The sequence below is a fragment of the Pipistrellus hanaki genome (assembly GCF_964339955.1).
Source record: "Pipistrellus hanaki genome assembly, chromosome: 20".
Taxonomy (NCBI): Eukaryota; Metazoa; Chordata; class Mammalia; order Chiroptera; family Vespertilionidae; genus Pipistrellus; species Pipistrellus hanaki.
The window spans coordinates 5,360,064-5,503,923 of NC_140522.1; the positions used below are offsets into that span (position 1 = coordinate 5,360,064).

Consider the following 143,860-nt stretch of genomic DNA (forward strand, 5'->3'; position numbering starts at 1 on the left):
AGGGCGAATAGCGATATTAAAATATTTCTTCTAATTCATTTCCTTTCAATGTGCATAAATCTGTGCACTGGGCCACTAGTTGGGTATAAAAAATGCCCCTAATACTAGTTTCCGCCGGGACCGGTTTGGCTCAATGGATAGAGCGTCGGCTTGGGGACTGAAGGGCGCCGGGTTCGATTCCGGTCAAGGGCATGTACCTTGGTTGCGGGCATATCCCCAGTAGGGGGTGTGCAAGAGGCAGCTGATCGATGACTCTCTCTCATCGATGTTTCTAACTCTCTATCCTTCTCTCTTCCTCTCTGTACAAAAATCAATAAAATATATTTTAAAAAAAAAAATACTAGTTTCCGTGGGTCTTGAAAGAGAATGAGAATTGTAAAGAAGGAGAAAACCAAGTCTGGGGTCACAGAGGACTTCAGTGGTACCGGGATCTTGCTAACCCATGTCACCTGCCTCAACCCGGTTCAGAAACTTTGTCCCCTGGACTAAAGCTTGGGGGTGGGGGGTGTAAATGGAGACCAAGGCAAGAATTTAAGCTGTTTAAGTGCTAGAACTGACAAGCTAGTCAGTGGCTTCACCTTTAACAGCTCCTACTATAAAAAGCATTGCAGCCCTAGCTAGTTTGGCTCAGTGGATAGAGTGTCAGCCTGCAGACTGAAGGGTCCCAGGTTCGATTCCAGCCAAGGGCACTTGCCTGGGTTGTGGGCTTGATCCCCAGTGGGGAGCATGCAGGAGGCAGCCGATCCATGATTCTCTCTCATCATTGATGTTCCTATCTCTCTGTCCTTCTCCCTTCCTCTCTGAAATCATAAAAATATATTTAAAAAACAAACATTGTAATAGAACATGTGTACAACTGTACTCAGTGGCAAATTTATAGACAGAGCACCCGATGACAAGTTAAGGCCCAGCTTTATGGTTAGTTTTTCTCTGGTGCGCCTGCTTCCTGCACCAGGAGATGCTGACAGAAAGTGCCTGATCCTTCAAAGTGATCAGTCATGTTTGAGATTAGACTTCTGAACACAGGGCTAAGTGCTATGTCTGTGTGTAACTGGGCACACATACCTGAGCTATTAGGTTCAAAACACACTATTCACAAGTGAGTTGGATTGCCCATATGCCTTTTGAAGAAGGCAAGGTCTGAAACATAACGGTCCTACTTCCACATCCTCACTTTGTAGAAAATAAAACACGATGAAGGTACACTACCTCTTCAGGGGGTTTATCTGATCTCTCATTGAGTGGTCAGCTTTCACAGCGCGGTGACAAATCACATCTCCACTATCCATGATGACATCACTCTTCTTCCCACAACCCCACCAGCCATCGATGTCTCGGTCCTTTGAACTTTCACTGATCTGTTATGATTCTCTCAATTTGCATTTCTGCTGGGAGGGCCCCGTTTGCCTACTCTCTGACACAGTAGATGGCCATAGTCACTCATGCTTGCTTCCCTGATTTGCTAAAAACACAAATAACTCTTCAAGTGCCCCACCTCCTACCCGCCCCTTTCCCCCCCCCCCGCCCCCCCCGCCCCATTCCCAACGTGACCAAGTCAGGAGGAACCCCAAACGCTGGAGCCCTCACACCAGCCTGCAACCTGGCATTTCCGGCATCTGGCTGCCCATGATCAGAATTCAATGAGTGACACAGACTGAGTTCAATTCATCAGAAAGCCCTTGGCTGATACACATGTGCCTGGGCGTTGCTAACCGTGAATCACGCTGAATCCTTACCATATTCTAGCAACGAGGTGTAGCTTGGAAACGGGCCTAGGAAAACGTTTATTCAAACTGTGTATTCACCCTCCTCCACTCTTGCCCTGAGTCATAACATCCGGGTCACCTTTTTCCAGGGCAGCCTGAGAGTGGCGTCTATTCTGGTCGCGGGCAAAGCCCCAACTCAAGCTCCATGACTCGGGCCCTGAAAACGCCTCCCTGTTTCAGATGTTTCCTCCTCTTCCCACCCTTCTTCCCACTGCAGCCATGTGTGATGGAGAATTCCACCGGGAGGTGACACCTCAGGGTCTCAAGCAGCCTGAGGGCCCATTTTAAAAAGGCTTCTTAAAAGAAAATTATATATATATATATCCTGGCCAGAATGGCTCAGTGGTTGAGCATTGACCTATGAACCAGGAGGTCATATTTGATTCCTGGTCAGGGCCCATGCCTGGTTGCAGGCCCGATCCCCAGTGCGGAGTGTGAAGGAGGCAGCCCCCATCAATGATTCTCTCTCATCACTGATGTTCCTATCTCTCTCTCCCTTCCTCTCAGATCAATAAAAAATACGTGTGTGTGTGTGTGTATTTAAAATATATATCAGAGAAGAAGGGAGAGAAAGATAGAAACATCAGTGATGAGAATCATTGATGGGCTGCATACCCCCACTGGAGACTGAGGGGGGATGTGTCCTGACTAGAAATTGAACCAGGACCTCCTGGTTCATAGGTTGATGCCCAACCACTGAGCCACACAGCCCAGCAGGTTCCCCAAGGCAGGTGTCCTGAACAGCAAGAAGCTCAACACAGCCACGGCCGGTTATCCCAATTTGCTGGAAGTAAATAGGTTTTTTGCTCCCCTCTCCCTTCTTTCTCCTCTCTGTCCCTCCCCCATAACATGTGTAATTTAGTCACGAAGGTCAAAGAGAATCCTCTGAAATTTCTCTTAGAATTTTCCAGACCAGTTGCCAACCTTGCCGGGTCAGTCTCCGGGGAGTACTCCGCTCAGCACTTCCAGACATTATCTCACTCGACCCTCGGATCAAGCCCGGGAAGGAGCTGTCCTTAGCATTTCCATTTTACTTGGGAAAACAAAGTTTTAATTAAGTAACTTGTCTGAGGTCACAGTTCGCAGTGATACACACTGGATTCGAACCTTTTTTTTGTTACCAGGGCCCTTGATCATCTCTTCTCCAGTCTTTCTGTGTCCTTATTCTTTCTATACCTCAAAAATGAAGTAGAAATTAAGACATTTCTAGATGAATAAAATTAATTGTGTATAAATAACCCTATATATGAATGACAGGAAAACCAGAAGGTGTATTAGAAAATATATAACACAAAATAAGGCAGTAATAGAGGAACAGAGAAACAAAATCAACGTGAGACCTATAGAAAACAAAAGATGGTAATTATATTAATTATTAATTGATTATATTAGTAATTATATTAATGGAAACGGATTAAACACTCCAATCGAAAAGCACAAATCAGCAGAATGGATTTTAAAAAAATGTTCTAACTATGCTACCTACAAAAAAAAGTTCTTGAGATTCAAAGACATAAGCAAATTGAAAGGAAAAATAGTTTGAAAAAAGTATATCTTTTTCAAGTTGCTATACTACTCTCCGACAAAACAGACATTAAGACAAAAAGTATTCCTAGAGCCAAAGACAGACATTTTATGATGATAAAAGAGTCAATCCATCAAGAAGACATAATTATAATCACATATGCACTTAATAACAGAGCCCCAAAATACATGTAGCAAAAAGTGACAGAATGTGAAGGAAGAAATAAATAATCCCGCAGTAATAGCTGAAGCCTTGAGCAGCCCACCTTTAACAATGGATAGGCTTAGACAGAAGATCAGTGTGGAAAACAGAGACTTGAATAGCACTATAAATCAACCGGACCCAACAGACATCTATAAAACACTCAACCCAACAATAGAAGAATATACATTCTTCTCAAGTGCACATGGACTATTTTCCAGGGCAGACCACATGTTAGGCCATAAAACAAGTCTCATAAATTTAAAAGGATTTAAGTCATAAGAAGTCTGTTCTCCAACCACATGAAGCTAGAAATCAATAACAGACAGAAATTTGGGAAATACATTAGTATGTGAAAGTTAAACAACATGTCCCAAATAACCAATGGGTAAAAAAAAAAAAAAAAGAAAGAAAGAAAGAAAGAAAGGAAAAAGAAAAGGAAGGAAGAAAGAAATCACATGGGAAAATAGAGAATATTTTGAGATAAATGAATAGGAAAATAGAACATACCAAAACTTATGAGGTATAGCAAATGTGATGCGTAGAGGAAAATGCATGGCTATAAACATATGTATATGTATATATATTTTACAGAAAGACCTCAAGTCAATAACCTAACCTTTCACCTTAAGACTCTGGAAAATGAAGACAAAACTAAGTCCAAAGCTAGCAGAGGAAAGGAAATAATATTAGAGCAGAAATAAATGAAATAGAAAAGAAAAAATAGAAAAAAATCAATAAAAACAAAAGTTGGCTTTTTGATAAGATCAGTAAAAATTGACAAACCACCTGGCCAGCATGGCTCAGTGGTGGAGCATCGACCTATGAACCAGGAGGTCACAGGTTTGATTCCCGGTCATGGTACATGCCCAGGTTGTAGGCTCAATCCCCAGTGTGGGGTGTGCAGGAGGCAGCCAATCAATGATTCTCTCTCATCATTGATGTATCTATCTATCCCTCTCCCTTCCTCTCTGACATCAATAAAAATATATTTTAAAAACTGTGACTGACTGAGAAAAAAAGAGAAAAGTCTCAAACTACTAAAATCAGGAGCAAAAGAGATGACATGACCTTAAAGAATACAAATAATTATAAGGGAATATTATGAGCAATTATATGCCAACAAAATTAGATAAACTAGATGAAATGGATAGAATTCTAGAAAGACACAGCTAGCAAAATTGACTCATGAAGAAATAGAAAATCTGAATAGATGTATAGTCCTGCAACAGGTGTTCTAATTTAAAAAAATGTTTTGTTTTTGTTTTTGTTTTTTTTACAAATAATGGATTGTCTCTGTTGAATATCAAATTTTATATATATAACTTTTAGCTACACACACACATATATATTCTTTTTGTTTTTAAATATATTTTATTGATTTTTTACAGAGAGGAAGGGAGAGAGATAGAGAGTTAGAAACATCAATGAGAGAGAGTCATGGATCAGCTGCCTCTTGCACACCCCCTACTGGGGATATGCCCGCAACTAAGGTACATGCCCTTGACCGGAATTGAACCCGGGACCCTTCAGTCCCCAAGCTGACGCTCTATCCATTGAGCCAAACCGGTCTCGGCTATATTCTTATCTATAATAATAAAAGCATAATATGCTAATTAGACCGGATGTATTTCCAGGTGAAGCCTGGATCCCAGGTGCCAGAGGGAAGCCAATGCCAGCAGCTAGGGGAAGGAAGGCTTACCCTTGCATGAATTTTGTGCACCGGGCCTCTAGTATTTTTAATAATTATATTATTATAATTAATGATTATGCTATTATATATTGCTACTCATTTTTGCACATTTAATCTCCTTTTTATGTTATCTTTACCAGTTTCTCCTTACATTTCTATTGGTTTTATTTTGTATATTTTGAAGTTGTTGTTAGATGCGGAGGTTAACAACTTTTTCATGGACTATACTTTCAATCAGTATGAATCTGTCTCCTTTTCCTTTTAGGCATACACCTCAGGGGGATCTTGTTAGTCTTAGGAAAGTGCTATTGGGAGAGTTTACAGGTCAGACAGATAGATATATAGAGAGAGATAGAAATATAGTTATATATCTATAGATGTAATTCTTCCTATGTGCGTATATACACATAAATTTCACAGAACTCCATCTTCTATAATATTCAGACTTCCTTTTCCTGTATATGTCTCATATGTATTAATACCTGAGAAGCATGAAGTTATTTTATTATTTTTAAAATATATATTTTATTGATTTTTACAGAGAGGAAGGGAGAGGGATAGAGAGTTAGTAACATCAATGAGAGAGAAACATAGATCAGCTGCCTTCTGCACACCTCCTACAGGGGAAGTGCCTGCAATCAAGGTCCATGCCCTTGACCGGAATCGAACCTGGGACCCTTCAGTCCGCAGGCCGACGCTCTATCCACTGAGCCAAACCCGTCAGGGCAGCATGAAGTTATTTTAACGAAGAACCTTTAAGTAATGGTATTAGCCCTTTATATTTTTAAGTAGAATGACTACTTTTCAACGGGGCCTTTATATCTTTCAATGGAGCCTGCTTTCCCGCTGGGAGCATGTCCAGTGGCCAAATACTTATTTGTTCCATGGATGGAGAAGGAACTCTTCTCTCTTTCCCGTACCGCTTGCTCCATTTTTCCGTCACTATCTCCATCTCGATGGGTCTTGTCTTTCTCTCGCTCTCTCCCACGCCCCTTCTGGTTTTCTCCCCGATCCTTCTCCCCGCAGGTTCTGATGAAGTTATTCCCAACAAGCCCTCTGAAAGCGCCTCCTCCGAGGCCTCCCGCCTGAGAAATGAGGTGGCTGGGCCGGTGCCTCGATGGCTATTTTTACCGCGTGTTTGTCCGCTGGCTGACGTGGTTTATCAGTGCCTCCAAAGGCCCATTGTCCCGCACTTCAAGAAGAATGTTGTTATATTGACTGCGAGTGCGTCAGCCCGGTCCCTCCGGGGGGGATACTTGGATGAAATTAGATAATTTCCATTAAGAGACCGCGCATTATTAGTCCCCGGTGCCAAACCGGGAGAAGGAGCCAAGATGACTATTTCTGGCTGGGCTCACCTCAGGAAGGAACCTTCTCGGCTTTAATGGGATTTTGCTATTGTTGGTTGCCTTCTGTTTGACACTCGGCCAGGCCCTGGCTTGGAAATTGTTTAGAAAAGCTGCATGAAATATAATAGAGCCCCAGCCATTTGCTGAAGCACATTCCTGCACAATGTTTATTTTGAAGAAAAAGGGGGGGGGGGGGAAGAATATATTGTCCTTGGCAGACAACAATTAAAAAAAAAAAAAAAAAAGAGGCAGTAACTTGAATCTCGGACCATATGCTTCTTGTTACCCGCTGTGTTTAAAAAACTCCCTGTTGGTATCAGAGGATTTCGCACCGAAGTGATAAATCTCTTGTAATATTTATAAGCATCTTCATTACAGGCCCAGGAAGACATTTCAAGGCACCCGTGTCTTCGAGGTGAGGAGGGGGGAATCGGAAAGAATATTCCAGGCTCACGCTGTCCCAGTCTGGGCCCAGATGTCAAGTCCACAGAAATCCCTTTGCCCCGCTGTCTAGAAAAAAAAAAAAAAAAATGGGGTCAGGGTGTGAATCTGTAATACTCTCAACAATACCAGTAAAGAGGAAAGAAAAGAAAAAAATAGCCCAGCCACACCAGACAGTGTGGTTCAATGGTTGAGCATCAACCTATGAGCCAGGAGGTCACTGTTCCATTCCTGGTCAGGGCACTTGCCCGGGTGGCAGGCTCCATCCCCGTTGAGGGGCATACAGGAGGCAGCCGATCCATGATTCTCTCTCCTCATGGATGTTTCTGACTCTCTATCTCCCTTCCTCTCTGAAGTCAATAAGAATATTTTTGAAAAAATAAATGTAATAAATAATATAAGAGCATCAGAATAAAAAAAAATCCTTTCTCAAGCAGCTGCAAGGCCTAAGCCTTTGTGAGCGGGCAGTGTTCTGAGCAGAGGGCATCACTGAAGCAGCAGAGGGTGGCAGGAATAAGCAAGCTTTTCTTCAGTCATGCAGACATTTGTGAAGGTCAGTCTTTGATCAGAACGGTGGGGTCCTGCTTTTTTGTGTGTGTTTTTTTGTTTTGTGTTCAGTAAAAGCTGGTTTCACCATCAGAGTTGACTTTTTGGCAGTACTATGGTACGAACTGTCCTCCAAGGCCGTTGAAATTTTGGACTTTTTTTTAAATGAGATTGAAATCCCCAACTTGCTATCTTACAAATTAGCTGAGTTTCCCAGGCTTAGCCTTCATGTATCGTCCAATAAGGTTTTGGGCCCTAACCTGTTTGGCTCAGTGAATAGAGCATCGGCCTGCAGACTAAAGGGTCCCAGGTTCGATTCGGGTCAAGGGCATGGACCTTGGTTGCAGGCACATCCCCAGTAGGGAGTGTGCAGGAGGCGGCTGATTGATGTTTCTCTCTATCCCTCTCCCTTCCTCTCTGTAAAAAATCAATAAAATATATATTTTTTTAAAATAGTAAGATTTTGGGCTAAGTACACGTGAAAAAATGGTTGACTGAACAGAACAAAATAAAACCCAACGTGGGATTCCAATAGGCAACCCTTGAAAAAGCAATCAGCTGCCACTTCTAAGAGTTGCTTGGTTGCGTTAAGACGCAGTTTTTCCAAGACTAGTTTGAGATAAAAACTTTAAGTCCAGAAACCAATCCCATCCATGAGCATTTTGGTGGCCTCAAACACGCTGCTTCCTTCCCATTATTTGGCGTTAGCCTTGGTCTTTTCCTCTTTAGCCCTTTCAATAAATAATATGAGCAACTGAGTCTTGACTGTCAACAACAATGGGGAGAGAGGAAGCAGGAATAATTAAAAGCTAATCACCAACACTAATCACCAAATCAACGCTTAAGACATAAATGTCATCCTTTTCCCACAAAAATCTTTCATCAGAAATGCTGACCCAAGGCCAAGACCGACCCGGGGTGGTGGGTGAGCCTTGCAAAAGAGGAAATGGAGACGCACAATTCCAAGTGCATGCTGGTCGTACACAGACTCTGCTCTGTCCCTGCCTACACAATGGTCCTGTTTTGTGTGTGGGGTTTCTGTTTTGTTTTGTTTTTTAAATATATTCTTATTGATTTCAGAGAGGAAGAGAGAGAGAGAGAGAGAGAGAGAGAGAGAGAGAGAGAGAGAGAGAGAGAGAGAGAGACATCAATGATGAGAGAGAATCATTGACCGGCTGCCTCCTGCGAGGGATCAAGCCCGCAACCCGAGCATGTGTCCTTGACCAGAATCGAACCTGGGGCCTTTTAGTCCACAGGCTGATGCTCTGTCCACTGAGCCATACCGGCTAGGGCAATGGGGTCCTGTTTTAACCCCAGGGAAGCCAACAGGCACCAGCAATGAGTCCCGTAGGACAGGTAGAATTCTAAGATGACCCCCAGGTGTACATGTCCTATACCATCCCCGCTCCTTGAGTATGGACAGAACCTGCAAACAGGATAGGATAACACTAGTGGTTAGGGAACATTATACAGCAAAGATGAAGAGACTTGACAGATGTAAAGTGAGATCTCAAGTCAGTCCATTCTGACTTAACCTGAGGGACATTATTTTGAGTGGTTCTCTTGCTTTCTTTTTTTTCTTTTTTTTTAATAAATATATTTTATTGATTTTTTACAGAGAGGAAGAGAGAGGGATAGAGAGTTAGAAACATCGATCAGCTGCCTCTGACACCACCCCAGCCCCCTCCACTGGGGATGTGCCTGCAACTAAGGCACATGCCCTTGACCAGAATTGAACCTGGGACCTTTCAGTCCGCAAGCCTACACTCTATCCACTGAGCCAAACCGGTTTTGGCTTGAGTGGTTCTAATTTAATCAAGGGAGAGGCCCTCAAAGGAGGACCAGTCCTTTCTCAGGAAAGAGACTCTCTCCTGTTGGCCTTGACGAATAGTCTCAACTGTTTGCATTGTAAGACGTTACCTGCATCTTTTTCTTTCCCCATTCCATCTTTTGCTTTTGCAGGAGTCACGACTAATTCATTTCTGCAATGCCCCCAAAGCCTTGTCCACTACCTCCCAGATAGTAAATGATCAATAAGTATTGGCTTGACTGGATTTTCAATTGAGTTGAACAGAAACACTATGAGGAGCTAATCCGGGGACCCCCAAACCAGGAATGATTCCATAGGATCACGTGTGCCTTCCTTCTTGGTAGGTCAAGTCGGCCAAGGTCCACGGGTCCCCAGCCTTGGTTGAAAGACCTATGGAGTTTGTCCATACCAGTGGTCGGCAAACTCATGAGTCCACAGAGCCAAATATCAACAGGACAATAATTGACATTTCTCTAGAGAGCCACAGTTTTTAAACATAAACTTCTTCTAACGCCACTTCTTCAACAAAGACTCGCCCAGGCTGTGGTGTTTTGTGGAAGAGCCGCACTCCAGGAGCCAAAGAGCTGCATGTGGCTCACGAGCCGCAGTTTGCTGACCACGGATCTATACTATTCAGCAATTGAGCAATGGAACACTGATTTTTCTTGGAATGCGTATATATCTACTAGATGCTGTGCCACTAAGAGGCAGAAGACAGATGCCTGCCCTCAGAAAGCTTCGTGACACCCCAGAGACCACCACCCCATGATGGGGAACTTTTATTCCCTCTAATATCACACCCTCCCTGCTCACGTTTGCTCTCACCCTCTCCTCCGACCTCAGGAGAGACCCTGAGGACAGCGGCTCCCCATCCTCAAACACGTGACCCTCCCATCATTAAGGCCCATTACTGAGTCACCTCCCAGCCCTCCCCTCCCTCCAGCTGGGTCTCCAAAGCAGGGATATTGATGCTGACCTGCCTGGAAGGGCCCCGGTAAGAAATAACTCTAAAAAAAGGCTTCGAGGTGCAACACGAGGGCCAGAGAAGGGGGCCAGGGAGCCTTTCCGGCACTCCATTCATTTTCCAGAGCCAACAGCTTCGGTCCCGGGTCTAAGAAGGATGGGGAAGATGGAGTGAGCCTCCTATGGGCTATTTGTTTTCCATGAGGACCGGGCACTCCTTTCGCAGCACATTTGTCATCCGGGTCCTTTTCATTGTCTCCTGCTCAGAAATGCTCGATAAGGATCTCGCTGAGTGGCCACTAGGAAAATCAACAAAGGAACCTGCCATGGTGCCCCCCCCCCCACACACACACTTCAAAGCTCTGACAATATCTTATTTTTATTATTTCTTCTTGTCCTCCTTCCCCCGCCCACCAAAGTATGAACAATGTGTTTTGCATCCTAGAATGTCGGTGGGAAAATAGATTTCTCGTTAGTGGGATCCTGAGCTGCTGACAATGGATAAGACGATACAGTCAGCTGAAACCGGTTTGGCTCAGTGGATAGAGAGTCGGCCTGCGGACTGAAAGGTCCTGGGTTCGATTCCGGTCAAGGACATGTACCTTGGTTGCGGGCACATACCCAGTAGGGGGTGTGCAGGAGGCAGCTGATTGATGATTCTCTCTCATAGATGTTTCTAACTCTCTATCCCTCTCTTCCTCTCTGTAAAAAATCAATAAAATATATTAAAAAAAAAAAAAAAGAGTCATTCAGGCTAAGAGTGGTAAACATGCTTTTTTACATCCCTTTTTCTCCTAAGGAGGGTACAACAGGACCAAGTAGACCCCACGGCAGGCAGCAGTAGAAACCAAGGGTCAGGGTGTACCCTTTGGGTTTTGTTTTTAAAAATCTGATGATTTCAGACACACTGTGAGCGCATTTTTGTTTAATGGTAAATTCAACAGAACTGAGTATTGGGAGAGGTGTGGGGAGAGCGGAAAAGAGTCTCCATTCTCTTAAGAAAGTCCTGACATGCCCACCAGACCCTACTGGGCGCCCTGAATGGGATGGACCAGGAGTGCCAAGGTCAAGTGGATTTTAGACTCACTGGAATCTCACAATCCTACACACCCCTCTTAACGGTACCTAGGGCAGTTTAACAGATCTGGTGAATCAAAGGAAACTGATCCTACATTGCACACACCAGGCATTAAGAGGGAATCCTATAGAACCAGCTGGTGTGGCTCAGTGGATAGAGCGTCGGCCTGCGGACTGAAGGGTCCCAGGTTCGATTCTGGCCTAGGGCGCATGCATGCTCGGGTTTGCAGGCTCCATCCCCAGCAGGGAGCAATCAGCCAATGTTAATGAGCTCTCTTACTGGGGCCTCCACACACAGGGACGCCAACATTTGGCCTTCACAATATGTGACATGTAGCCTAGGGCTCTGACACCGGGTAGAGGTGAGCTGACCCCTGAAAGGTCACCGCTGACCCCTGGAAGGTCACTGCCAAGGGGAGGGTGCAGGGCCAGGAGCTCGGGCCAGTTGTCCCTGAAGAGGGGAGGAGGCCTCGGGCCCCAGCACAAAACAAAAGGCCGAGGAGGGAGGAAGCCAATGAAACGGCTTATCTCATTTATTTATTTTCCTCCCCCATTTCCGCTGGGGCCCCTCTGGCCCCCATCCTGCGGCCGCTGGCTTCCCGGCCACGATCTGGCTAATAACCTCCTGGCTGGTATGCCGGCCCCTCTCTGCTCCCTAATCACTTCTGCAGGCCTGGCCGGGGCTGTATTTACCACTCACAGGATTTCCGTCGCTGATAACCGCGGGCCGGTCGCTCCCCAGCTGGCCTCCTGGGCTTGGGGTGTCTCTCGACAGCTTGCAAAGCATCCCCAACTCTTCCCAAGGAAGAGTGGCCTTACATGTCTCCCCTGCACCCCCAGCTTCTCCCTCATGGCCCCCCTCCCTCCCATCCCCGGTCTTTTACGTATGTGGCTGCCCCACATGGAGAGAGGAGAGATAAAGTGACTATTCCAGGTGGGTCACTCACTCACAAATCTCTATATAGTCTGAGGATTGTGGGAGGGGCCTCCAGATGCCACCTGTCCATCAAGCGAGGGGACACAGCGCCCCCTGGTGGCCACACACACACACACACACACACACACACACACACACACACACGCCACTGCATGGACCGCTATAGGATTGTTAGAGCAACCCTCAGCCATGCATCCACCTCACCGGGTGTTTTTTTTTTTTTTTTTCTTTCTTTTAACTCTGTGGTGACTGGCAAAACACATGCAGAAAAGTACACAGGGCGCAAGCTCACTGAAGTTTCACCAAGTGCTGAAACTGATTTGGCTCAGTGGATAGAGGTCCCGGGTTCGATTCCAGTCAAGGGCATGTACCTTGGTTGTGGGCACATTCCCCAGTGGGGGGTGTGCAGGAGGCAGCTGATCGATGTTTCTCTCTCATTGATGTTTCTAACTCTCTATCCCTCTCTCTTCCTCTCTGTAAAAAATCAATAAAATATATATATTTTTAAAAAGTTTCCCCAAGTGAACACCGGAGGCAATCCGTGCAAACCAGGAACAGCCTCTCCCCCAGCCAGAAGCCCTCTCTATGGCCAGCCCCTGCCCCCTGCGCCCTCCCCAGCTCCCTCATTCCCAGCCACTGCTCTGACTTCCATCACCAAAGGCCTGGATGTCTCCTCATGGACAGGTTCTGGGGGTGAGGGGCTTGTGGGGCCTGAGCCGGGGTTTCTATTTCATTCTGGGCTGTCAGGCTCCCTGACTCCTCCACACTGCACACCCCGGGAGGAATCCTGGGGAAAGAGCTGTCCTGGTGCAGAGCCTGACAGTGGGCAGTGTGCCAAGGGCGGGCGAATGGGGAACGAGATAGAGAAGACATTGTGGGGAGATCGGGGCCACGGGAGGCTGAGGCCTGGGCTGAGGGGGGGAGGGGGGAGAGAAAAACCGTTCCCACTGCCCCTGGCAGTCTTCCGCCCATTCTCACCTCTTTTTGTGTTTTTCCTTACTTCTAGAAACACAGTTTTAAATATATATATATATATATATATATATATATATATATATATATTGCCTTATTTTACATGTAAATTTATTTTCTTCATTATAAAAAAATATATATATTTGGAACCTACAGAAAGATTCCCCACAAGCACCAACGCAAGGAAAACCATGATGACCTTTTAGCGCTCTCTGTGTTATAACTTCTTCATTGCTCGTCTCGTCGTTGTCTGCCCCGGAGAGCAGCGTGGCCATCACGTGGCGGTGGGAAACGGACCAGGTCAAGACTGTCATTACACGGGGCCATGAACATGACCCGGGCAATGAGGAAGTTGTTGAACTAAGATCCCTCCCAGTCCAAACATCCCAGGGTGCCAGGATCCCATTCATACACACACACACACACACACACACACACACACACATTCATCCCATCCACCCAACACACATACACACACTCACACTCACAGAGCCCAGGCCTCCAAACATCCCAGAGTGCCAGGATCCCATTCATCCCCTACACATACACACACATACACACACACACACTCATTCCCTTCACCCAACACACACACACACACACACACACATACAAGCACATTCACACACACACACACATATACACGCACATTCACACACACACACACTCATTCATCCCATTCACCCAATACACACACACATACATATACACACACATTCACACATACACATTCATCCCCTCCACCCCCCCACACACACACACAAACACACATTCATCCCCTCCACCCAACACACACACACACATTCATCCTATCCACCCAATACACACACACACACATATATACAGATACACACACATTCACACACACATTCATCCCATCCACCCAATACACACACATACATATATACACACATTCACACACACATTCATCCCCTCCACCCAACACACACACACACACACACACACACACACACACACACACCAAAGAACAGCCTGCAAAGGGCTAAGCTCGCCTCCACGCAACCTTGCGTCCTCGCCAGGAAGACAGACAGCCACACACAAGACCTTTCACTTCGCACCCGTGCTCCGAAAGAAAAGCTGGCTGAAAGCAGACGGGGCATCCAAGACCATAAAACCATCTTTTACTGCCCCAAAGCCTCCCGCCACAATGCCCCCCGGTGGGGGAGCGGGGGAAGTGCCGTTTCATATGTCTGTAACAGCGTCTGACTGAACAGGCCATGGTTTTGCTTCGTCACCAACCAGAACAAATACCTCCAGATTTATGGCACCCTCCTATTCAAAGACCTAAGGAGCCGGAGTGACTAACCCGGCCATTCCGCGGCCCAAGGAAACGCTTTATAATTCCTCGGGCCTGGAGATTCCTGAGAGACGGCTATTTTCGAGAAGGATTTAAGGCTTGAAAGCTCTCAAGGAAGCTTGAAATTCATCTTTCCGGCTTGCAGACAAAGAGTTCCCTCTGACGCTTGGCCGGGAGGTGGAAAGAGAGAAAAACCAATTGGCACGCACCACCTCCCTGTCCTCTGAGCACGCGAGGCAATCACTCACCGGCTTCCCGAACCCTTTCCTTGTCTTCAGCATGAAAACAAAAGCCCTGGCCGGGTAGCTCATGGGTTAGAGCACCATCCCATTGTGCCAAGGTTTCAGGTCGTCGATCAATGAACGCAAAAAATAAGTATAAATAAGTAGAACAACCAATGGATCTCTGTCTCTTCTTCTCCCTTCCTCTCTCTCTCCAAACATCAATTTTAAAAATCTTTTTTAAAAACCCTATTTATTTATTTTTCTTACATCAAAATATCTGTTTTGCCGAAACCAGTTTGGCTCAGTGGATAGAGCATCAGCCTGTGGACTGAAGGGTCCCGGGTTCAATTCCGGTCAAGGGCATGCACCTTGGTTGCAGGCACATCCTCAGTAGGGGGTGTGCAAGACGCAGCTGATTGATGACTCTCTCTCCTCCATGTTTCTAATTCTTTAATTCTCTCCCTTCCTCTCTGTAAAAAAAAATCAATAAAATATATTTTTAAAAATATCTGTTTAATTACTGGTGAAAAGCAAGGCTGGAAGTCGTAGTTTAGGAATACAGAAAGAAGCAATGGAATTTCTAAGGCGGGTCAGTACAGACCGTTACGTTCTCCAACGCCAGATGGAAAATGCGGATCCTCTTTTATTTTCCAAATCAAATGATTTCTAGCTGCCCTGACCGACACAACCTGCCAGAAGTCCAGCAGAGACACATCAACGCACCCCAACCAGAAGACGTCCTGAACTTGAACATCCCCCCGGCCCTCCCTCCCCTTCAATGTCAAATGACCAGGGAGTCCCCGAGTCTGAAATGAAATCCCCTTACAAGTCAAGGTCCAGAGGAGTTCAAAGCAGACATGAAGGCCTGAGCTTACATAACCTCACCCTCCATGGAGATGAAGTTCAAAGACACTCCATGTCCACGTCTTTCTCTCTCTGGCGTCGGCAAGAAGCCTTCTTGGCGTTCTGGGCGGGGTGGGGTGGGGCTCTCGGAGCCAGCCATCCGGGCTTCCATTCCGGGAAAGGGCCTGAGCGCTGGAATGAATTCCACCGAGAGCCTCTGATGTGCCTCCTCTCATTTCCTTTTTTTATGATGATATCTTCATTGTGGTAAAAGACGCTTCACTTCACATGCACCCTCTGAACCATGGTGAAGGGCAGCTGAGTGGCATGGAGTACACTCACCGGGTTGCGTAACCATCGCCACCAGCCTTTCTCCAGAGCTCTTCCTAGCTTGTGCAACTCAAACGTGGTCCCCATTCAACAGTCAGTCTCCCTCCCCTCGCCCCCAGTCCTCCGAGGCCTCCATTCCACCCTCTGCCTCTGTGAATGTGTCTGCTCTAGAGATGGAATCACACTGGCCTTGTCTTTCTTTCTTTTTCTTTCTTCTTTCTTTCTTTTTCTTTCTTTCTTTCTTTCTTTCTTTCTTTCTTTCTTAAAATATATTTTATTGATTTTTTTACAGAGAGGTAGGGAGAGGGATAGAGAGTTAGAAACATCGATGTGAGAGAAACATCGATCAGCTGCCTCTTGCACACCCCCTACCAGGGTTATGCCCACAACCAAGTTATAAACCCTTGACCGGAATCGAACTTGGGACCTTTCAGTCCGCAGGCCAACGCTCTATCCACTGAGCCGAACCGGTTTTGGCGGCCTTGTCCTTCTGTGACCGGCCTGTTGCACTCAGCACAATGTCCTCAGGGTGCATCCCTAGGTGACACGGGTTGTATTTCCCTCCCTTTGGAAGGCTGAGTGATACTCCATGTTGCCTATTCATCCTTCCGTCCATGGGCACTTGCGTGGCTTCCACCTTTGACTATTGAGGGCAGTGCTGCTATGAACTGGCTCAGTGGTCGGCAAATTCCTTAGTCCACAGAGCCAAATAGCAACAGGACAACGATGGACATTTCTTTGGAGAGCCACATTTTTTAAACTTAAACTTCTTCTAACGCCCCTTCTTCAACATAGACGTACCCAGGCCGTGGTGTTTTGTGGAAGAGACACACTCCAGGGGTCAAAGAGCTGCATGTGGCTCGAGGGCCGCAGTTTGCCGAGCATGGAACTGGGTGTATGTGCCTCCCTTATTAAAGAGATCAAAAAACTTAAACCCCAGCCCGGGTGGTTGAGCAACAACACCTAGGAACCAGGAGGTCACAGTTCGATTCCCAGTCAAGGGCACGCGCCCGGGGTTGCAGGCTCAATCCCCAGTGTGGGGTGTGCAGGAGGCAGCTGATCCATGATTCTCTCTGATCATTGATGTTTCTATCTCTCTCCCTCTCCCTTCCTCTCTAAAAGCCATAAAAATTTTTTTTTTAATATATTTTATTGATTTTTTTTTTTTTTTACAGAGAAGAAGGGAGAGGGATAGAGAGAAACATCGATCAGCTGCCTCCTGCACATCCCTTACTGGGGATGTGCCTGCAACCAAGGTACATGCCCTTGACTGGAATTGAACCTGGGACCCTTCGGCAGGCCAACACTCTATCCACTGAGCCAAACTGGTTAGGGCAATAAAAAAATAAAAAAAATAAAAATAAAAAGCTTAAACCACACAGAGCATCACAGAGCATCTTCACACCAATAGCACGTTGAAAATAGCCCAATCCCCAGCCCCAGAGAGTCTCCAGGCAAAATCCCATTTCTCCAGCCCAGTGTGTGATGCTGGCCAGGGCCGGAGCACACACAGAGGGAAGATCCTGCTCCGCGAAGGAGGGTACACGGTGTGATTGGAAGTCCTCACCGGTCATTGCCAGGTGACCACAGCCCACACGGAGGTCAACTGGGGTGCCGAGTCCCCCCGGGGCCTGGGGGGAGATGACCTCACCCCCGGACACAGCTGGCTTCCCCAGAAGGGAGTGCCTGAGCCATGACTGCCTGAAGCCCATGCTCATGGCTCAGACTGGAAACACACCAGCGAGGATTTATGTCCTGCCTGAGAAGCGTACAACGTGGCCACCGGGGACGGAGGCCAGGACTGGGGAGGGTCAGGGAACGGGGAGGAAGACGGAGTGTTTGATCCGTCCTGCCGCTCCGGCCTGCCAACATCTGGATGGCCAACTGGAACGACGCGAAATGTCAGGAACATCTGAGGGCCCGGGGCTCCTCCCCCAGGAAGCTCAAAGCCGGGCAAAGGTGGGGGATGAATAGAATTAAGGCTCTAAGAGGCAGGGGGACTCAAGGAAACGCCGTTGAGCAACACGTCACCAAGACGTGGCAATCTTCACTGTAGCCTTTTGAAGGCCCCGAGAGCATTGTGAGAAGGATACGGCTTTAAGGACTGAGATTTGGCCCTAACCGGTGTGGCTCAGTGGATAGAGTGTCGGCCTGTGGACTCAAGGGTCCCAGGTTCCATTCCAGTCAAAGGCATGTACCTTGGTTGCGGGCACATCCCCGGTGGGGGTTGTGCAGGAGGCAGCTGATGGATGTTTCTCTCTCATGGATGTTTCTAACTCTCTATCCTTCTTTTTCCTTCCTCTCTGTAAAAAAATCAATAAAATATATTTTTTAATAAAAAGCCGAAACCGCTTTGGCTCAGTGGATAGAGCGTCGGCCTGTGGACTGAAAGGTCCCGGGTTCGATTCCGGTCAAGGGCATGTACCTTGGTTGCGGGCACATCCCCAGTTGGGGGTGTGGAGGTAGCTGATTGACATTTCTAGCTATCTCTCTCCCTTCCTCTCTGTAAAAAAATCAATAAAATATAAATTTAAAAAAGAAAGAAAGAACTGAGATTCACCCCACCGGGCCTTAATGGGTCCAGACGCTCTGAGGACAATCTTGCTGGACAGCCCTGTGACATTTATATTTGTCCAAAGGAAAGCCAGAAAAGGGGGGGTGGGGGGATCGCTCATTCTCTCAGCCCTCTGATAGCGGGTCCATGAGATCCCTTCACCCCTTCACCTCCCCCCCCCCAAAAAAAAGCTCCCCATATATCCTCCAGGACTCCGGCTGCCTTAAAATATAGGCCTGCATTTATCTTGGCCACATTAACGCGATCTGTTTGACCAATACGTTTGTATTTATGATGGCCGAGGGCAGATTAGGGTTGTTAAAAACTTGTCCCGGGGACGTGAAAATACTCCTCTGTCATTAATACATTCCGTAATGTAAACCGTGATGTCAGGTCCGCGCCGAGGGTAAAAACGCCCCGCACGTCGGCGCACATCATTTTTTAAAGCAATCGAGCCCCTAATGGAACGACAAAGGTCATCATAACAAACCATTACGGCCTGGGTCTTGGCAACGCCGGCCAGGGAAGCATCTCCAAGAAACCGTCATCATTCCTCCGATGTTATGGCAGCCGGACGACAGCCGTGGCCCGCAGATGAGTCATGCCGGCTCAGATCCTCGGTAGCTCTGTGCGCGCCGGGCGATCAATTATTCACGTGTTTACAAAGAGCTTTTGGAGCTGATGTTAACCAGAGCCGCGCGCAGAGACGGGCTGGCCAGCTGTCCTCGCTGGCCTGGGCCTCCGACTTAACAAGCCGCTCTAATTGCTTGGTGGGTCATGGGGGAGGTGCCCCTCCCGACCCCCCCAAACGACCAAGCAAAGACAATCACTCCCGAGACTCCATTAGGAGGTGTAAAAATATTCATCAGGAATAACGATATACTAACGATGACAACGAGACTTCAGGGACCGTGCTCCCAGCAAGCCCGAGAGAGAGAGAGAGAGAGAGAGAGAGAGAGAGAGAGAGAGAGAGAGAGAGAGAGAGAGAGAGAGAGAAGAAGAAGAAGAAGGAGGAGGAGGAGGAGGAGGAGGAAGAGGAGGAGGAGGAGGAGGAGGAGGAGGAGGGAGAGAGAGAGAGAGAGACCAGTTAGACTTGACTTAGAACCCACATGCTCCACCGGGACCACAATCTGGACTGGGAGACACTGGGAGACTGGGTCAGGGATGGGTGGAGGGGACAGAGAAGGGAATGAAATGGGGGAATCCAGGGGCTGTGGGCCTAGGAGGGAGGGAGGGAGGAGGAGCAAGAGCAGTCTAGAATGTTCTGGGAAGGGGAAGGGAGCAGGACTTGAGGACCACCAAGGATGAGTCGATGAGGTTTGGTTAATAGCCAAAGGCGAGTGAACTTGACCCACCCATCAGCCTTGGAAGGAGCCGGATGGGAAGTCGTGGTTCAGCCCCTTCTGTTGCTTAATACAACCCACAGGCTGTCCAGGAAGGGTAATAATGTGATGGAGGCAACTCCTCCCCTGAGCTGGGCAGGGTGGTGGGGGGTTGGGGGGAGTATGGAACCCGTGCCCCGCCCCCCCCCCCCCCCAGGCCCCTCGCAGTGAGATCAAGGGAGAGCAGGATCACAGTCAAGACCATTGCCTAGGCCTCCTCCCAAGGACAACACAGTCAGATCTGAAACCGAGATCCCTCCGATTATTGTTTTTTTTTTAAATGCATTTTTAGCCCAGTCAACATGGCTCAGTGCTTGAGCACCGACGTAGGAGCCAGGAGGTCACAGTTCGATTCCCCATCGGAGCACATGCCCGGGTTGCGGGCTTGATCCCCAGTGTGAGACGATCGGGAGGCAGCCGATCAACGATTCTCTCTCAGCGTCGATGTTCTCTCTCTCTTCCTCTCCCTTCCTCTCTGAAATGCATAAGAATATATTTAAAAACGCATTTTTATAATCCCCAATCATTGGTGGTGCAGAGCCAGAGTCTTCCCCTTGCTTGGAATGGGGTAACTTTGAGATGCTGTCATAACCCACTAGTTCATTTCTAAGAACACGGTGGAAGCAAACAGGGTCTGTTCTTGCTGACGGGGAATCCTAGCACAGGGCGCAAGCTTACGTAGGCTGGGGGGCCTTCAGGGTCCGAGGTAATGCTGCTCATGGTGGAGGGAGGCAGCACTCCCTGGGAGGCGTTGCCATGGAAGCAAGGCTAGCAGACAGAAGGATGGCGCCTCTCGTCCACCCACCCATCCATCAGGGAATGCCGGTTGGGAAAACGAGCCCCAAGAGAGAGAATGCTTCTCCCTAAGACCCACGCATGGGGAGCTGGTCCAGGAGGCCCTGTCCTCGTCCCCTTGGACCTTGTAAGCCCTAGTCCCATCCTTCCATGCAGAAGGACGCATCCCACAAGAGGCCTCCTCCATGGGATCAGGAGCTGTCACTTCCCAGCGTCCCTCCTGCCGACCCGACTCCCTGCCCCCGGCTGGCACTTCCCGGAGGCCAGAGCAGCACCTCAAAGGGGGTCAGCCTGGGGGAGGGTGGTGGTCAACGCCAACTGCAGGCCTCCAGGGCCTTCGGCCAGCTGCTGGCCTTGGGAGAGCCATGAGGCGCACAGGACTTCCCAAAACTACTGGTCCCCGAATTCTCTGAGGCAGGGGTCCTCAAACTTTTTAAAGTGGGGGCCAGATCACGGTCCCTCAGAGAGCTGGAGGGCCGGACTATATGAACTACTAATTCCTACTGTAACACCTCGGCTGCGCTCACTGCCCAAAAAACCTGGCGGGCCGGATCAGACTCCTCTGCGGGCCGCATGTGGCCCGCGGGCCGTAGTTTGAAGACCCCTGCTCTGAGGGGTATCCCTCCAGGCCCGCCTCCAGAAGTGCGCGGACCAATCAAACACAGGGAGGTGCCCTGTTGGGTGTGGCACCAACACCCTGGCCACACCTAGGATGGGGGCCACTCTGCCCACCATCAGGCACTGCTGGAATGAGTTCCGGGGGCACCTGCCTGGACTCCCGGCCCGGATGGTGACAGCCCCATGAACCGTGTTCCAAGGTCACACTTGGCTGGTCAAGGTCACCTGGCCTCCAGCCACAGTTCTACCCACTCAGCACCCATCCCCCAGGCACCAGCCCTCCCCACAACCCCCCCCCACCCCCAGGTCATGCTCTCCGTGCCCTCTCGGGACCTCACCTGGGGCTCCAGGAGGAGAAAAGCCACGTGACATTCCAGCCTTGCTTGGGGAGCTATTTAATTCCCATTGCGTGCCCCCCACAAAACCTTCTAAAACATTCCTCTCGCTCGCCCACTCTTCCTCCGTCTCTTCTTTTCTCTCTCCCTAAGGGGTGGCCATGACATGACCGAGGTGAGCACTCCCGGGAGGTGAATCCAGAGGAAGGAGAAAGAATGACCCCACCATCATAGCGAAACACGGAATTCTCAGACGCCTGGCCGTTAGGTGGCTTCCGGAAGTCCGACTCAGTCATGGAGACTGTGTTATGTTTTTGGACTTGAGCCTCAGGACGCTGGAAGCATCGAGACACAAGGAAATCCACAAAAGCAAAGACTTGGGAAACCAAGATCTCAAGAAAAGGCAGAGACTCCAACACACGGCATGTCAAAGGGTGGCATTTTCGAGGGCATTTTTTTCCAGGGCACCTGCTCTCCGGGGACCCGGGGTCCCCATTACTGGTCCAGCAGGTAGACGGCTTCCCCCACTCTGATCGTCCCCGGGTTTTCCGGAACCAAGTACTGTCCAAAGAGAGGCGATTTTCCGTACAGTTTCTGCTCGGAAGGGTCACACAGGCGGTAACTACAGGAGGAGAGAGACCAGGGTGAGTGACAGCCGCACAGAAGCGAGAGCTCAAGCCACACCTGGTTTCCTCTCGGCGGAGGTGAGTGAGAATCAACCCCAAGGGGCCCTGGGGCCCAGCTCCAGAGAGCACCTCCCCTCACCCAGAACAGCGCCCCCCAGTGCGCACACCGCAGAAGTGCAAGCAGTGGCCACACCCCGCATCTTTCCTCCAAGTAACGGTCCCTGTACTGGATATGCTTCCACATCCCTCATCACCTTCCTTCTCCCACACACCCCTCCTCCTGATCCTCATGTCTGTCACCATCGCCAGCGGTCGGCAAACTGCGGCTCCCGAGCCACAGGCGGCTCTCTGGCCCCTGGAGTGTGGCTCTTCCACAAAACACCACGGCCTGGGCGAGTCTATGTTGAAGACGTGGCGTTAGAAGAAGTTTACGTTTAAAAAAAATGTGGCTCTCCAGAGACATGTCCGTCGTTGTCCTGTGGATATTTGGCTCTGTGGGCTGATGAGTTTGCCGACCACTGCACTAGACTGAATTCTTTTTTTTAATATATTTTATTGATTTTTTACAGAGAGGAAGGGAGAGAGATAGAGAGCTAGAAACATCGACCAGCTGCCTCTTGCACACCCCCTACCGGGGATGTGCCCGCAACCAACGTACATGCCCATGACCGGAATCGAACCCGGGACATTTCAGTCCGCTCTACCACTGAGCCAAACCGGTTTCAGCCTGAATTCTTTTTGTAAGTTTGCTCTGGTCTGGCCACTGCCTCTCCCTGCCCTCGCCAGCCTCTGCAAACCTGTGCCCCTTTGCCCCTCCCGTGCCCCCAGGCGGCACTGCCCGGTCATCCTCCGTGTCCTGTCCCCTCTGCACTTTCCCAGTTTGCTGATTTTTCTGCAATTCCTGCAGGACGCCCCGCCCCAGGTCCCCGTGCATTCAAATTCTACCTCCTCCTCAAGGCCCTGAGACCGGTTTGGCTCAGTGGGCAGAGCATAGGCTTGTGGACTGAAGGGTCCCAGGTTCGATTCTGGTCAAGGGCACATGCCTGGGTTGTGGGCTCCATCCCCAGTAGGGGGCGTGCAGGAGGCAGCCAGTCAGTGATCCCCTCCCATCCTGGATGTTTCTATCCCTCTTCCTCTCTGAAATCAATAAAAATGTATTAAAAAAATAAAAAAATAAAGGGAAAGACTAATTCCTTCCTCATCTGTTCCTGCCAGCGGGTGCCTCCCTGGGCCTCCTGGCTGCTATTTTGAACACACGGGCCCCCGTGCCCGCCGTGGGTGGCACCATCAGGAGGCAAGGCCATCAGAGAGGCCTCCAAGCTGAGAACCTGCCTGGGGGGGGAGAGACACAGGGGGGTGGGGTGCGGGGAAGCAGTGTGGCTCCGAGCACCCCACCCCTGAGGCGTCTGGACACCACTGTTTGCTTCGGGCCCCATGATTTATGCCCTGCGGCCGGGCCCTTCGCCGCCCGATTTATGACCACCTGCCCCGGGAAGCATAAATTACTGGCTCCGTGGCAACCTAAATCTCCTGGGCGAGAGGAGAAGGCACCTAGGCTGGCTGCTCTGTCTCCTGGGGGCTTAAGAGCAAAGAGGGGGGGCCTGCAGGGAACCTACGGAATTTCAGGAGAGCGAGGTGGTCCCCGTGACCCTGTGTGCCCACCCTCGCTCTGTGTTTGGATCAGTGATTCTCTGTAAACACAGTCTCCCTTGGAAGGGAAGGGGGGCGGCCCAGCCCACGGGGGGGGGGGGGGGGGGAGGGTCCTTAGGGTGCTGGCATCTCTGACATCCACAGGGGACGGTGCCAGACGCCAAGGGACATGCTGGTGGCAGAGAGAAGCAGACGTGCAGGAGAGGAGGAGGGTCCGTTCCCCCGTGGCTTGGCTGGTGGGACACAGAGCCACCCAGTTCTGCCCTGACTGCTGCCTCATGGAGATCAACATCCAGACCCCGGGTGGTGTGGCTCAGGGGTTGAGCGTCGACCTATGAACCAGGAGGCCATGGTTCGATTCCCGGTCAGGGCACAGGCCTGAGTTGCTGGCTCGATCCCCAGTAGGGGGTGTGTAGGAGGCAGCCGATCAATGATTCACTCTCATCATAGATGCTTCTGACTCTCTCCCTCTCCCTTCCTCTCTGAAATCAATAAAAAAATAAATACATATATTAAAAAAAAAAATAGTGCAATGAATCCACTGTTATCACCCAGATTCTATTTATCAATATTTTGACACATTTTTCCCATGTTATATTTTGTTGTTGTTAATTCTCACCCGAGGAGATTTTTTCCATTGATTTTTGTTTTGTTTTTTTTTTAGAGAGAGTAGGAGAGAGAAGGAGGGAAAGGGGGAGATAGAAATATCAATGTAGATCCATCGATTTGTTGTCTCCTGCACACCTCAGCCTGACTGGGGCTCATGACTGTATGTGCCCTTGACCAAGAATCGAACCTGAGACCCTTAAGTCCCTGGGCCAATGCTCTAACCACTGAACAACCAGCCAGGGTTCCCGTCTTTTTTTTTTTTTTTTTTTTTTTTCTAAAATAATCTGCAGCCCATCCCAGACATCATGTCACTTCCCCACACGCGTTTCACATCTTCGTCCAAACACAGGGATGCCCCTTGCATCCCCGCAATGCCATTATCACACCTCATACGTTCTGGCGTCATCTTGGTCTGTGATAAAAATTTGCCAACATGGCTAAACACTGTGAGTCTGTTTTTTTAATCGGTGTGTCTGCATCGTGAATTCTCAATGAAAAACAAACAAACAAACAAACAAACGAACAGGTGTGCAAGCAGGCACCCCAGGGACCAGCCCCACCCCCACCTCCCCAGAGTACTTCCCAGATCCGAGTCCCTGAGGCCGTGTGTGTGTGTGTGTGTGTGTGTGTGTGTGTGTGTGTGTGGTGGTGGTGGTGGCGTTTGACTGCTCCTTCTTGGAGATATTACAGCCCGTTCCTACCTCTTCAGGGTCTCCAGCGGCTCCTTCCTGCTCATGACGCCCGTGTCCGGGTCCACGGTGGTGAGAAGGCACCTGCGCACACAGGCCCAGAGCGTCACACGGGGACAGAGGCCTGGTCCCGCCCTCCCTGTCCCGGGCAGCCACTCCGGGAGGGTCTTACCTGGAACAGGCCATCACCCTCCTCAGCTCCACGTCCCCGATGAGAAGCTTGTGCCACGAATCCTAGGGGACACAGGACGCAGAGGTCACGTGAGCACTCCAGCGCCCTTACCCCTACGTGCCCCTCGCATCAGAGATGGCAGTTTATTTTATTTATTTTAAAATATATTTTATTGATTTTTTACAGAGAGGAAGGGAGAGGGAGAGAGAGTTAGAAACATCGATGAGAGAGAAACATCCATCAGCTGCCTTCTGCACACTTCCCTCCTATTGGGGATGTGCCCGCAACCCAGGTACATGCCCTTGACCGGAATTGAACCCGGGACCCTTCAGTCCGCAGGCCGACGCTCTATCCACTGAGCCATACCGGCTTTGGCTAAAGATGGCAGAGTTTGCATCAGTCCCGGGAAGACACACAGCTTCCTGCCCCTCTCTCTGCCTTTCACGCATCAGTTCATTCGCCTGAAATTAAATGTCTCCTTTCCTCTCACTTGTCCATCTGTGATGGAAGCCCACCTCCTGCAGGAAGCCGCCCTGATTGATGCTGCCGGACTCAAAGAGGCGGAGAAAGAAGGGGGCAGAAGGAGTGGGGGAAAGCAAGGAGAGGGTCTGGAGAGGCTGTGTCAGATCACTGTGCGTGCGATTGAGGTGGATTAAGACCCTCAGTTCGCCGAAACCAGTGTGGCTCAGTGGATAGAGCATCAGCTTGCGGACTGAAGGGTCCCAGGTTGGATTCCGGTCAAGGGCATGTACCTTGGTTGCGGGCACATTCCTGGTAGGAGGCATGCAAGAGGCAGCTGATCACTGTTTCTCTCTCATTGATGTTTCTAGCTTTCTATACCTCTTTCTCTCAGTAAAAAAATCAATAAAATATATATATTTTTTAAAAGAGTCTACATTACTCTTTTTTAAAAATATATTTTTATTTATTTCAGAGAGAAAGGGAGATGGAGGGAGAGAGAGACAGAGACAGAAACATCAATGTAGAGAAAGAATCATTGATTGGCTGCCTCCTGCACGCCCCCCCACACTGGGGATCAAGCCCATAACCCGGGCATGTGCCCTGACCGGGAATCGAACCGTGACCTCCTGGTTCATAGGTCGATGCTCAACCACTGAGCCACACCAGCTGGGCAGTGTGTATTAGTCTTGGTATGTGTATTGCAGGCTTTTCTTTTAAGTCATGAAATGGACCCCGTAACTGCAATATTTCGCGACAATCCAAAAAGCTGAACAGCTCGGTACAGAGCAGCCCCGGCCTGTACTGTGTGCATTTTTCCACCAGGGGGCACCGACATCACACAAAAGCACATCTCTGCCTCGTCTATTCCTGTGACGCCCCCAACCCGGATCGGGTGCAAAGGAAATTAAAAAAAAAAAAAAAAAATGAGCTTTAGAAATAATCGAATGTCACTTCAAAGACTCTCAGGCCTTTAAGTAAAAAGTTAAATCCAAGGAAAAAGGCCAAGAAAGCTCACGTTACCTCTGCATACTCGCCGCAGCCCGAAATGAGGATATTGGGCCTGAAGTTCGTTGCCTTGACTTTCCGCTCCAGCCTGGAGTTGAGATCCGCCAGCGAAGCCTCAGACAGGAGCAGGAGCGGGCTGGCGTCTGAGTACGCGACCTGATGGAGAGACAAACCATTACCGTGTTTCCCCGAAAATAAGACATCCTCCGAAAATAAGACCTACTTACAGGTTTCCTTCTGAGTGAAATATAGGGCATCCCCCCGAAAATAAGGCCCCCCACAGGCTAACCATGAGAGAATTGGTCCACTGATTCTGAAAGAAATGGAGTCACAAGAAATTCACCAGGAAATTCAGGAATTGGATTGTGAGGATGATGTTCCAGAAGATGATGACATGATTGTCCTTGAATAAATGAGTAAATTCTTGATACTGTAGGATTCTCAGTCTGTCTGGTTTGTGTTGACAACTACCGTACTACCGTACCGTATACAGGTAGTAAATTTCCTTTATTTTCATTTAACAATAAATGTGTACCGAATTCTTCTTCATGGAAAAATAAGACAGCCCCTTAAAATAAGACCTAGTGCATCTTTGGAGCAAAAATTAATATAAGACACTGGTGTCTTATTTTCGGGGAAATGGGGTATTACACAAAGGATTTCTCAGGGGTCAGGCGGGTCTAAACCTCAGAACCTGCTCTTCTCTCCACGCCCCCCACCTCCAATCTCTTTAAATATTTCTCTAGTTCATTTAAAATTTTTATTGATCTCAGAGAAGAAGGGAGAGAGACAGAGAAACATTAACTGCATCCATGATGAGAGAGGATCACCGATCAGCTGCCTCCTGCACACCCGCCGCTGGGGATCGAGCCTTAGACCCGGGCCTGTGCCCTGACTGGGAAGTGAACCGAGACCTCCTGGCTCATAGGTCGATGCTTAACCACTGAGCAACACAGGCCGGGCCTTTTTAATAGAAAAGTCACAGTGATGCGGAAGGCCTTGCAGATAACGGGAATTATATGATGGAGGGACGTGGACGTGACCTTGGGGTCTTGGAGCTGTCGGCGGGCAAGTGCCCTTGGGGAGGTCACTCCAGCTTTCCCAGCCTCTGGTTTCTCACGGTTAATATCTTAGCTGACAATCAGGCGGTTGGGCTCGATGACCCCATTGTGTGTGAATAAAAAAATCATTCATTGATTCCACAGATATTTATTTACGCAACCTGCACATCCGTGTTAAAGACTCTTGCTGGCCCTGGCCAGTTTGGCTCAGCGGACAGAGCATCATCGGCCTGCGGACTGAAGGGTCCTGGGTTTGATTCCGGTCAAGGGCACATGCCCAGATTGGAGGCTCGGTCCCCCAGTAGGGGGCCTGCAGGAGGCAGCCGATCAATCATTCTCTCTTATCACTGATGTTTCTGTCTCTCACACTCTCCCTTCCTCTCTGAAATCAATACAGAAAATAAATAAATAAAAGATTCTTGATGACAGTGACTTGTTGAATGGCCCTAGTAACTGAACTACACAACAGCGTGCTCCCAACCCCACTGTCACCATGACTCGGTGCAGCCTAGTTCCTGGAAGAGCCGGTGTCGTCATTTCAGTCTGTGGGGACACACATCTCTCACCTGGTCTGTGGGCCGGAACGGGTCCATTATCTGGTGAGACTTTCTGGGCGGCATGTGAGGCTCGAAGTGCACTAGGCGGTAGGGTTGGGCCTTCAGGAAGCTGGTGATCCACTGGGCTGCCGCCTCGCCGCAGTCCCTGCCCTGGATCTCCAGGCCGTGCACCCTGCAGGGGTGCGGGGGGAGGGGGGGTGAGGAGGAGTGAAGACTGAGCCTGGCTTTGCAAATCTGGGGACCTTACCATGCCCCACCCACATAGAGAACCTGCCCACACTGTGATGTCACCATCATCCCTTCATTATCGGGAGATGTGATGTTCACCTGTCCCTGCTTCTGTGAATATCCAGTTTTCCTTGATTTTTTTTTTTTACAGAGAGGAAGAGAGAGGGATAGTTAGAAACATCGATGAGAGAGAATCATCCATCAGCTGCCTCTTGCACCCACCCTCCTACTGGGGATATGCCCGCAACCAAGGTATAATACATGCCCTTGACCAGAATCGAACCTGGGACCTTTCAGTGCACAGGCTGATGCTCTATCCACTGAGCCACACCGGTTTGGGCATCTTTTGTCAAATATTGATCGACTTTGTAGGCGTGGGTTTATTTCTGGGCTCTCGATTCTGTTCCGTTGATCTGTTGTCTAGTATTTTTATGCCGGTAATGTTTTGATTATTGTAGCTCTGTAGTATGGTTTGAAATCAGGAAGTGGGATGCCTTCGGCTTTGTTCTTTCTTTCTTTTGTGTCTCCCCCCTCCCCCTAAGATTGCTTTATTCGGGGTATTTCGTGGTTCTATGCACATTTTAGAATTGTAGTCTTCTACTTCTGTGGCAAATGCCATTGGAATTTTTGGGTAGGGATTGCACTGAATTTGTAGATGACTTTGGGTCGTATGGACCAGTGGATTCTTGATATCTTTGCCCCGAAAGTCTGAGCATTTCTCATTTGCAATTTCCAAACAGGTTCTTGTTTACTCTTTGGGGCAGGGGTCAAAGTCTATACAGGATCATGCAGAACATTTTCACATCATTGCAGATGGGTTAAAAATTAAGGGATAAAAATTTTCACCACCAAGAATTATGTTTCTAGCTTCCTCTATCTTTCTCTATTCCTCTCTGTAAAAAATCAATAAAATATTTTTTTAAAAAAATACAAAATTGTTTTTTAAAAAGGACTTGGAATCCTTCGCTAATTGCTGACCACCTTTCTCAGGATTCTCTCTGAAGGTCAAACGTTCTCGACACACGCACACCAGGGCTGAGAAGGACTGTCGGCTCACCTGCACTTGAGCACGGGGTTGGTGGCAGGCGTCTCGACGGGCAGCAGCAGGTCCTGCATGTAGGCCCCGCTGAGGGTCAGCGTGTCACCCTCGCAGGTCAGGGACACCAGCACCAGGCGCGGCTCCTGGCGGGCGGTCACCATGGTCCCCGCCTCATTGATCACCAGCCAGAACCTGCCAATTTAAAAAACAAGATGTGCATGGACCGCCCTGGCAGGCTGCCCACCCGTTGTGGTGACCCCAATCATAAAATTATTTTTGCTGCTACTTCGTAACTGTCCTTTTGCTACTGTTATGAATCGTAATGTAAATATCTGTGTTTTCCGATGGTCTTAGGCGACCCTGCTAGCGGTTCTCAACCTGTGGGTCGCCTAAGACCATCGGAAAACACAGATATTTACATTACAGTTCATAGCAGTAGCAACATTGGCTATGAAGTAGCAACGAAAATAATTTCATGGTTCAGGGCCACCACAACATGAGGAGCTGTATGAAAGGGTCGAGGCATTAGGAAGGTTGAGAACCACTGCTCTAGAATGTCTGTCTCCCAATGGGCTTGCCGGGAAAATCCATCATCATTTTTTGCATTTTCAGCTCTAGCTCCTGACCTCCCCAAACCCTTCCTGGTGCCCCTTCTCCTGCGTCCTGGCACCGGTCACGCTGGGTCAGCTGCCCCGTAGGACCGCATCCCCGGGTCACGTTGCTTGGCAGCAGGTCAGGGAAGCGTGCACCCCCGTGCCCGGTACAAATGCCAGCTCTTACGATCGCCCTTTGCACTGTGAGCTCAGTGCATCTCTTTCCAACGGGTACAGCACACTGGCAATGACCTTGACCTCTGCAAAGTCAATGCTACCCTCCCCCGGAGTCCTTATGCAAACCCTGGGAGAGCTGGGGCTGCTGGCTTTCTCCCTGCAGCCAGGAGGCATCGCTCAGCTTTCCACGGTGTCACGTCGCCCTCTATCGGGGAGAGGAAGGAAGTGACAGGCCCTGAGCCCCGTGTTACCCACAGAAGCTGTGAGGGCTGCCGCGGGGAGGAAGGAGTATGGGGTGCAGACGAACCATGAGACCAGGGTGGCTTACGTCATTTAATATAATGTTCTCTAGATGTATCTATGCTATAGCATATATTAGAACTTCCTTCCTGAAGCCAGACCCCGAGGAGGACAAGGCCCTTGCTCTGGGCCTTTACAGTCTTGGCTGAACCCCAAGAATTCCCAGGGATCGTGCCTACCCAATGGGAACCCCTCTTCTCCACGAACCAGGACCCGAGGGAACCCGAGTCCTGCCTGCCCAATGCACGCAGCTCTGAGCCGGGTTCTTACCCCATAAAAACCAGCTGGAGAGACTTAGGGGGAAGATTAGCTCAGCACATGTGTTTTGTGTTTGCTTGTTTTTAACGGATGCAGTAACATGACAACGCAACCGCGCTTTGCAAGCTGCAAGAAACCCGAGCGTCAAGTTTCCAACCTTATCCTGTGGCGGCGGCCTGGGGGCGCTCTTTGGTTGGGGCTGGGAGGTGGCTCCAAGTTACCCCAAGTTCTCAAGAGAGAGTGAGAAAAAGTAGCGAAGCAGAGGGGCATGGGCGGTGCGGAGGGGGATGGGGGAGGGAAATCCTGGCTCCGGGCTTCCGTTGGACATGCCTGGGGACCCATGCCACACCTCAGCAGGAGCGCAAGATGCAAGATGCAAGAGCCCTTGACAGGTGGAAAGCCAGCCAGCTGGGGACAGCAGGTGTTCTCAGGTCAGCCCCAGGCGATGCATCCCTGTCTCTTTCCCTTGTCCCACCCTCTCCCGGTTCCCGGGAGGACCAGTGAGCGCCCACCCCGTCCTCAGCTGGTCCCCGCTGCCCATCTCCATCCCCAACCCCATCCCCATCCCCAACCCCATCCCGGGAGGACCTGTGAGCGCCCACCCCGTCCCCAGCTGGTCCCAGATGCCCATCCCCATCCCCATCCCCATCCCCATCCCGGGAGGACCTGTGAGCGCCCCTGCAGCCTCCCGCGCCCACCCCGTCCCCAGCTGGTCCTCCATGCCCATGCCCATCCCCATGCCCACCCCCACCCCGCGGAGCCGGTACCTGTCCCGCAGGGGACCACAGCGCAGCCCCAGCGCGGTGCACTCGGCCTCGCTCACCGCCACGCCCTTGCCGGACTTGAGCGGGTAGATCCACAGCTCGGCCACGGTGCCCACCTGCCGCCGGCGCCCCCCGCGCAGCACCCGGCGCCAGAGGCCCTTGCCCAGCGCCAGGACGCCCAGCCCGAGGCCCAGCGCCACGGCGCCCAGGCCCAGGCCCAGCGCGGCCGTGCCCAGCCAGGAGGCCCGCGGCGGCGCGGGGAGGCGCAGCACCCGCACGTAGAGGTGGCTGCCCGCCGGGGTGCCCATGGCCGGGGCGCGCGGGGAGCCGGCCGGGCACCGCGGTCACGTGCGCGGCTGCCCCAGCTTGGGGGTGCAGGGAGGGGTGGGGTTAGGGTGGTGACCCTTGGACCGAGCCCTGGAGGGCAGCTCCGGAAGCTCCGCCCTCCCGGCCAATCAGAGGCCCGCGATCGCCCTAGGGGGCGGGGTCAGGGGCGGGGTCAGGGGCGGGGTGGGGGCGCGCTGGCATCCGGTGCCCACTGGCTGCTGCTAGGCAGGCGCGTGACCCAGGCAGGCTGCCCGTTGCCCAAGGATCGATCTGCTTACTCGAGGCCTGTTTTTTTTTTTTTTTAAATATATATATTTTATTGATTTTTTACAGAGAGGGAGAGAGAGAGTTAGAAACATCGATGAGAAACACCGATCAGCTGCCTCCTGCACCCCCCCCACCGGGGATGTGCACGCAACCAAGGTACATGCCTTTGACCGGAATCAAACCTGGGACCTTTCACTCTGCAGGCCGACGCTCTATCCACTGAGCCACACCGGTTTCAGCTCATGGCCTGTTTTATCCAAACGAAAAGGGGCCAAAAAGGGAACATGTGCAAGAGAAAGCCTGCGTTCGAGCTAGAAACCAGGCGGCGAGCAGCTCCCGGGCGTGGGGAGAGCGGGGAGCAGGTGCACCCAGGAGTCTATGCTACCTTCCCAGGGGTCTGGGAGCAGATGAATCTGAGCTATTATTCATTCTCCAACCTCAGGCCACCGCCCTCTCCCACCCCCAACATCCAGGAATCGTGTTCAGGGCACACAGATCAGCGTTGCTGCAGCTATTGGGGTGCATCCGTGGGCTAATGAGCTCTCCCCCTCCCACCCCCCAATGTTGGGTGGTGGGAGGCCTGGGAAGATAGAGGGATAGCACAGTCCAGAACGCAGGGCTTTGGATCCCATATTCTCTATAGAAAAAACAGCTCCAGACCTTCGATGTGGTGGATTTCTATTTCTCTCTTCCTAATTTCTCTCCAGAATTTTTAAAAAATATATTTTTATTGCCGAAACCAGTTTGGCTCAATGGATAGAGCGTCAGCCTGGGGACTGAAAGGTTCCAGGTTTGATTCCAGTCAAGGGCATGTGCCTTGGTTGCGGGCACATCCCCAGTAGGGGGTGTGCAAGAGGCAGCTGATGGATGATTCTCTCTCACTGATGTTTCTAACTCTCTATCCCTCTCTCTCCCTCTCTGTAAAAAATCAATAAAATATATTTTAAAAAAATAAAATAAAACAAGAAAGCCCTGGAAACAGGTTCATACATACCAAAGAGGAAGTACATTTATTAATATGAAAGGAACCACAAAATTATACGTCTGCGAATTCATTCACATATTTATTACTTCAGTGAGAATTTCTATTGCCATCATACCAAAAAAGTTCATTTTTCCTGGTTATCAAATTAACAATGATTTGTGCCTAAAAATCTATGGGCAGCCTTCTTTCTTCCCACTCCACTCTCCAAGTTCCATTCTCTTTTAGATCCCAGTTCTCTTCTTGATCACAGCTGGATTTCCACAGTTGCACAAATACTTGTATTCGGCTTAAGAGAGGCATAATTGAATATAAAAATAAGTTTTATAAAATAACTGCCCTACTCAAGTACAGCCGGATTCCATGGTGGTCGGGTCAAAAGTACATGAATGGAAGGTCCATAGGACTCAATAGCCACGTAAAACCAACGAATAGAGCCCTGGCCGGTATGCTCAATGGTTAGAGCATCCACCCTGCGGGGGTGGGGGTGGGGGTGGGGGGATTGAAGGTTGTGGGTTTGATTCCCAGTGAAGGGCACATACCTGGGTTCAATCTCCCACCCCAGGCAGGCCCAGTTTGAGAGGCAACCAACCAATGAGTCTCTCTCTGCCCCTCCCTCCCTTCCACTCTCTCTAAAAAAATCAATTAAAAATATATCCTCGTGTGAAGAACCGGCTCACAGAATTTTGTGTATTCATCCATAAAGGCACATCAGGAAACCTGCTGTTCTTCCTTTCGCCTAAAACAGGGAAGGCGAGGTAATAAAATGTAAACGTTTTTGGAAAAATCGGGCAGCTTTTCAGCAGATTCTTTATCCTTTCTTCCCTCGTCAGAATTAATGTCAGAAGTGGAAGAGCTCCAGTACCATTCAAAACAATTCTATAGATGATTTTGTTCATTGAAACAGTCTTCCTCGCCTAAAATCTATATAACCTTCTTATCCCCAAATCACCTCTAATACTTTCCTTGCATTAACTCGGAGCAGGAATAACTCCAAAAAGTCAAAACAATGAAGGTTCGTGTCAGGGGGAAGATGATCGGAGGTGTTGTTATTGTAGCTAAAATCCTGATGGATGTCTCCTGGACGCTTACATCTGGGAAAATAACAAGAGTGTCTGATTATTTGCTTTTCTTTCTCGTCCTGCCCATATACGGAATTCAAATTCCCAACACAACAGCCACTTATCAAAATGCAGGAAATAGGAACTATGTCTTGCATCAAATCATGGAAAAAAAGTTGAGTTAAGCCGGGACCGGTGTGGCTCAGTGGATAGAGCGTCGGCCTGCGGACTGAAGGGTCCCAGGTTCGATTCCGGTCAAGGGCATGGACCCTGGTTGCGGGCACATCCCCAGTGGGGGGTGTACAAGAGGCAGCTGGTCGATGTTTCTCTCTCATCGACGTTTCTAGCTCTCTGTCCCTCTCAATTCCTCTCTGTGTAAAATCAATAAAAAAAATATATTAAAAAAAAAATTGAGTTAAGATGGAATCTCCCACCCAGTTCTGCCAACAGCTCAGAGCGAGGGCTATCTCTCCCAGGACATGGGTGTGTGTGTGTGTGTGTGTGTGTGTGTGTGTGTGTGCAGATGGGAAGAGCCCTTTGGAAAGCAATTGGTCAAGATGCTAAAAAAAAAAAAAAATATGCCGAGACCCCCATGAGTCAATAATTCCACTTTAAAAATGGAACTTTGAGGAAAACACTTCATTTTAAATGCTCTGCATACGAACACATGGACCGTAATACTATTTCTTAACAAAACCGGCGATAGTCCAACTGTCAAAAATACTGTAAGATGATGGAATGTTACGAAGCCATCAAAAAAAAAAATGGCATTTGAGCCTGGCCAGTGTGGCTCAGTGGTTGAGCATCGAACTGGGAAGTCCCAGTTCGATTCCCGGTCCGGGCACATGCCTGGGTTGCAGGCTCGATCTCCAGTGTGGGGCGTGCAGGAGGCGGCTGATCAATGATTCTCTTATCATTGATGTTTCTCCATCTCCCTTCCTTTCTGAAATCAATAAAAATATATTTTTAAATGACATTGGAATAGATTGGAAGGCTACGAAAGTGCTTATGATACATACTTCTGTGTGTGCATATATATATATATATATACTGTATATCTTATAGATACATGATATATGTAAGATATATACATATATAATACATATATACATATATACATATATATATACATATACATATATACACGTATACACACACACACACACATATATATATGATGCCCCAAAAATGTGTACACACTTTGAATGATTATTAATTCCAATGTGTTAAATCTGAAAAGAAACATCAGTTGAGCTATCTGTTGTTACACTATGTATACATTTTTGGGGGACTGTGTTTGTATATGTGTGTGTGTGTGTGTAGCATATGATATATACCGCATATCAGAGACAGAAAAAAATAAGTATGTAGCTGTCGCGGGTCGCTCACCTTAATGGTCTTATTCTGAATAATACCCGCTAGAGAGCTGGGCACACGTGCCCGTCACTGTAGCGGCCCCAGCATCAGCCCCTTATATGCCCTGGAGAGTGGGATGGGCGAGTCCCGGTGGGGGAATACAGATGACTGAGGGCATTAAAAATAAAGGGCATTTCACCGAAACCGGTGTGGCTCAGTGGTAGAGCGTCGGTCTGTAGACTGAAAGGTCCCAGGTTCGATTCCGGTCAAGGGCATGTATCTTGGTTGTGAGCACATCTCCGGTAGGGGGTGTGCAAGAGGCAGCTGGTCGGTGTTTCTCTCTCATCGATGTTTCTAGCTCTCTATCCCTCTCTCTTCCTCTCTGTAAAAAAATCAATAAAATATATTTTAAAAATAAATAAAGGGCATTTCCGTCTCCACAGGTCAGAATGCAAGCTGCTCACCTTCCCCACAAAACGTAGAAACATCTGAAGGTGACAAAGCGTGGCCGGGACTAAGGCCCCGCCTTCCACAGCACAGCTGGCCCTTCCCCACGTCACTCACCATCTTGTACACGGGGTCGCCCACTTTCAAACTTCCAATTTTTTCCACCGAATAATACATCCCAAACAGCGGGGACGACTTGTAGATCGGCTGCTCCGAAGGATTACACAGGCGGTAGCTGAAAGAAGCCGAAATCCATCCTCAGGAGCCAAAAAGCATTAATAACCTAAGTGCTTCGGCCCTGGCCGATGTGGCTCAGTGAATAGAGCGTCAGCCTGTGGACCGAAGGGTCCCTGGTTTGATTCCCATCAAGGGCACGTACCTCGGTTCCAGGCTCCTCCCCCAGCCCGGGGCCCTGATCAGGGCTCATGCAGGAGGCAACCAATCAATGTGTTTCTCTCGCATCAGTATGTCTCTCTGACTTTCCCTCTCTCTTCCACTCTGTCTAAAAAAAATCAATGGAAAAGGTTTTTGGGTGAGGATTAAAAAATAAAAAATAATAACTTAAGGGCTTTTCATAGGATTCAAGCTTTCACCCCGGGCTGGCCATAGCAACTTCTCTTTCTCATTAATGTTTCTCTCTCTCCTTCTCCCTCCCTCTCCTTTTCTCTCTCTCTAAAAATCAATAAAAACATTTATATATATATATTTAAATATATTTCATTGATTTTTACAGAGGGGAAGGAAGAGGGATAGAGAGCTAGAAACATCGATGAGAAAGAAACATTGACCAGCTGCCTCCTGCACACCTCCTACTGGGGATGTGCCCGCAACTAGGGTCCATGCCCTTGACCGGAATCGAACCTGGGACCCTTCAGTCCGCAGGCTGATGCTCTATCCACTGAGCCACACCGGTTAGGGCATAAAAACATATATATAATGAAAAGATGCATCCAGAAACAAAGAGGAAGCAGCACTCCCAAGAACCGATAGGCACAAGCCAAGCGGAAGGCAGAGTGGAAGGTGCCCAAGCAGAGCACCTGCACCCGCCGGTAGCTCTCGGTGGGGATCATGTTAAAAACACACGGGACCCGTGTCCTACCTCTTCAGGGTCTCCAGGGGCTCCTTCCGGTCTATCACTCCGGTGTCGGGGTCCACCGTGGTCATGATGCACCTGTCGGGCAGGAGCCGCGGGTCAGGTGACGATGAAGAACCGATGATGAAGAACCCCCACTCCCCAGGGGCCAGGTCTCGCGAGAAAGTCCTTACCTGGGGCAAGCCAAAACCTTTTTCATTTCCATGCTGCCAATCTGGATTTCATCCCAGGTGTCCTAGGAGAAGGGGGAACAAGCACTATCTGTTGAATTAAGGCTTCTTTCGTCTTTTTTATTTTTTTAAATTATTTTTATCCAGATGGCTGCATAGCTCGCTCTTTACTTCACCACGGCCTCATTTTATTTTATTATTTTTTAAATAAATCTTTATTGTTCAGATGATTACATATGTTCCTCTTTTCCGCCCCATAGCTTCCCTCCACCTGATTTCCCACCCCACCCCATGCCCTTACACACACACCCCCGTCGCTGTCCTCATCCACAGGTGTAAGATTTTTGTCCAGTCTCTTCCCTCAGACCCCCTTCCCTCAGACTCGTAGGGGTGTCGAACTCAATCAGAGAAGGGGCCAAAATCTAAAATCCAGACTAAATCGCGGGCCGAATGGTTTACTGAACAGTCATAAACTGACAATGTCATAAACTGACAGCGGAGTGCAGTGATGACAGCGCGGTGCGGGCCACATTGCAAGGCCTGGTGGGCTGGATTTGGCCCGCGGGCCTTGTGTTTGACACATGTGCCCCAGAGAATTGTCAGTCCACTCCCTTCCTATGCCCCCGATTCTATTCTATTCACCAGTTTATTCTGTTCCTCAGATTTTTTTTATTTTTAAATATTTTTTATTGATTTCAGAGAGGAAGGGAGAGGGAGAGATAGATAGATAGATAGCTAGATAGATAGATAGAGGGAGAGGGAGAGGAAGAGAAAGGGAGAGAGAGAAACATCAATGATGAGAGAGAATCAGCTATCTCATCGATGTTTCTAATTCTCTACCCCTCTCTCTTCCTCTCTGTGAAAAATCAATAAAATATATTTTAAAAAAAACAAAAAAAAAACAAAACAGGGAGCCACTGACCTCCTCGAACGCCTCACAGCCCGTCACCACGATGTTGGGCCGGAACTGGTCCATCTTCACCTTCTTCTCCAGCCTGGTGTTCAGGTCGGCCAGGGAGGCCTCGGAGATGATGTGGATCGGGCTGCCGTCCGAGTACGCCACCTGCACCAAGAGCACGGCCCCGTCAGGCCTGGCCGCCTTCTGACAGTCCCGGGGTCAACAGCACAGCTAAGCCAAGTCTGCACTCAAGCCCTGGCTGGTGTGGCTCAGTGGATAGAGCATTGGCCTGCGGGCTGAAGGGTCCCAGGTTCCATTCTGGTCAAGGGCACATGCCTGGGTTGCGGGCTCCATCCCCAGTAGGGGGTGTGCAGGAGGCAGCCGATCCATTATGCTCTCTCATCATTGATGCTTCTCTCTCTCTCTCTCTCTCTCTCTCTCCCCCTTTTCCTTCCTCTCTAAAATCAGTAAAAACATATTTTTTGCCAAAAGCGGTTTGGCTCAGTGGATAGAACGTCGATCTGCAGACTGGAAGGTCCCAGGTTCGATTCCGGTCAAGGGCACGGTTGCGGGCACATCCGCGGTAGGGGGCGTGCAGGAGGCAGCTGATGGATGTTTCTTTCTCATCGATGTTTCTAGCTCTCTATCTCTCTCCCTTCCTCTCTGTAAAAATTCAATAAAAAATATTTTTAAAAAACACACATTTTTTTTAAATTCTAGAAGCAAAACCACCCGAGTGCAGAAGCAGGGAAGGGATGCTTCGAGCTTGGAAATGGCCAAGTCAGCTCTGGGCTTGGGGCGGGGGATCAGCCAGGCTGGGGGTCCACCCCCCCAACCCCTTTTCCTCCTCATTCCGCACTCCAGCGACCCATAGGTGATCCCCCTCCCACATCATCATCATCATCATCATCATCATCATCATCAAACAGGGGAAGCGTCTGCGGCCAGTCAGCTCCTCCGGAGTAGGGATGTCCTTCCGCTGCCACCATCCCCCTCAACATGCATTTCATGAAGCACCTACTGCGTGCCAGCCTTGTTCCAGGCGGGAAAACTGCACAGAACAACGCAGGTGCAAGGCCATGCACTCAGGGAGCCTGGGGATCGGGGGGCCTTGGGGAGGGGGTGGGAGAGACACCCCGAGGAGCTTGCATGCTTTTGTAAACCTTATTTCACTGCAGGACCAAAGGCTGGGGCGCAGTGTCTTCACTGGAGGTGCCTTCCCAGCACCCGACAAAACCGTCCCGAGCTGCCTGTGGGAGCAGCGCTGGACCGGGGAGAAGCCTGCTTCTGAAATGTTAGGAAACCTGCGTTTAGCCCCCCAGAGGAACCTCTCACGTTCACCTCTCCACCCCAGCTGTTTTCTCCTGAGTGCCTAAGCGTCACTCCTGGCTCCTCCCCGCACAGGGGTCCCCCACATTCCATCCTCTAGGCCAGTGTTTCCCAAGCTTCTCTCATGATGAGAATCACCGGGCGGAGCTGTTAAACTACAGATTCCCGGATCCCAACGAAGAAGTGCTAAACTGGAATTTTTGGGGAGCATAGAGGTTAAAAGCACTAGTTAAGTATACAATGTTACCTACCGTGTTTCCCCGAAAATAAGACATCCTCCGAAAATAAGACCTAGCGCATGCAAAGATGAGACATACCCTGAAAATAAGACCTAGCGCAACTTTGGGAGAAAAAAAATTAATATAAGACACTGTCTTATTTTCGGGGAAACAGGGTATAAGTTCCCAAAAATTCCAGTTTAGCACTTCTTCGTTGGGATCCGGGAATCTGTAGTTTAACAACTCCACCGGGTGATTCCCATCATGAGAGAAGCTTGGGAAACACTGCTCTAGGCATCTCACTGCCCTCTCCATCCCCAACACCTGCCCAGGTGGTACCCTAGTGCCACTCACCTGGGCCAGAATACCCTTCCCTGCCTGGGGTCCCCCAGAGAGGCTCTGAGGGGGCCCAGGAGGAGGCAGAAAGAGCAGGGTGGCGGGCGGGAGGTGATGGAGGGGGGCAGGGGAGGGGCGGGCCTCTGGCCGCTCACCTGGTAGTTCTGCACAAAAGACGGGAAAATGCTCCTGGACGCCCGTCCCTTCATGCTCTGCTCAAACTGAACCAGCCTGAAGGGTTCTGACTTCAAGAAGCCGGTGAACCACTGGGCCGCCTCGTCGCCGCAGTCCCTGCCCTTAATGTCCAGGCCAAAGATCCTGCAGGGGCGATAAGAGGGACCGGGGTCACGGCCTGCACCGGCGGGTCCCGGGCAGCAGGTGGGGTCCTCGGAGCCCGAGGCTCTGCCTTTCTCAGCTGCTGGACCGGGGACCACAGGGATTCAGGATGCTTTTGAAGGAGGACAAGGAGGCAACGCTGCATAGAAGTCATTCTGCTGGAACAGAAAGAGACAGACCCTAAAGGTTGGCTCTTCCCACACTTTCCGTGTTGGTACCAATCACACTTTTTAAAAAATATATATATTTTATTGATTTTTTACAGAGAGGAAGGGAGAAGGATAGAGAGCTAGAAACATCAATGAGAGAGAGAGATATTGATCAGCTGCCTCCTGCACACCTCCCACTGGGGATGTGCCCACAACCAAGGTACATGCCCCTGACCGGAATCGAACCTGGGAACCTTCAGTCTGCAGGCCGACGCTCTATCCACTGAGCCAAACCGGTTTCGGCCAATCACACTCTTGGATCGTCTATATTTGTGATGCTTTGCCACCTCAGGGCTTTGCTGATTCAAAAGCAAGTGCCCTCCCAGGGCTAGAGGTAGGAAACCACTGGACTTCCATACCCATGCCCACAGAGAGCCTCAGCTCCAGCCACCTCCTCTGCTGCTTTTAAACCCCGGCCCCCATTCCGTGCCCTAATCACCCAGAGCCCAAAGGTGCCAGGCTACCAGGGGGCAGCCCCTCCGTCCCAGCACCCACTGAAATTCTCCACCCCCGCCAATCCTAAGTCCTTCCTCTGGAAAGGACAGTAAAGGCTCTTGCTCACTTCTTTCCTGTCCCCTCTGCCTCCTGACCAGCCTGGAGCGCCCCCGTGTGGCCCTGCGCGGCTTGGCACCCTGTGTTTAGGGACTAGCAAATACAGTATATATTTTTTATATATAAAATATTTCTTTGTCACAGTCATTTCCTCACCTTCGAGTCTTACCACGTCTGATTAAAACAATTCCCAGCTGGACAAATATGTGATACCTTTATCAATCAAGAAACTTAAACAAACAAACAAAAAAAGCATTCCCAGGGTACCAGCCAGCTTGGCTCAGTGGTTGAGTATCGACCTGTGAACCAGGAGGTCACGGTTCGATTCCTGGTTGGAGCACATGCCCTGGTTTCGGGCTCGGTTTCCAGTGTGTGGGGGGCGTGCAGGAGGCAACCAGTCAATGATTTTCTCTCATCCTCGATGTCTCTATCTCTCTCTCCCTCTCCCTTCCACTCTGAAGTCAATAAAAAAATATATTTTTAAAACAATTCCCAGGTGCCCTAACCGGTTTGGCTCAGTGGATAGAGCGTCGGCCTGCGGACTGAAAGGTCCCTGGGTTCGATTCTGGTCAAGGGCATGTTCCTTGGGTTGCGGGCACATCCCCAGTGTGGGGTGTGCAGGAGGCAGCTGATCGATGTCTCTCTCCCGTCGATGTTTCTGACTCTCTCTCTCCCTCTCCTTTCTTCTCTGAAGTCAATAAAAATATATTTAAAACAATTCCCAGGTCCCTTCAAGCAATAGCCTGCACCTGATCACTCCTGATTCCAACTCAGTCTAGACTGCTCCTAAACACTTCCTTCATCAGACTCGTCCCCTCCTGGGCAAAGAGGGGGTTCAGGGAGGAGCCTAGGAGGGGGGCTGGGCCTGTCGTAGGGGGCCCCAAGCAGAGCACCTGCAGTTGTGCACCCGGTTGGAGGAAGGCAGCTTGGTGGGCAAGACCAGCTGCTCGGCGAAGTCGGGCGCGCTGAAGACCAGGCAGTCGTCCTCGTAGGCGATGGAGACCAGGACCAGGCGGGGCTCCTGCCGGGCTGAGACCATGTGTCCGTCTTCCTTAATCACCAGCCAAAACCTGCGATAAAAGAGCCAGGGCACAATCAGGATACCCTCTTCTTCCCCCCCCCCCCCATCTCCCTCAGGGCTGCCCTCTGCGGTTCTCTTTCATCAAATCCTCGCCCTGGGACCGGACACGGTGGGGAACCCCTATGTCCCAGCACCCACTGGGGCCCCAGCGAGGCCAGAGCCAGGGCCCTGCAGCCAGCCAGGGCGTTGGGTTCAGCGTTGCTCCAGGCCGCCCCCTAGTGGCCATGGCAGTTTATGTTTCTGCTTGTGGAGCCAAAAGCGAAGACAGCAAGCTCACAACCAGGTCAGACTCAGTCCTTCTGGCCAGAAGGAACTTTGACCCCGGCCTACCTCCCCCAATCTGGCTCAGGCATGAACTTGACCTTCCCAAAACCAGGTTTACCACCTGGTTTTGCGTTTGACCCTGTGGCAAACCTCTATTCTCCTTCCGGAGGGGGAATGGGGGAAAGATAACGGTAAACCCCCTTCCCCTCCGGACTCCCCCGACCCCAACCCCAGCAGGTTCCGCGCTGACAAGCCCTTCCCCAGCCCCCCATCTCCCCGGGAGCTGCCTTCTGCGTTTCTCTTTCATCAAACCCTCGCCCTGGGACTGGACCCAGCAAGGCCAGAGCCAGGGACCCTGAAGCCAGGGCTTTGGGTTCAGCGTTGCTCCAGGCCGCCCCCTAGTGGCGATAGCAGTTTATGCCAAAAGCCAAGACAGCAAGCTCACAACCAGGGCAGACTCAGTCCTTCTGGCCAGAAGGAACTTTGACCCCGGCCTACCTCCCCCAATCTGGCTCAGGCATGAACTTGACCTTCCCAAAACCAGGTTTACCACCTGGTTTTGCGTGTGATCCTGTGGCAAACCTCTACTCTCCTTCCGGAGGGGGAATGGGGGGAAGATAACGGTAAACCCCCTTCCCCTCCGGACTTCCCCGACCCCAGCCCCAGCAGGTCCCGCGCTGACAACCCCCCCCCCCGTCCTCACCCCCTTCCACCCCCGATCCGGCGCCCGCTCCCCCTACCTGTCCCGCAGGCGGCCGCAGCGCAGCCCCAGCGCCGTGCCCTCGGCCTCGCGCACCGCCACCCCCTTGCAGGACTTGACCGGGAAGATCCACAGCTCGGCCACGGTGCCCACCTGCCGCCGCCGCCGGGGCCGCCGGGCCCGCCGCCGCCAGAGCACCGCGCCCAGCGCCGCGGCGCCCAGGCCCAGCGCGGCCGCCCCGAACCAGGCGGCCCCGGGCAGCGCGGCCCGGCGCGGGCCCCCGAGGCGGCCCAGCAGCTGCGAGCCCGCCGCGCCCATGGCGGAGGGTGGCGGGCAGGGACCTGGGAGGCAGCACGGACCTCGGAGGGAGCAGGGAGCACCGGGAGCTGCAGGCCCGGAGGAGGGGAGGGAGGAGCCGGGCTCGGCCCAGCCCCCGGGGAGGAGGGGGCACAGGCCACCCGCGCGCCCAGGGCGGAGGGGAAGGCAGGGACCGGGGAGGGAGCTGGGACCTGGGAGGGAGCAGGGACCGGGAGGCTGCCAGGAGCACAGGGACCTGCAGGCCCGGAGGAGGGGAGGAGGAGCCGGGCTCGGCCCAGCCCCCGGGAGGAGGGCGCACGGGCCACCCGCGCGCCCAGGGCGGAGGGGAAGGCAGGGACCTGGGAGGGAGCAGGGACCTGGGAGGGAGCAGGGACCTGGGAGGCAGCAGGGACCTGGGAGGGAGCAGGGAGCACTGGGAGCTGCAGGCCGGGAGGAGGGGAGGAGGAGCCGGGCTCGGCCCAGCCCCCGGGAGGAGGGCGCACGGGCCACCCGCGCGCCCAGGGCGGAGGGGAAGGCAGGGACCGGGGAGGGAGCAGGGACCTGGGAGGGATCAGGGACCGGGAGGCTGCCAGGAGCACGGGGACCTGCAGGCCGGGAGGAGGGGAGGGAGGAGCCGGGCTCGGCCCAGCCCCCGGGAGGAGGGCGCACGGGCCACGCTCGCGCCCAGGGGGGGCACATCGGTTACACGCTCAGGGGCGCGGGGAGCGGGGCTAAGAGCAGGCAGCCCCGGGGGAAATCGAGGCAGAGTGCGTCCCCCGGAGGCCGTTGCGACCCTCCGAGCAAGCGTGCTCCCCTCCCCTCCTCCCTCTCCCCTGTCCCCGGGGCGCGCAGTGCCCACCAGCCCACCCCTCCGCCCCCTCTGCCCCCTCCCGCCGTCCACTGGGCTGCTTGGCTAAGGTGGCCAGATCGCCCAGGTGTTGGCGGGACAGTCCTGGTTTCTAACCATTTTTCCCCCGTCCCGCGGCGTTTAAAAAAAAAAAAAAAAAAAAGTCCCGATGGTTGGAAAGACTCTCTCCAATGTTTCCAATCTTTCCAAAAATCGGGACTTTTTTAAAACGCCGCGGGGACGCGGGAAAAATGGTTAGAAATCAGGACTGTCCCGCCAACACCTGGACGATCTGGTCACCTTATGCTTGGCGCAGAGCGATGGGGGTTTTGAGAAGGGGAGACTTCCAGAAGGGACTACATTTGCTGGCAGATCCCCCAGGACAGTCCCGTGTCTTGTCTTCTCCCTCCTCTGCCCCCCAACCCACTGGGTGGGAACTTGTGTGCTCTAGGCTCTGGGTCTGGCATCCTTTCCTGCAGCCCAAGGCCAAGCCCTCAGGGCGACCCCCCAGCTGGCACCCCACAAAGCTCTCCAGGTCTGGGCAGGTCCCATGGGGCTTCTGGCTAAATGGTAAACTGGAGCTCAGAAACCCGTTTGGCTCAGTGGATGGAGGAGCATCGGCCTGCGGACTGAAGGGTCCCAGGTTCGATTCCGGCCAAGGGCATGTACCTTGGTTGCAAGCCCATCCCCAGTAGGGGGTGTGCAGGAGGCAGCTGATCGGATGTTTGTCTCTCATCGATGTTTCTAGCTCTCTATCCCTCTCCCTTCTTCTCTGTAAAAAAAAAAAAAAAAAAAAAAAAAAAAAATCAATAAAATATATTTAAACTGTAGCTCAGGACTCAGCAGCGGCAGCAGCCACCTGCAGAGAATCACAGGGGATTGGAGGCAAGGTGTATGCCAGCCATGGCTAACCTGCAGAGTTTAGCAGTGAGTCCCATGTCTTATATTTGCTGCAAGTAAATAAAGCTACCTTTGCGCCCTGGACGGTTCGGCTCAGTGGATAGAGCGTGGACCTAGGGGACGGAAGGGTCCCGGGGTTCGATTCCGGTCAAGGGCACCTGCTAGGGTTGAAGAGGCAGCCGATCAAGGGTTCTCTCTCATCATGGATGCTTCTCTCTCTCTCACGTCCCTCTCCCTTCCTCTCTGAAATCAATAAAAATATATCAAAACATTAAAAAATAAAAAGATTGAGGAAGGGTGTCTGATGGCAAGGAGCCTGGGAGAATCCTATCAGGTTAGGAGGAGAAAACTGCTGGAGGGGGGAGGGGAGAGGGGAGAGGGGAAAGGGGCCCCTGGGACCTTCTGGGCACTGGGCACCCCTATGGACAGGCGCTGAGACCAGACGGATGAGGGACGTTTTGCTAAGTGAAGGGAGAGGGTGACAGAGAACTTGGCTAAGTTCAGTGCCGGCTCAGGAGCACAGGGCAAAGTCTGGGTGTAGGGAGAGGGCTGCGGAGATAAACAAGACCAGATGGGAGAGAGAATTACACTGTGCAGAAAGGAATGTGGACTTCACCCAGAGGATAAAAAAAGAGTAACATCATTTACTGATAGGAGAAACTGGGTGGCTAGAAATATGGGAGAGAGGACACTTTTCAGCCCTACACACATTTACACCTTTTTTCTTTTTTCATTTGGAACCATCCAAATTGTTACTTATTCCAAAAAAACAAAACAACATTGTTTTAAATTATATTTTAAAATTATCCTACTTATGCCGAAACCGGTTTGGCTTAGTGGTAGAGCGTCGGCCTGCAGACTGAAAGGTCCCAGGTTCGATTCCCGTCAGGAGCATGTACCTTGGTTGTGGGCACATCCTCGGTGGGGGGTGTGCAGGAGGCAGCTGGTGGATCTTTCTATCTCATCAATGTTTCTAGCTCTCTATCTCTCTCCCTTCCTTCCTGTAAAAAAATCAATAAAATATATTTTTTTTAAATAATAAAAAAAAAATTATCCTACTTACAATCAGTCCTCCCATAATTTTTACGGAAAATTCTTAGTTTCTGCTGGTTCATATCAGAAGTTTTTTTTTTTTTTTTTAAAGGTATAACAAGTTAAAAAAATCAGTATAACAAGCAAATACAAGTGGGAAAACTCAGAAGTGACCGAGGACACCTGTCAAATAGGTCCCTCGCTGGGACTTTTACATTTTCTACAACAAACACGTTCCTGTTCACTGGACAGCACCTTGTGGGTGGGTCGGGATAAGCTACTCTTCAGTGTTTCATCTTTCCAGAAATCAAGGCTTGCGGCTCCAAACTCTGGCCAGCCTCCTGTTGTCTTTGGCTTCTGCCTTTGGTTTGGTTTGGCTTTTTTTTTTTTTTTTTTTTTTTTTCAATAGTCAACTTCCTCCCGCTTGTCCTGAAAAACCGAAATAGCTGGTCCTGCGAGATCTGTATTCTTCAGGACAACAGTCAGCTGGACCTGGTGGTGGCGTCACCCCAACCATGGATCACCCCAGTTCCTGCCTCCCTGAGTGCAACCCCAGCCCCTGCCTGACCTGAGCCTTAGGGTCCAGGGCGGCTGTCTCCTGCAGTTGCTCCAGATGTCCACCAGGGGGCGCCGCCACCAGCATTTTGGCAAGGAGGGAAGGGAGGGAGAGGTGGGAGGGGAGGGTGTGCCTGCAGCTGGGTCTTTGGGGCCCAGAAAGGAAGTTCTCCTTTCCTTCCTGGGGAGCAAATCCTGAGCGCAGCTTCCCTTGACCCAGCTCAGGGAAGAGAGGGGCCTGCGAGTGACCTGGAGGCCGAGTGCTTGGCAATCCACTGGGGAGAAGCAGAGCCACGCTGTCTGCGGCCCCTGGCATTTGGACAATCACACTGAGGTCCCCGCAGGCCTGGGGGGCAGGAGGCTGGCAGGCCCGGGGGGCCATCCTGAGTGGGAAGTAGGATGAGGTGTCTGTTCCCGAACCAGCCGAGACATCCAGTCCCTTCTCGGCGGAGACATGGAGTCCCCTGTCTCCCCGAAGGAGGGCGTCACCCCAAGAGAGGCAGCTCCCCCCATGGCAGCCTCCCACACTTGCCCTTTGAGGAAGGAGGAGGAGGAGGAGGAGGAGAGAGATGCCTGGAATGTGTGGCTTCAGGCGGGGAGCAAGCAATGGGGACCGGCCAGAAGAAAGAGGTGAAATGTGTCTGTCGTAGCCAAGTCCCCCCTGTAAGGCGACCTTCCTTCCACCGGTTGGGACTGGGCGTCTCCCTGTGTATCTGGGGCCACCGTCATATCTCAGCTGATACTTGATCAATCAATAGATGCTCCAGCCGAAACCGGTGTGGCTCAGTGGATAGAGCGTCGGCCTGTGGACTGAGTGGTCCCAGGTTCGATTCCGGTCAAGGGCATGTACATTGGATCCCCGGGTGTGTGTGTGTATGTGTGTGTGTGTGTGTGTGTGTGTGTGCAGGAGGCAGCTGGTCGATGTTTCTCTCTCATGGATGTTTCTACCTCTCTGTGGAAAAAATCAATAAAATCAATCAATCAATCAATAAATAAATAAAATTTTTTAAAAATAGGTGCTCCAAGGAATTCATTGGGGGGGGGGGGGGAAGATCACCTCTATCCCTTGGACATCAAGGGCAACGTCAAGGGGGCTTAAGCTGATGACCCTGAGGGCCAGGGACCTTCTCGCCCCCAAGTTCCTTCGATGACCATGACCAAGCCCCCCTGTCTTTGCCTCTGAGGAGGTTATCAGCCCGGATGCAGAATCCCGCTGCCCCTCCCCTTCCCAGCTGCTGTGTCTCTGCCATTGTTTTCCTTGGCCGCCCGGCAGGCTGGCCTTTCATCTCAGCCCCGCTGGGCTGGGGGAGGGGGAGGAAGGACTGGGGCCCGATAGGTTTGGGAGGGGGGTGGCCGGGTGGAGAATGTCCTTGCCCTTGGGATGGCCTCCGACCCCTCGAAAATAGGATGAAACAAAGTGTCTCGCACAAAATAGCCTCCATTTCCCCGGCCCCTTTCATCCTATTTATTTACGAACCACACCTTGAGCTTCAGGAATGTGGATAGAAAACACGTGTTCCCCAGGGAGAGGGAATTCCACCGAATCCTCCTAATAGTCTGGGCCAAATGTGGTGGTGGAAGTCACACAGAGTCTAGCGGAAAGATCATCTGAATAGCCCTAGTGCCGGTGTGGCTCAGTGGACAGAGCAGCGGCCTACGGACCAGAGGGTCCCAGGTTCCATTCCAGTCAAGGGCACATCCCCAAGTAGGGGGTGTGCAGGAGGCAGCTGATCAGTGATTCTCTCTCATCGATGTTTCTAACTCTCTATCCCTCTCTCTTCCTCTCTGTAAAAAATCAATAAAATATATTAAAAAAAAAAAAAAAAGAGGACCATCTGGTTAGATAGCTGGGAGGAGGAAAGAGGGAGGAGGGAGGAGGGAGGAGGGAGGGAAGGAGCAGAAAAACGAGACGGAGGGTGGGGTCAGAATCTGCAGGGTCTGAGCTGTGCCCTGCAGGGCTCCATGCACTAGAGAGGCTTCTCCCCACGTGTCAACAGCGGGGACCATGACACGCGTGTCCATGTGCTGTGGTGAGGATCAAGCCCCACGTAGAACTGAACACCTAATGGCCTGGATTTCCCTGCCTCACAGGCCCCTGCCCCCAACAGGGCTGAATGCGTCTGTCCAGCGGCCAGCAGACTCCGATGCCAAGGGGAGTGTCCAGCAAGTCCCAGCCTCCCCCAGAGGCCAAGGTCAGGGCCGGGGCCAGCCACGGGACTGCTCACCAGGCTCCAAGGTGAAAACGATAACAATGGCTCAGGAAATAGCGTGGCCGCGGCCGCAGCAAGCCCAGGTAGTTCTGGCCCAGCAGAGCGGCATTGTACACGTGGAACGGCCTTGGCCTTGAGCTGGAAAGACTTCGGCCTTCTTCCTTCCGTTCCTTCCCCCGCTGGTGCCGTCTCTGTTGCTCCGGCCAAGAAGCCGAGAGAACTGTGGTTCCTCGCTTTCCCTCACCCCTGCACCCACCTCGGCCTACCTACCCCGTAACTTCTGTTTTCTCCATGGGCTCTGGGACCCAACCCCTCCCATCTCCCCAGACAGAGGCCATTCCTCCTGAACAAGCCCCCACTAAGATCCCCTCAGAGGTCCCGCCTGGCCCTGGCCGGTGTTGCTCAGTGGTTGAGTATCCTCCCATGCACCAAGAGGTCACCTGTTCAATTCCCGTTCAGGACACATGCCCAGGTTGTGGGCACCATCCCCAGTGGGAGGCGTGCAGAAGGTGGCTGATACACGTTCTACTCTCACATTCATGTTTCTCCCTCCCTCCCTTTCTCTCTCCTAAAATCAATAAAAACATACATACTTTAAAAAAAGAAAGAAAAGAAAGAAGTCCCCCCCTCTATCAACAATAGACACTGTTGCCGGGACAACAGGTTTGGCTCAGTGGATAGAGCATCGGCCTGCGGACTGAAAGGTCCCGGGTTCGATTCCGGGCAAGGGCATGTACCTTGGTTGCGGGCACATCCCCAGTGGGGGGTGTGCAAGAGGCAGCTGATCGATGATTCTCTCTCATCGATGTTTCTAACTCTCTATCCCTCTCTCTTCCTCTCTGTGAAAAATCAATAAAATATATTTAAAACAAACAAAAAAAAAAAAACAATAGACACTGTTGATCGCTCTCTCTCTCTCTTTCTCCCCCCCCTCTTTCTCTCTGTTCCTCTCTGAAATCAAATAAAATATTTAGAAAAATAAAACTATGTTTTTATTGATTGCCGAGAGAGGAAAGAAGGGGATAGAGAGGTAGAAACATCAATGAGGAGAGAGAATCATGGATCAGCTGCCCCCTACACGCCCCACCCTGGGGATCGAGACCACAGCCCGGGGCATGTGCCCTTGACCTGGAATAGAACTGTGACCTGTGACCTCCGAGCTCACAGGTCAACGCTCAGCCACTGAGCCACATGGGCCAGGAAGGACATTTTCGTTTTTAGCAAATGCATGAGCCGAGGCTCCTGCACACCGAACCCCATCTTACTGGGCTTCTAGAAGATTCTAGAGAGTGGCCCCACCTTTATGAGCCAACCAGAGCACCAGGTGAGTCAGGGCCTCTTTCCTGGGGCCTGGACCCTCACCTGCTGAGTGAAGTCCTTGGCCAGCTGTGGCTGGACGCTGAGGGCATCTCGCTAATGCAAAGGCCACAAAGGGCGCAAAAAAAAAAAAAAAACTCATCTTCATGCACAGAAATTAAACCAACCGGGGTTTTTTATTTACATAACCGGCCGCGATCAGGATACAAAAGAAGCCTCGGAGGCCGAACACGTAGGAAAAGAGCTCTGACCCCCCATTCTCAATGGGGCACGGGCCTGGGGATTGGGGAGACGCCGGAGAGAAAGAAAAGGCACAGAAGGTGGTGGCCAGCATGGGCGGCCCCTTGGGGAGTCCGGAGAGTTCGGGGGGCCGAGCGAGTCTGAAGTTCATTGTCTGACCCAGGAATCTGGCTCCGGGCACAGCCTCTGTGAGGTTCGACTTTTGGAATTCCTGGGTTAATGCTTAACCAGCCTTCCAGAAGTCCAGGGCCAAAGGAACTTGGCCTGATAGTGTCTCTAAGACGGGGGCAGCGGTGGGGGTAGGGTGGGGGCACGAGGTGGGGAAGGTCTCGCAGTGGCCTCTGTAGCTCCTGTCCTTCCTGGGGTCACCTTTCAGGGACCCAGGGGGCACTCAGGGGCTGCTCAGCATCCCTGGACCACTTCCAGCAACTGGTTTCCAACCCCCCTTCCCTCCTTCCCTCCCTCCCTCCCTCTCTCCCATGTTCCTTCCTAGGATCAGCAGACTCAACTCTCCCACTAAACACAACTTTGCTTTTTCTTCCTCTTCATCATCCTTCTCCCCTCGCCCTAGCTCCCGGGGGGCCAGGCCTGCTGTAATCCTCCTATGTGATAACTTCCATCCTTTGGGTTTGAACTTGAGCATCTGTTTTCTCTCGTCCGCACGGACACTGGCACTGGGTCCAAGTTCACTCACTGTGCGCCTCCCAGCCTTCGCTCCCCAGCGATGGCTCCCTCTCCCCCTCCCGTTTCCTTCTCTGTCCATCTGTCTGTCTGCCCACCGTCCCCGCTCCGCGGGGCTACCTGGTTGGCCTCGGTGGCTGGAACGAGAGCATCGGGGCCTCCGATCCCCCAGCAATGACGACTTTGGACTCTCAGAGATTCCGGGAACAAAGGACAGTGGCCGATGGCGGGAGCTGGCGGAGGGAAGGCCTGGGGTGAGGGACCTCCTGTCTCCCACCTCCCTGGCCAAGGGGACCCATCTCCTCGCTGGGTCACGCTGGGGGGTGTCAGGGCCATGCTCACCTTGACCTTGGAGTCCAGGTGGGATGTGGTCAAAGTGGGCAGCACAGAAGAGGGAAGGGTGCCAGCAAAACAGACAAAGTGAACTCAGGAGCCCTCAACCTTCTCCTCTCCTCCCACCAAAGGCCCAGATCCCCGTACTGGGTCTCCACCGCTCTCCTCCAACCTCCTTCCTGTCCTGTTTCTACTTCCTTCCCGCGCCCGCCTCCCACTTCCTGCTTCCTTCTCTATGTCCTACGTTCTCACTCCCAGACGTGCCATCTCCCTGGCTCCCGAGACAAAGCCCCCCTCCGACGGCTTGGCCCAGAGACGCGGGGCTGATGCTGCTGGCGCCTGAGTGGGGACAGCACCAGCCACATGTGTGCCCCTAGGGGAGTCTGGCCTACCCCCCCAGAGCACCCCCTCACCAACCCTGCCCACCACGCAGCCCGCACCTGAACTTGCCCTTCTCCCTCCCCTCAGCCCCCCTGCACGTCCATGTCACCCTGGCGGCGATGACAAGCGTATATCTACTTTAAACAGTCATGATGCCTTGTCCATCAACCCAGCTTCAGAGTGTCGCGGCCTTCAAAGAGATGTCACTTCCTCCTTCTCAGGCCTGAGATTCAACTCCTGGTGACCGAGGGCAGAGGAGGAGAGGGGAGGGAGGACTCCAGACGCAAGCCGGGCTGCCCGAGGGCTCTGAGCGCCTGTCAGCCTGCAGCCTTCCCAGGAGAAGGCAGCAAATGTCCTCACTCCGGGTTCAAGTCCTCCCTCCCCATCGCCACCGCGGTGCTCCCACCGAGAAGGCTTTGCCTCCACCCCAGCCAGCCCTGCCAGTCCCCAAGGATGATGAACAAACTGAACTCGGACCCCAAACCAACATCGGCCCAATTCTCTGCGGGATTGTCCACTGGAGAGAGGCGAAGAGAGAGCTCAGCAGATGGCCCATTGGGATCACGCGTCCCATTCAAACGGCAAAGACTGTTTTTTGTTTTGTTTTGTTTTCTCCAGGTCACTCTGTGGCTCCAGGTCCGAGGTGCTCTGGGTGTGCAGAGGCTGGAATCGGACGGTGACCCGTGGCCCCCCGGGTCCCAGGCCGGCGCTGGGCCACGCCGGGCCCTCCGCGGCTCCGCTAGCGGACGAGGGACACCACGCTGGTGGCCACGGCGAACGGGGCGGAGTAGGCGGCGGCGAAGCCCTGCAGGCCGAGGACCACGTAGTGGCAGCCTTTGGCGAGAACCTTCCCCACGTTCTGTGTTTAGGAATCGAGACAAAAAAAAAAAAAAAAGCAAAGAATTCGGTCAGGGGGCTTCTGCAGGAGTGGGCATCCCGCGAGAATCATTTTTTGCTTCTTTCTCTCCCCGGAGGCACATGAGCCAGTTACCGTGTCTGTCTCACCCCCGACCTGGGACCATGTGGGGACTCAGGACAGAGGTCACTGAATCAACGTGCTTTCTTTCTTTTTTTATTATTTTTTTTAAATATATTTTATTGATTTTGTACAGAGAGGAAGGGAGAGAGATAGAGAGTTAGAAACATCGATGAGAGAGAGTCATCGATCAGCTGCCTCTTGCACACCCCGCACTGAGGATGTGCCCGCAACCAAGGTACATGCCTTGGCCGGAATCGAACCCGGGTCCCTTCAGTCCCCAAGCCGACGCTCTATCCATTGAGCCAAACCGGTCTCGGCTGAATCAACGTGCTTTCAAGCTCCTCATATTTCCAGATCATTCCGAGATCTTGGGGGCAGCAGGGGGGCTGCTGGCTCAGATACCAAACCGGTTTTTTTTTCTTCTTCTTTTAAAAAAAAATATATTTTATTGATTTTTTTTTTTACAGAGAGTAAGGGAGAGGGAGAGAGAGTTAGAAACATCGATGAGAGAGAAACATCGATCAGCTGCCTCCTGCACACTCCCACTAGGGATGTGCCTGCAACCAAGGTACATGCCCTTGACCGGAATCAAACCTGGGACCTTCCAGTCCGCAGGCCGACGCTCAAGTCTAGCCCAGTGTTTCCCAAACTTCTCTCATGATGAGAATCACCTGGTGGAGTTGTTAAAACACAGATTCCTGAATCCCAACTAAGAAGTGCTAAACTAGAATTTTTGGGAACATATAGGTAAAATTGCATACCTAACTTAGTGCTCTGTATATAACATCTGTCTTAGAGCACTAGTTAAGTATACAATTTTACCTATATGTTCCCAAAAATTCTAGTTTAGCACTTCTTAGTTGGGATTCAGGAATCTGTGTTTTAACAACTCCACCAGGTGATTCTCATCATGAGAGAAGTTTGGGAAACACTGCTCTAGCCACTGAGCCAAACCGGTTTTGGCCAAACCGGTTTTGGTTTATTTATTTATTTTTTTATCCAAAGCTGACTCCTCCTCTGTTGCAGGTGTTACCAGATCGTCGGAAGGCTGGGGTCTAGGTTTCCTCTAGTTCCCTTATCCCAGAGCCCGCCCTGTCCTCTCTACCAGCAGGACAGAGCACTGAGCAACCCACACGTGTGTCTCCTTAAGGCTCTGAGCGCTGCATCCAGAGAAGTCTGCATTTCAGACACAGCCACACACTCCTAGAGGGTGAGGGCCAGGCCGTATTTTCTTTCTTTTTAAAAAAAATACATTGTTATTGATTTCAGAGAGGAAGGGAGAGGGAGAGGGAGATAGAAACATCAATAAGGAGAGAGAGAGCCGAAACCCGGTTTGACTCAGTAGATAGAGCGTTGTCCCGCGGTCTGAGAGGTCCCAGGTTCGATTCCGGTCAAGGGCATGTGCCTTGGTTGCGGGCACATCCCCAGTAGGAGGTGTGCCAGAGGCAGCTGATCGATGATTCTCCCTCATCGATGTTTCTCTCTAGCCCTCTCTCTTCCTCTCTGTAAAAAAAAAAATCAATAATATATATATTTTTTAAAAATAAGGAGAGAGAATCATGGATCGGCTGCCTCCTGCACGCCCCACACTGGGGATGGAGCCTGCAACCCTGGGTGTGTCTTGACCGGGAATCGAACCGTGACCTCCTGGTTCCTAGGTTGATGCTTAATCACTGAGCCACACCGGCCAGGCAGGCTGTCCTTTCCTTTCCCATCTCCACTCCTCCTGCCCCCCTTTTCTGCAAGACCAGAGAGGGCCGTCCAAGGACTCACATGCAATCACAACAGAAACACTCAGATGGCCCCCCGTAACCAACACAGATGGCGCTGTGGCCCCGTCTTCCTCTCCTCGTCCCCAACCTCCCTCATCCTTCCCGATGACCTCAGCGTACATGGACCTCGTCATCCACCTTGTCCCTCAACCGTGTGGCCCGTCCAACCTCACTGATCGGGGAGCCCGGTTTCAAGGAAAATCCCTGATGACAAGCACAGACCTCACTGTCACTTCCCACGCTGCCTGGCGAGCCTGCCCTGTCTGTCCAGCCGGCTGACTTTCTCCTCTCCCAGGGGCCATTTCTTACTTTTTTCTTTCTCCGCAGGTCTCTGCACCTCCAGCACATACATGCACACACACACACACACACACACACATACACACGCACGCACACACATACACATATACACATACACACACACACACACACACACACGCTCTGCATCCCCATGAAGTGATCCCAGTTCATCTTTCCCCGAAAAGGTCAGAAGTGAGTGGAGTCCCCATTTTTGTGTCTAGTGCTTAGCACGGTGCCTGGACCCCCAAAAGCATCTTCAGAGCCGAAACCGGTGTGGCTCCGTGGATAGAGCGTCGGCCTGCGGACTGAAAGGCCCCCCAAGTTCCATTCCCGTCAAGGGCATGGACCTTGGTTGCGGGCACATCCCCGGTGGGGGGTGTACAGGAGGCAGCTGGTCGATGTTTCTCTCTCATGGATGTTTCTAGCTCTCTATCCCTCTCCCTTCCTCTCTGTAAAAAAATCAATAAAAATGCATTAAAAAAAAAAAGCATCTTTGGAGCCGGCGTCTGAGCTGAGTGAGACGGGCACCTGATCCGCTCACCTTTTGCTGAGAGCATTGATGGCTGCCTGGGCCCGGCCAGAACCAGGAAGCAAATGGTGAGTCTTGGCGGGACTCCCCGCCTCCGAGTCCCGCTTCATCACGTGTGCATTCCCGTGTTTATAACTGCCTGCCTGCAGGCTGCTCCCCAGGCTGCAGCCATACCCCTAGGGAGGAGGGTGCACCTAAGCTTCCAGGAATGGGGCCTGGCTGGTTCCAGGGCGGCTGCAGGGCCCAGGAATCCCGGACCATAAACCAGCAGGGCCTGTGGCCTTTGGCCACTAAGGAACTCATCTGTGATTTTTCCTCTGGGCGCCCTGTCCGGCCCCAGGGGGCAGGGGCAGCTGTAGCTTCCGATGCTTCCAGGCTGATCCCAAGGAGGAAATTCCTTCATCCTCTCCCTCTCTCTCTCTCTCTCTCTCTCTCTCTCTCTCTCTCTCTCTCTCTCTCTCTCTCTCTCTCTCCTCCTCGGGCCTCTCACCACCAACGGCATTCTTTTTGCAGGCGCCTATCTGTGTCTTTGTCCAGCTCCCAGGCCCTTTGCAATAACCTTGGGGATAGCTGGGGGCTAGAACTCAGGTCTCAGCGGGCGGGCTCTCCTGGGGAGGAGAATGCAACCCACACTTTGCAACTGGGTTCACCTTCTAGGCGCACCTGCCCACGCCCAGGCCTCAGTTTCCCCACCTGCCCAGCCCACAGGGGAGTGTCAGACACACACACACACACACACACACACACACACACACACACCTAGGCAGGGAACCGGCTTGGGGAGCCACCCTCGGCACTGTCCTGAACCAGCCAGCAGCGGGTGGGTGCCTAGGGTCACCTCGGCGTTAATTTCTCTCCTTTCTGGAAACTTCTCTTTCATTTCCCAGGTCCCAGGGGGGACAGTTCGGGGGGAGTTGAGTGGGGAATGCTGGAGGGAGGGCGGCTGGAGGGAGCAGAAGGGCAGAGGGGAGCGCAGGGGGCTGAGCGCAGGGGACGTGGGGATGGAATCCGTTCCCCATGGGAAGCCCGGGGCGCACCCCGCACCCCGATCCCGGGCAGTGGGGGGCGGGGCCTACCTTGCCGTACTTCTTCAGCTTCCGCCGGTACCTCCGCTTGGGCTTGTCCCCGGGCCCCGGGGACCCCGGGGACCCCGGGGACCCCGGCTCCTCCAGCGGCTCGTAGCGCTCGGGGAGGGCGGCCAGGTGCACCCGCCGGGCGCTGCGGGTCCCCGGGCGCGCGGGGCTCTCGGCCGCCCCGTCGTCCAGCTCCAGCTGCTCCACGATGGGCTCCTCGTCCGCCGCCCGCCGCCCGCGCCCCCGGCGCCCCCACCGGAGCCTGGCCCCCACCGCCATGACGACGCCGCGGCCCCTCTCTCTGGCGAAGGTCCGGGTGTGGAGGCACCAACCTTTGCTCCCAGTCCCGCCGGGCGCCACCCCGGCCCGGACGGGGCGGGGGGAAACCTGAGGGTGCAGCGCCCCCTGGCGGTGGGGTCCGGGATTGCGGCGGCCCCGCCAAGGCCTGGCCGTGCTGGGCCCACCCACCCTCCCCAAGGGGTGAGGGACATGCACCTGGGAAGGTCTATGCACCGTGAACTGCCAAACCATGTCACTCGCCACGAAATAAATGAAGCTCCAATGATGCGTCTCAGCCCCCAAGCTGGGCAGGTTCTGGCCCCTCTGCAGCCAAAACAGGTCAGAGGGCAGGAGAGTTCTTCCCTCGCTGGGACTGCCCCAGGGGTGTCCCCCCTGGGCCTGGCACCTTCCTTGGTTCTTTGGGATCCCCTACGGGGCACTCTACTCTCCCGCCCATGACCCAGCAAATGCCCCCTGGCTCCCCCACTACCCACTCCCTCACCACCTCCATCAGGCCGGGGGCATCTCTGGCTGGCTGCTCCTCAGTGAGGCAGGTCCTCCCTGGAACTCCATCATCTTCTCCATCACCTCTGTTCCTGCAGCCATGACGCCCACCTCCCGCCCAAGAATGCGATCTGTGTTTGCGGTGCAGCGTCACACCTGTGCTTGCCCCAGACCCAGAGTCTCTGGAATCATTTTCCATCGGAAGCAGAACCAGAAGTCCCCTGGGGATAGAGCTTCTAAGTGGGATATCTGACGCTTAAAAAGAATTCTTTCACAATATAATGGGTTCTCTCTTGTTTATCCAAAACGACACTGAAGACTTGGAAAAATGACTGAGCTATATGCATTTAATATTGAGAATAGAAGGATATTTGTATGGAGAAATGAGGTCAGAATTATGACCTTATGCGTCAGAAGAGTATGTTTAACATTATTTAAAATGTTTTTAGAGAAAGGGAGAGAGAGAGAAAAACATCGCTTTGTTGTTCCACTCATCCATGCACTCATTGGTTGCTTCTTGTATGTGTCCTGACCAGAGATCGAACCCACAACCTTGACACATTGGGAAGATGCTCTAACCAACTGAGCTACCCAGCCACAGCTAAGAGAGTATTTCTAACAAAACCCGAAAAATCTGCATTGGTATATAGTCACTCTTGCCAACGGAATTCCATTCTAACACATGTATTTACATACATATGCATAGTCTAATATGTGTATGTATAGGGTGTCACAAAACATATACACACAAGGCTACCTGGGTCAGTTAAAGGATTCCTTTGGCTAAACAGTGACATTCTAATCACCCTAGAAACACTCATGACTACAAATAACGGAAATAAATTGAGTCAATGAAAAGCCATTGGTGCATCCCAGTATTCTAAGAGAAATCAGTGTTATGACATTAAAAGAACATGGCTATAAACGGCTATATTGTTTTCAAGGATCATTTTCATTATCTGCATGTTTTTTGGTCCTGCTAGATTTGCACAAGATGATAAAAATGCAGAATTCCAACCAGTTGAGAAAACTTATGAAGCATTACATCTGGATATGAGGGTGCAAGGGCACGGGACTGGATGCCTCTGCAGTCAGATGGAAAGTCATTTAACCCGAAAAGGGCAAAATCCGCTGAAGAACTGAAGGATGTTAACCTCAAGTCTGTGAGTAGACAGAATAAGACGTGGTCTTCATTTAACCCAGAGAATGTGGGCCACCAGAGCAAGCACTTTGGGGGGGGGGGGGGGGCGGTGGGGTCTCTGTTTTATGTACAGGTCCACAGAGTTGCATCTATTGTGGGTGGTAAGACTGAGCAATGCATACAGGATGGGGTTTTCTCTGCCCCCTTGTGGTTCTTTCTGGTAATGACTGGAACCAACTATTATTTCCATGTGTCAAAAAGTTTAGAAGTGCCCTAGCCAGGTTTGGCTCAGTGGATAGAGCAACCACCTGCAGACTGAAGGGTCCTGGGTTCGAGTCCGGACAAGGGCACATGCCAGGTTGTGGGCTCGATCCCCAGTAGGGGGTGTGCAGGAGGCAGCTGATGGATGTTTCTCTTTCATCGATGTTTCTAACTCTCTATCCGTCTCTATCCCTCTCTGTAAAAAAAAAAATCAATAATATATATATTTAAAATAAAAATATGAAGCAATTTCCCAGTCTGCATTCACGTCTGTCCATAGTTAAGTAACACCTTTTCACAAACGGGACTCCAGTTGAAAAGCAAGAACACATTACTACTCCTTCAGCTCTTTACCCGAAACTAAGGGAGGGCTTGGGCCAGCCCAGCCTTCCTGGCCGGTTTACAAACAACTGAGGAGAAAATAAATGATGTCCATTATATGCCTATTGTGAGGCCCTTTAATTTTCAAACAATAGTAATAGAAAGAAGGCATGTTTCACTTGGTGGAGAAACAGGCTGTAAGAAAGCTGCAGGGAAAGTGGAAAAGGGAACGGTCTTATTTTTTATTTTTAAAAAAAATATATTTTATTGATTTTTCACAGAGAGGAAGAGAGAGGGATAGAGAGTTAGAAACATTGATGACAAAGAATCATCGACCAGCTGCCTCCTGCACACCCCCTACTGGGGATGTGCCCGCAACCAAGGTACATGCCCTTGACCGGAATCGAACCTGGGACCTTCCAGTCCTCAGGCCGACGCTCTATATCCACTGAGCCACACCGGTTTCAGCGGGAACGTTCTTTTTAAAGAGGGAACAGGGGTGACATGGATGCTGGAGATACCTGAATGCCATCAGCGGGAATCGCCTGTCGTGGGTCCAAGTGTCCGAGCCGAGGCTGCCAATCAGGGCTTTATGTGACCTGCTCCTTAGCAACCTGCGTGGGCCTTGGCGGTCCCTGGAATAACTGGCTCATCTCGGGCGTGTGTCTTACACCCGTGACTAACGTCAAGCCTCTTCTCGAGTTTTCCTTCCGCCGAAAGGGTCTTTTCCGGCCTCCCTCAGACATTTGCTCCATCCTTGCCATCTCTCAGAATCCATCCATTCCTGGTTGGGTGTGTGTTTTTGTTGGCGTGTACACTTGGTCATCCAGAATGAATCAAAGTCTGGGAGAAGAGGAACCGTCTTTGACAATCCCTTTATATTTCTTAAGACGCAGTAGGTGCCTCAATAGATATTTTAAGAACCGAGGCTGGGACCATCTCGATGGATGAACACGTGCTGATGGAATTACGTATCTAGAGGGAACTGGGAAAGGGTACTGCTGAGGAAAATCTCATCGTAAGGCCTTTAGGATTTTCAGGAAAATCCTACCTTCGAGAATATGATTGGGTCCAAGTTCTGGGACATAGTTCTGTTTTATTTACCAAATTTTAACTTTTCAACTTAATACTGTGCCCCAGGCTTTACGTGACAATTAATTTAATATTAGGGATGTTATGGCAAATAATATTTAAACAGAGACCAAGGACAGCCTGATATCACACAGCCAGTGAGCACACACTGGTTATTTATTGATGCGAACATATTATAAAATTCCTCTGAATCTTCAAGAAAATGTATGTTGTTATGAAATATATAACACTGAAAATCTAAAGTGACTCTCCAAGGGACATTCGTATTACTTTCAACAATAAACGTTTTTTTAAAGAATTTAAAAATAATAAAGTGACTATCAAGATGTCATTGTTGTTTCATAAAAAATATTCAAGTAAATTTCCTTCCCACAAACATAGAAGAGTTGACCAGAGAAAGTATAAAAAAAAAAACACACCAGTTTCTATGTTGGAAAAGGCGTGATGTCGGTGTTTATAAAACCATTTAGACAGTAGGAGCTGCTATAAAAAGATGAGCGATTTCTTGCTGTGACAACATCCTGATAACCTACATAACGTCATCCGCTGCCAACAGAATGGAGAACACACGAATTAACACACCCCCCCTCCCCTCCTCCCCCCCCCCCCCCCCCCCCCCGCCTTCTGTCCTAGAAAACAGGTCATTCGCATTCCGGCAAAGAGCAAAAGACAAGTGCTTTATTATGAGAACTGTTCAAGTAAAGTTTCAGTGTGCACCAGTGGAAGTGAAAAGAATTTGCATCAATTGTTTGGGAATGAACACTAGGTGAACAGGGGGCTAACACAGTTGCTGATTTCCGAACACCACCCTCGGCTAAGGCAAAAAGATAGAATAAAAATAAAAAAATACACTTGGTTTTCGAACAGAACTGGTACAGAAAGAGAGCTTACATCACAGTACAGTACAGAAGGTAAAATCCACCTTTTGAGTCTGGAGGCCACGGGGAATGGCACGTCCCCTACCGAGAGCCGTCTCACGCGGGCGGGGATTACAGTATTTGTCACAGCTTTCGTGCTCTGTAGACTCAGAAGACTTGGGTCCACTCTCTGTGTGCGGAGGGGGGCCCGTGTGAAGACAGTACAGTCATGACAGCATCCAATAACATGGCACAGTCAGCCTCTGAGGCTCATTCCGTATAAAGCAATGGGTATAAAAATGTACCTTGACGAGTGGTTTTACATCGCGGGGATCACTCAGGAGGAAAGGAAACTAGGCAAATGCCTGATTACAAAGCCACGCGCGTCCTAGGTGTAACGATGTGGAATAAATACATGACATCTGGCAAAATCGTAAAAACAGAGAGGTTACGTGGGGACCGACCGAACGAACGAACGACCGACCGCATGAGTGTAAATCAGAAAGATGCTGCCATCAATAGTATATTTTGCTCCGTAGTCTCCTAAGGACTCACAGATATCATTGTATCGGGGGTGGATGAAGAGGGGGGATGGGAGAAGGAGGCAGGCAAAACCCCAAATGCCAGTTAATTCCTGAGGTGGCATTATTTCTTAACTGATGCACTGACCAACACTGGGAAGATGAGTTTGTGCTATGAAACAGTCCGCTATTATTATATTCCCACAAGGACACTGCAATATTGGGAAGGCAGCAAATCTATTGCGATATGATAGCCAGGTAAGGTATTGATTCTTTTTTCATTTTGCTGCTACCGTTGGCAGAGGGTGAGAAAACACTTTTTTCAAGTTCAAAAGACACTGGGTGTAGTTTTCACTTCCCCTCAGTACTTCTTAGTGAGCTCAAGGCAAAGCTAATAACGTATTTTCATGGGCTCTATTTTTAAAAACTCTAAGCGCCAACACTGTAAACATGTCGTAACGTCTCAACTAAACCTTGTCTGGGTGACAAGGATAAGAGCAAAGAGAAGCAGGGATAATTCTGTGTGGAATAAAGCTGATCTAGGGGGTCAGCTTCTGGCTTCCATTTCAATACGACTTGAAAATAATTTTTTTTTTTTTAAAGCCCATGCTACAATCGTAAAGACTACTGCTGTGCACTTTCAATTCCGGACACAGTCACCTTCAAGATTACATGATGGAGGTAAGAATTTTAAAAACCCACCAGAATGTAAAGAACAGGGAAGAATAGTCTCATCTCAGAGCATCAGACGTACAATTCTGTGCAGAAATCTAGACAACTATACAAGTTTTTGAAGCAATCGTCTGTTTTTATTATACAACTCTATGAACAGAAAAATGAACAGAAATACACAATATACTTACCTGTACATGTGAACCTAACTCTTTTTTTGTAGCTACAGATATTTATGATAGTTCATACTGACTTGAATTGTACAGTCCCGTAACTATGTATAACCTTAACGTGTTAAGGACAGATTCTACACGGGTGACTCGTAGGCCCATCGCGATGGGTGTTACCCAAGCGCATTGGAGAAACGGTATACCTCATTCGGCCGTGTCTTCCCTGATCCCGCCAAGCGGAGTTCCCTCCTACAGTTTGAGCTCGTTGGCTATCTTCGACGCGATGTTCTTAAAGGCAATGGACGTCCCCGAGATCCGCTTGAAGCGCACCCCGTTCAGCGACAGCCGCGGCAGCTTGCACACCTCCATCTCCCACTGCACCAGGCTGTCCTGCCGGGCGTCGCCGTGGACGCAGAAGAGCAAAAACCTCTCCTTCTGTTCGTAGTCGCAGTTGTTGGCGTCCAGCACCTTCCGGATCTCGCGCATCATGTCGGCGGGGTCCATGGAGCTGGTGGTCTTCATGCTCCAGGTGAAGCGCAGGGATCGCGGCTTGGGGTCCTTCCCCTCCTCCTTGTCTCTCTCCTTCGGGTCCCCGGATGTGCTTCTGGAGGAACAGGGCACAGGGAGAGAACGCAGAGAGGGTTCCGTTCAGCACAGAGATGGAGACGCGCACGCAAACGCGCGGGGTCGGAATTTAGTGCTCCCTAAGTCAGCCTACTGTGCAGACTACCGTCAGGCAAGTGCAAAGGCTCAAGCCATCTCGCTGTTACAAAAAGCGGCCCCAGGTTGCCCCCTGTTTGACTTCGTTAAATGCTTCCATCTAAAATAGCATATTTCCAGCCGAAACCGGTTTGGCTCAGTGGATAGAGCGTCGGTCTGCGGACTGAAAGGTTCCAGGTTCAGTTCCGGTCAAGGGCATGGACGTTGGTTGCGGGCATATCCCCGGTAGGGGGTGTGCAAGAGGCACCTGGTTGATGTTTCTCTCTCATTGACGTTTCTCTCTCTCTCTCTCTCTCTCTCTCTCTCTCTCTCTCTCTCTCTCTCTCTCTCTGTAAAAAACCAATAAAATATATTTTTAAAATAGCATATTTCTGTAAATGTACTTATTTGTGGGGAACAGGTTTGCAGCCAAAAGTGAAGAACTGAGTACTTTTTGAGGTCCTTCCACAGTTTCTATTTAAAACTCCATTTTCTGTACATTTGTACAAAAGGAGAGCCACTAGCACCGTGCTTGTATGTACACAATTTTGAAATATAAAGAATAATTCCCCCTTCTCTATCTTTTTTTTTGGGGGGGTGGGGGGTAGGAGAAAGACTTGGGACAGGACAGTAGCAATGGGCACTACCTGATAATGAAGAAAAGAAGGTTGTATTGCAAAGAGGTAAAGACGCCAGGTCGTACCACACACAGGAGTGAGGGCATCGGATCCTCAAATCGTGCCAATGCTTTGCTGAAGACACCCTCAAAACAGCCTTCAAGGCTCCACACACTACACCCCAACTCCTCTCGCCCCGCCCCTCGCCGCTGCGACTGTCCTCTTCCCTCACTCCCCACACGCACCGGCCTCCACACTGTTCCTGGGACCTACAGGCTCTGGGCTGGCCTTGAGGCTTTCGCACCAGAGTAGATGAGTGACACGTGTTTCTTAAGAGCATCAACCTCACTGGATGTCCCTTACTGTAGATCGCCCATGAGTAATACAGAACCAGAAAACCCATTTCACAGAATCACAGAGAGGTAAACGTAGTAGATTTGATGATTCGGAATACCCTGTAATTTACATTTAACGAGCAATTATTCAAATATAGATGTTATAATTTTAATCTGCTAACCCATCTCACCTACATGTGATTTAAAGTAGTGGTACACTTTGAAAATATAATCTACTATCTAACATATATTAAACATTTTATATCAACATTATCCTATAATGTATATTCATGTATACATTTATATATATGAATTTTCAGGGATGCGTGTATATTCATGCTTCCCCTCTAATTCCCTAGGCATCTGAACCCCCAAAGCTCTGCAAACTATGCAAGCTTAAAAAAAAAAAAACAAGGTAAGAAGTAAATAGAGAAAAGAAATCTCCAAAGACTATGAACTAAGTATAGAGCACATTTATCCCAATGTCTTCTCCGGCATTCTCTCTCTCTGCTCTCTGACCCTGAGCCACAGGCCTCCTCCAGGAATGTGCAGATCCAAGCAGAGACATTTATCAGGAGCACATGCACACTTGGGTCATGGGTCAGTGTGCTGGGGGCTGGAAGGGACCCAAGAGATCAATCACGTGATCGGCCACTCAGTTTAAAAACAGAACTGATGGCTCGGAAACTTACATTACTTTCTAAAGGTCACACAGCTGATGACTTAAAAGAAAGACTAGAAATCAGATGTCTTATTGCAAGTCTAATTTTCCTTGCGTCCCACCCAGGAAACTTGGTGAGCTTCGGACAACAGGCCCATACAAGACATGTTCTGGGTGTATCTCAAGGGTATTTCCCCAATGGCACCGTTCACTCAGGAGCTCCTGGAAGTGTTGACAGTAATGATGACATCTGTTCTTTATCGGGCACTTACTCCATGCCAGGAGCTGTGCTACCCGCCTCACGTGTGCTAGTTCCTCGTTGGCCCCTCACAACCACACGAGGCACGGAGAGGTAGAATCACTTTTCTAAAACCACACAGACCATCCCGAGAACTGGTAGACGAACACAGCTCAACCCACACGGTCTGGGCTCAAGGGCCCAGCTATTCACCATCACACCCCTCATCTCTCTGCAAAGACAGAGACTTATTAGGACTGGCTTGGTCCCTCCTGCACCGCCCCCCTACTTCCTTTGTAAAATGGGACACTTTCCTCCTGGTGGTTGTGTGGATTCAATGACTAGCAAGAACCTTAGAGACAGGATGGGGTCCAAAGGTTTGTTCAAAAGCCAAAGAACAAACGAACAAAAACAGAACCATGCACATGAACTGAAATATTAGCAGGCACCTGTGACACTCTCTGCTACTCAATGTTTCAGAGGGAAGTTTAGAAAAAAGGGAGGGGAAGATTCCAGAAGGGGGCTCAGAGTGATGACTACGTGAGGGACGACACCAGGCCTTCGTGTTTATGGACAGGCAGGAGAGAGTGAACAGAACGTGTGTCCTGCCTGCCTCTGGCTCCTTCCCCGGTGTAAACTAGGAACCTACCTCCATAAAGAAATGCTGCAACTATAATGACTACACACAAACGCATTGCAGTTTGTAAAACGGCACCACCTTGGAATGTTCGATTAAGTTTTTTCCAATGCTCATGATGTTTTGTATCCCAAGTCATCTTAAAAAGTAGAAATTAAATTGAGGCGTGCATTCAGCTGGTCAAAAATTATTCCTGAAGGAAGCCGGGGCATGTGTTCATGCAAACTAACTCAGTGCCGTTATTCCTTAAATTTCCCACTTTACACAAGTAGCGACATGCCATTAATGTGGTCCCCAGGCCCCAGGCTGCCCGTCACAAACCCTGCGAGGGGGACCAGCCATCTGTTAAATCCAGTTCCAACTGTGCTCGAGTTGGAGACTCATCACCAGGTCGAAGACACAACCAGCATTAAATGTCAGAAAACCACAGAGCATAGCAGGTGACCATTTCCACGCATGGTCTATGGCTGAACACTCACCTGAAGTTTATCACTAATATCAAGTCTTCCTATGAACTTGGTCACCTTGGTGACCTATGCTATTTAAGACTAATATTAGTTACATCATTTTTTAGTGAGAAAAGGATCAGTACATTTTAATCTATTCATTCTTCTACCAACACATCTATGACAGAAAAGACCATTTCTCTACAAAGCACACAATTCAACATCATGTTTAGAAAACACACACAGTTAGTTAACTTACACGTAATTAAATGCTAAACAATAGGAGGGAAGCCCATCCCAATATAAAAATTTGAAATGCACATACTAGCTAGTGATTCGTTCTACTCGTGTTTATGAAGTGCTGTCGGGATTTCAAAAGCACGTTTGCGTACACGGGCCCTGGCAGCGAAGGGTTAATAGTGGCTCCTCACCTTGAGGTGTCTGTTCTGCCACTGGCTTCGCCTTCACTTGGATCCCTCAAAACAAAGTGAAGGTTGACATTTAATGATAAGAGTGAAAAAAGAGATCAAGAAAACCTACATCTGAAATGATTTTAAAAATCAACCTGTTGAGCCAACTTCTAGCGTGACAGTTTCTGCGACTCGTCAAGTCTAATGCTATTTCTCATGTTTTTCAACATAACCGCACTGAACTGTCACTCATTGAGCGTCTACTGGGTATTGTCAGGGAGGCAATGCTGGCTGACGGGTTCGGATTTTTTTGAATTTTTTTTATACATGATCTTCCAATTCTCAGATGTGATTTTAAAGTTGTAATTTATCTTTTGGTTTAGTTTAGTTCAATCTAAAGTTAAAACGATTGGATAATGGTCAACAGCAAGATTCAACTGCGTGTTTGTTACGAAACAGAATTCTAGTAGTCGCTCAATTTTAGAAAACATACACATTAACCTTATAGTTAGAAATAAAGCTCAACACACATATAAGTATTTTTAAAAATAAGTTTACCCATTTTTAAATAAGCAGTTAACTTATTTCAGGAGTTAAGCTAACGATTCATGCACATGATAAAATATTACAGCAAATGAACAGCCTACCCAAGCAAGTGAGTCTAAAAACATGAACTCAATCTTAAACAGAAACATTGATCTTACCTGGATATCCACCTGTGAAAGAAAAACCAGGAAAACTCTACTAATTGTCCTGTTGTTGAATGCAATTGATATTTTAAAAATCTACCAAAATTTTAACTACGTTGTCATTTTTCAAAGTTAATTAAGTATTGACATAGGAGTATCAAGTTGTAAACCCATTTAAATATAGGAAGAGGTGGCTTGTGATAGCAAAATATTAATAAACAGCTGGGGAAAATTACCAACTTGAACCTTTAAGTTAATGTTTTACGAATCCCTATAGAAGAGTGAGCTATGGTGAAAAAATCATCAGGTTTGTCCCGGCCGGGTGGCTCAGTGGGTTGGAGCATTGTCTTATACACTGCAAGGTGGAGGGTCCAATTCCTGTCAGGGCACATACCTAGGTTGTGGGTTTGATCCCCGTCAGGGCGCATATGGAAGGCAACGGATGGATGTTTCTCTCTCTCATGGATGTTTCTCTCTCTCTCTCTCTCTCTCTCTCTCTCTCTCTCTCTCTCTCTAAAAATCAATAAAAACATATCTTCAGGTGAGGATTAAAAAAGAAATTATCAGGTATGATGCAATTTGCAGCTTACAGAGTAGGTATAAAGAACCTACACACAGCAAATGGGTCTAAAGGCTATTTAAAAGACGTTGAAATAATACAATAATCTCCATCTCCCTTGATCGACGATTCTAGTGTAAATGGCTTTCTGAAGACCAGAAAGCAACTCTCTTGGGTGGTCATTTTGGCGAACAGTCTTCCTAATGGCCAGAAAGAGCTACTGCCCAGCTTCCTCTCTGGAGCTTTCCCCTGTTCATATCCTTCCTTTCTTAACGCTCAGCAAGCCCAATTCCTCTACGTTCCCCCTATGAAAGCCCCACCTTCTCATCTAAGCATTTAATGGCGCACCGACTTGGTTGGACCCAAAGTTTGTGAGGCATTTTGGCTCCCAAAATGACCCCGAGTTCTGGTCGCAGCGGGTGTCTGTGCGAGGGTTCCCCTTCTTCAGGCCTTAGCCAGAGGGAAGTGAGAAAGGCAGAGAGAACCAGGGAAAAACAGAGCTTGAGCACGAGATGGACTTCAGAAGGAGAACTAGGGGGAAAGAATGGGTCATGGGAGAGATGAGTTGAAAATATTAAATGATAAGGCTAGACTATATCCTGAGCTTCGAGAAATTCTCTCTTTATCTCCAAGCCTCCAAGACCCTCCCTCCCCACTTCCCCCAAGTTCAATATGCTATGACCTTATTTAACAGCTTCATCACCAGTCTGCCACTTGCCAAAGGACTTAGCAGGCTCCTTCCCGGGACTGAAACCAACGGCTGGTGTGTCTTCCTGCGGGAAGTCACTTGTGGTAGATGGTACAGCCCAAGCGCAAGCACTTTAGCAAAGCCAAGGCTGTTCATTCACACGGTGACAATGACCTTGGAGGAGAATGGAGCATTTTTTCCTCTTCTCTAACCAAATCCAGAATTGACTGACATGAGGTTAAAACCAAGACACTGAAAATAACCTGCCAAACTGCTGACAAAATATCACAATCTCCTCCCTCCCTCTCTCCCTCCCTCGGCCCGGAAAACGGTTCAGAGGCCTCAAATATGAGCACCATGAGTATAAGAGCATCATGGAGCCTTAGAAACATCCATGCCAGCTGCCATCGGAGGCTGAAGGAAGCCAACCACAAATCTCCCTCAACCTGCACGGTGTGCAGCAACGTGTAGCATCAGTGTGTGTTGCACACTCATGCTTGCTTTCTCAGGAGAGTGCCATTTTGCTATTTTACTAGCTCAGAAGTTGGCTGTTCATTTTGTGTTTGCTGAGGTTACGATTTTATGTTAAATTACCTAAGACATCTATGCGGCTGTATATATAGACAGGCTTTTTACAAGAAAGAGGGAAACTATTATTAGTGAGCAGTTTAAAGGATAAATATAAATCCTATTTAACTCCCTTTAATAATTTAAGGCTTTTAAAAACACATCTTTGAGGTCAAGTTTGGCTCTAGAAAAACTTAATTCTCATGTTGTCCATTTTTTCTTCTTTCTCTTACGGGAAAAGATTTTTGTCTTCCTTGATTTTTTTTTTTCCCCTTCAAACTTCTGCAAAAGAGCAGCTTAATGCAACGTCATCAAACCACTCTGAAACGTCACTATAAGGAGGAAAGAGAAGCCCCAAACACACTTCCTTTATGACCCGCACACCGGAGCCGCGGGACTGACCTGCGGACGAATCTGGAGGTGATCTTGCTGATGAGGCCGGTGGACGTGCCCCGCCGCGCGTGGGCGAAGGCCCCGCTCTCGTGGGACGGGGACGCGGGGGGCCCGGCGTGCGTGGCGCCGCGCCGCTCCCGGAGCTGCTCCCCGTGGAAGGTGCTGCGGCTGGAGCTCCCGCGCGGGAAGCGGGTCCGGTCGGGGGTGCTGGCACTGATGCTGTGGGCAGACGGGGAGGCGGCAGGCACTCTCTGGCTGGTCCTGCTGGGACAGGGCGCCACGCACACTGTTCAGAGGGATGACCCAGGCAGCTCCCGCTCCCAGACCAGACAGAACTTGCTATGCCCACTTTTTTTTTTTTAAGAGCAATAAGAACTTTTTATTACTGTTAAAAAAAAAAAAATATATATATATATATATATATATATATATATATATATATATATATATATATATATATATATATTATTGATTTTTTTTACAGAGAGGAAGGGAGAGGGATAGAGAGTTAGAAACATGGATGAGAGAGAATCATCCATCAGCTGCCTCCTGCACACCCCCTACTGGGGATGTGCCCGAAACCAAGGTCCATGCCCTTGACTGGAATTGAACCCGGGACCTTTCAGTCTGCAGACCGATGCTCTATCCATTGAGCCAAACTGGTTTCGGCTTTCTTTTTCTTCTTTATATATATATATATATATATATATATATATATATATATATATATATAAAATTGGTTTTTTACAGAGAGGAAGGGAGAGAGAGAGTTAGAAACATTGATGAGAAAGAGTCATCGATCAGCTGCCTCCTGCACACCCCCTACTGGGGATGTGCCCGTAACCAAGGTCCATGCCCTTGACTGGAATCGAACCCGGGACCTTTCAGTCTGCAGGCCGATGCTCTATCCACTGAGCCAAACCGGTTTTGGATTTTTTTTTTTTTTTTAAATTAAATGCCCAGCCTGTGTAGGTCATTGGTTGAGCATCAGCCCATGAACCAGGAGATCACGGTTGGATTCCTGGTCAGGACACATACCTGAGTTGCGGGCTCAATCCCCAGTAGGGGGCGTGCAGGAGGCAGCTGATCAATGATTCTCTCTCATCACTGATGTTTCTCTCTCTCTCTCTCTCCCTTTTCCTTTCCCTCTCTAAAATCAATAAAAACAAACACAATGAAACGCAGCCAGCACGTTACCCGGGTCGGTACGCCTCAGAGCCGTCCTTGATGGTTGGCAGTGTGACTTTGATGGGGTGGCCGGAGGCGGACATGGACTTCTGGTGGCGGGGCCGGGCTGAGGGCACGGCAGGGCCCACGCCGGAGCCTGCGGAGGACAAGCTGCTGGCCGACATCTCCGTGAGGCTTGCACATGGAACAGAACGAACGCAGAGGAGAAGCGCGGATCACTAACATTTCAGGACGGTGTTTTTAAGGTAAAGTGACTAACACCTTTCATGACTGCAACCCTTAAAGTAAGTCAGCACTGATGGCATTATTAGTGACCGACAAGTCAATGCTCTTGGGAACGATGTATCGGGTGAACTTACTATCACCTTCCTAGGAAATAAGGACCTCACCCACTCTTACCCTCTCTCTATAAGTGATTCAGAGGTGGTCTGAAAGGATCTTTAAAAAATACATATTTTATTGATTTATTTTACAGAGAGGAAGGGAGAGGGATAGAGAGTTAGAAACATCGATGAGAGAGAAACATCGATCAGCTGCCTCTCGCACACCAGGGATGTGCCCACAACCAAGGTACATGCCCTTGACCGGAATCGAATCTGGGACCTTTTAGTCCCCAGGCCGACGCTCTATCCACTGAGCAAAACCGGTTTCGGCTGAAATGTGGATAAATTGATTGTGGCTGGGGATATCACAGAGCGGTGTGATGTGTTGCTCTGGGTCACTGCCCGTTATACAAAAAGGATTCATAATTATAGCAAAAATACTATCGCTGGAAGTATTATTAAAACACTTTCAGTTCTTATCATGAACCAATAGGTTAACTGTTGCCGATTAAGGAAACTCCAGGTGAGGGCTTAGTACAGGAAAAATAAGAAGTCAGAAATCCATCCCCAACGATTCTTTTCCCTAAAGGATCTTAAGTCCACGGAGATCCATTTCTATGACATGAGAGGAAGCAAATGTAAGAATGGTCTGTATTGTCTACTAACTGACTAGAGATGGAACTCAGCACAGAATTTCATTAGAATGAACTCCCTGCCCTTTTGTATTATATTGATGAATAGTTCTGTATTATAACTCGTGGTGAAAAGAAGCTAAATTTTTAAAATACAATGAAAATAGGGTTTCTCTTTATTTAAAATAAAACACAGAATTACATGGTTCTCTAGGATCAGCTGAGATGGCCACATGTCTGTAGAGGAAGAAAAACCACGCCTTTGGTATTGAATACAGTTATGACTTGAGGGAGAGGGGAAGGGAAGGAGGTAAGAAGGAAGCAGCGGGCATATAAGAGAATGAGATCCTAATTATGAATGTTGGATTAGAAAAGATTTTAGAGGAAATTCTCAGGCTAAGAGATTTACCTCCTGCTTCCCCTAAATATTTCCCCTCGTAAGAATGGTTGGCTGTTGCCAGGCCAGTGTGGCTCATTGGTTGAATATCAACCTATGAGCCAGGAGGTCATGGTTCAGTTTTCCAGTCAGGACACATACCCCAGTTGCAGGCTCGATCCCCAGTAGGGGGCGTCAATGATTCTATTATCTCATTATTGATATTTCTCTCTCTCCCTCTCCCTTCCTCTCTGAAATCAACAAAAATATACTATAAAAAAAAAGAATGATTTGGCTGCAATCTTACTATTCTGTATTTCCTTCCCTCTTGACCCATCAGCAGGAGCTATAGCACAATTGACAGCAGAACCCTAGGCACTGTGATGCTTACCTGCTGTCTTTTCCATTTTGCAGGGCCATGTAGCGGTCTGTGGTCCTTTCACAGACATACGTGTTCCTTCTTGCCATGCTTCCTCCAGCATATATGTTATTCTTTAAAAAGAAAAAAGAAGACCTGCATTACCACCATTTGCCCACCATCCAGAACTGAAATGTCATGGCTGACATGTACACGTGAGGAACTGTTTGGCATTGAAATTGGGACTCAAAAGAACTGGTGGCCCAGAAAAGCTCACTACAGACTGATTCATAGGCCTTTCAGCATAACGATTATTGCTTGTCTCACTTTTGATTCTTGTAAGTATATTTCCAGTAGGACATGATCTCACTCATCTAGGGGAAATGGTGAACAACACAGACTGATGAACAAGAACAGACCCAGAGAGAAGGAGCCATGGGTCAGACTGTCGGACCTCAGAGGGAGGGTGGGGATAAAAGGGAGAGATCCACCAAAGGACTTGTGTTCATACATAGGAGCCTAACCAGTGGTCAAGGACGATAGGGGGGTGGGGGCATGAGTGGGGAGGAGTGGGAGATTGGAATGGGGGGTTGAGGACAAATATGTGATACATTAATCAATAAAGAAATTAAAAAAAATAAATAAATAAAAAATAGGGATGAATCCCCTTCTGTGTAATCCTTACGCCAGTAGACAAAACTTTCCCTAGTTTTGGCCAATCCAGTATTCACGGATCTTTAAAATACATAATTAGCTTATGGGTTTAATCGTGAGGTCTAGCTAGAAAGTTAATAGACACACTGTACACTACATATCTCAGTGTTCTGATCTTGCTTTATTATTTCCTGCTGCATTACAGGAAAATGTCTCAGTGTCTCTTCTAGCTCTCATTATATAATTTCTAGTTTGCTGTTTCTAAGTGAACATGTGAGCTAAATTTATAGTATTAATTTTATACTAATAGAGTCTGCCTTCATCCAACACCTTACTTATAAACATACAATTCAATGAGCCAATAGAACATGAAGTATATAGTACAAACGGGGAAAGGAAGAGATTTTCGCATGCCATTCTGTGGTGAGGCTCGGTGTAATGGAAACAATTCACATTCTACCTTTTTTGTTCCTAAGTTGCATTTATGAGAAAGCTTGGCCCTTTTTGCATGTTCTTGAAAGGCACGATTCGCTTTAAAATTGTGAAACATTGAAAAAAAAACAACCTTTAAAGGAAAACTCCTGATCACAGATGAACCCCCCAAGCTGCCTCGGACCCGATGGCTCACTCACACTCGGGATAGTGGACGCCTTTTTCCTCTCGGGCCCCACGAGCGGGCTGGCGGTCACCTCGCCCTTCGACCCCACGGTCGAGCTGCCGAGTTTGCGCGTGGCCCCGTCCTTGTCCCACTCCTCTTTCTGCTCGCTCTCCACACTGCTGGCCTGAGGCCTCTTCGTGTACGACACGGCAGCGGAGATGGATGGACCAGCTAGAATTAAAAAAAAAAAAGAAAAGAAAAAAAAAAAAGCCTAATGAGCTACAAAACAACTGACTTACCTTCTCCTTACGAACAAATATTGCGTGAAAAATATCTTTATTTGCGTAGTTTTCACTCTAAAGGAAGATGAGACTGTTTGATGACAACAATTAGGTCGGTCCCTGCAGAGGGGATCCTATTTGTCATTCCCTGAGAGCCTGCGGGGGACGGGGGTGACACAGGCACATGAAGGTGTGGATGGATGAGGCCTAGACAACACGAGTCTGGATGGGACCGGTCTGTGTGCACTGATTTGACTTTTCCCCCACCATGATCGCTAAAGCGCCGCTGCTTCTGATTGGCCGAGATGCTCCTCTGGACCTTCAGGTGGGCGGGGGACTGGAGGGTGCTGTTGTTTAGGTCGCTACTGGGCCGCGACCTCTGACTCAAGTTGCCACTGGATAATGACTCACCGCCTTCGAACTGTAAGAGGAAGAGAGACCACCAGGGTTTCAAAACGTGGAAATGTTTATGCAAATGATACATCTAGCACTCTTGATTTTTTTCTCATCTATTATTCCAAGCCATACAGGGAGTAGTCAGAACTTAAAAATCAAAAATACTTTGGGTGCAGAACTGCAAGCTGGCAAACAGGAAGGGGAGGAAAAGGCTTTGGAGTCTTGGTTTAGTCAAAACACCAAATGCTACCAATCATTGGATGGTGGTTATAGACTGTGCTTAGCTCTTTATATTGGTTACTTTGTTTAATCATTACAAAAAAAAACCTATGACTTATTAATCTGCACTTTAGAGATGGAAAAATTGAGATTAAGAGTCAACAGAGCCCAGAGGGCACAGTCCAGGCTGAGAGACCCCACTGGTGCATGATCGGGGCCGGGGAGGGACCTCGGGAGGGCGTATCCAGGCTGTCTCACCCAATCCTAATCTGCCTGATCCCAGCAGCAAACTAACCTACCTGTAGGAGTGTCTGCCCCCTCGTGGTCAGTGTGTGTCATAGCTACCGGTAAAAAGGTTGAATGGTCGCCTAGGCTTTTATATATATATATAGATACTTAGCCATTACTAGCTCAAGAAATAATTTTATCTAAACATGTGAAAAACTTACTTCAGGTGGTTTTCTACCTAGAAGAATATAAGTAGCCATGACTTCATCATATTTCTGATTTATTAAGGCGTCATTTATCTCATCTCGTGCGAAACCCATGGTGACCATGACATCTGGAAATTTGAAAAAAAAATGCAAATTTTATGAAAATGTGTTTATTTTAGTAAACAAATGAACGAAAATTGGCCACGCTTGCCAACATTAGATATAAAAACTAAGTTCTAAAGTTTTAAAGTGGAATATCAATTATAAAGGCTTTTGGATTATTAACACATGGATACTGTATATCCGGATACTGTATGTTCACAATTTTTCATGCAGAGACTATATCATGAGTTACATATGATTGAGTCCATTCCCTTTCTTATTGCCTAGCACATTTCCGAGCTGAATTCCTTTGTCCTCCCAGAGACACAATATCTGTCTGTGTGTGACACACAAAATCCCTTCTCTCTCTATTTCTCAGCACACCCTCAGCCTGCCATGGAGTGGTCTCTCCCATCTCTGAACACTCCTACTTTCTGATCTGAAGGCAGGTTGAGTCCTCCTTGGGAGAGGCCAGAATTCCATAGTTGTCCTGAGCAGAATCCTAACACCCTAGAATGTTCCTCCCTCTGTCTTTAAGCCAGACAGGAGCACAGCTGAGATGACTCTGTTTTGAGTTCCTAGTCTGTGGGAAGGGAGAGAGAAACAAAGAAAACAGTTTGGGCTGGGAGGGTGGACACTGATGAGACGCAGAAAACACAAAGCGAGAGGCCCTATCGGCTCAGGGCCTCTGTGGTTTTGGTTGAAATACATGTTATGTCTTGCTGATATCAGTCTGATCAATGCTGATACTTAAATCAGTCATTCCTCCTGTTAGAAATTGCTGAAAGGAATGAGATTTATCTACATCGTTTTAATTTGTGTATCACCGTTGCCAACACTTGAATTAGATTATAATATGCATGAGAACCAACTAAGGAAGTTGAAATTTGCAATGATTAGTGTACATCCGGGGAAAGAAAAATGACAGATCAGGCATTTTTTAAGTAAAAATAGCTTCCTATTTATAGTTTGAAACGCTATTTTGGTAAAGGACCCTTACTTACTTAAAAAAAAAAATCTCACAGCATTTAAATACTTACCTATCCTTTTTGTGTCATTGAAATCTGGTTCAGGCTCACTATACGGCTTTAGTTCTTCTTCTTCGTGACCGACATTCATCCACCGATCTTTCATTATTTGCTAGGAAAAAAAATTCTACGTTATGTTTGGCCAACCAGAACATTCAACCACTTCAAAACGAGAGACACTAAGACAAACAGGATCCCAAACTTCACAAAAGGAAGTTTACTTTAGCCACCACTGCCTGTAGACATCAATGACTGCTTGCTGGGACATTCTAACCAATAAATTCATGCGGATGAACGATGAGGAAGTAAGCAAATTAGCAATGGAAATGCACACCTTACACTGAGGTGCACCGAGAAAAGAGATGGACTTTGGGATGGCCAGAAGGAAATAACTTTGCTTAAATGGTTTCCACCTTTGTAAAGCCCCTCATGTGCTTCTGAGTTTATATTTTCATTTTTTGAGAAGAGGTTATTATTATTAGGAGGAGGGTACTAGACAAACATCAAGAAGATGCTTAAGATTATCTGAGCTACAGCTAAAAAGGTGTTAAAATACTTTTTAAAAAATATATATTTTATTGATTTTTTACAGAGAGGAAGAGAGAGGGATAGAGAGTCAGAAACATTGATGAGAGAGAATCATCGATCAACTGCCTCTTGCACACCCCCTACTGGGGATGTGCTCGCAACCAAGATACAGGTCCTTGACTGGAATCGAACCTGGGACCTTTCAGTCCGGAGGCCGATGCTCTATCCACTGAGCCAAACCGGTTTCGGCTAAAATACTCTTGAGGTTTACCATAGAGGACAGAGAAAAGGCAAAAAGGAGGGGTCTTGCTTTTGCTCAAATTTTGCATTGTTTTGAAAGGTAACACAGTTCAACCTCGTTAAAGAATGGAAAATGAGCCGAGACTGGTTTGGCTCAATGGATAGAGCATCGGCTTGGGGACTGAAAGGTCCCGGCTTCGATTCCGGTCAAGGGCATGTACCTTGGTTGCAGGCATATCCCCAGTAGGGAGTGTGCAAGAGGCAGCTGGTCGATGATTCTCTCTCTCATCGATGTTTCTAACTCTCTATCTCTCTCCCTTCCTCTCTGTACAAAATCAATAAAATATATTAAAAAGAAAAAAAGAATGGAAAATGAAAGAGAGGGAATCGCACAGACGTTTTTCAGTTTCTCTCTAATAAAAAAAAAAACCTAGACTCATCAACATCCAGATAACCAGGATGTAAAAATAAAAACAACAAGTTACACCCGCAGCAGCACAAAAAAACGACTTACTTCCAAGCTGCCTCTCTTAATGGGGTTCAGCACTAATAATTTCTTCAGGAGGTTTTCACAGTCGGTGGACATGTAGAAGGGGATGCGGTACTTCCCGCGTAAGACTCGCTCCCGGAGTTCCTGGACAGACAGAGGAAAGCGCTTAGGGACTGGGGTGCACCACGGTCCTGCGCGGGGGGCGGGGCAGCACGTGAAGGTCAAGTTCAGCCGTATGATACCTTGAGGTTCTGGCCGTCAAACGGCAGGGAGCCGCTGACCAGCGTGTAGAGAATGACGCCCAGGCTCCACACGTCCACCTCAGGCCCGTCGTACTTCTTCCCCTGGAAGAGCTCGGGCGCGGCGTAGGGGGGACTTCCACAAAATGTGTCCAATTTGTTCCCGACTGTAAACTCGTTACTAAAACCAAAGTCAGCAATTTTAATATTCATGTCAGCATCAAGGAGAAGGTTTTCAGCCTAAGAGGAAAATAATAAAAAGGACAAGGTTGAAGAGCCTACACAGCATCACACGGCCATCATCACTCTTCCACATCCCAGACCTGTCTCTCTGGCCTCGTGCTTGCCAAGTGTAGCAGCTGATGGAGAAGCCCAGCAGGTAGGTCGGTGGGTACCTGCTTGGAATTCCATCTTACAGAGGGCTGCATTTTAGCACCAGACAAGGAGCTCTCGTTTTTATGCATCTCTGCAACTGTTCAAAGCCCCTTTTTTCCCTTCAGAGTAATATCCTAGAACTATATACTACTATATATTTTTTAATTTTTTTTAAATTGATTGTAGAGAGGAAGGGAGAGGGAGAGAGAGAAACATCAATGATGAGAGAGAATCACTGATCGACTGCCTCCTGCACTGGGGATCGAGCCCACAACCCAGGCATGTGCCCTTGACTTGAATCGAACCTGGGACCTTTCAGTCCACAGGCTGACACTCAATCCACTGAGCTAAAACAGCTAGGGCAAAGGAACTGTATCTTAATATGACCTAGTCAAAAGAACATCAGTCAAATAACACTGATCCGTTTGGGGCCTAAACCAACGAGTAGAGGACCATCGGTTAACCATTGGTTAGCACAAGGCTGATACCTACAGTAACTGCAAATCAGGGCTTCTGTGATTCAATCCATTGCCCTCTGAGAGTTCTGTTCTCAGTGAAACAGTACAATGCAATGCAGACTCCACTAGAGCGGGTCTGTCTAAGCTTCCTTTTGCTGTTTTACAACTAGATTCTCTTCTGGAGGTGTATGATGGTAGAAAGCAGTGGTTCTTCCCTCACCCCCAACCTCCCAATGTATGAGATGCTGGTTTTCCAAAATCCTAAATCAGATTCACTCAAATAAAAAGTTTTCAATGTGTCTTTGAGCTTTAATGTGAAGAATGAGAACTGATTCTTTTATCAGACTAACTTGAACTAGTGCCCAGACCTTGCTTCTGACTGAAATGGACTTTAGACGTTTTTAGTTTGGGACAAAGTTCACATTTATCTATAGAACAAGCTTATTCGTGGTGAATCAAATCTTCTAGCCTTCAATGCTAGATGAATGACTACTCATATATTTTCTCTATTTCTCAGTGACAATACTGCCTCTCATAAAATTGCTGTGAAGATTAAATAACAACTCATTTCCTTACAGAGGGCCTGGTACAATGAGGCAACCAAACATAGCTCTATTATTATAAATCATCCACTAATAATTAAAAATTTTATGTTATAAAATCAAAGCTTACCTTAAGATCACGGTGAACAATGCATTTTTGATGACAATACTGTACAGCGGATACAATCTGAAATGAATATTGGGATAAAAGATTAAAAAATTATTTTATGGTAAAAAAAAATCGCAATTTCCCCCAATTATCATCTCCCATTTAGATTATTAGCTTGAATTTCAAAGAAACATTTAATAATTTCATTGTTCCTTCAGTTCAGAAAACTATACATATAAAAGCTAAGAGTGGTGAAACTTACTCTTACACATAGAAAATACTGAAAAGGAGAAAGTAGACTTCTCTTGCTAAAATATTTTTGTCCGAGTTGTGAAGATTTTTATGGGTTGTCATATTTCTCTGTTTACACAATCAAATGTGTACACTTGATAGTTTGGGTCAAATGGTTTATTTATTCGAGTGTTGTAATAAGAGCTTTGGCAAACATGAAGCGGTATTCCAAGAGAGTTGGTTCAAGTTCAAAAGGCAAAGCTCTATTTTAGGAATTATATCAAATGTGTTCAACACATGTTTCTTCAGTGAGGACAACCGACTAAGAACTTACCCTGTGGGTACTTAGCAACTTCCTTTGTGTGTTCATGTGCAAAGGAATGTGAAAAATGTTGTACCTTAAAAATAAACCCAATTATCTAACGAAAAGACTCAAAAGTGAAATTTAATCTGAAACCGGTCACTAATTCAGGTGGGCCAAGTACTCTACACTACAACTAGATTTTGTATGCAGTGAAAATTTTCAACAAATACAATAGGGCTCTTTGGGGACAAGATCTAAACAGGGAGGAACCTAACAGATTAAGAGCCAGAGAAACATATGAGAAATAGGGTATAGTAATTCTTTCATAGTTATTTTCTACAAGAAATACTGAATTGGAAAGATTCTGATAGCAATCACGTAAGCTGTTTTTTAACATGTTTTTATTAGTTGTTTTTTTTTTTTTTTAAGAGAGAAACATTGATGTGAGAAACATCGATGTGAGAGAGAAACATTGATCAGTTGCCTCCTACACACAGGGTTGAGCCCACAGCCCTGACCGGAATTGAACCAGCAACCTTTCGGTGCATGGGAAGATACTCATCCAACTAAGCCACCCCAGCCCAGGCTAAGAGCTATTTTGTACATAAAATTGTATCTGCTGTCTAGGAGGACAACCATTAGAACATTCCATTCTGTGGATTCAGGTAAATGGAAACACAGTCTGAATGTTAAATATTGGTTAGGCACTTACAAATGGAGATAGCAATGGAATTTCTGAAAGTCTAAAGGTGATGTGAAGTATGACTATGCTCACAGGAATATGGGTTAAAAACAAACAACAACTTCTAAGTAATAGATGTGAAACTGGTGGTTCGGTATTCTAACATTATCCTGATGTGTATTAAAATGGTTCAAAGACAGAGAAGACATGAATTCAAAACAAAACCAACACACAACGAGCAACGTGTAGTTCCAGTAAATATATTTTGAGCCAACAGTCAGTTTATTGAGTACCTGCTATGTGCAAGAAAATGGGCTAGGGAAACACAAAAATTAACACTGCATGGATCCTGCCTGCCCTTACATAGCTGGCAGGCTGATTAGGGGGTAAAAACATGTATACAGGTAAGCATAAAACATAAGGCAGAAGCATAGAAGCAGAAGTACAAAGAAGTGGGGAAATCCTAAAAAATAAAGAATCGATTCCGTTAGAAATGCCTCCGGGAGTGGTGATACCTGAGTGAGGCCATCCTTGAAGGGGAGCAGTATTATAGAACGTGGAGCTTTGGTGATGGGGGAAGGGGGCGGGTAAAGGGCTGAAATTCACACTCTTGGGAAAGTTGGTGGGAAAAGGGTCAGACTACACCTTGGTAGGCTGGTAAGTCTCTGAGTTCCAAACTAAGCAGGCACTACATAACCACTGCATGCTTTCTGAGCAGAGAGATGATGACGGAGAAGGATCACTCTGAAGCGTGAGTCCCCCAAATACAGCAGAGTCTGACAATGAATATTTGTAGCATGTTCTCCTAAGGAATCTGCTTCAAAATTCTAATATCCTATGTTCAGTGAAATGTGTTGATTAGCCCACAGATCTGCGCATTCATATGTAGATATGAGTACATCTTACTGAACATAATACATTGGCTGTAGTATGTTCATGCTATAAGGCTGTATTTGTATCATGGATGACAGAAAAGTGCTGATAATGATATTATCTTTTTTGAGTCCCTTTGTCTTGACACAGTGAAGGAGGCACGATATAGATAATGACTTGCTGACCACACATACACATCACATCAGACAGAACAATCTCCATGTTCTATAGGCACTTCTGAACTAAGAATCCCCCTGGGCCCTAATGCCTTTGGCATGGAAAGATAATTAAAGAGAATGTTCCATATGAAGCGTTCATTCTCCCCAAACTCTTTGACCTCTGACTTCTAGCAGTCAAACATGGTGGTCTCGAGTATCACCACACTCATCTAGCCAGGTACAATGTCTGATGTGAAGGAAATTCTGGCTTCTGACTCACTGCAAGAACTCCACCCACAAGTCCAGGTTGTACTGCATTGTTCTAAGGCCAGACTCCCCCATCTCAAGACATCTATAAATTGGGTGCAGGGATTCACTTGTTATTTTATTTGACAACAAGTGTGTATTGTCAAATAACCATTATTTATGGTTCTTCTGCTCTAGGTCATGCAAACATGAACTGTTAGCCCTGCACTGCTCCCAAGACCAGGCACGGCAGTGTTTTGCTGTGAGATGCAACTGCTAGGTCACTGGAATCAGTTATTAAGCGGGTCAGGAATTCCTAAGCTTTAGTCGCCTTCCTATTGGAAGAGCTGAGTCAATACTATAATTTTCTTGCAGGCCATAAAATCCTAAGGAATGCAGAGGCATTGTCTGACCAATGTTTGCTCAAGTGGCCTTAAACTGTCCAGGGTCTTTGCTGTATCCAACTGTAGAATCAAGGGCATATACAGGGGTTGGCAAAAGTAGGTTTACAGCTCTGAGTATATGAAACACAAGAGTTTATTCTTGATTAATTATTGTATTATTTATTTGTATTACACCTGGAAACCTACTTTTGCCCACCCCTGTATAAACAGTTGGAGAAGTCCTCAAGAAAAGGGGCAGAAAAAACTTGTTTAAGCTTTTTAAAAAAAAATATGTTTTTATTATTTGAGAGAGAGAGGAAAGAAGAGGGAGAGATCCATCATCATATTTCTGCTCAGAAAACATGTTATGGTTACACATGCATGTGTCCTGACCAGGAGTTGAAGAGAACCTTGTTAACTTTTTGGGTCAGCATGCTGTACATTGATCCCTGAATGAGTTTGTTTTGTGAAACCTCTGTTGTTACATGACTGTTTGGAACACAACTTGCAAAATGCTTTCTGCATTTTAAAGTGTTTTAAAAAACAATTTACAATTGATTAATGTGTCATGTCTATAGTAATGCATAGAGTATACTTGTTTAATCCCTTACTATACTTCTTTAATCCCTTCATTCTTAAAAATTAAATCCTAGATCAACTTAAATTACTTTTTCTTATTTTATCATTTCTGTAATAAGTCATATCCAGGAAATGCAACTATCTTACCATATTCCTCGGCCACATTTGCAAGGTTCCTTGCCTACCTGACTAAATAAAACTGACCATACCTTTAAATCTATAAAAGATGAGTTCTAATACCAAGACATCTTTAATTATAAAAGAAAATAATACTAATACTTCTTTAAGCAGTACACCTATATACTGTATACACAGAACTAATAATACTTGACAATGATTATTGGATATCGGACTAAGTATTTCTTTTCTATCTCAGTCTAGCTTATATTTCCAAGACTGTCAAAGAAATATAGTGTCTCACTTATGAGCATTTCACTAGTTATGATCATCTATCAATAACCTCTGAAATTTAAATTCAGGAAGAGCAGATTTCTTTGTCAGTTTTCCATTCATAAGGAGCATAAGAGAGCAAGACTTCTTCTTGTTAAAAAACCACGTTCCCTGAGGTCCAGCTGATGACGCTGTCCATTGTACACCCGTAAAAAGAGCAGCAAAACAAAGGTGAAAACTACTTTCCGTACCTGCCTAAACTTTGCGCGGGCCTCTTTTTCTTTCATTCTTCCGTGGGCAACTAAGTAATCAAATACTTCACCTGAATCGGAAAGGTAAAGCAGGCAGTAAAATATACATAAGATTTTCAATGAACAACATATGCAATGTCAAGTTTGTGGCTTGTGCCTAAAGGAGCTTCTGGCCCCCGATTTTCTGATAGTGCTACATAAATCACAAACTCTTCCATGAATATAAAAAAAGGGGGGGGGTTACATATAGAATTGAGTATCTACAGCAGCTGACGATTTGGCAAAACTCTTTAAAGAATAAGTCATAAAAACATAACCAAGAAAAACCTGCTTTCTGCTTGACAAGTCTTATGTAAAAGAATACAGTCAACTCTTTATTATATCTGTTCTAATAAAGGGAACGTACAGCATGGGCAATCAAATCACATTTGGCTTTGTTTAGGGGGCCTATATTTCAAATAAAATAACAAGTCTTATTATGTTTGATCTCTCTCCTTTCGATTCATGAAGCCTTGGTCAAAGTCCATCTCACTATCGCCACACACATTGATTGCTTTTCCTTCCTATATTCTGGTTATGCCATGCGCATCCCATCTATTTTGTACCTACTTATTATACAGAATTAAATCGTCCTTTGTGCATCTCCTATCACCCTAAATGAACTTAGACTACTTGAGCACCATCATCATTGCCGTACTTTCTTTGCATCCCCAGCTTTATGACAGAACACAAAGTGGATAGACAATACACACTTGTTGAAATAATTTAAAGACAACTAGAAACTGTAGAAATTTTCTGTTAGCTCTACTACTTTATGTGTTTGTAAGTGACTTTATTTTTTCTAGTCAATACAGAAAAAGAAAAACTTCACTATTTGGTTACAATCTTAAAAATAAATTATCTCTGTATAAAGAAATTATTTTGTGTCCTTTTAATTATAATTGATACCATGTAGATAGAAATGCATATTAAAAACTCACACAGTGGCTTAAAGAGTTCCTGTAAAGTTCAGCAAAGTGGTTAAAACTCAAACTTTAGGATCAGACCAATTTTGGTATGAATCCTGGTTTAGCCCCAAAGTAGCTATGGGGTGACTTCATGAAGACCCAGTTTCTATCTATTGCCTATCTCAGATGGCTTCTGTGAGGATTAAATGAAATAATGCATGTGCTTAGCACAGTGACTGGCATACAGTAAGCACTCAATAAATTATAGGTTTGTATCTAGGTAGACGGATATATTACATATACAGGTATATGCAATATCAATCCTGGGAATATAAGTGAAATATTAAAAATCAAATATGTAAAGGTGTATGGCAGATGAAACTAAGTCATCTACAATGTCAGGCAGAATATTACTAAAATGATTAAATGGGATGATGAAAACAGAGAAATGAATGGATGCTCTAGTTGACCCATCATAGTAGGCAATTCTAGATTCATTTGTTGAGGCTGGGAAAGATACATACACGAATTAAAAAAAAAACTGCTCTTAGTTCTGCCTGGAACACTCAGGCCCCAAATGTTGGTGTGACTTAGTCCCTCACTTATTATATTGTTTGTTTATGGTTTTCTTCCCCAACTAGAATGTAATCTTCTTGAGGGCGTGAGCCGAAGCACCCAGAATATTACCTACTTGTAGTAAACATTTAATCAATAGTTTGTGTGAGGGAAAGAAGGAATAAACAGACCATGGCAGAGCAGCACTGACACCTACTTTTAATAGGCTCTTTTGGACCAAATCGTAAAGAAATGTTTGCGTCCCATCAGGGAACCAGAATCAGCTGATCTACTTGTGGCCAAGAGGCAGCTGTCTGACCGCCCCCCCCCCCCCCCCCGGCCTTCTTGTCCATGTTAGATTTCTCTGTGCATGTCGGACTCAATCCTAAAATATCTGGACATTTCAGCGGAAAATATGAAGAGTTATATTTTCCAGAGGAGCTCTGCCATTTATAGATCAAAAGGGCAAGGAAAGGATTCTAGATTTACTGCCAGAGCCATGATAGTTTTGTTACAAGATTGTTGACTGGCAAGACCAAAGAAAATGGAGCCCTAGGAGTCAGAACTAAATGAGGGACCACCAGGGTGGGGCTGAACCCCAACATAATGTCTCTATACCAGACCACCCCTCCAACTGTGCTCCCCATCACCCCAGCCATCGGTCCCTTCATTAGCACCAATAGAGAGTTGACTGTACTAACCATTCATTGTTAAAACAGTATATATATATATATATATATATATATATATATATATATATATATATATATATATATATATTACACTGTTTAAAACAGAATGATGTCCACAGATTTTTATCAGTCTATCATTTCTCCTATCAAAGCATGTCTAGCCCCTATTTTTAGACTTAAGATGACTAAAATGAAGAAGAAAAAAAAAGTCTAACAACTAAAAATAATGCTCAAGATTCCCACGCTGACAAAATGTTATATAAATCTAACTAAAGGATGGAAAAATAGAGTAATAGTTCATTATGTGTTTTTATAGGTTTGTTAATTTTATTGTAGCCCTTCACGTTATGCAAATTTGCATGGCAGAATAATTGTTTAAAATTAAAAAAAATAATAAAACATGAATAACATCGGTTTTCGGGTTAAGTAAAAAAAAAAAAATTTACACTGAAATATCTTCAGGATGGGAAAAAAGCTTTGTAAACAACCAAATCTAATTAAAACTTTCAATCTCCATAAAAAAACTGAAAATGCAATTAAAATATATTTAATATTTGCAGTATATATATTTTTTGAAATCTAAGAGACAGTATAAAAACACATAATTTAGGTGTTTTATAAACAAGAATTAATCCTCTTTCTTCTAGCTACATAAAATCTGACTCACCAGGAAAATCTATGAACTTTATCAGCTAAAAGGACTCAACACTGGTTTTCTATTGATTAGCAAAAGAGTTAATTAGCTAAAGTGCTTTAAATACTTAGAGTTGCCTTCCCTCTTCTTCAATTTTCTGAGCTCTTAAAACCTTCAAGTATTCCTTTTCTACTTATTGAATGATTTACTCCATACATGTTAAACCTGTTTCTGAGAACATTGAGTCCTACGCCTAACGGAACTGTGATTTTTCAGCTAGAGACTCTTCACTTGAGGGAAGGCAGGCGAAAATGGTTTTCTATATATATCAGTGTTTAAAAATCATTCCTATTTTTGACACTCTGTAGTCAAAATACACTTTACATTCTACTACAAATGCATCTTACTATTCAATTCAACAATTCTGCTTTTAGAATATACAGATCAATACTTGTTTAAATTCAAACATTTTATGGATTATCTTGAAAATGTACCTATACTTAGGATCTTTCATATATGAACAATCAGAGAAATAAACATTTGGCCTAGAATATTCTTTTGCCATAGTCTTTATTAAATACATTGTGAATTTGAGATTTCTAGCTTCTAGTCATCATAATAATACGACATATAATACTACTTCTTAGATAAGAGAATCAAACCATTCATAGATAACAATGCAAATTTAGAGTTTTAAAAATGTACCTAAGTAATTTTAAAATGAGCCCCAAATCCTACTTTTAAATATGGGGTCAATAGGTCTTGAAAGCAAACACTGAATTTTCCTTAAAATATCAAGTAAAGGGATTTTAATAAAACTGTAAGTTCATCACAACAATAAATACATAATCTTGAGGTGTGGACAATCCTATGTCTCACCAAAGAGAACTTTTCAAGCCCCACATCCTTACCCCCACTTGCGTATTCCATGATTAGATAGAGGGTCTTCTCTGTTTCAATAACTTCAAACAATTTTACTGAAAAAGAAATTAGAAATATACTTCTGAAATTGTTAGCATGTATTGGTTATATTTTTTAAAAAACATGTTTTAATTGATTTTAGAGAGAATAAGGGAGGAGAGATAGAAACATCAATCAGCTGCCTCTTGCACACCCCTATTGGGGATTCTAGCCCACAATATTAACTGAGAATCAAACCAGCTACCTCCTGGTTCATGGGTCTTTGCTCAACCACTGAGCCACAATGGCATGGCTGGGTATGTTTCAATAAAGTGTAAGGTAACACTAAGCCAGTGGAAAATTTGAATATTTATTAAAGAATATTAATTACAATTTAAAATTTTAAAATTCTCTTAAGGATTATTACTATGTGGAAGAACAGTATTTACCATAAAGTGGTAGGTCAAAAAAAAGTTAAGTTTCCAGCATTAAAGAACCATTACCTTTTCTAATTAGAATAAGGTAATGAAAAGCAACATTTTAAAATCATAATAAAAATTTTTTTACAATAATAAATTTTAACTAAAACTTTAAAAGAGACTATGTTATAATGGGCCTATCATAAAACATTAAATATTCTTTAGTACAGAAACAAGAAAAATTCTATAAATATGTGATACTACAAAAGTTTATGGTTAAAAAACTACTAAATTATCAGATTTATGTAGTTGAAATTATACACCACAAATTTCTAATAAACATAAAATTTTTTAATGTGCAAGAAACAAGTGTTTTAAAAGCAGATTAAAAAAGAATTGCTTTCTACTTCTTAAAATCTAATAACTTCATATAATACATGCAAGCAATACACTTATTTGTAAATATGGGGGATACCCAGAATTTATGGAAATAAATCCACTAAAATTGAAATCAACTCTAGTTTTTAATTCAAATTAATTATTTTGCCTATAAACTATAACACATATTATCAAATTATCTGGAATTTATTTTTATAAATATCTAAATAGCATGCAATCTCTCTTTAGAGAGACTGAGTACAGAGATACAAAAAAGCATGTGCTGTATATGGATCAACTCCAACTCATATTCCTCATTGTAGGGGAAAGCAGAAGACAGCAAGGTAGCAACAAGCAGTAGCCTTCAGCTAACTTCTTCATAATCTATTTTTAACCCGAAGTATTACTTTCTCAGGTCATGCTCAGGTTTCTAGTTATCACCTTCCTTCTATTTCTATAAAACACCCTTAAAATTATATCTTTCAAATACGCTCAAATGAAAGAAAACACTTCATTATTCATGTATAAATTACATACCTATGTTAGGGTGATTCAATATCTTCATTATTCGTACTTCTCGAAACAACTGTCAAAGAAAACAGGTGGACACACTCCTGTTAGAAAAGAACACTCAAGCGGAGAATCAAAGAAACTCATCTGTTTACAACACACCACAGGATCCTGGTAATGAACTAAGAAACCATTTGTTTCTCATCCCATCTCTAACTCTGCTGAGACTTGGTTTCCAGGACAACTTTTATTTATTTTTTAATCCTTACCCAAAATATTTCTTCCATCCTTACCCAAAATAAAAATCACAATGGATATTATCACTATACAAAATGAACATATATATATGGCAGAAATGTTAAAATATCTGCTTCATTTTCAAAGTACACATTTTTAAAATATGCATGTGAGCAAGTTTCCCATATAAGCAAGTAATAAAGCAACATGAAACAGCTACCAGGTTTAAGGGCAATCCCCATCCTAACTGCTTTTAATTCCTCCCCCATTCCCGTTTTCTTATATCTCCACTTTTTGAAGAAATATACATATCTTCTCCTGTAAGTTAGCAGAAACACTAGTTCTTGTAGAAGAAGGAAGAAAAGCAAGTGAAGTTATAAAAGGAAACCCACTTATGGAGAATATTAACTCATCCATAGATGTTTAATCAAGCAGAATCCTGAATACTTCAAATATTTTAAACCAAGTCTTATTCTACTGAATTAAATAACTTCTTTTTATATGGTACATGCATCTGAGTAGTAGATATTTTTTCAAACTACTTCAAAAATATTATTTAAATATGAATATGTTTTACATCATGTCTCTTCTTCATAGATTGATGAAATGCAATATTGCACCTAGTTGAAAATTTAGGACAGCTGGCTTTACAGAACTCACATATTAATTAGGAAACTCACATTCTAATTACTATCAAAATAATTACAGACCTTTTGTAGACTGGTAGGATTTAGCTGAGTTTTATCTATTATTTTCACAGCAACCTAAAAAAAAAAAGAGAATCATTAAACTGTATTTGAGAATACATATTTTAATGAATAAAATCTTAGAAAGAAAACATCTGTTCTTTCATTTCTAACTAGAAATCATTTAGTGTTCATATAATTGGATAGCAAAGTTTTGATAATATGGCAGCCTTACAATATATACCATTGACCCACATCTTTAACCCATTTGATTGAGTCAATGAAATTACACTTGTGGTATTACTTCCAAGTTTCTTCTTTAAAAATAAGAATCCTCTAAATCTTAATCTTTTACTCATAATCTTGGTAAGTTACAAATATCAGAGGGGACGGGGTTATAAACTTTCAGTAACGTAAGTATTGTATGAATAAAATGACGAGGTGGGTAGAGAAACTGGCCACCCAACCTTAGTGATAGCAGACCAGCGAAGTGGATCTGAATCTCCTCTAAGTCTCTGCCTAATGTAGACTGTACTTGAACAGCTTATGGGATCAGAATGGACAGGGAGGACTAAATTCACCTGGAAGTGACAATAATACTAGGCATAGAGCAAAATTAAAACTTATCAAAAACAGTTTATGACTGAGATTTCTCACAGTGTCCTAATTGGATCCGGTAAATATTATGGTATATAGAATGTTAGACATTTAACTATTTCCGATCTTTAACATAGAAATTACTAAAGACATTAATATTAACAATAATTATTAAATATATACAATTTTTCTATATAAATACACATAACTTAAAGCACATGGAATTTTAGAAACCCAATTTTCTTATAAAACATCTGTATAACAACACTTGTTTAATGTGGTCTCTAAGTAGATAAAAAATGAGTGAATTACTTTCTACACATTTATGCCTAATGTTTAATAAAAGACTTTATCCTAGCCTTGTTCCTAAGGTTGGGTAGCAATCTGAAAGACAGAAGTCTGAGAAAAGCTCATTTGCACCAGACTCCATCTCTGAGATGCTAAAATGTAGGTATGTTTCTATTCTGAACGTTCAAGGTCAACGTTGCATGCCATGATACAGCTCTGCTCGGCAAGTCCCATTCACACATATCCTGTACCGCAACTGTCATGAATTCCCAGCATCAGCTCTGAGGACGCTTTTCAACAAGGCTTTGGAGAGGTAAATGTTCTAATCCATATTAAGAAGGCATCTGAAGAACTTACCTCTCTCCCCGTTAGGACATGCCTTGCCAATTTCACTTTGGCGAAGTTCCCCTTCCCTATTGTTTTTTGTAAACGATAATTCCCAATGTGGGGCTGTTCGTCTGTGGCGGACGTAATGGAGTTTCTACACCGAGGGATGTTCTGCCTGCTACTCGATTTGGTAGGCTGGATGTGAGGTTCGGTATATCCATCCACAGATGTATGCTAAGAAAAAGGTTACAAGAGGTCAATGTTAATTCAATTAAAAAAAGGGCAGTTCAAACACTGTCAATAATTTTCATTAATGACTCATCTTCAATGAAAATACATCGCACTACACAATTTTAAAGTTTGGGTTCTATTTATAATTTCTATGGCACTGGAGCTCCTTTTGCCAGAGGGAACATGACTACTTAAAATGAAGTATTCTGCACAGCTCCAGGCATATGCTTAGGATTTAAAAATACAAATGGTTAGGTAGATAGGAGCCCTACAGGCCATTACTCCTCTAAGAGTGTTATCTGTTTAGTTGAAATGACATCATAGTCTAGAACTGCTTTATTAAAATGTCTTTAATGCCAAGACAAACAACCTCCTGAGCATGGTTCTATTTCTCGAAACCTGTCATGTTCACACTTTGATTTGCTGGGGGTAGAACTCAGCCAGCTGACCTATCAGCTCCGGGCTTCTGGTATACCTCTGGTCAATTCTTGCCCAATCCTCTTCTCAGCTTACCAGTCCCAAGAACTACTGAAAGCCCTGCTTGCCTCCAGGACCTAGTGTCCACTCATTCATCCTCATGCTGCTCTTGGGACAAAGATGTCATCTTGACTCACACTAGCCTACCTGCACGTTCTGCACGTGAGCGTCCAGGTAGAGCTGCCTAACAGACCTTTTTTACCAGCTCTGATTGTTCCTGCCCTTGTCTAGTTCTGTCTACCTGCCTGCATATATAAAATTCCTAGCTGTTTTTGTGAAAACATTGAATCACAGCCGAGACTGGTTTGGCTCAATAGATAAAGCGTCGGCTTGGGGACTGAAGGGTCCCGAGTTCGATACAGGTCAAGGGCATCTACCTTGGTTGCGGGCATATCCCCAGCAGGGGGTGTGCAAGAGGCAGCTAATCGATGACTCTCTCTCATCGATGTTTCTGACTCTGTATCTCTCTCCCTTCCTCTCTGTACAAAATCAATAAAATATATTTAAAAAAAAGAAAAAGAAAAAGAAAACATTGAATCACAAATAAATGCAACATCGTTTCCCCATTAGCTTCTTAAAAATAGCTGAAGAGGAGCAGAACACATTAGCAAAAGAAGAGGATATCACTCATTTGTAAAGTAAGTCAGATTTATGTTGACTTACGTGATGAAAACTTGACTAAAATTTTTTTTAATCAGAAATGTCTTAAAGGTAGCCTTAAAGATGACTCCACTTCCTGGCCTCATGCAAGGCCTGACTCAAGGTTAGTCCTTTTTGTCTGTTACTACTTTCTGATTTTTAAAACCTCGGCTCAAGATTAAATAAGGTATACAACCAGAAGGCCAAGTTCACTTAAAAAACCCCACACAAAACAATTTATCATCTCAATTTGAAAAACATAGTAGTACTGAGTGATAAGTCATAAAAACAGAAACAAGAATATCCTATCAACACTCATTCAATATTATGAATGTGCTAGATAGACCAGTCATGCTTTTTAAGATATATATATATATATATATATATATATATATATATATATATATATATATATATATATATAATCTTTTCACCACTGGCATAAATATAAGCCTAGAAAATGCAAGTAAATCAATATAATCTCTTGGAAGCACCACTTGAGTTTAACAGAGTTACCAGAGAGAGGAAACATCCTTAATAATCAATTACATTTGGAAAGAATCTTTTGGTGAACTCTTAACTCATCCTTTCAAATTCAGCTTAGACATTACAGCCCAGGAAAAGACATCCATCATATCAGAGCTTCTGTTCCTCTCTCAGCTAAGCTGGGTTCCATGTCCATTTTTGGTCTTTCTATAGTTACCTCTGGCAATGCATAGCTCCCAATTATTAAATTAATTTTATTAAAATGACATATGCACAAGGTCAAAAATGTCAGTAACTCTAACAGATTATTATCAAAAGCTATCAGTCTGCTGTACCACCCGCCTGCTCTCCACAGTCTTTTCCTTTAGCCTTCTCTTCTCCTATTTGATAATTCTTGGTTCATCACTCTTAGACATCCTCTCAATTTCCTACTATGGCTAATTATGATCTTTTAGCCCCCTGCCCCTCATCTCATCTTCCTAATGTCATATAATCAAATTTTCGGTTAAAAACTATTGTGTTTATGTAATTACGACTTATAAATACTAACTCACTGAAAGCCAAGTAGTACAGTACGATGCTTCTATTAAACTTTATATTTGTCAGCTTCATTGTGGTACAAAGAACACACAATGAAACTCACCAAATTTCTATATACAAGATGAGCCGTGACAAATGTGTAAAGTCATGAAACACAACCACAATGTAAATGTACGAAACATTTCATCATGTCAAAAAGTTCCTTGTGCCCTAGTGCTGTCAATGCCCCCTCGGATACCATACTTTTGCTTTTCTAGAACATTAGGTCAGTAGATCACACCACAAAGAGTTGAACCTGTTGCGTTCACTATAATTCCTGGCATGCTTACTTATGTCTGCATATTGTTTTGTGTTCTCTATTTTCCTTAGCTTTTCTATATTCATTGGATTTCATTTTTTCTCCTCTACTGTATTGGAAGCTCTACTTCCAGTGTCTACTCTATTGGTATTTATTTTAAAATTTTAAGGGTAAAAGTCAAGGTGAGGTGGGTTATGGGAAATGAAGTAGTGAGGGCAGATAATGCCCCTGAAAAGTGTGACTAGAGGCACCCCAGTGAGAGGAGCGCAGCTGGGGGAGGTTACTGTCTATTTGCTTGTTTTGAGATGGGAGAGACTTGAGCGTGTTGAAATCCCGAGGGAAGGATCCAGTGGAGAGAGAGAAGCAGCTGAGACGAGGGAGGGGAAAGATAAGTCAAGTTCCTGGGAAGGTGAAAGTGAGAAGAGGCAGAGCACAGATGGAGCGATGGCCCTTCTCCTGGAAGAAAGACATCTCTTCTCCCGTAACAAGCAGAAAGGAAGAGAAACCAGGTCTGGGTGCAGAAAAGTACGAACACTTGATAGTAGGAAGTTGAGGGAGTTCCGATCTGATGGCTCTTAGCTTTCTCTGTGTGGCTGGAGGTAAGGTCACCTCCTAAGAGTGAAGGGAGGCCGCAGGTTTGCAGAGAGTAGAAGAGATTTGAAAGAATCTCTGCAGAGGAAAAGCGCATTAATCAAAGAAGCCTAGTAGGGCAGCTGGGCAGTACTGACGGTCTAGTTGACATTGATGACCACAAATTTATTGTGGCCTGTCCATGGTTGTACCATTTTCAGTGTATCATTTTCAGTTGTACCATTTGAGTGTCAGCAACACTCAAAAGCACACAGCAAGGGCGCAGGAAGCAGATATATGAGTTCATCCTGGTCTGGGGTTTGCCAAACAGATACCAGCAAAGAGAATGGGGCAAGACGAGTTAGGTTATTGGCGAGTTATTGAAATGATGGGTTATAAAATGTAAACAGGAGAATGAAAGAAATAAAGACAAAAAGTGTTGATGGATAGAGAGCAGTAGAGGCCAATATGCTGGAAGGCCTACAGGTTTAAAGGTTCATACTCACAGAATAATTTCATTGCAATGAAACCAGAGAATGATCACAGCAAGACAAGCTAAGACAGCGTGGTACCTGGCCCAATATTTGCAGTCAGAGATATGGGTGATGGGATTAATGCTACCAGCATAGGATGCTCTGTTACTACCACCAAGAATTGTTCTGCATTTTTAAGCAGATTTGTAAAACATGCCTATTCTATTTCTTAAAATGTTTTAAAGAATACCATTAAACCACATAGCCACGTGATTAGAAATTATTTTAATTATAATTTTCACTGGTTACATTATTCACCATAGTTTCCTACATCCCTGCATTTCTCTCTTTTAGATTCACTTTTTCTAGTTTGAGAAATTTTTTCAGGTAGGTGTGTGTGGTTTAGGTGATATACTTTCTAAAGCATTGCAACTAATTTTTCTTTAACTTCACGTATAAACAATAAATCACTTGGTTCCAGAACAAGGACAAAGGAGCGTTTTCCCACTTATTTCTGGATTTGTTCCAGATGGTTGAATTTTTTAGAATCATGACGTAGTGAAAGCCAGAAAATCACCACAATTAAACTGTGACTCATGCATGACAAAACAATAAAAGAGAGAGTGAATTTTGTAGAATTTCCAGGTGGCAAAATTTTTACAGAAGTTTATCTAAGGAACAGACCCAACTACAAAGGAGAATTAGTGATAGGTCAATATCCATGTTGTTAACATCTCATATCAATGGGGAAATGATAAATTATTCAACAAATGGTTTTGTAACAACTAGAAAAATATTGAGTTGGATCTCTAGGTTACTGTATTACTCCTTACATCAAAATTAATTCTCAAATAGTTAAGAATATTAATGTAAAAAAAAAAAAAAAACAACAACAAAAACTAAGAAGCCATAAAAGCAGGCACTAGAAAAATAAATGACAGGGTGGCAGCTATTTTTATAGTCTCAGCATGGGAAATACTGAACACTTCAACAAGTCAAGACTATGCACGAGTTTACCCGAGCAAGTGCTAAAATAAAGGTCTGTGGTTATTCTTATCGGGATATCGGTGGCTCCCACAGGGACCTCACTAGTGTGGCATCCTCTGAAATCAGGTGTCAGCTGCCTAGAGACATCACAGGCTCCAAGTGACGGTCACTGCTGCGAAAACTGGCCATCCATGCGACAGTGAGAACGCAATGGAAAATTTTCTGATGGATGCAATTTAAGTGTACTAAATTTCCCCTTAAATTATATTCATTTTTCATACCTATCACTCCATTCTGAATGCAAGAGCCGGTGCAAACAATGCCTCGCTGAGATAGGAAAGCAGAAAGTACACTTTTGCATAAAAATAGGTAGCTTTGTACTGTACTAAATTATAAACAGAATTCACCTCTCTCAAAAATAAAATAAAATAAAATAAAAATGAGACAAAGGAAACAATCTCATCCTCTAAAGAACAGAATGAAAATGAAATTACGTTGAATTATTTCCTCTTTGGAATTTGAATAAACTCTCTTAGGTGAAAAAAATATTATTTCAGGAGTAAGATGGAACCGCTACACTTCAACATGACATTGTTTAGTTTAACAAATAATCATGAGAACCGACAACTGCTGAGGAATGAGCATGATTGCAAGAAGTGACCCTAACTATGAAAGGTTAGAAGGAAAAAGGAATATACACAGTTTTGACACGAAATGATAACTGATGGGAGGTGTACACAGATGCTGTTTTTCTGTCAGCTGGACCTGTTTCCCAGCATTAGACACTTCCCCTGAGTTGTAGTTCTGTAGATCTTTTACCCACCGTGGACCATATGGGACCTCTCTGGGTAACATTTATAGGAGACAAATTGCATATACATCTGGTCTTTACCTTTCTGGCAGTGATCCCTATAATTTAAATAATCAACTGTCTGTCTCCAGGGGGTAGGAAAAGTGCTGATTTGCTTGTTTCACACTCAGCAAAACCCCTTCTACAAGAGAGACACCTGGCCACAGGCTCTCATGTGTGGAATGAATGAGCAAATGTTGTCCCGACCAATGAATGGACACCCTTGATTCAGTCTGTCTCCGATACTCATCAGATAAAACACGGCCTTGAGTTAAATATAGTCTCACTCCAAGCCACAAGAAGTTGTTACAAACCGAACAGCCATAAAACAGAAAAACTAAAGTATTTGGATTAAATGAAAGTCATAGAGAACAGAGAGAAATTAAATCCACAGGCTATTTAAAAGCCATTTAATGCAATGGTTTCTACTTTGTCCTTCCCCAAACTAATGTTTTTAATAAATGAGCTTTGTGATGCATTTTAACTTGGCAACCCTTTCTTTGCTTTACTTTTGTCCTAATAGGAGCGCTGACTTACAATGAAATGGCCAAAAGGAAGACAGCACACTGAAGGAGGGCACTTGGTATAAACAAGGTTATCTATGTTTTAACGCAAGAAAAAAAAAATTTTTTTTTAAATGGCTACATTCAAATAAAACATTTCCATTGAAAATATGATTACTCATTTCCACAGACATTAGCCTCACGATTAAGAGAAATGGGGCTGGAGTCAGGCTGCCTGCTTAAATACTGGCATTGCAACTAATTAGACGTGTGACCTTGGGCGGGTTATTGAACTTGGTACCAACAGTTTTTGTCGATAATTGTATCACCAAGAGTCAAGCCTCCTTACTGCCCAGGTTCTCAACTAAGCAAGGCAGGTGTTTCTGAAATATTCCCAAATAAATGGAAGTTTAAAAGGTTCTCAGAAATAAGGAGAATATATTTGGGGTGTGTGTGCATGCTGTACATGTTATACATATGTTAACATATACGTATGTATACATATGTTAGGATAAGATTGTCAAGTGTTCTTTTAAAAGGCCCTCTTTTTATTTGGACACCATGTCCTACATGCTTGAGGTTAAGCTGTCCCTTCTTTTAAGTAATTATATTGCTAACTGATGGTGAGTTTTTCCCCACTTACTTGGCAAAAAGTTAACCATTTCATCCCATTTTCGAAAGGTTTTTAGTTTTATTTGTTTATTTATCTATTCATTTACTTTTTTACAAATTTTACCCAGGAAACTCTGAAATCCAGAACATCTAGAAGCAAACAGAACACAGTTACCAGCTGCCTGGCCAAACCCCAAACGGAGAATACTTGATCTTTCTTTCATTCATTAACATACTTTCTCTTCATTCACCCATGCCCAATCTTCATTAACCATTGTCCGGATTAATCCAGTGGGTCTTAGTTATAACTGAGACAATATTATCAACATTTTCCTGACCATGCGCTTGGGAATGGTATGGCCTTTTCCAGAAAATGCTTATGTCTTGTCATGCAAGGATGCAAACAACCTATGATTATACTGTGCTCTTGATTTCGTTCTTTGTGGCTTCTTTACTTTCATGTATTTTCTCTATGTAAGTGAGTAGCTGAAATCATTTAGTGCATTTATTTCATGCAATTAACTCTTGTCCCCAATATCTCGCAGAATAGTGGAAGCCTCCTAACACTTCAAAACCTCCTACCCACTGACCCTTCCCCATTCTCACTATCATTCATTCCTGTCATGTTATCACTTATCTCCTTACTCAGGCGATATGCCATGATCCTTTACTATAACTACACCCATGCAAACATCCTTCACTCTATCTTTCATATTTGTTTGGCAAACCCCTTACCATTGTGAAACTTAATCATGCTCCTCCTCCATTGGAGTTAGGTCTTATTAGTTTTTATATGAGCTGAGAGGATAGTTTAACCCTTCCTCTTATATTTATTTCATGATTATCAATATTTTACTTAATTTTCTTTCCTTCTCCTTAACTGAATTTGGTTTACTTTAATTTTCTTCCCCACTCCATGCTGATATACATTCTGTTTCTTTTGGTTAAATTCTGAACAGCATACTATGCCTTAAATTTAAAAATAATCCATTTTCCATCCTCCTCCCCATAACCCAAGACCTCAGAGGTTCTGGCTCCAATGTTTCTTCTGCCATTTTCCATGTTATTCTTAACCTGCATTTGTATTTACTTTCCCCCCAACATCCTAAAAATAAGCAACTGCTCTGTTTTTTGTTGCTTTTACAGTCCGTGTTTATTTTACCAACCTGGAAATTTCTTTGCTTGTGACGTTTGCATCCAACTACTATCTTCTAGATTCTATGTCTTTCTTCACAAATTGCATTACTTGGTAGTTCAAGAAGTAAGAAAATGTAGGCAGAAAAAAGCTCAATCTTCATTAATCAGAAAATACTTTCTTTTTTGTCCTTTACTCTTAAATGGTTGCTTCATTTAGAAGAGAAGTTGAGGTCGACAGTTATATTTTCTCACAGTCTGTAAGGCCTTATCCCAGTGTTTTATATATTTATTATTGCTGAGGCGAACCCAACTGTTCACCTAACTGCTGATACTTTGGAAATCGTGTTTCTGTCCCTCTTTCTTCAGTGCCACCCCAGAATGAGACCATCAGGTTCCGCAAAACACATTGGTCCCGCCCAAAAGTGGACGTGGTAGGACGAGAGCCCCACGCTGGGCGGCACTAAAGGAAGAGTGACAGATGACAGAGAGAAAATTCCCTAGTGGGTGGAACTTTCAGCAGTGCACCTGGCTGTTTACTTTGCCTAGAAAGAGCAAGAGTGTGAAGCATGGAGCTAGAGGTTCACAGACATGCTTGTGGCTTGGCAGAATGATCAAGGACTTAGAAGGGACATGATTGGGAAACGAATGCCACGCAAGAAGTCCGTGAGCAGATCTCCCTTAAGGAACACAGCACTCGGTGACAGTGGCGTCCCGTGTGAATGCTAGCCACCGGGACCTCATGCTGTAGATGCCGGTCAGCCTCCTTCTCCAGCCACCCGTCTTCCCAGCAACAGCGACCAGGGCTAAGCTGCCACATGCACAGAATACTGAGCTCCCCAAATGACACCACGGTTCCCGGGAGGCGGGGGTGAGGTTGGCCAATGACCTGGTGGCATGTTGGACCACTTTCATTCTAAGAGCGGCAGGGCTCTGATCTCACTGGAATAAACACTTGCTGGAGTTGCCTTCCCCAGCCATAAAACTTATGCTGACACCTCCACGGGGAGGCTTACAGGATACAGTTTTCACCATCATGGCATCCCGCACGGCACTGCTTCTAAGAAAGGAAGTGACTTTAAAGCAAATGAAGCTGGCAATGGCTCCTGCTTGAAGAATCCACGGGTCTTCTATTCCCCAATACTCTGGAGCAGCTGGCTTGATACACCAGTGGAATGGCTTTTTAAGGATTCTGTTAGGACACCAGCTAGGTGGCAGCACCTTGCAGAGCTGGGGTAACGCCTTCCAGGATGCAATATGCACTCTGAAGCAGTGACTAATCCATAGCCAGGACACACAGATCCCGGAACCAAGAGAGAGAAATAGGAGTGGCTCCTCTCACTGTTACCCTTGGTGATCCACCAGGGATGTTTTCCTTTCTGGTCTCTGCAACTCTGGGTTCTGCTGGCACCCAAGTCTCACACCTGAGGGAGGAATGCTTCCACCAGGTGTCATAGCAACCTGCCATTAAATTGCAAACCCAGATTGCTTCACAATGACTCACTGGGCAGAGAAGGGGGTCATTATACTGGCGGGTGACTGATCCTGACCATCAAGGGGAAACTGGGTTGCTATTACATAATGGCTTACGGAGAAGTGTGTCTAAATGCAGGGATCCTCTGGGGGCACCTTCTAATGGCTCCTGTGTCCTGAGGTTAGTCAATGGAAAATTACAATCACCCAGTACAGGCAAGACCTCTGATGGTCCAGACCCGTGGTTGGCAAACTGTGGCTCGTGAGCCACATGCGGCTCTTTGGCCCCTTGGGTGTGGCTCTTCCACAAAATGCCACGGCCTGGGCGAGCCTATTTTGAAGAAGTGGCGTTAGAAGAAGTTGAAGTTTTAAAAATTTAGCTCTCCAAAGAAATGTCAATCGTCATACTGTTGATATTTGGCTCTGTGGACTAAAGAGTTTGCCGACCACTGGCCCAGACTCTTCAGGAATGATGTTTGGGGTCATCTCACCAGGCGAGGAATGATAATCAGCTGAACAGGAAGAATATCTCCTGATGAGCAACTGAATTTTCTCATCATCTTCGTTTGGATTCCTGGATCCTCTGGTACCATCACTGAACACCTACTATTGCAAAGTACATAATATTCATGCACCTACTAACTGAAAACTGACAACCTCTCAGCCAGGTTGTATTAGGCTCATTTTATTTTATTTTATTTTAATTATTTTAAAATATATTTTATTGATTTTTCACAGAAAGGATGGAAGAGGGATAGATAGCTAGAAACGTCGATGAGAGAGAAGCATCAACCAGCTGTCTCCTGCACATCCCCTATCGGGGATATGCCTGCAACCAATGTACATGCCCTTGACCAGAATCAAACCTGGGACCTTTCAGTCCGCAGACCGACGCTCTATCCACTGAGCCAAACCGGTTTCGGCGTATTAGGCTCATTTTATAGGGAAGGAAAGATGCCCAAAGCTAGGCACCTCATAAATGACCAAAGCTGGGAATAAACTAACCCCTGGGATGTCTTGTCACAAAGTAAGCACTACACACAACACACTGACATGTATGTCCATGCCCACTGACAAACAGCATGGCTGTCACCGAACAATATCGCCCTTGGCCTCTCAACCTCACTCACCAAGTCCCCTGCCGATCACTCGGCCTCCCACGTGGCTCGCTTACGCTTGATGCAGCCAACCCAGAAAGGACACCTTCCATTGTAGATTTAATACAATTTTTGCATGAAAATTAAACACAATTTTTGCCATTAGTTTTGGTATAAAAAGGAATATGAAACCTATGACTTAAAACACAGAAGAAACGTAAATATATTTTTTTATTGACTTCAGAGAGAGGAGGGAAAGCGAGGAAGAGATAGAAACATCAAAGATGAGAGTTATTGACTGGCTGCCTCCGGCATGCCCCCTACTGGAGACCGAGCCTGCAACCTGGGCATGGGCCCTGATTGGGAATGGAACGGTGACCTCCTGTTTCGTGGATTGACGCTCAACCACTGAACCACACGGGTCAGGCCAGAAATTTTAAAAATTAAAATTGTGGCCGAAGCCGGTTTGGCTCAGTGGATAGAGCGTCGGTCTGCGGACTGAAAGGTCCCAGGTTCGGTTCCGGTCAAGGCATGTACCTTGGTTGCGGGCACATCCCTGGTGGGGGGTGTGCAGGAGGCAGCTGGTCGATGTTTCTCTCTCATCGATGTTTCTAGCTCTCTATCTCTCTCCCTTTCTCTCTGTTAAAAATCAATAAAATATATTTATATATAAAAAAAATTAAAATTGTGTATAATTCAGTGACATAAAACATCAGCATATTTACTTCTTTTATCTAAGTGTAATAATAATAACAGTAATAATAATAGCAGCAGCTACCACTTATAGAGCGTCTGCTAGGTGCCAAGTTGTTCTATGGGTATCACATGTGTTGAATCATTTAAACCTCACAAGCACTCTGCGAGGTGAGCATGGCTGCTATTCCCTTTTACAGACAAAGAACCTGAGGCATAAAGAAATGACATGGCTTCCCGAGGCCAAAGAGCCCATAGATGGCAGGGCTGGGATCTGAACCCCCAGTCTCACTCCAGAGCGTGCGCCTCAACCAAGAAGTTCTACAGACTCTGTCTCTGAGTTGGAGTGTACAAAGGGCAATTATTCTCTCCAGGAGGAAGAAAGAGAGTGGCTGGGCCTGGGTTTTATTTTTAGAGGCACTCCTCCCTAAAATACTCTCCTCTACAACCCAAAAAAAAAAAATCCTCCGGGAGCTCATTCACTACTGCTTGCCAGAGATAGCAACCGAGTCCCCAGGGGATAAGAGAAAACATTGGCTTAAATGATATCTAAAAATATGGTATTAGGTTCTTTTAGAAACCTCCTAGTTCTTTCACTCCCACACGTACGAAACCCTTACAAGCAAACTCATGCCAAAAATTACAATGTATGTTTGTTCTTTAAATCGTCAGATTCTATTGAATTTAACACTCTTGCAGGCAAAGCTCCATTCTAGGACCTTCAGGTCAGATAGAGTGAGTAAATTCAACAAAATCCACTAAACATTCCCTAATATAAGCCAATAACCATATCAACTTAAATGTCAATACATGTTCTAAGTAAATATTTTGAAGTACAGTAGACTTTTAACTGATGATTTTAACTTGTGAACATGAATACAGAAGATGGGGGGGGGGCGGTAATCTCTCTTTAAAACTCCTGAGAAATTAATTTTAAAAAACTGGGAGGGGGGGAACAACAGAATTTAAAAAGCAAATATTGTATCTGCATAGCACCACCTTGGATTCTTAAAATACGTCAGCATTGTCCAGAGAATGAGTGAATCGTAATTGCATATATTTACTCAACACCCATCAGGTATCTCCTATGTGCACAGCACTGTGCTCAAGTCAGGAGGGGTGTGTGTTTTACTGACATATTCTTGCTGTTTTTAAAAAATATATTTTGTTGATTTTTTTATAGAGAGGAAGAGAGAGGGATAGTCAGAAACATCGATGAGAATCATCGATCAGCTGCCTCCTGCACACCCCCTACTGGGGATGTGCCCCCACAACCAAGGTACACGCCCTTGACTGGAATCGAACCCAGGACCTTTCAGTCCGCAGACCAACACTCTATCCACTGACCCAAACCGGTTTTGGCTCTTGCTGTTTTTTACACAATACAGCAGGCAACTCAGAACACTTGTGCAAGCCAACCATGCTGGGCAGCCCTATGTGATTGAGCTGTGAGGTTCTTGGTCTCAGGAGGGCAGGTTTAAGAAAACGACAGAACAGTTTGAAAGTACTGTCACCAAGTGCACGTGAGGTGGAATCAGCAGCGAGATAAAGATTCAATTCTGGCAAAACAGAGATGAGTGAAGACTTCCATTGATCTTGGAGAGGAAGGTAGACGAGAAAAGCACAGATAATCAGCCTACCAACCTTCTCCATTCAAGGCTTTCCCCCTTGGCATGTCCTTTGGGCACTAGTAGTTAAGAATTCACTAGAAAGTCAATCCCCCATGTCTTTTTTGTGTGCGTTTTTTTAAAAAATATATGTTTTATTGATTTTGTACAGAGAGGAAGAGAAAGGGATAGAGTTAGAAACATCAATGAGAGAGAGTCTTCAATCAGCTGCCTCTTGCATATCCCCAGCAAGGTACATGCCCTTGACCGGAATCGAACCTGGGACTTTTCAGTCTGCCACTGAGCCAAACCTGTTTTGGCAATCCCCCCATGTTTAAACAAGTGGCCACTGTTCATGATTGATTTCCCTCTAGCTTTTGGTAGTCCAGCAGTCCACAGGAGGAATCTAGAGTGGCCAGAAGGATCAATGGCATGTCTCAGCAATGCTATTCAGCCGATCAATACAAATTTCTATAGAGGAAAATATGCCAGACAGTTTATAGGAAAGTAGCAAAATGAGATGCACCAGTAAGTGCTGAAAGGAAGAATGGTTACATGACATACCCAAGATAAAGTAGCTAGTTAACTCAGCAGCTAAACAATCCCCCCACGCCCTTAGGACAACTGTATTCACCACTGATTAGAATCACAGACACACCACACACAAATGATAAAAATAATAAACTAAAATCACAAAGACAGGACACCATAAAAAATGAGTTACCAGTCCTAGCATTTGTTAAATCCTTGTCTTAACACCTTTAAATCACTCTGTTCTTCTGGCCTATGTCGTCGAAAGAGACTCTCATTTTTGATCTATGAATACTTTGTGGTTGCTAGGGGTTGCTCTAAATTCACCCTCAATCCACAGTGAAATGTGTGTGGAATTTCATCCCGAAATGTGAATCTTAAGCGGTGGGTGTTCAAGAAGTAATTATTCTCTGACACTTGTTAAAATGGTAAGGAAGACTTGACCCAAGATCATGGCAACGCGATATGATGATAGGGGAGAGGGGTCAGTTCTGAATACAGCAATGACAGCTGGGGATTTATAACCAAGGGGCAGAGTGAGGGGTCAGTGGGTGGAAAATTACTAAAAGCAGACATCAAGGGTAGGGGGATTCTGGCTAAACCAGCCCAACAGGATTCTTGCTGAAGGCAGATCAAGAACTTAGACTTCAAAGGTAGGGGATGAGGAACTTGATTAGATACCCAGGGTGGTCAGATATCAAGGGTGGGGGATTCTCATAAAGTAGCTTCCACAGAATTCCTTGCTTAGATTGGGTGTGCAGGCCCTGCAGGGATAGGACAGGCGCTAAGGCCAAGGTTAGGAAAACTCAAAGGAGCCAACCTGAAGTTTGGTCAAGGAGAAAGTTTTTATCACCAGCACTGGCACCTGCCCCCTACCTATCCCTTCTCCCAATATCCCCAAATAAACTGTTTATAAATACTATATCAGAAGCTCTTTCATGGGCCATGAAAAAGCAGGCCACTAAATTTGAAAACTTGAGTGTCTCGCCGAAACCGGTTTGGCTCAGTGGTAGAGCGTCGGTCTGTGGCCTGAAAGGTCCCAGGTTCGATTCCGGTCAAGGGCATGTACATTGGTTGCAGGCACATCCCCGGTTGGGGGTGTGCAGGAGGCAGCTGGTCGATGTTTCTCTCTCATCGACGTTTCTAGCTCTCTATCTCTCTCCCTTCCTCTCTGTAAAAAATCAATAAAATATATTTAAAAAAAAAAAAAAAAACTTGAGTGTTTCTAAAACATGCAGGCACACACAGGGTACAAATCTAATCATGCGACCCTCTCCTTAAATTGTCCTGTGGTGACCTCCGTCTCCAGGACCAGCTCTTGGTAAGACCTGCAGGGTTCTGCCTGTCCTCCTGCCTGGTCCTCTAGCGAATCACTGCCCACCCCCCCAAAATGCTGCTGCTCCCCTCCCCTCAACTTCACGCCTAGGGCCTTTGTCCATCTCGCTCCTTCAAACCAACCCTCTCTCTCCTTCCCACCAGCTCAGTTTTCCAGAGAGCCGCTTGGCGAAGGAGGACTGGTGTTTGGAGCCTAGTTCAGAGGCCATGAACTTGCTGGAGCACTCCTCTGCCTCCCCCTTCTGCCTTTCTTCTGTGTCCTGCGCTCTCAGGTGACAGGAGCTGGAGCGTTCTCCCCCACCTGTTTGTCTCCGTGTCCACCTCCCTCTTCAGGCCCGAGTCCCTCCTGAGCAGGGCACGGGTTTCGTTTCGTTTGCCTTTGGAGCTTTCGCGTCTCCAGTTGAGGTGAAACCAAAAGAAAAGGAAACAAAAGCGAACCCTCTTTTGAAACTGTTGATCCCCCAAAGACCGGTGCTCATGCGTTACAGATTTAAAAAGTAAGCCTGTCACCATATCCTTGCCCGGGGAGTGCCATTCAAACTTCGCCCTGCTCCTCAGCTCTGATTGGTTTACAACCTGAACTCAAACGGGTACGGTGGTCAAAACAATATTAAAGAATACTTTCTCAGAAAACAAAAAAGACCGGGCCTATACCCCAAGGCACTATATGGTGACCTCCTTTACCATCTAATATGGTAAAGCTGGGAGAAGGGAGGTGACGTGAAATTCCTGGTCATCCCCTTCACGTACAGTCCCACGAATGCCACAAACATGTATGTACCTTATGCTCTCTAAGCCAGACAAAGGCCTGCTATTTTCCACAGCTCTTGTCACCTGCTGAAAGGATGGGTTCATCATTTCCTCACCCCACTTTCTGTAATAAACATCAACCAACATTCTTTTTCATTTTAACCAAAAGATGAGATTCAGTTATGATGTAATCATTGTAACATAACTCACTATTTTTTGAAGCCAAGGCAGTGGGTGTCAGTGTCAGATGTTTAAAAAATTGTTATAAAAATTTTTATAACTAGGATGTTATAAAAATGGAGATTCCTGGATTCCACCCTAAAGAAACTAAGAACACGGAGTGGGAGTAAGCAAGGGTTAAGGAATGTGAATTTGAAATGATCTCCCTGCTGGTTCATAAGTTCACTCACTGTATTTGAGAATAAATGACCTTGATTTATTAAATTGTAGAGTGTCCCAAAATAGGATATACAGGAGTAATGTTGGAAATAATCCCTGACCTCAAGTACTTTCAATAGAGTTAAAAAGATAAAGTTTACAAACATTGAAATTGTAGAACAATGCAAACTCTATGGTATAGAATGGTCTTCAAAACTTAGATCAAGTACCCCGATCTTTAAAATGTTTAAGTATGGACAATTTTAGAAATGCTGATGTAAATTACAGATGTATTACTTTACTAACAGATAATATACATTAAAAAATATATATGAAAAAGTTTTTGGAAACATTAAATTTTAATGACACAAACTTTTCATTGATTAGTAAAACATTACCAATTATGCAATATAAGTATATTTCTTGATTTTTTAAAAATCATAGTTTAACAATTTATGATACAGAGATTTGAAAGACTGCCAGTAAGTTCCGTTTATATTGGTACTTGATTTCAATGACTATCCTGACCAAAGACAGTACCTCACATAAATACAAGTTTGCATCCTATTATGATGCTTCTATTTCAATCTATCCACCAATTATTATAAATTTTTAATAAAAATAATGTTAGTAAATACTTTCTTTGGTAATAATGAACTGTTCTTGAAAACTCATCATTTTAATAATCATAACAAATGGCTTCCAAAAAGTACTAAGGTCTTGTTGTGGAAATTTTATAAATTCGTTAGAAAATTGTTCACATGTTTAAGTGGAACAGGACAATTTCAGAAACAATATGCAGTTGAGGGTAATAAAATTACATAAGTATGGAAATTTCTGAACACCATTTTCAAAAGCTTATTCTAGCCTTTCTGAAGTAGAAAAATATCGTGAAGGGTACTCTAAGATAGAAAGTGCTTTTTAAAAAATGCATTGGTGAGTCTGAAGAAAGAGAAACATCCAAGGAAAAATCAAAAACAAATCAACAAACACACCACAAAACAAACTCCAAGGCCAGTGTTGCCCTGGGGATAAATACTTAGCCTTGGGCCCACTACGCAGTGAGAGAGATGAACCTAAAACTCGCTCATTGAGCCAGGATCCCTCTAGGAGACCAGAGTCCCAGGTCAGAGGGGACTCCTCTAGAAGTTATCCTCCATTTAGACTCCCAAGTTGCACACGGATAAACATCAGGCAAACAGGAGTTTATCAGCAAGAACCGGCAAATACAGAAAGAAAGAAGCCACAGTAAATGAGAATCAGTAGACACAAACAATAGAGCTAAATCCCAGTGACTTCAAATAATAAAATTTCCAGACGGAGACTGTAAATAACTATACATTCAATGTTTAAGAAAATGCCAGATTGACTTGAGAAACAAACCCTTAGAACGTTTAGAAATAAAGAACAGAATTGATATCATTTTAAAATTCCACAGATGGGTAAAGAGAAGAGGGGAGCATGCTGGCTTTTCAGGGAACTGCCCAAGGACTGGTTTCTGTCCAGCTGCGTTCCGGGTGCTGGTAGGACCATCAGCAAATACAGGATGCCTTGGGGCCCGCTGAGAACAAAAAGAGCTGCTCATTGTGCTGCTGCTTCAGGAGAACCGCAGTACAGCAGCCAGACAGCAGAGGGAGCAAGAGAGATGGGCTCCTAAGAAGATGAACCTGGCAAATCCCTCTATCATCAGGAATCCATGCACACAAGTTGAGAAGACATATCTACAGAAAAGGTTTGAGAGCCCAGAGGATCCCCACCTGCACCGCATGCTGAAGATCTTTCCATGTATTAAGCCAGTCTGAAAAGACTTGATAGAGGTAGCCAATTTTTTTTAAATGCATGAATACCAACACAACGTTACAAGGATACAAAGACACAGGTCAAAACGGCCCAATCAAGGGGAGAAATTAAATCTCTATAAGCCAAGCCTAAACAAACACAGGTATGTATATTACCTGACAAAGAATTCAAAAAAAACAAAACAAAAAACAAAAACTGACATAAAGATGCTCAGCTAGCTCATGTAAATAATGCATGACCAAAATGAGAATTTCAACAAAGAAACAGAAAATTTGAAAAAGAATCCAACAGAAATTTGGGAGCTGAAGAATGCAATAAGTAAACGGAAAACAACATTCAGAGGGTTCAACCAGAGACTTAACCAAGCAGGAAAAAAGTAGCAAACTTGAAGACAGGTTGTTTGAAATTATCCAGACAGAGGAGCAAAATGAAAAATAAATAAGTAAATAAAAAAGAGGGAAGAAAGTCTAAGGAACTTCTGGGATACCAACCAGTTGACCAATATACACATTATGGGAGTTCCAGAAGGAGAAGTGAGAAAGGACAAAGAGCTTATTTAGACAAGCAAACAAACAAACAAAAAATGGCTGAAAAGCCTAAACAAAATATTAGCAAACCAAATTTAACAGCATAATAAAGGATCATATACCATTATCAAGTGGGATTTATCTTGGAAGATATAAAGACAGTTCAACATACACATCACATTAGCAGAACAAGATAAAATTCACATGATCGTCTCTATTGGTGCAGAAAAGGTATTTCACACACACACACCTTTTCATAATAAAAATTCTCAACTCCCTGAGACTAGAATTATATCAACAATAAAAGCCATATATGAAAAGCCCACAGCTAATATATCAATGATGAAAACGTGAAAGGTTTTCCTCTATGATCAAGAACAAAGCAAGGAGGTCCATTTATATTCAACACAGTACTGAAAGTCCTAGCTGAAATAGCTTGGCAAGAAAAAGAAAAAAAGAAATTAAAAGAACAACCACATTTACAATAGCATCAAAAAAACAATGAAATACTTAGAAATAAAATTTAAGAAGGGGAAAGACTTATACACAATTAACTACAAAATGCTGCTAAAAGAAATTAAAGATACACATAAATGGAGAGACACCCTGCATTCATGGGTTGAAGATTTATTATTGATAAAAATGTCCATTATACCCAAAGAGATCTACAGAACCAATACAGTCTCTATCAAAACCCCAACAGCACTGGTTTATAGAAACAGAAAAAAACAATCCTAAAATTCATACAGAACCACTAGACCCTGAATAATTGAAACCATCTTGAGAAAAAAAAGAGAAAAAAAAAGCTGTGGACCTCACAATTTATGACTTTAAACATATCACAAAGCTACAGTAATCTAAAAAGTATGGTACTGACATAAAGACAAGACACATAGACCAAGGAAACAGAACCAAGAGCCCAGAAATAAACTTATGAACATATAGTCAAATGATCATTTATACAAGAATACACAAAGGGGAAAGGATTCAACAAATGGTGCTAGGACAACGGAATAGCCACAAATTGGGCCTTTCACTTAAGACACAAAAATCGATTTAAAATGGATTAAAGACTTAGGTGTAATACATGAAATTATAAAACTCCAAGAAAAAAACGTAGGGGGAAAACTTTAGTGTGTTGTTCTTGGAAATGATTTCATGGATATGACACCGAACGCACAGGCAACCAAGGCAAAAATAGACAGGAGGCACTACCTCAAACGAAAAAGCTTCTGTACAGCAAAGGAAATAATCAATAGAGTGAAAAGACAACCTGTAGAATGAAAGAAAATATTTGCAAACCACTTATATATGAAACAGGGTTCATATAAAAAATATATAAGGAACTTCTAGAATTCAATATTTAAAAAAAATCACCAGATTTTAAAAAAACAACAACAAATGAACAAAGAGTTTGAATAGATGTTCTCGAAAGAGGATGTAAAAATGGCCCATAGATATATGAAAAGATGCGCAAGGTCACTATCAGGGTACTGCGAATCAAAACCACAATGAGATAGCACCTCATACCTATTAGGATGGCCATTATCAAAAAAACAAAACAGACAATAACAAGTGTTGGTGAGGATGAGGAGAAAGTGGCACCTTATGCCCTGTTGGTAGGAATGAAAAATGGTGCAGCCACCATGGAAAACAGTAGGACCTTCCTAAAAAAAATTTAAAAATAGAGCCAGCAATCCCACTGCTAGGTACTTATTCGAAAGAACAGAAGTCAGGATCTGGAAGACGAATCTGCACTCATGTGTTCACTGCAGCATGATTCATAATAGATTAGCCCAAAAGTCCAGCAACAGATTAATGGGCCAAGGAAATGTTACATACACCCAAGGGGAGTTTTTCCACCATAAAAAGGAAGGTTTCTGTGACATGCTAAGTGAAATTAGGCAGTCACTGAAAGATCCATACGGCATGATTCCCCTTCAATGAGGTATCTAAGTCATCAAATATACAGAAGCAGAAAGAAGGACTATGGTGGCCAGGGGCTGGGGAGAGAGGAAAATGGGAGTTCAATGGGTATAAACCCTTGGTCATGCCAGATGGAAAGGTCCCAGAGAGCTGCTGTACAACACGGTGCCTGTGCTGGAGTTAACAACACTGTACCACACACTTGGAAATGTGTTAAGAAGGTAGACCTCATGTTATCTGTGTTTTACCATGCTAACAAATTCAACAGTGATTCAAATACAGCAGTCAGCTAACCGAACATATTACATAGAATAACTATACTGTAGATTTTACTATAGATTGTAATAAAGACACAGTAACACGGGGGAAAGAGGTGAATGAGAATTTAATATACATATAGGCTCCCTGGCCAGTTTGCTAAGTGGTTAGAGCATTGGCCCAAGGACTGGAGGGTCCAGGGGCACATATCTGGACTGCAGGTTGGATGCCTGGTTGGGATCCTGCAGGAGGCAACCAATCAACATGACTCTCTCACATCAATGTTTCTCTCTCTCTCTCTCTCTCTCTCTCTCACACACACACACACACACACACACACACACACACACAGAGGGGGGGGAGGGAGAGAGGGAGAGAGAAATGCTAGATAGAATAGAAGGGTAAGGCAATATTCAAAGAGATAATGGTTGCTGCATTTCCAAAATGAATGAAAGATATAAATCTGCAGAGTTTAGGTCTAAACAAATCGCACAGACTGCAATGCGGGAAGGCAAGGAACTCACGGGGGAAAAGTGAATGAGAAGTTAAGGCACACGGAGGAGTTAGGGTCTAACGTAATCTAATCAGAACCCCTAAAGCCAGGAACTGATATATTTTGATGACAAATGAAAAAATTCGAAGGGGAATGTTATGGCACTGATCTTCTATGTGTTACTCCTGGCCACTGTGCTGGGCGTTGGCAAGTGCAGAATTAAGGAGACCAAACAGACCCACAGTTAGAATGCAGCATGACAGATACTGTGACACGAGAGGGTACTAAGCTATCCCGAGGGGAGTGGTTAGCAACAGTGATTCTCAGGGACAAACTACTGACGGCCACCGTAGCTCGGCCAATCCTTGTTCCGGTCAGTGAATTTCAGATCTATAAACAGAATCACCATCCAGAGTTGTGTTAGTCAGAGTTTCAAAGGCCATTTTAAAATTACCAAAGTCCATTTAAAAACATTCCCAGCCGAAACCGGTTTGGCTCAATGGATAGAGCGTCGGCTTGGGGACTGAAAGGTCCCGGGTTCGATTCCGGTCAAGGGCATGTACCTTGGTTGCGGGCATATCCTCAGTAGGGGGTGTGCAAGAGGCAGCTGATCCATGACTCTCTCTCATCGATGTTTCTAACTCTCTATCTCTCTTCCTTCCTATCTGTACAAAATCAATAAAATATATTTTAAAAATAAAAATTAAATAAAATAAAATAAAAACATTCCCAAAAGGAGTCAAATCAGTTTCTTCATACTGTTCACATTTCCCCACAGAAAGAATTGGTCTAGTCTGGACATTTGGGATCCATAAAAATTAGCATAAGAAGTATTTTTCCAAAAAAAAAAAAGGGTTCTTGCTTAATTTAAAAGTAATGGCAATATGTTATCTATATTCATGCTGGAATTATCCAAGTCATCCAACAGAAAGAAAAGAAATATTTCAAATACCTGTTCTTTTTCTGGACTTACTCTTTACAATCTAAAACCAAACCCATTTTGCATAAGTTAATGATATTATCTGCAACATGATATTATCTATGTCACTATAAAGTGCTTATTCCACCCAAAGCGAATCATTGGTGTGCTGTTGGATTTAGCCACTCGAGGCCTGTGAAAGCACATACGAATTCTTCACCTAACAAAATACTTCTGAAAAAGTGCCAACAGATTGTTGCCAAAGAAAACCAATTCTTTCTCCCTCTAAACAGCAGTTGTCTATAGAAGAAGCTCTGTGCTAGCCTATTCCTCTTTGAATTTAAAAATTCATCCTCACTATATATTAGTGACATGGGTAGATATTACATACACCCAAGGATACCACATCCAAATACATTTCTGTATGGCTAAATAAATTTTTATACAAACTGCAGATGATTTCAATAAAATGCCAAGATGGTTCTTTAAATGACTGTATTTGCTTATTTTACTTTCCGGCAGTAATGAAATGATTTTAGCTATGACCTTAATATTCCAAAAGACTGAGAAGCCTTGGTTGTCGTATGAATGTAAATTTTCACAACCAATTTTTAAAAGATGTCATTATAACTGGAAACGACACTAATGTGTAGGTTGACTGCCACACTGGCATTAATCTATTGTATTAGTGATCAAACAGGTTTGTGAGTTCATTGATGAGAGGGAAGTCAAGAATGGATAATGACATTTACTACCAACCAGAGAATAATGAGGGGCACCAATTGGTGATTTAAAATATTTTTTTTTTTATTGATTTCAGAGAGAAAGAGAGAGGGACAGAGAGATAAAGACATCAGTGATGAGAGAGAATCATTGATCACTGCCTTTTGCCTACCCGCTGCTGGGGATCAAGCCCACAACCAAGGCAATGTGCCCAGACCAGGGAGTCCAACTGTGACCTCTTGGCTTATAGGTTGACACTCAACCATTGAGCCACCTGGCCAGACCCAACTGGTGATTTAAATAACCTTCATTGGTGGTCCCTTTGATAAACACCTATAGCACTTAAACTCCAAGTTAGCCCTATTTACACAATGGTTTCCATTGTATAGTTTGGAATATTTGCCTTTTCTGTAAGTTCCTTGAGGGGAGAGGTCTTGTCTTAAAATACTACTACTAGCCGAAACCAGTTTGGCTCAATGGATAGAGCGTCGGCTTGGGGACTGAAAGGTCCCAGGTTCGATTCCCGCCAAGGGCATGTACCTTGGTTGCGGGCATATCCCCAGTAGGGGGTGTGCAAGAGGCAGTTGGTCGATGACTCTCTCTCATCAATGTTTCTAATTCCCTAACTCTCTCCCTTCCTCTCTGTACAAAATCAATAAAATATATTTAAAAAATAAATAAAATAAAATAAAATAAAATAAAATAAAATACTACTACTATATCTCTTCCAGCTCAGAACCAAAGCTGAGTGTATACTTATTGATAAGTTAGCTGCAGAAAAATAAAACACATTTTTCCATGGCAACTAGGAGGCAATCGGGATGTGGGTAAAGTAAGCTTATTATAGGTACCGTTATGTGCCACACAATGACAGCAAGGGACAAGACCATAACAGTGACTTTGAAATAACATGTTCAGAAACAGAGCAGATGAGTTTAGGCAGCATAATCATTTTCTAAGGGGACCACAAAATTTATCGCATGATTATTGCTTAGCTTATAAATGCTTTCGGGGGGGTCTTCCATGTGACGATGCATTCCTATTTCTATGTCGCTAGCTCATGTCTGTATAAACTACCTTATTCACAGAAGAGCTGTGTGGACTATTTCAAAATCCGGAAGAAAATAAAGCCAATGTGTTACCCCACCCGTCTGAGGTCAAGGAACACACACACACGGTGTTTTGCTAATTAAAATAAAGGTCTCACTTTTCACGCACACTGAAACGACACACAGAATACCAGGGATCTTTTTCGTTAGAAAAATACGTCGGCACCAAACGTGGCTTTTTCAAATCGACTTCTATCAAAATGTTCGTCTTATTCCCTGACCTTCAATCTCTCCATCCAAACTATATATCATGTTTTTTATAGGGACCATTACGATGCAAATTATATGATCCTTTATGATAGCAGCAGACTTTGCCATGGCAAAGACACACACACCACAGAGGACAAAAGCAGGCTGCAACATCCTCCTAGCTCTGAAGACCCTATAATTTCTCCTCCCTTCACACAATCCCATGAAGTCTCCTGGTCCCCAGCGCTCCAAGATCAAATACTCTGACCACACCTCCCTCCAACACTTGCGGGGTGAGTCTGTGTCCCTACTGTCTCCTTCTTTTGTCTAAGAACGTTATTTTATTTGACCCACCCTTGGAAGGCACGGGTATACCCAGAAATGGAGGGTCCCTGAGTTAACTAGACAACTGGAGAGATCTGGTCGGCCCCCCAAAGCTTGCTACTACCCCTTTAGCTCCTTTGAAAAAGTCAGAAAAATCAGCATAGGCCCCGTTCACAGGCCAGGAGAGCTGTTTGGTTGCTGCTGCTGCTGCTGCTGCTGCTGCTGTTGTTTTAAGTCTTTCCCACAAAAGAACTCACGCACACACGCACAAAACAACTGTACTTCTCAGGAGATGGAAATACAAACTGATCTTGTTTGTCCCTTTGGTTTGCAAGAGTGGAAACAAGAAGGACATCTGCATCTGGAGGGGAAAAAAACAACTCCTGAGGGCAAGTTGATCCAGGACGCAGAAAATCCTGCCTTCAAAGAAATGCACCTTGTGACGCTCCCTCCACGAAGGAGGGGAGATACTTAAAGTAAAGCCTTCCCTGCTTTATCGCCCGCAGACGCGAGGGAAGAGAAGCATGAACAGGCGCTTGGCTTCCTGTGGCTTTTCAGCATTGTGCTGTGACCCCGGGGGCCACAGAAAAGCCAAGCGTGGGTGCGATTCTGCCACTCATCGCCGCCCAGGAGTAGCAGACGCTCTGCAAACTCCGTGCACCAAACGCACACCCCCCTCCACCACCATCCAAGCTCGCCCTCCACCTCGACCCCGGCGGCGTGACCACGATGCTACAAAAAGCAAAGTCATGGGGCAATGCAGGGGGTGGCGTGGGGGCGGGGGCAAAGGGAAGGGGAGGGGGGGGGACATGCGTGCAAAGGACTGAAAGACCCAGAAAAGCAAAGGGTGGGAGAGATAGAGTCCGTGACCCGGAGCCAGCCCCGGGGTGGGGATGCAGACGCCCCGGGCGCGGAGAAGCCACCATCGGGATGCCCCCTCTGCCCAGCCCTGCCTCTGCCCTCCATCCATCAGCCCCTGGCCCTCCGGCAGGGCCACCTCCGGGCGGGCAGCGCCTCTCGCAGTCCCCCAGCCTCACGGGGTGCAGCGTGGGGCTGAGATCGGGGGGCTCGGAGCGCAGACCCGGCGGCGCGGGGGGCGATGGGGGGCTCGGCGGCCCGGGGCGCAGGGCGGGGGGGGGGTGTCCGGCCGCGCGGCTGCGGGGCGGCCGGGGCTACTCACGTTCTCCGTGTCCCGCTCGTTCACCGTGGGCAATGGCGTCCGGGCCGACATCTTGTGCGGGCGGCGGGGATCGGGCCGGGGTCCCCGGGCCGGGCTGCGTGCGGGCTCCGGGGGCGCGGGAGGCGGGCCGAGGCCGGGCGCGGCGCTCCCGCAGGCCGCGGGCGGTGCAGGCGGCGCCCGGCGCGGAGCGGGGAAGAGGCCGCGCGGGGCGGGGAGGGGAGGGGGCGCTGCCCGCGGCGGCGCCGGGGACGCGGGCGCCGGGGAGGGCGGGCTCCGGGCTCCGGGCGGGCGCGGCGCCGCGGGCAGAGGCGCCGGGGGCGGCGATCGGGCCCCGCTAGGCTCCCGGGGCCATGGCCCAAGGTGAACCCGCGCCTGCGATCGCGGCCCCGACAGCGCCCCGCGCCCCGCCCGGGAGAGCGGCGCCCGCGGGCCGTGCCGCAGCCGCGCGCGGGGCCGTCCCGGCTGGGTCCGCGCTCGGCGCCGCCGCGGGGCCGGGAGGAGGCGGGCGCGGCTCGCAGCAGCGCCCCGGCCACTTGGCGGCGGCCGGCGGGTGGGCGGGCGCCAGCCGCGGGGCCTCTCCATTCATTCCCTCATTAGGGATGCGGGGCCGCCTCCTCCCTCCCTCCCTCCCACCGGCGATCGCTCGAGCCCCGTTTATTTTGGTCCCGGGAGCACGGCTGTCTCCGAGCCTGGGTGCCTTTTCTCTTTCTCTGCGTCTGGGTTTTGCCAGAGGGAGGACGGGGGGACGCTGGTCCCCTTTTTTGTCCGTTTCGTTGGGGGAAGAATTAGATGCTTCTGACCCTGGCCCTGCACCCCGACCTGCTACCTCGGGACGTCTCCAGTCCTCAGATCCTCCTTTGCCCCATGATGTCAGGCTTCCCCAGTCATTGCCCTTCCCGAGCCTTCTCTCAGCCCCCTCTGCAGGAAGCCTGTGCGGTCAGGGTCACCCTAATAGTGGGCACAGGGCACAAAAGCCCCTAGAGGCGCCAGCTGGGGCTCAGGCCAGGCAGCTCGCCCAGGTGACCCCTTAGGAATGGGGACGGTGGAAGAGGTCACCCGGTGCCCACCCGTGCCCCCAGGAGCCACGACGTTTACAGGGGCTGGTCGTCACTTCCTGGGACACAAGGAAGTGTCCTGGGGCCAGTTGGTCAGACAGAGGAGAGCAGCCTCTGATTTGGGCCTTGTCCTTCCTTCTCCAGGTGGCTTCCTCCCCCGGCCAGCCCACCTGCCACTTCTCCCATTGCTAAGAGGCCCAGCGGCCAGCCGTCCAGAAAGACTTTTCTGTCTTACTTGAGAGCATACGTTCTGCACATTCTGCCCCATCCTTCCAATATTTCCTGTTCACTTCCTTTCCTGGGTGGGCGAGTAGATAAAATAAGCAATAGAAGGCGATAGATCTCATTTTTAAGCCACTTCCATAAGCTTCCAATGAGACTCAAGATGGGCAATTCCGCCTCTCTCTCCTGAAGTCCACCCATTTGGGGGAAGAAAAATAAAAAGAACCCTGCACCAGATGGATTTTATCCTGATTTATTACAGGTAGCTTCTGAAAAGTTAACCCTTGACCCTTACAACATGTTCCAAAAGACCTAAAAATAGCAAATGCAGAGATCCAGGATATAGTCCCTTCTGGAACACCATCTATGTATGAGTTTCTTCAGCCCTGTATCTTTTTTTTTTTTTTAATATATTTTATTGATTTTTCACAGAGAGGAAGAGAGAGGGATAGAGAGTTAGAAACATCGATGAGAGAGAATCATCAATCAGCTGCCTCTTGCACACCCCCCACTGGGGATGTGCCCGCAACCAAGGTACATGCCCTTAACCGGAATCGAACCCAGGACCTTTCAGTCCGCAGGCCGACGCTCTATCCGCTGAGCCAAACCGGTCCCAGCTCTTCAGCCCTGTATCTTGTAAACATCTCCCAGTTTCACAAAGCAAATAAAAGTCACAAGATCCCTTTGATGTCGATCGCTACCCCGCAAACCCCGTTCAGGCTGTGGAACTGCCGGGCTGCAAACTGGCTTATGGCGAGCGCCTGAGCACGCCAGCCTTCCACCGTTCCTCTGACGATACCCTGAATCACCGAGATGCACTGAGGCTGCCAGGGCAGAACTTGTGCTTTTCTGATTAACCAGGGTGGCCGCTGCCTATGGGGGCTGCTCAGTGTCAGCGGCACAGCGAGCCGCCCCAGATCCCCTTGTTACCACGGGGGAATGCACAAGGACTTGTGAAAGGATGTTCAATCCCTTGGGAATGTAACCATTCCTTCCACTGACAGCGTGGGTTTTGCTTGTCAATGCCCTTTCCCATATTATCCTACGTCTTTCCTGTTGTGTTGGCCCAGGCAAGCATCTTTATTTTTACAAAAGTCCATTCAGTTGGCTTAGTCAACATCACAGATGCCCCCGGCTCGTAGTGTCCACAAGATAAGTGTGATTTGTGTGGTGGTGTATACGCTGTAAGGTTCAATATACCTGTAATGCATCAGGTTAATGAGAGACAGAGCTCCACGGAGAGGCCAGGAGTCCCGTACAGTGGCTCCCAAAACTTTAAAGGGTGCATTAAAAGTCATGGGCAGTCTGGCTGGTGTGGCTCAGCGGTTGAGCATCAACCTATGAACCAGGTCATGGTTCAATTCCCGGTCAAAGGCATATGCCCAGGTTGCGGGCTTGATCCCCAGTGTGGGGCGTGCAAGAGGCAGCCGATCAATGATTCTCTCTCATCACTGATGTTTCTCTCTCCTTCTCTCTCCCTTCCTCTCTCTGAAAACAAGAAAAATATATATATTTTTTTAACAAGTTATGGGCAAACTCCCTAGCTTTATGTGCTACACTGTGTTCACATATGGAACCTGAACTGAAAAATCACATAACAACAGTCCGGGATACTTAATTTTTAAATCAACCTATAAAGAGGAAAAAAAAGGTTTTATAACAGCAGAGCTACATTCAAAGGGAGTCTTCATTGGATGGGTAACTCAACTCCATAATTCTGGTTCACAAAACAGACTAGAAACAGCTTTATTTAAAAATGGCATTCAAACAGAGGCCAGGCCCGGAGCAGCCAGGCCCAGAACAGCTCGCTCCTCGCCTACCCCTGCCCCAAGGCTGCCTCTCAGACATGGCTGGAAACTTTTGCGGGAACTTGAGGGTCTGCTGAATCAAGTGATGAAGGCTTAGATCTGGATATGTTGAGTTAGTATAGCGCTGGGGTGTTGATCTGTGAGTGCCTTGTACGGGGCCTGGATGAGGCTGGTTGTCCTATTTGGAAATGTCTTTTGTGTGAAGTGTATCTTTGGGCATGTGGAGGTATTATTGATATGAGAAAATGCTAAGTAACTGATTTACTATCTGAAAAGGGATTTACTATCAGGGAAAGGGAGGGAGGAAGAGACTGAACATAAACTGTGCACCTATGGATGAGGACAATGGGGGAGGGGAAGGGGGCGGAGGGTGGGGTGGGAACCTGGTGGAGGGGGGAAGAAATGAGGAACCTTTGTAATAATATGAACAATAAAGATTGATTTAAAAAAAAATGGCATTCAAATAAGTCATGCCTGCCATTGTGGGCTTGTTACATAATGGACATTCTCTCTGCACAGGTTAGAAACGGGCACCGGGTTCTTGCAAAGGAGAGTGTGCCCCTGCCTGAGCGCTCTGCCCCTTGAGATGGCAGGAGGCAGTGTGGCTGAGTCAGAGCTGGGTGGCCATTGCTCAGAAGCAACGTTCTCTTACGTCACTACGTACAGCTTCTTGTGCCTGTGACTAGGAAGACCTGGCAATAGGAGTATGTTATTTGAAGGTTTGAGCCTTTTTCTTTAGGCGTATTAGCCAAATGTGGCATGTTGAATTTAGAGGTTTCAAACCTAAGGTGTTGGGGTCACAAAGGTTTCGGGGGAGGAGAGGGAACTGAAATACTGAGAAAACAAGATCTGGGGGTGCTACACTCACACGGAAAATGCTGGAGGAGCGTTGCTTCTCGGCACTTTATGAAACAAAATTCTCTGGCGCTCCTGTCCAGTATAGGACCACCTGTGGCTACTGAGCTCTTGACATGTCACCAAGGAACGGAATTTTTAATGTGGCTTCATTACAAACCGTTTACAAGCTGATCTTTTATTCAGTTACTGGAAACACTTAACATATGTTAGAAAAACTCAGATCCACGGATCTAACTTCTTAACTCTAAATATTCTGAAATCTCAACGCAGATCAAGTATGTCTGATGAAAATGATTCATCTGAATTGAGATACGTTTGCCAAAATAAAATGCAAACCAGAATTTTAATGCCTGGGTAGGAAAAGAGTGCAAGGTATCTCTTTAATATTATATTGATTATATATTGAAATGCTAATGTTTTGATATGTGAGGTTACAAGAAATATGCTATTAGTTTCAAGTGTTTCTTTTTTACCTTTTCAATTTGGATACTGAAAGACATGAAATTACATATGTGACTTAAATCCTGTTTCGGTTGGGCAGTACTTCTCTATAAGGTAAAAGCTGAAAATAAAGAAGTGCTAAAAAAAAAAAAATCAAAGGCCTTGATTAGAAGCTATTAATAAATTGTTCTTTGATTCAACAAACACTGCTCAGACACATGCCACGCACTGTACTGTACAAAGGGAATGTTCTTCACCTAATAGTGCGAGCAGTTAGCATTCTAATATTCTTTTTACAGCGCTAAGTGGAAAACATGGCTGATTCATACAAATGAGTGTTCACAGATGGTACTCATTTGTAAACAAAGACTTTCTCAAACGTGACAGATTCAGCAGCGGAGTTCATACTCAGCTCGGGTTTTAAATGTATCAAATGCCTGATAGTGTTGGCCAGTCAGTCACTATTTAGTGAGAGCAGACTTTGGAGGATACAAGATGATCTGCAATCGTCTATTTAACTCACAGCAGACAGCCACAAGCTGGGTAACAAAGAGTTGTCCCAGCGAAAGAGGAACATGGTGAATGTCCTTCAGGGAAAGAACAATCAGTTCTTTTCATAAAATCAAGTGGGTCCCCTTGCTCTCCTGCCCTTCACAAGGTCAGTTTTTGCATGTCAACAGTCTCCACTGAAAATGTGCAGGCACCAAAATGGAAAAGAGGTGTTTAGGTTGAAAACTCTGTGAGGTTGCTGAAACCGGTTTGGCTCAGTGGTAGAGCGTCGGTCTGTGGACTGAAAGGTCCCGTGTTCGATTCCGGTCAAGGGCATGTACGTTGGCTGCGGGCACATCCCCAATAGGGGATGTGCAGGAGGCGGCTGGTCGATGTTTCTCTCTCATCGACGTTTCTGGCTCTCTGTCTCTCTCCCTTCCTCTCTGTAAAAAATCAATAAAATATATTAAAAAAAAGAAAAAAAGAAAAGAAAACTGTGTGAGGTGCCGAAACCATTTTGGCTCAGTGGATAGAGCGTCGGTCTGAGGACGGAAGGGTCCCAGGTTCGATTCCGGTCAAGGGCATGTACATTGGTTGCGTGCACATCCTTAGTAGGGGGTGTGCAGGAGGCAGCTGGTCGATGTTTCTCTCTCATCGATGTTTCTAGCTCTCTATCCCTCTCTCTTCCTCTCTGTAAAAAATCAATAAAATATATTAAAAAAAAGAAAGAAAGAAAGAAAAGAAAACTGTGTGCGGCTGCTGCCTTGTGCATGTGGCCGTGGAAGAAGGCCCAAGAGGTCCTTGTGATCATGGCCTACATGTGTCTTCATAGCTGTCAGTGTCAGCCCAAGAATCGCCTTGTCCAGGTTGGACCCCCCCACCCCCCACTTCATGTCCAATCTATGTCCAGGTAATACTTAGTCTCCTTTCATCTCCACAGGCACCCTAGGCCTCACTGTTGGAATTCCCCAAACACACTGTTCTACTGACCCCTCTGCACCTTTGAGTCACCTCTTCTCCCTTCCTGGAATGTCCTCCCTCCTTCCTGTCTGATGGACTCTGAGCTGGTCTTTAAAAACCTTGCTTGGAAGACCTCCCTGACACCCCTGCTCCTCCCGACACCCACAGAGTTCATCAATCACTGTCTCCCGCCACCTCCGCACCCTGGTCATTCTTGCTGTTCTCCTCGCACTGTGTGCCTGGCTGGTGGCCCACCAGACAGGACTGAGGCCTGGGTCAAGGGAGGGAATGTCTTCTTTAACTCTTTTTGCCCAGGACCAAGCTCAGTGCCTAGCAATTGGCAGCTACCCAGTTCCCTAAATGACTATGATTGACTCATCCCATATTGTAAACTTTCCTGTACCTCCATATTCTCTTTTAAAAATATATTTTATTGATTTTTTTTTACAGAGAAGAAGGGAGAGGAATAGAGAGTTAGAAACATCGATCAGCTGCCTCCTGCACACCCCCTACTGGGAATGTGCCTGCAACAAGGTACATGCCCTTGACCGAAATCGAACCTGGGACCCTTCAGTCCACAGGCTGACGCTCTATGCACTGAGCCAAACCAGCTAGGGCTCCATGTTCTTTTGAATTTCTAAGAAACATCACATAGGAGTGGAAAAATAGTACAGGAGAATCATTAAAGTTTGCAAGAAGGGACTGTAGAAGCAGATAAGATTTCACGTAGTATACAAACTATTTTCCCAATAAATATTATTGATTGGATGGCAACGTGATTCTTTTCTATCCCCTATAGAGTAGTAGCTTAACACAGCGCTGTTAATGTTACTTCTCTGTGATTCTACTGTCGCCATTCTTTTGTATTCATCCATAGAAAGTGCTCATCACGGATATTTCATAAAACAGTCTTTTGAATGAGCCTCTCCATAAACCAAGGTCTACGGACAGCAAGTACTTTCTTGGTTGGGAGGAAGCAAGTCGAAGGTGGGATGAAAAGTCAGAGGTGGAATCACGTGATGATGGAATGCTGAGAGCAATAGGGCTGGCAGAACCTCCCCTTTCAGCAGGCTGAGCGTCACAGCGTCACCTGACAGTGAACTCAGGACAGCAAAACAAAGGACAAGACACGTAAGTGGATGTGACTACTGGTGGGAGTTACACACCCGTCTCTGGTAACATGGAAAAAACGCAGATGAAAATGAACAGCAGCATCTTCAAAGAATGGATATGGTTACGTATAGATTCCTATATGTGTGGCTACACCCACATTAGTGTCCTGTCCAAGCAACAGTTCTGTAATGACACACAGGAAGCAAAACAATCCTTTGACAGTCTTGTGGTAGCCACCCTACAGTAAGAGTTTAGTTCTCTTTCCCTTGGCATTTACAAATTGAACATGATGTAATTCAACACCCTTTTAAAACAGCCTTGTGATTTGATTATCTGATTTCAGGGACCATATTCCGGTGCCCTATTCCCTTATAGTTTATACTTATTTTGTTAGTATTAAATGATCGGTTTTGCAGTTTCTTTCCACACGCTCAATTGATTCAATCCCTGTAAATTGTGTTTTCTATGTTAAATGTTACATTTCTTACACTTTGATGAGTTCCTTCCTTTCTACATAAGTATTGACACCATTTGTTACTTTGCTTTTCATTCATTAAAAAAACATTGAGCCCCGCTAATGCGAGGCACCATTCAAAAGTCTTCACAAAGAGCAGTAGACAAAATAGACCGAAGTCCCGCCCACATGAAGTTTACATTTGATAGGCACTTGCAGTGTCTAGACAGTTCAAAACCAGGGCCTCCCCTAACGCAAATAACCTTTTATGTTACACATTGCTTATTTTTCTCTTTTAACTAACAAAAGCACCAGGCTTAATTTTTTCTTAAGTAATGAATGGCAGTAGCTAGATCTTTTCTCCAATCTAAAGGTAATTGCTTTCTCTCTCGATATTTTGGCCCTTCTCCAATAAGCTTTTGTCTAAACGGCTTCAACTGGTTCCACAGGTAGCTTGGGTACTTTAAACCCAATAATAAAGATGCCTTCCTGCCCAGGTGACTTGCATTTGATCTACGTTTTGTAATATTATCTCAGCTTTATTATCTTGACACCGGGATACTTCTGCGCTTCCTCATCAGCAGTTGCTTTGCCTTCAACCACTAGTCAACTGTCAATATTTTAGCAGGTCTGCAAGAATCGTGCAATAAATAAGAACCTATGCTTATAGCCATTTGAGAAGAACCCTTTTTAACATTAAAAAAAAAAAGAAAACATTTTGGGGGAAATTCTTCCCTGTCTGTCCTATAAAAACGAAGCCCCTATTACTCACTTTGGTGGTATATTCCTCTTCCCTTCATCATTCTTATACGTAATGACTGATAGGAGACACTGAGCATTCTTTCTGGTACTGTGTCTCCAGAGCCTTCTAAAGACCTGGAATATGTAGCTACTCAATTAACTACAATGGACACTGAATGGAGGGATGTATCTCAGATCTAATGCTTTCTCTGCATTTGCACATGTTTTCAGATCCCAGATTACTTTCAGGCAGCCATAGTAGACTGCCATTCATAAGTGAAGGGCCCCTTTAAGTGTCCCTTCATCTTTCCAAACTCCCTCCACAGTCACCCCTTGGGCATTCGCCCCCATTGCTAAATAGCTCCATTGACAAGGCTCCAGATGAACTTTTCCCACTACTTGCCTTATCTTCTTTTTCTAGTTCTAAAACAAGTATCCAAATTCCTAACGTTATAAATGCCCCCTTTATAAAAGCTTTAAAATCGTGGAATATACATCTCAGAAGATTACCATGGCAAGAATCCAGGTTTACATATATGTGAAAAAATGCACTTCCTTTGTACTATGTTTTAACCATTCTTTTGCTCTCTCCTTGTGGCATATCAAACCTTTATTCCACCTTTACACTAAGCCACAAATTAGCTGCATACTACTGAGTCCCTACTACGTGCTTAGTACTACTCTAATTTTTACATAAATATGCCAAGACTTGTATCGCACATCAGAGCTGAACCTTCCTACAAAAAAGGAACTCCTCTTTTGTAATTGCTTCTGGAGTCCGTGGCACCGAGCTTTTGTGTATTCTCAGTGGTGGTAAGTCATAGTCTTTGGAGGGTTTATTTTTAATGCCGAGTCATCCAGAATCAACTTTGATGGATAGTAGGGATGATTAAATGGGATAACCTCACATTTGAGTAAATATTAGAAGTATAATAGTTCCAACAATATTTCCTCATATTCATCAAGTTGAATCATGCTTTCAAGAAACAATGAAAACACTGAAAGATGACAGCCTTTTTAGAATAAGCAAAAAACCTTGAAAACTGATTACTTTAAAGAGAGGTTCTCATTGTTTTATAATCACTTCTACACATGATCACTTGGCTCGTGTAGTTAAAGAACATGCAATCTTGATAGAATGACACAAGAATATAAAGAACAAATTAGAGTGTTAATTGTTAGATCAAAGGGTACTAGAGACAAAATAAAAAAACAAAACAAAAAGAGGTTTCATTATAAGAGCATCAATACTCATCACCAAGCCCTAGCTAGTTTGGCTCAGTAGATAGAGCACTGGCCTCCAAACTAAAGGGTCTTGGGTTCGATTCCAGTTAAGGGCACATGCACAGGTTGTGGGCTCAATCCCCAGTAGGGTATGTGCAGAAGGCAGCCAATCAATAATTCTCTCTCATCATAGATGTTTCTATCTCTCTCTCCCTCTCCCTTCTTCTCTGAAATCAATAAAAAACATTTTTTAAAAATACTCATAATCAACATCTCCATTAAGAACCAATGTTTACAGATGGCCACCAGATACATGAAAAGATGGTCACTATCACCAACTAGGGAAATTCGAATCAAACCCATGCAGAGATATCACCTCACACCTGTCAGAATCACTATCATCAAAAAGACAAGAAATAAGTACTGGTGAGGATGTGAAGAAAAGAGAGTGCCTGTGCACTATTGGTGGAGATGTAAATTGGTGCAAACAATATGGAAAACACTGGGAAGGTCCCTCAAAAAAATTAAAAATGGAAGCACCATATAACCCAGCAATTCCACTACTGGATATATAAATATATCCAAAGGTAATAAAAATACTTATATCTGAACCCCATGTACACTGCAGCATTGCTTATAGTAGCCAAACCATGGAAATAGCCACAACCTAAGTGTCCACCAAAGGATGAATGGATAAGGAAAATATATAATACATTTAGTATTCAATCATAAAAAAAGGATGAAATCTTGCCATTTTTGACAATATGGATGGACCTTGAGGGCATTATGCTAAGTGAAATAAGTCAGACAGAGAAAGACAAATACCATATGATCTCATTTATATGGAGTATGTGAAATCTAAAAAAAAATTTAAATATAAAAGAAAGCTCATAGATACAGAGAACAGATTGGTGGTTACCAAAGGAGGGAGCTGGAAGGTGAGTGAAGTGGGTGCAGTGGGTCAAAGGTACAAACTGACAGTTATAAAAGAAGTCATAGGGAGTAATACATAGCGTGGGGACTATAGTTAATAACAGTACTGCATTGCATATTTAAAAGTTTCCAAGGAAGTAGATCTTAAAAGTTTTCCTCACAAGATAAAATATTTGCAACTATGTAAGGGGACGAATGTTAACTGGATTTGTGGCGATCATTTGACAACACATGCAAATATTAAGTCATTGCGTTGGAAAGCTGAAACTAATATAAAGCTATATGTCAATTATACCTCAATAAAAATAAAACAAAAAGAGCCAATGTTTATGTGTATTTCCTAAAGCCTGTGTTTATCTTATCTCTTGTGATCCACACTAAAGTCTTGGTATGCAGACAACTATTCTTGGTACTATCCCCAGAGAAGAGATGAAGCCTCAAAAGGTGAAATGATTGCCTGTGGCATCCATTTCAGGAGACGCTTGACCTGGAAAAACGGGTTTCCCACCCGGAGCCAGGGCCTCTCTTCATTTATTTCTGGGTCTTTCTCCTGGACTCCGAGACATCTACCGGAGGATCGCTGACTCAGTACCCATAGTCCTCCTCTCTCTCCCCACTAAGCACTATCAGCTTTCTGAATCTGAGAACTTGACTGCAACTGAGGCGTGGCGGTGAGGGTTAAGGACAGAGAGCCATGTGAGTGACTGCTGTGAACCTATTTGCTATAAATGTGAAATAAACTCAGGTCCTGCCCTAGAGGCCATACTGGCTTATGTAGCTTGTTTGATGTTTTGATGTGGATAAGATCAGATTAGACTTAAAACCAAGAGCAAACTAGAATTAGGAAAGGAATCATGAAAAGATGTAACTTACAGCCTGGAGGGTACGGTATGTGTTTGTATGTGTGGGGACGGGTAAGGAGGGGAGCACACTTATGTGGGGAAATGGAGAGAAGTTTCGCCTGGGTGATAGTCAGGAGAGAGCTGTGGACTAGGGATCAAACTGGCAAACTTGGCATACTGGGACGATGCTCTAGCCCAGTGGTCGGCAAACTCATTAGTCAACAGAGTCAAATATCAACAGTACAACGATTGAAATTTCTTTTGAGAGCCAAATTTTTTAAACTTAAACTTCTCCTATGCCACTTCTTCAAAACAGACCCGCCCAGGCCGTGGTATTTTGTGGAAGAGCCACACTCAAGGGGCCAAAGAGCCGCATGTGGCTCTCGAGCCGCAGTTTGCCGACCACAGCTCTAGCCATCTGTGCTATCCGGCCAGGTCAACAAATTATATTTTAAGGTTTTAGATCTTTTCTTTTAGTGGGAGGAGGTCAAGTAACTTAAGCAACTATCAGGCTAAAAATTACTCTAAGCACTCAACCAGTGTACACCAAGAATAGACAGGCCACCACACAGCACAGGTACTGAATATAAAATCACCCCCGATTGGCATAGTGCATGGGAGTGTGAGAAAGTGCCTTACTCGGTGCACTGGGGAAGTGGTGGACAGGGTGAGCTGACCCTCAAAAGATTTAGGAGACCAGTCCTCTTTGTCAATTGGACACAAAGAACTCAACTGCCCCAATGGGAATAGCAGTGCCATTCCTGTGGGCATGTGCCCTGGGCAGTCACAGGTGTCCCACACTCATAAGAACCCTGTGCTTGGTGCTACGCTCTTCTTTGGCTGTGCTGAAATTCTGAATACTTTTTAAGTAAGAGCCCCTACCCTGGGCCCACAATTTATGTATATAGTTAGTCCATAAATTGCATAATATAGTTCTAAGCACCGTAATTATCTCTCAATAATGTTATTTTATTGCCGTCCCTTCTCATTGTTATTATTATTATACTACTATGATTGCTTTACTATTATTAGTTATGGTCCCAGAACCTCAGTGCACGCAGCTTCACTAACTGCACAACCACCTGCCCGAGAAGGGTAAGAAGTCAGTGAAAAACAAGGCGTGTCCGAGGCGTATCTGTTTTAAGGACCGTCTGTCTCAGAGGAGCACCTGTGGGTCATTGCTATTGAGCAACAGCAACACAAACAACCAGCGATCAGGAAGCGAGAGCTCAGGTGCCAAGGCTTGGGCTAGAATCACTACCAAATAGACGCTTCCTATTCTTTGACACCTACTGAGCTCCCCGCAGTTCACATGTGGCATTTTCTTTCATCTCCACGGTACTCCTATGGGAGTTACCCAAAGCCACACACCGCTAGGGAATACGTCAGACTCCGCCAGACTCTGAGGCCACAAGGGAATCTTTTCTACAGTCAAGGAGCTCACAATGGACCCCATGAGATCAGGGCCCCCACCCACCACATCTCACCGCTGCAGGACCTGCACGCACGCGAGCACACACACACACACACACGCACGCACGCACGCACGCACGCACACGCTCACACCAAAGCAACCTATAAAAGAAAATAACTGCAGCCGAAACCGGTTTGGCTCAGTGGATAGAGCGCCGGCCTGCTCTAGGGCATGTACCTTGGTTGTGGCAGCTGATCGATGATTCTCTCTCATCGATGTTTCTAACTCTATCCCTCTCTCTTCCTCTCTGTAAAAAAAAAAAAAAAAAAAAAAAAAAAAAAAAATCAATAAAATATATAGAAAAATAACTGCATAGAAATATAATGTGAGATGCATCCATCAGGGCCATGATTAGAAAAGGCTTCTGGGGAGTAGAGCCTGGAGCTGCATTTTGAAGACAGAAAGAAGCTGTATCAGCGAAGAGGAGTGAATCATTCATTCTCTGATGAGAATAAAATGGCCAAAGGCAAGAATGAGCTCGCCGTGGACAGGAGGAAAGAAGTAGATTTGTTTGACTGGAACAAAGTTGGATGCAGCCAGAGGAATCATTCACACACAAATATACTTTTCAAAAATGTATATTTTATTGATTTTTCACAGAGAGGGATAGAGAGTTAGAAACACTGACGAGAGAGAATCATCGATCAGCTGCCTCTTGCACACCCCCTACTGGGGATGTGCCCGCAACCAAGGTACATGCCTTTGACGGGAATCGAACCTGAGACCTTTCAGTCCGCAGGCCGACGCTCTATCCACTGAGCCAAACCGGTTTCGGCCACACACAAATATATTTAAGGACACACTAAGTGTGCTCATGTGTGAAAGCCAGCTTTCCTCGAATAGAACCAGGAGCTCTACCGATAGGGCTTTAAAATAACGCTGGGAACCACTGCCTGCTTTCTTCCAAGCCTTCATCATCTTCTCCCAATGGGACCATTCAGTTCTCCGTGTCTGTGGGCTGCTCTGAACTTTAGCGGCACTCACTCCCTGGGGTCTAAAGACCCCAACAAGAAAAATCACCAAACATTGTCTTCCCCTGAGGGCGGAACTGTTTTCATTTCGACTTGAAATGTATTATTGCGGGTGTGCTGACATTCTTTCCCCAAAACAAGACCACAACTATTTGTATTGCAAGAATATTTCCCAGTTCGACGTGCGGAAACTCATTCTCGTCAGATGCCTTAATGCGTTGCTGAAGAAACATGTTAGCTTTGCTCTGTGTTTCTGCTGGTTGTGTTTACGGGCCATGTATTTGTGATAACAAGAGGTTTACATAATAAACAATACGGGAACATCACCCTAGCCCGCCAGAATCCCCTCAGGGGAGGCAGTGGGGTCTGGATGTTAAGCCATACCAGATGAATGGAATGATTGGAACTGCTGAATCCTGCTTTCTGTCTCAGTGCCTCATTTTCTCTACCTATCAAATGGAGAGAGCCATTTTCACTTCATAGTCGAAGCATATGAGAGATATGCAAAGTCCTAGTGAAGTGCAAGTATAAACAAAGGATATAAATAAATAAATATGTAAATGTAGGCTTCTCTTATAATAAATATGTAAATGTAAGATCTGTAAATGTAAGATCTCTTCCAAATATGGTAAAAATATAAAATCTCTGTGACGTCATAAGAAAATGCCCCAAATAGCGCATCGACCATTCATCTTAGCTCTCTCAGATGGCAACTGAAGTGCTGCTGAAAATTGTGCTCATTTCTGTGTGGCCCAGTTCTGAGAGGGTTGTCACTGGGCCTTTGAATCTCTCCCAGGCTTCTGAACATGCATGTATTGTTCTAGAACATGCATGTATCTTCCTAGAACAGTGCTTCTCACACCATCCATGCTGAAAAGCCAGGGTTTTTTCCCTCCAAATTTCAAATATGCCCAAAACCGACACTGCTGTCAAATGCAATTCTAATGAATTTGTAGAAAACATTTAAAAAATTTTAAACACAGACATACAAAAAGAAAAGCTTAAATTTATTATTACCTTCAACAGACAAAAAATTACTCTGTTGAAGTAGGTATTTCTACGCATTCTCGATGTCTACCTAGCTCATCCCTGATCAACAATGAATCATGTGGAGTCAGCTGCCCTAAGGTAAGGTGACCAGACGCCCTGCTTTTGGCGGGACAGTCCCGATTTTTAACAGTCCCAGGGAGGACAAATTGTTAAAAATCGGGACTGTCCCGCCAAAAGCGGGACGTCTGGTCACCTTACCCTGAAGCCCTCTTCCCAAACTGTCCATCACCTCTCCCTGTGTCCTCCCCAAAACCCTTCCTAATGCTGATAGCAGGCCGTGTATGGAGAGGTTTGGAGCTAGTGTCGGGGCATTTACAGACAAGGATCTTCTCATCTTTTTCCTCTGTTTCAAGTTCAGAGCTGCATTCGAGGAGCTTCTGCATCTGAGTGGCCTTAATCACTTAATCACTCAGCCTTCTGGTAAGACAGCTAAATATTCTAGGCTTGCCCAAACAACTCCAAGGCTGCACACCACTCCGGGGCTCTCTGGGGGATTCCTGGGGCGTGCTGTGGCCCTGCTGAGTCAGAGCGGAACCCATCCCAGAGGAATGCCAGGTACGCCTCCTCGGGCCCCATTCCTGGTCTAAGTGAGTCAGGGACCATGGCCGTCCTTTCTCCTTCCCACATTTTGATTTTGGTGACCTGTGCCATGTCCATGAATGACCTCTGAGTCCTTAAAAAAAAAATGCTTTCAATCAGCCATTCTTATCCTTTGGCAACATTTTTCTCTGATGACTGCATTCCTGTGATAACAGATAACTAGGAAGTAAAGAAGAACAGCCCGTGGGGACCAGGCTTTATGACTTAAAGATGAAAAGGAAATAATTTCCTGGAACTTCAAGCCCCGCCCCCCATGCTGGAATGATGGGGGTCGCCCACTCTTTGTTCTTGCTTCTGCATAGAGCTACAAGGCAATTCAGGGTTACCTTACTGAAGTCTGAGAAAGAGGGACACCCAGGAGCTCCCTGAAAAGGTGAGACAGCCTGTGTGCATGTCAATTTTTCTGTAAAATGGGGCTTTGGTTCCCATCAGACTTTCAAGAGTTGCATATAAAAGTTTTTTTTTATTTTAAAAAATATATTTTATTGATTTTTTACAGAGAAGAAGGGAGAGGGATACAGAGTTAGAAACATCTATGAGAGAGAAATATTAATCAACTGCCTCCTGCACACCCTCCACTGGGGATGTGCCCGAAACCAAGGCACATGCCCTTGACCAGAATTGAACCTGGGACCCTTGAGCCCACAGGCCAACACTCTATCCACTGAGCCAAATCAGTTTTGGCTGCATATAAAAGTTTAAAACCTCTAATGTAAGCAATTATCATGGAAGAGAAGCTCTTTTTTCTACCTTGGGATCTCCAGTGTGAGATTCAAGCCTCCTGAAACATTTCCTCTTCATTCAGACACTGTGTTTTCCAAATCACCAGTTGTGACCTGTGCCATGAGTCACGATGGGCATTAAAAACAAATTAGAACAGAAGGAAATGATCCCTGGTGCCTCCAAGGCAATCAGGGCAAGTATAATTTAATGACACTTTAGTCGTGTGTTGAGTACAGGGTCTTGATGTAAAATGTATTTCAGCCTGGTTGGTGTTGCTCAGTGGTTGAGCATCTGCCTATGAACCAGAAGGTCATGGTTTGATTCCTGGTCAGGACACATGCCTGGGTTGTAGGCTTGATCCCCAGTAGAAACGTGCAGAAAGCAGCCGATCAATGATTCTCTCGCATCCCTGATGTTTCTATCCCCCTCTCCTCCTCCCTTCCTCTCCGAAGTCAATAAAAAATATATTTAAAATGTATTTCATATCTGGATGGAGCCAAAAAGGATTGACACTACTGACCTAGAGATTTAGCGCTCACACTTGAGTGTAGACAAGAATCACCGAGGCAGGGAATTCAAATACAGATTCCCAGGCCTGTCCACAAGCCTGCTTATTAGAGACCTGCAGGTCACACGTTCCCGCTGTGAATGTGGGGGAGACAGGCTCTGAGTGCACTCAGATAAATACTTATCCGGAAGCACAGACTGAGAACAAAGGCTTGGAAGTCACCTGAGGAATTAATATCATCATCATGTACATGCTTGTTGTTCTGTGTTATTTTGCCTGTGACTTGCTTCCTTTCTGGTCCTAGTACAGTCTTTTCTTTAAAAAAAAAAAATGTTGTTTGTTTTTTATTAGTTTCAGAGAGAGGAAGGGAAAGGGAGACAGTGACATTAATAATGAGAGAGAATCATTGATCAGCTGCCTCCTGCATGCCCCCTACGGGGGACTGAGCCCCCAACCTGGGCATGTGCCCTGACTGGAAATCTAACCTGTGACCCCTTGATGCGTGGTCGACCCTCAATTGCTGAGCCACGCCGGCCAGGCTACACCAGCCCATTTCCATGCCCTCCTCTGTGCTCTCAGTGCCCCTGGAAAGCTTCCAGAATAGCACTTAATGCCCTGGTCAGAAGAGGGGCTGATTGGCTTGTCTGTTTACCAGACTGGGAGCTGCCAAAGGCCAAAACCATGTCCCCTAGCCTAGTGCCCAGCGCCCAGCGCCCAGCGCCATGCCACACAAACAGACCTGGCGTCACTTCTCTCCCTGTTTCTCCCGGGGACTGGGGTAGGGTGGGGATAAATGTCCTTTTAGGTCCCTCCTTGTTCTAACAGTCTGTGTTTTGGGGGAGGTCTGTGTTTGCATGCCCCACGTCTGCAGGCGGAAGAGAGAAAGATTTTAGCGTCGAGGTACCAAGTGAAGATGAAGACTAGGATGAAGATGGGCTACGCAAACTCCAAGAGACCTTCCAGCCCCATTGATGTCATTGCATCCGAGGCCGCCTTCCTGCCTGCCTCCAGCACAAAGCCCACACCAGAGAAAACGGGGCTGCCCTGACCCAGCCCAGTCTGAAGGCCGGTTGCTGGGACCTCATAACGGATGGGCGGGCTGCACTGCTGTCACTTGGAAGGCGAGTCAGCTGCTATCCTGGGGTAAAGGATCAGGGAGATGCTAAAGCCACCGTTATCAATTTTCCCGGCAGTGCCTTTCGACAGGCTGGAATCGAAGCGATAGGTGGAGACAGCCCGGAGGTCACTGGCGAACAGGAGAAAGCTGGCTGCTTGTGTAATAGCAGCCTTGGCTGAGCGGATTGAGAACCTTGAGGAGGGAGGCTGGAAAGATGAATTCATGTGGGAAAAGCCTGGGAACACCCCTAAGTAGCAGCTTACGACCTTTCAGAAACAAGGGCTGTAATGAGAGCAAAGTAGTTCTCTTTAAAAGACTCTTTGGTAGCAATTAAGGTAGCCAAATACGTGCAGTCCTGTTTTACCATGCAATAAACCCCTAAATTAACAAATAAGCCAAAGCCATTATCGGATATTTCCAGTAAGGAACATGTGTTTCTGAGTGAAGCTCAGAGGACTGAGAAGTTAGCCTCTCTTCCCTGGCTGCCAGTGACCTTAGAGGTATTGTTAAATAATAAATGGCCATTATCTAGTCTTGAAATAAGTGCGTCTAAACCAACTTTATGATCATGTAGAACCACATTTTATATCACAGTGCAGCAAGATAAAAGGGTTCTATAGTGCAGATATTAGCCAGAAACAGAGGCGCTCTTGTGAGAAGGATTAACATTAAGGACATCTAAAGACCGTGTCTGCAAAATATGGCCTCACCATGCGGCATCATCTCCTCTCCTCCCAACCAGAGATGAACTAGGAACCAGATTGCTAAGGTGGGAAAGTTGTTAAAAATGTCACTCTTAAAAAGCAAATGTAGCCCTAGCCGGTTTGGCTCAGTGGATAGAGCGTCAGCCCACAGACTGAAGGGGCCATTCCAGTCAAGGGCATGTACCTGGATAGAAGACTCGATCCCTGGCTCCGATTGGGGTATGTGCAGGAAGCAACCAATCGATGTGTCTCTCTCACATCGATGTTTCTCTCTCTGTGTCTCTCCCCCTCCCTTCCATTCTCTTTAAATATCAATGGAAAGATATCCTTGGGTGAGGATAAACAACAAAAAAGCAAATACATGCCCTGGCCAGGTAGCTCGATTGGTTGGAGCATCATCCTGATATGCCAAGGTTTCGGTTAGATCTTCAGTCAGGGCACATATAAGAATAAACCAATGAATGCATAAGTAAGTGGAACAACAAATCAATGTCTTTGTTTCTGTCTCTCCCTCTCTCTCTCTCTCTCTCTCTTTCCCTGTCTCTCTTCCTTCCTCTTTCTCTGTAAAATTATTTTTTAAAAGCAAATAAGTGACTTGACAGAGAAAGCAGGATCTTTATGTAGCCTCTACCACAACTGTGGGTTTTTCCAATTAGCTATTCATCACCTTGGTCGAGGAAATCTGCTAATACTTATTGACAACCTAGCATATCACGGATGTAAGCTGTAAAAACACAGGATATTATTTTACCCTGGGTAGGTCTGTCAGCATCTCCTCTTTGCACTTCACTTACATTTATCATGGTCATTATTACCTGAGTTTTTATGTATATATCAAGGTCTTTTAATACAGTGATGGTGCTTGTGACAAAGAACTAGACAGAGAAGCCTGACCTTCCTACTCCTTTATCCCTCTATTCCAAGGAGGGGAAGAAAGAGGGGCGGGGGAGAGATTGAGATTGCCTTCTCAAAATAAAAAATACGGATTTACATTATTGGTATTCCATAAAAAAGTTCTTATGCTTTTTAGGCAATGCAGGAAAAAAAAAATCTTTAGGGATAAAACTAGCATGTCATGAAAAGTTCTACAAAAAGTTCAAAGTGAAGAACCAAACAAGAACACACTTTTAAATATATCAGTTGCCTTGGTGATAGCTCAGGTAGAAATAGAGAGGAAGGGGGATGGATAGACAGAAACATCGATGAGAGAGAAATATTAATCAGCTGCCTCCTACACACCTCCTACTGGGGATGTGTCTGCAACCAAGGTACATGCCTTTGACCAGAATCGAACCTGAGACCTTTCAGTCCATAGGCAGACACTCTAGCCACTGAGCCAAATCGATTAGGGCAAGATTCAATTGTTAACTTTCTTCATTAAAGCCAGCAAGGGAGAGAGTCTGCTGACAAGGTAGAATTCACTATCTTTCATAACCTAATCATAGAAGTGACACCCCATCCCCTTTGCTATCAGTGTTGGCTAGGAGTAATTCACAAATTCCACCCACACTCCAGGGAAGGGGATTACACAAGAGTGTGAATAACAGGCATTAGGGTTCTTTGACATCTTTGAGTTGACCTGAAATACTGTTGTGTCTCAAGGCGTTAACTGATGCTCTAGAAAACAAGGTAAACTGGGCCAATGCTAGTGATTGTTTTCATTTAGGTGTTCTTAGAAAGAGAAATGCAAAATATACTTTAATATAATGACCCCCAAAAGCATCCACCATATCCAAGAAGACGTTTCTTGATTCTTACTTGATCTAAGCATGGAGAATGCTTACCTTGTCTACATTGTAGAAGCAGCATTGATTTCAGGTTGATCCCTACTACTTATTCAATGCTGCTACTATATATTATGCATTTTTGTCTTACAATTTCAACATAAATTAATATTTAATGTTTTTTATATATTAAATATTTATACTATACAAACTCATTCTCCACTGATCTATGGCTAAAAAGAGTCTTGAGACTGTCCAACTGTTCCACAATCAAATAATCAAAAGCTAGAACCCATCAAAATGGTCACCACCTCTGCTTTCTAAAAATGCCTGGAAGCAAGCTGTCCAAAGTAAAACAATGAATTATTCTGGAATAATCTAAGTCAAGAGTACCAAGATTTTTCAAAATATGAAATTTGGGACTTTTCTCTATAACACACATGTACAAGGATTTTTGCAATAAAGAAAAATAGAGATTAAATGCTACATCTAATGTTTGGATTTTGATTCAACAACATCATTCCTACAATTAAGACAATCTATGAGAAAACAATAAAAGACACAAAAATACTGTTTTCACTGAAGGTGCATTCTTTTGATGTAACATTTTATATTAACATTAAATAACATTTTATGCTTCCTTTTAAAATATTTCATTTTTCTAAGTTTTGTTGTGACCATTTTATGAAAGGAACAAAAATGTTAAAACCTTAAATATAATTTCCCTTGTCAGATCTTCTAAAGACTATTCTATGTTTTATATTTGGCTTCTTGTGAAAATGTTTTTGCTGATGGGATAAAAAGGTGGGAGAAAGTATGAGAAAGTCAATGAGTGCAGAGAAAAAGATCCCAAAGAAAAGAAATTTAGAGACAGAGAAGTCATTAGAATGTCTCAACTCTCTTCACTGTCGTTGAGACATTCTAAAGCAGCATCTGTGAATAAGGCAGCTTTTCTTTTTCTTTCTTTTTTTTTTTTAATATATTTTATTGATTTTTTACAGAGAGGAAGAGAGAGGGACAGAGAGTTAGAAACATCGATGAGAGAGAGTCATCGATCAGCTGCCTCTTGCACACCTCCTACTGGGGATATGCCCGCAACCAAGGCACATGCCCTTGACCAGAATCGAACCCGGGACCCTTCAGTCCCTAAGCCGATGCACTATCCATTGAGCCAAACCGGTTCCGGCTCTTTTTTTTTTTTATTTTTTTTTATTTTTTTTTATTGACTTCAGAGAGGAAGTCAATAGAGAGAAACATCAATGAGAGAGAATCATTGATCAATTGCCTCCTGCACGCCCCCTATTGGGGACCGAGTTCACAAACCTGACTTGTGCCCTGACCAGAATGGAACCGTGACCTCCTTATTCATGGGTCTATAGTCAACCACTGAGCCATATTGACCAGGATATAGATGGTTTGATGTCTCTTTACTTACTTTTATTTTAAGTTTTCTATTTGTGTAATAAAACATTTAAAAGATGTAGAATTTATCATCTATCAGTTGTTCTCTCTACCTGTGCCTGAGGCTGTTTCTATGATCTGAGCCAGATCCTGCATACCCCAGCTTTCTTTTACATTTATATACTGCCTTCTTTCTTTAACTTTTGTTTTTTAATTACAGTTTATATTCAATATTATTTTGTATTAGTTTCAGTTACAAAGTGTTCCTTCTGATATTTCCAGTTTCCACCTAGCACGATACATCATTATTGCAATATTATTAATAATATTCCCTACACTGTACTTTACATTCCTGGGACTATTTTGTAATTGCCAATCCGGACTTCTCAATCCCTTCACCTTTGTCAACCAGTCTCCCAGCTCTCCTCCCCCTGGCAACCATCAGCCTATTCTCTGTATCTATGAGCTGTTTCTGTCTTGTTTGTTTGTTTATATTGTTCTTTAGGTTCTGCATAAAAATGAAGTCATCTGGAATTTTGTCTATTATTATTTTTAGTTGACTTTATTGGGTGACCCTGGATAACAAAATTACACAGGTTTTGGGTGCACAATTCTACAACACATTGTCTGTACACTGTAGTGTGTGTTCACCAACCCCAGTCATGGCATTTGTCTTTTTCTGTCTGACTTATTTCACTTATCGTAATACCCTTTGCTCCATCCCTGCTAAATCTTACCCAGTTTCCATCTCTGCTGAGCTCCTGCCCAGGGATCCACTGGAAATCACATATCCAGGGAAGGCAGAACCCACGTGAAAGAGAACTGATTGCTGTGAGCGTTAGCCGTATTGTAGAGAGGTGAAAAGGGAGCTGTCACCGGCTGTAACCCAGTAAAAGGAGCTCTATTCCTCATGGAGGGTGACATCATCTCACACCGAATGGAAACCATGGCAATGAGTTAATGTGAGAAACAGTAGTCACCTGAATGCTGCAATTAAGGGGAAAGGTGGAACAATGGAGAGGCAGCTGGAGGGAACAGCCATCCAGGACAAGTGTGAAAGGCTGGTGCTGGTGTAATTAACACTGAGCCCTGGGGAACACACTGCCCGGCCATTACTCACCTGGGCCTGTCAGGTGACACCCGGCCTGAATAGGAATATTGCCTGACACCATAGAAACGATGTCCTCTGATTCTGTTTCATCAATGGGAAAGTCAACAATTAACCATGGCGTTTACGTGTCCCTACACACCTTCCAGACTTCAGACATGTTTCTTAGCAGAGGTGTCTGGCCTCCTGGCACCGTACCTTTTCATTTTGTTATTTTTTATTGTATACATCAAACAGCAGCACTAGTTCTGAACTGCGAGTGTTCCCATGGAAAGGCCCACTAGTGGGGGTATGGAAAGGAAGAGAAGGGGCAGGGCTGTCTTTTGCCCCATGTCCTAGGCTCTGGGGTGTGGGGACAGCAGTTTACTATACTGGGAACTGTATTAGTTTACTGTACTGGGAAGGGAGCAGTTCTCCCGTGATCTGGCTTCTGGAATTGGCCTCAGCCGCCCTCCAGCTTCCCAGAGCCTCTTCGGACCAGGGTTTGCTTCCTCAGGGCGTTGTTACTTCTAGGTGTGTCCCTAGAAAGACTCTCAATTCTTCAAACATCCTGGCCATGAACTCATTCAGGCTAAAACCCCATAATTAGAGTCATTCCTGTCTTTTGACCACAGTTAAAATCCAAATAACTCTACAAGTAGAGTTAAAAAAAAAAAAAAGTGAGTGAAGGCAACATTACCCTTTCCTCCTCAATCTAGCTCCTTTTTCATGGAGCTCCCCAGATTTCTTAGCCCATCAGGGTCTCCCCCACTTCTGGATTCCTATAGGGTCTGTCTTTGTGTTTTCTTTCTAGAATTTCGTTCATTAAAATATATGTTCTCAAATACAGTTTCATGATTCTCTTGTTTAGGTCGCCCCTGCATTTTCAGCTGTTTTAATACCATTTCAAAGAAAAATAAATTCAATTAGCCCTAACTGGGAGTGTTGTCTTGTCAGTTATCTGCAGCATAGTGTGAATAACTTGAACAGATTCAAAATAATGAAGTTTCCCCTTTAAAAGAACTGGGATTTTTCTGGTTTATGGCCCCTGTCACATAAGTCACAAGGGCCCTTCCTGCCTGGGCTTGAATCTGGGTCTTGAGAGATAATAACCCCCAGGATCATCTCTGCTTCCATTACCAGACCCAGGAGCAGAGGAGGTGGTGCCTGAAACACAACCTCTGGAAGATTCCTGAGCCCTGAACACTGGGCATGCATGAGTAGATGAGCAGCTACCCTGGGAATTGAGATTTCAAAACAACTTACTCGCCCTTCAAAAAAATACATTATTTTATTTATTTGCTCCTCATTTTGTCAGTCAGCCAACAGTCATGTTTGAGACTCCTTGTGTATAAAATTATGTGTACCTGAGATGGTGATGTTATCATAATTGCTTCCTCAGGGAGCTTACAATCTAGTAGAGGCACAAAACAAAACAAAAGCCATGTGAAGACAAACAAACAGAGTAATAGAGAAACTATTTTGGACTCTGGCCAAACAAGTCACTAATCTCATTTCAGTCCCAGTTTCCTTGACTGAATAACTAGGAGGTTGGATTAAAGGGCCACCTGGCGTGTCTCAGTGGTTGAGCATCAACCTATGAACCAGGAGGTCACAGTTCAATTCCAGGTCAGGGCACATGCCCAGGCTGTGGGCTCGATCCCCAGTAGGGGGCATGCAGGAGGCAGCTGGTCCATGATTCTCATCATTGATGTTTCTCTCTCTCTCCCTCCCTTCCTCTATGAAATCAATACAAATATATTCAAAAACAAAAAAATAGAGGGCCTGCAAAATGCCTTCCAGCTTTCAAAATCTCCAAATCTGTCAGGTTGTATGTGTATAACCTGAGTGCCCGTGTCCTCCATGATAAGGGAAGGAAACCTGCTTCAGGAACCACCTGAGGGTCCCCTGCAGAAGTCAGCCTTGGGGGGGGGGGGGTTGGCCACAGAGCCCTCCTCTAACCAAAAACTTTGGCCCTGGCAGTTCCCAAGTCATTCGTGTCATGGGCAAGATAGTCAAACTCAGTCCATCCACTGGTGAGGTCTGGGCTTCACTGGTTCTCAGACCTATTGTTGTCCTAAGTAAGCACCTGTACACCTACTTAACCCAGACCTGTCTGGCCAGCCAGCTCAGTCTGGATAACTCGGCTGGCTTTTGCTTTGTTTTCTTCTATTTCTTCATTCAACAAATAATCAGTAGATGCATGTTCTTATAGGGCACGGTCCTTGGCATCCACATACACATGGAGACCAAACAAAGGCAGACTCTGCCCACAGAGCCCATGGCCCCACTCTGCCTGGCACTGGGTTTTGAATCCTGCCCAAAGCCCGTCTTCTTGACTGGGGTCCTGACATCATTTCCGCTTGTTAACACTTTGGCTCCTACCCCTCGCTTCTGTCTGGGCTTCTGCCGTGAAAGACATGAATATCCAGAACCTCATGGCCTGAGCTCTAACTCCCTCATCTCATCTGTGGGTCAGGTCCCTGCTGATCTGAATTCCTGCCCACACATCTCATACCAGACGTGGGCAGGCCCCTGTGTGCTCTTCTCTTTCTTCTTCACCCTCCAGATGGGTCTCCCTATCTCCATGTGGCTGGCTGACCTCCCTTCACTCTGGGTCCTGTCTGGTCCTGCCTTCCTCCACCAACTAACTCATCACTCTGCTCACGAGGTGCCATTTGTGGCCAAGTCCACCTGAATCATGACAGAATGGGAGAATGGAGTCACCCTCGCTGCCTTGGTCACAAGCAGGAGCGTTTTTATTCAGTACGTTCTTCCAGCGCCATGTTGGAGATGGCTCACAATGAAAAAACAGGAGCCTATTAAACAGATGGCCGCGCGGCTGATACAGTAATGGAGCATTAATGGCACCGAAAGGATGGTTAAGAGTTCCCCACCGACACTGGCATCTAGAGCCGTATTTTGCAAGAGCGGAGTGATGGCAAGTGCGCTGCCAAGACTCGTCACCAGTTTGCTCTTTCTCTGCAGTCTTGCTGCTAGTGCGAGAATAGCGCTGGCAAAGCCAGTTTTCCTTGAAAACATCAGCCTGAGTTTCCTGGTATCTGTCTCTAGGCACTCCCCTCCCCAACACCACCCATTCCAGAGGGAGTGTAACAGACAACACAGAGGTCCTTCTCTTGGCCTGGGCCAGGACATTGCAAACATAAGAGCAAAACCTCCTTGCAGCCTCCTCTAAGCCCAGCTTCCCCTCTAGCAGGAGCAGGAAGGCCACGTAAGCCCACGCCACCACGTGGAGATGCTTATCCAGAGTCAATCACGCAGCCACTACCCCAACCTGCCAAACACAGTCAGCAAAGGCCAGTCTCAGTGTGGTCTTTTTTTATTTTTTATTTTTTTTATATTTTATTGATTTTTTTCACAGAGAGGAAGAGAGAGGGATAGAAACATCGATGAGAGAGAAACAGCAATCAGCTGCCTCTTGCACACCCCCTACTGGGGATGTGCCCACAACCAAGGTACATGCCCTTGACCGGAATTGAACCTGGGACCTTTCAGTCTGCAGGCCGACGCTCTATCCACTGAGCCAAACCGGTTTCGGCTCAGTTTTAAGAAAGGAGACTTTAAAGCTGCTGCTCCCCAGCCTGAGGAATTCCAGAGGAAAGCTGCAATGGAAAGTGCTGTGGCCAATGCCGTGGGCTATAAATAACGTCCTAAAGTCATCAAGCATGTCGTCACCTGCTCGCCTATCGTGTCTTCCCATCCGCTCCGTCCCGCAGCCCTGCCAGAGGGGTAGAGCTCCAGCCATGGGCTGATAACATGTGTTTTCTCCCTCACCCCTGGAGGTTACTACGAAGACCATAGGAACTGGTAGGGAGGTTTCACATAGTCAGCCCCTTCCAGCTCTCAAAGAATCTTCTAAATCGCAAGTCATCCCTAGGCATCCTGGAGCATGAGGAAAGCCAGCTGAAAATGCAGCTAAAGAGCGAACCAATGGTGCCTCTTTGTACCGCCATTCTCCATTGGCAGAACGAGGATAATACTTTACCTGCCTGTTCACGTAAATGACTAAGCGGTGCTTGGAGATCACAGATAGACAAGAGCTAACAGCACTCCCAGGGGCTGGGCCTTCACTGGCACAAGAGGCAGGCCACATGACCTTGCCCATGTGACCTACTCATCCTCATGCCTGTCTTGTGAATTAGATCTCACCCTCGACTTTCAAATGAGGAAGTTATATTTCAAAGAGACAGAATTTGCCCTGGATCACACAATTGGTAAACTGAGGGATTCTAACAGAATCTTGTGATTCCAAAGGTTAATAGTTACAATGATTTATTCCTGAAAGTTGGATATGTACATGTATGCAACTGATAATTCCTGAGCGTCTCCTTTGTACAAAATGTTTTTGATAAATCCATGAACAAGTTAACCAAAACTTCTTGGCCATATGGTGACACCCCAGTGAGAGGGAAGGGCAGAGAGAAGATATTTCAGAGTTCTTTTTACCTGAAATTCCACAACATGTATTGCTATCGAAAACATGAATGGGCACTATCAAAAACACTGCATGAAAATGCAATATGCTCGATTGAAGATGAATTTATTACAATGATCAAAGCCAGGAGATTCGCTGTTAAGATAAGAAACTATATAGGAGGGGAGAAGGGGAAGTATTTCCATTCCTAAGGGCATTTGTTGAAATTCTTTATCATCAGTCAGCTATGGAATGCTGTTCATATCTAAAAGTGTACGAAAAGGATTAGATATCTGTTCATCAAAGGTTTGTTTTTGCCCTAACATTCAGAGGTCTACATTGCATAGGTAAGGAAACTAACTTTCCAGGGGATGAATTACTCAAAGTCATTCAAAGGTAATTCCTATAACGGCAAAATGCAGAGCAAAAAACAACAACGACAAAAAACAACAACAACTGATTTATTAGCAGAGGTGTAAGAGAAACTCAATGAATGGTGCAGGACATGGTCTTGACCTTTAATTCTTCAAGAAATAGGAAAATCCCTGAAACATCAGACTTCCCCTCCTAAGGCTGTGACTTCCCTCATAGAAAAGACCCTTCTAATGGTAGGATTCCTAGAAGGTGGGTCCCTACTGCACAGCACAGAAAAGACAAATAACTCAGCACCTGGAATATAAAGCTGTGGCTACACATGTGGAGTAAAATGAAGCACTGGCCCCAGTCCTTAGACCAAGTAGCTTTATTCTACTAGAGTGTATAGGGATCTGCAATGCCTGAGGTGATCATGTGATGGCCAGTTCACTTTGAGATGCTGAGGTGAGTATTTACAGAGAAATGATACCACAAGTGGTCTACGCCCTGAATCTGCCACTTACTGGCTCTGTGATTTGGGATAAATTGCTTCTGTGTGTTTTGGTCTTCCCATCTGTAAAGTTGGGATAAAAAGGGTATATCTACTTCATAGAGTCCTTTTAAGGATTCACTGGATTAATACATGAAAAGTACTAAGTTGATTCACGCTTGGTACTTGAGTTAGTATTCTTCCACAATGAGAGATGTTATTACTATTTAGGATTGTGTGTGTGCCTGGACCAATCATGTATAGTCAACACCGCTCATTCGTTTTAATAGCATCTGAGATCTCTTTTTCTTCAGTGATGGTTAAAGCAATGTAGAAACAACTTCCTGCCATGCCTGAAAGATCATGACATGGGTGACAAAATCTCAAAAGCAAAATCTGAATCAAACTACCACACAGTCCATCGGGTGACCAAGC

The 143,860-nt window shown here is 46.0% G+C and overlaps 4 protein-coding genes across 10 annotated transcripts; all 4 read right to left on the reverse strand.

Annotated features, from left to right (window-relative positions):
- Positions 1–6,660: 6,660 nt before the first annotated feature.
- MTARC1 (mitochondrial amidoxime reducing component 1) lies at positions 6,661–32,314 on the reverse strand. Of its 2 annotated transcripts, none has more exons than XM_084868943.1 (7): positions 31,873–32,314; positions 29,796–29,969; positions 28,520–28,682; positions 26,908–27,048; positions 25,426–25,487; positions 25,266–25,337; positions 6,661–7,044 (listed from the first exon to the last, which is right to left on the reverse strand). In XM_084868943.1, the coding sequence occupies exons 1-7, from the start codon at positions 32,175–32,177 to the stop codon at positions 6,702–6,704; spliced, it is 1,260 nt and encodes a 419-aa protein (XP_084725069.1). In that variant the 5' UTR covers positions 32,178–32,314; the 3' UTR covers positions 6,661–6,701. The 2 variants fall into 2 exon arrangements, with proteins under 2 accessions (XP_084725069.1, XP_084725070.1); XM_084868944.1 differs by lacking the exon at positions 6,661–7,044 and adding an exon at positions 22,105–22,301 and having other exon boundaries at positions 31,873–32,253.
- Positions 32,315–33,508: 1,194 nt separating this feature from the next.
- On the reverse strand, positions 33,509–44,231 carry MTARC2 (mitochondrial amidoxime reducing component 2). 3 transcript variants are annotated; one of them, XM_084868934.1, is made up of 9 exons: positions 44,152–44,231; positions 43,536–43,854; positions 42,344–42,520; positions 40,509–40,671; positions 38,495–38,635; positions 37,576–37,637; positions 37,409–37,480; positions 36,427–36,544; positions 33,509–34,539 (listed from the first exon to the last, which is right to left on the reverse strand). In XM_084868934.1, the coding sequence occupies exons 2-9, from the start codon at positions 43,811–43,813 to the stop codon at positions 34,534–34,536; spliced, it is 1,017 nt and encodes a 338-aa protein (XP_084725060.1). In that variant the 5' UTR covers positions 43,814–43,854; positions 44,152–44,231; the 3' UTR covers positions 33,509–34,533. The 3 variants fall into 3 exon arrangements, with proteins under 3 accessions (XP_084725060.1, XP_084725061.1, XP_084725059.1); XM_084868935.1 differs by having other exon boundaries at positions 43,536–43,836; positions 44,152–44,197; XM_084868933.1 differs by lacking the exon at positions 44,152–44,231 and having other exon boundaries at positions 43,536–43,920.
- A 6,579-nt stretch (positions 44,232–50,810) lies between these two features.
- On the reverse strand, positions 50,811–57,315 carry LOC311614040 (required for drug-induced death protein 1). The gene is made up of 2 exons (XM_084868524.1): positions 56,945–57,315; positions 50,811–53,147 (listed from the first exon to the last, which is right to left on the reverse strand). The coding sequence occupies exons 1-2, from the start codon at positions 57,218–57,220 to the stop codon at positions 53,028–53,030; spliced, it is 396 nt and encodes a 131-aa protein (XP_084724650.1). The 5' UTR covers positions 57,221–57,315; the 3' UTR covers positions 50,811–53,027.
- Positions 57,316–61,197: 3,882 nt separating this feature from the next.
- MARK1 (microtubule affinity regulating kinase 1) lies at positions 61,198–115,889 on the reverse strand. Of its 4 annotated transcripts, XM_084868858.1 has the most exons (18): positions 115,648–115,873; positions 90,566–90,769; positions 89,348–89,401; positions 88,428–88,476; positions 87,105–87,170; positions 83,366–83,436; positions 79,290–79,346; positions 77,788–78,024; positions 77,570–77,689; positions 76,300–76,399; positions 75,173–75,285; positions 74,376–74,529; positions 73,862–74,058; positions 72,609–72,709; positions 70,896–71,060; positions 69,708–69,959; positions 66,824–66,868; positions 61,198–63,363 (listed from the first exon to the last, which is right to left on the reverse strand). In XM_084868858.1, exons 1-18 carry the CDS (start codon positions 115,696–115,698, stop codon positions 63,009–63,011), a joined length of 2,391 nt encoding a protein of 796 aa, XP_084724984.1. In that variant the 5' UTR covers positions 115,699–115,873; the 3' UTR covers positions 61,198–63,008. The 4 variants fall into 4 exon arrangements, 3 of the variants coding, with proteins under 3 accessions (XP_084724984.1, XP_084724986.1, XP_084724985.1); XM_084868860.1 differs by lacking the exon at positions 70,896–71,060 and having other exon boundaries at positions 115,648–115,876; XM_084868859.1 differs by lacking the exon at positions 66,824–66,868.
- Positions 115,890–143,860: the final 27,971 nt, after the last annotated feature.

Coding starts and splice junctions, on each gene's coding strand:
- MTARC1 (XM_084868943.1), bottom strand. CDS start 32,177: ATGGGCACCCCGGCGGGCAGCCACCTCTACGTGCGGGTGCTGCGCCTC. Junction 28,683..29,795: donor AACCCCGTGCTCAAGTGCAG/GTGAGCCGACAG, acceptor GCACCCCTGCAG/GGTGCACGGCCTGGAGATCC. Junction 27,049..28,519: donor CGTTCCGGCCCACAGACCAG/GTGAGAGATGTG, acceptor TCTCTCCATCAG/GTCGCGTACTCAGACGCCAG.
- MTARC2 (XM_084868934.1), bottom strand. CDS start 43,813: ATGGGCGCGGCGGGCTCGCAGCTGCTGGGCCGCCTCGGGGGCCCGCGC. Junction 42,521..43,535: donor TGCGGCCGCCTGCGGGACAG/GTAGGGGGAGCG, acceptor CTTTTATCGCAG/GTTTTGGCTGGTGATTAAGG. Junction 36,545..37,408: donor CCCCTGGAGACCCTGAAGAG/GTAGGACACGGG, acceptor GGCTTCTTTCAG/CTACCGCCTGTGTAATCCTT.
- LOC311614040 (XM_084868524.1), bottom strand. CDS start 57,220: ATGGCGGTGGGGGCCAGGCTCCGGTGGGGGCGCCGGGGGCGCGGGCGG. Junction 53,148..56,944: donor AGCTGAAGAAGTACGGCAAG/GTAGGCCCCGCC, acceptor TCCTAAACACAG/AACGTGGGGAAGGTTCTCGC.
- MARK1 (XM_084868858.1), bottom strand. CDS start 115,698: ATGTCGGCCCGGACGCCATTGCCCACGGTGAACGAGCGGGACACGGAG. Junction 89,402..90,565: donor ATGTCCTAACGGGGAGAGAG/GTAAGTTCTTCA, acceptor TTTTTTTTTTAG/GTTGCTGTGAAAATAATAGA. Junction 71,061..72,608: donor CAAAATGGAAAAGACAGCAG/GTAAGCATCACA, acceptor TCCATGTGCAAG/CCTCACGGAGATGTCGGCCA.